The sequence below is a fragment of the Panthera uncia genome, chromosome X (assembly GCF_023721935.1).
Source record: "Panthera uncia isolate 11264 chromosome X, Puncia_PCG_1.0, whole genome shotgun sequence".
NCBI lineage: Eukaryota > Metazoa > Chordata > Mammalia > Carnivora > Felidae > Panthera > Panthera uncia.
Genome location: NC_064817.1, coordinates 55,116,375 through 55,260,553, shown reverse-complemented (window position 1 = coordinate 55,260,553; position 144,179 = coordinate 55,116,375). Strand labels below are relative to the sequence as shown.

Sequence of the window (144,179 nt, the reverse complement as noted above, 5' to 3'; positions counted from 1 at the left end):
TTTAGGGGATATATGCACCCCTATGGTTACTGGAGCAATATTTACTGTAGCCAAATTATGGAAACAGCCCAAGTGTCTATTTGATAGATGAATGGATAAAAAATAGGTGATACACACACACACACACACACACACACACACACACACAGAGGAATATTACCCAGCTATAAAAAAGAATAAAATCTTGCCATTTGCAACAACATGGATGGATATAGAGGATATAATGCTAAGTGAAATAAGTCAGAAAAAGACAAATATCATACGATCTCACTCCTGGGTGGAATTTAAGAAACAAAACAAATGAACAAAGGGAAAAAAGTTAACAAACTAAGAAACAGACTCTTAACTACAGAGAATAAACAGATGGTTACCAGAGGAGAGTGGGGTGGGGGGATGGGTAAAATAGGGGATGGGATGGGGATTAAAAATACATATCTTGATGAGCACTGAGTAATTTATGGAACTGTTGAATCACTTTATTGTTCACCTGAAACTAATGTAACATTGTAATTAAAATAAAATTTAAAAAAAATTTAGAAATTAAAAAAAAAAAAACCCACCCTTCTCCCGCTCCTTTACCTGCGTGTTTTCACCTTGCTGGAGAAAATGCACCAACCCGTACAAATTAGTGCGACTATAAATCTGTGGTCTTCAGTCTCAGCTGAATCTCACACAATACTACATTCACACCCAACTTGTCTCTATCTCACCTCCCTGTTCCGGGTCCACCCATCTCCCTGTGCCCTAAGTGCCATCTTTTTTCAACCTCCTTCAGAATCCTCCTCCATCAATTATCCCTTCTTTCTCTGATTTCAATCTGTGCTGCCTTTCCCTGGCTGTAAACATGTGTGGGTGTCTCTCATTAAACACCAAAGCAAATGAAATGAAACAGAACAAAACCATCCCTTGACCTGAAACTTCACGGGGTGCCAATTTCACTCTCTCAGCTTAAGCCTCTCTGAATATTAGTAGTCTACATTTGCTGTCTCTGCTTCCTCAAATCCATTCATGCCTCGACCTGCTGAAAAATGTTTCCATTGAAATTTCTTTTGGCAGGGCACCTGGGTGGCTCAGTCGGTTAAGCATCCAACTTTAGCTCAGGTCGTGATCTCATGGTTCATGAGTTTGAGCCCTGCATTGGGCTCTGTCTGACAGTGCAGAGCCTGCTTGGGATTCTCTCTCTCTCCCTCTCTCTCTGTCCCTCCCCCACTCACATTCTCTCTATCTCAAAATAAACAAAATTAAAAAAAAAAGATTTGATAAAAAAAAAAGGAATTTCTTTTTGCAAAATTCACCAATGACCCCCAAACTGTGAAAGGCAATAGTTACTTTTCGGTCTTCATGTTATTGGATTTCTCTGTGCATTTGACATTGCTGCTAATTGCCTCCTCCCTGAAATGTTCTTGTTCTTATGTTTCCATCACATTGAATTCATTCACGGTACTGGTTATTCTTTACTTCTCTGACCAGTCCTGGTTATTCTTTTTCTTTTATTTTTATCTCTTCCTCCTTCCACCACTTAAATGTTAATGTTCCCCAATGTTTTGTTAAGAACTGTGAAAGGTCTGAGATGTTACCCTACATGCATACCTATGTACTTGCAGTATGAATGCTAAAGAATCATGAGGAGCCTGGATCAGGAAAAAGAGTTTTTTGGTTTCTGTTTTTGTTTTTTAGATAGAGAGAGTGAGCGTGAGTGGGAGAGGGAGAGATTCTTAAGCAGGCTCACACCCAGCATGGAGCCCAATGCGGGGCTCAATCCCATGATCCTGAGATCCTGACCTGAGCCGAAATCAAGAGTCAGACACTTAACTTACTGAGCCACCCAGGCACCCCAGGAGTACACTTATATATATATTTTTTAAAAAGTTATTTTTGAGAGAGAGAGAGAGAGAGCAAGCAGCGGAGGAGCAGAGAGAGAGAGGAGGACAGAGAATCAGAAGTGGGCTCTGGGCTGACAGCAGAGAGCCTGCTGTGGGGCTCAAACCCATGGACTGTGAGATCATGACTCTAGCCAAAGTCAGACGCTCAACTGACTGAGCCACCCAGGCTTCCCAGGAGTACACTTCTCTTGAGGAGCACTGAGTAATCTATGGAACTGCTGAGTCACTATATTGTACACCTGAAACGAATATAATGTTGCATGTGAATTGCCATGGAATTAAAGTAAAATTTAAAAACAATGGAAAACATATATACAGTATATGGGAGAGAGACAGCCATCCTGCTCCCTTCTGAGAGAGAAAACTTGGCTTCTCAGAGAGGGGAAGTAAAGGATCCTGGATCTTACACTAGCCTTTTACAATGTTAATGTCTTTCCAAGGGCCCGATAAGCCTTGTTATCTCCAGTTTTTACAGACTAGAGATGGCTCCACAGTCTAGGCTTCATCCCTTTTGAAGTGTTAATACCTAGGGAAAAACTGCTCCCATCTTCCTGGCACCTTGGGAGCTTCAGCAGGGGACTTAATCCTGGTTGTAGCCATTTGAATCTCTTGGGGAGATAAGAGAAGTTTTATTATCCATTTGGCTCAGAGCAGTTAGCTAGACAAATGGCTAAAGATATCATCCTCATGACGTGTGAAAAGTGAAATGTGTCTAAGAGAAGTGAGAGCAAATATTTTCTTTAAAATTTTTTTAAATGTTTATTTATTTTTGAGAGAGAGAGAGCACGCACGAGGGGGGAGGAGCAGAGAGAGAGGGAGACACAGAATCCAAAGCAGGCTCCAGGCCCTGAGCTGTACGTGAGGCTTGAACTCACAAACTGTGAGATCACGACCAGAGCCGAAGTTGGACACTTAACCGAGTGAGCCACCCAGGTGCCCTTGAAAGCAAATATTGTCTGTCTGTATATTGTATACAACCCTGTGTCTCGGGTGGCTAAGGCTTTTTACAGGAGCACTTAGAAACCCAGGGAAGTTATATTTCCCACACCAGGACCCTCTCTTCAGTCTTAACTTACTCTACAGGCTCTCTGGACCATCCTCTTTTATTTTGTTTCAGCAGCTACCTGTATGCTAAGAACTTCAAATATCTCACCCCCTGCCGGACATCTATATCTGAGTGTTCTACAGACGCCTCACATTCCACGTGTTCACAGTGGAAACTCCTCATCCCCACTGCGGAACTCTTGTACGCTCTACATTAGTTGATAGCAGTACCATCTGGGTCATACTTGTGACTGTCCTCATTTTTTGAATCGCCTTTCTATAGATGGAAGAATTTCCACCTCATGAGCTCTGCCTCCCTCCTGTGAGAGTCAGAACTCTTCTGCCAGCCTCCCTTGTAGATAGGACACAGTCTGTGAACTTAGGCTCCTCCCATCAGAAACACCTGCCAGAGACCCCGATCCGGAAGTGAGCAACGGAAGGAAACCGGCTCTAGGTGGAGCTTCCATTTTGTTTGCTATCAGGAAATTTCCAGTGTTTTTAAGGTTGACCTTCTACAATGCAGCAGCAGGGGTAGCAATTCCCTCCTGTGCTCTGGGTCGGGTGGTGCCTGTCTCATCTGGCCACTTGTGCAATGGTTTGGGGCATTATTCCTGAAAGTTTAGCTCCAACCTTGTTCTTCAGCCTTTCCAACAATTGTGGGGTTCCTCAACAGCCTTTTAAAATTCTTTTTGAATTTAATTTATTCCACAGTCTGTTCATTCAATTTAGTTTAAAATTTAGTAAAGACATAGGGGTTCTGGGATGGCTCCCTCCGTTAAGTGTCGACTCTTGATTTTGGCTCAGGACATGATCTCACAGTTGGCAAGTTCGAGGCCCACATCGGGCTTTGTGCTGACAGTGCAGAGCCCACTTGGGATTGTATGTCTCCCTCCCTCCCTGCCTTCCCCACTCGTGATCTCTCTCTCTCTCTCTCTCAAAAAATAAACAATAAAATAAATAAAATTTATTAAGGCATAGTGTAGACTTACAAGCTGAGTAATTATTGTGATGTAGATGATCATTATAATTTTCTATTGCAAATACTTAGCATTTTGTGGATTGCTGGCTTTATTTATTGTTTCAAGTTGTTGTTTTTTTTTAATCTTTATTTATTTTTGAGAGAGAGAGACAGAGTGTGAGTAGGGGAGGAGCAGAGAGGGAGACACAGAATCCGAAGCAGGCTCCAGGCCCTGAGCTGTCAGCACAAAGCCCGACGCGTGGCTCGAACTCACCAACTGTGAGATCATGACCTGAGCGAAGTCGGATGCTCAACCGACTGAGCCACCCAGGCACCCCGGTTTTGTTTTTTGGTTTTTTTTTTGACAAACAGTTTGCATTTTGTTTATGCAAACAGCCAATCAGGGTCTTCCCCATTTAGCTCAGGGATAGCATTTTAAGGGTTCATTGGTCTTTTTTTTTTAGAGTACTTAATTAATTTATTTAAATTCAAATGAGTTAACATACAGTGTAATATTGGCTTCAGGACTAGAACCCAGTGATTCATCACTTACATATGACAGCCAGTGCTCATCCCAGCAAGTGCCCTCCTTAATGCCCATCACCCATTTAGTCCATCCCTCACCCATCTCCCCTCCAGCAACCCTCAGTTGTTCTCTGCATTTAAGAGTCTCTTATGGTTTGCCTCCCTCTCTTTTTATCTAATTTTTCCTTCCCTTCCCCTATGTTCATCTGGTGTATTTTTTAAATTCCATGTGTGAGTGAAATCATACATTTGTCTTTTTCTAATTTATTTTGCTTACTGTTATATACTCTAGTTCCATCCACATCATTGCAAATAGCAAGATTCAAATTTTTATTTAAATTCTAGTTAGTTAACATACAGTTTCAGGAGAATTTAGTGATTCATCACTTAAATATAATACCCAGTGCTCAACATGACAAGTGCCCTCCTTAATCCCCATCACCTAATTAACCCATCCCCCCACCCGTTTACCCTCTATTTAAAAAAATTTTTTTAAACCACAATTTCTTTATCCATTCATCAGTTTTCACTCTTATGTGGATCCTGAGAAACTTAACAGAAACCCATGGGGAAGGGGAAGAAAAAAAAAAGAGGTTAGAGTGGAAGAGAGCCAAAGCATAAGAGACTCTTAAAAACTGAGAACAAACGGAGGGTTGGTTGATGGGGGGGTGGGAGGGAGGGGAGGGTGGGTGATGGGTATTGAGGAGGGCACCTTTTGGGATGAGCACTGGGTGTTGTATGGAAACCAATTTGACAATAAGCTTCATATATTGAAAAAAATTTTTTTTTAATGTTTATTTTTGAGAGAGAGTGCTTGCGAGTGGGGGAGGGGCAGAGAGAGAGGGAGACACAGAATCAGAAGCAGGCTCCAGGCTCTGAGCTGTTAGCACAGAGCCCGAGGCAGGGCTCGAATCCACGACCCTGGCATCATGACTTGAGCCAAAATCAAGAGTCAGATGCTCAACCAAATGAGCCACCCAGGCACCCGGATATAATATATCTTATTCCACTCATCCATTTATGAACATTTGAATTGTTTCCACTTTTGGCAATTGTGAATAGTGCTGCTATGAACACGTGTGTTCAAGTTTTGGTTTGAATACCTGTTTTCAATTCTTAGGGGTATATACCTAGGAGTGGAATTGCTGAATCATGCAGTAAATCTATTTTCTTTTAACTTTTTGAGGAACCATCAAACTGTTTTCTACGGTGCCTGCACCATTTTACATTCCCACCAGCAACACACGAGGGTTCCAATTTCCCCACAACCTCACCAACACTTGTTATTTTTCTTACTGTATATATATATATATATATATATATATAGCCTTTCTGGTGGGTATAAAGTTGTATCTCATTGTGGGCTTGATTTGCATTTCCTTAATGACTAGTGATGTTAAACATCTTTCAAGTATCTGTTGGTCATTTGTATATCTTCTTTGGAGAAATGTCTATTCAAGTCCTTTGTCCATTTATTTTAGCAGAGTTAGTTCTTTTAATGCAGTTTTACATTTACAGAATAATCAAGCAGATATTATATAGAGTTCCATGTATCCAACCTACTCTCTCCACCTCTACTCATTCCCACTCACACATGCACAGCTTTCCCAATTAGGAACATCTTGCAATAGTGTGGTACATTTGTTAAAATTAATGAACCAAAACTGATTCATTGTTACAGTCTACTGACTACAGTTTACATTAGAGCTCACTCTTTATATTGCACGTTCTATGGGCCCTGACAAATGTGTAATGACATTTATCCATGATTACACTATCGTACAGTATATTTTCATTGACCAAAAAATCCCCTGTGGTCTATTTATTCAACCTCTCTTCCTTTCTCTCCCTGAACCTCTGGAAACCACTGATCTTTTTATTATCTCCATAGATAAACTTTATTTTTTTGAAAAGTTTTATATTTGCAGAAAAACTGACAAGATGGTACAGAGTTCCTGTGAACCCAACATCCAGTTTCCCCTATTGTTAACATCTTACATTAGTATGGTATATTTGTTATAATTAATGAACCAATATTGATACATCATTATAAGCCAAAGTGTATGCTTTATTAAGCCTTCCATAGCTTTTACCTAATGTCCTTTTTTTGGTCCATAATCTCATCTAAGACACCATATTACATTTAGTTATCATGTCTCCTTAGGCTCTGTAATGGTTTCTTTCTTTCTTGATTTCTTTCTTTCTTGTAATGGTTTCTCAGACTTTCCTTGCTTTTGATGACCTTTATAGTTCTTTTTTAAATTTTATTTTAGAGAGAGCGTGTGTGTGAGCTGGGGGGAAAGGGGCAGAGGGAGAGAGAGAGAGAGAGAGAGAGAGAGAGAATCTGAAGCAGGCTCCACACTCAGTGTGCAGTCCAACACCAGGCTCAATCCCACGACCTTGGGATTATGACCTGAGCTGAAATCAAGAGTCAGATATTCAAACCGATTGAGCCACCCAGGAGCCCTAGACCTTCATAGTTCTAGGCAGTGCTAGTCAGGTGTTTTGTAGAATTTCCCTCAACTTGGATTTTTCTGATATTTTTCTCATGATTAGACTGAGATTATGAGTTTTCAGAAGGAGGAGCCCAGATGTAAAGTGCCATTTTCAATGTATCATAGCTACAATACATAATATTAATGTGACTTTTCACTGTTGGTGTTGATCACCTGACTGAGGTAGTGTTTTCCAGATTTCTCCACTATAAAGTTACTCTTTTCCTCCCTTTCTATACTGTACTCTTTGGAAGGAAGTCACTATGCGCACCCAATCATAACAACTAGAATGTAATGAATGCTCCACCTCTTTGAGGGCACAATATATAAATTATTTCTAATTCTTCTGCATGGGAATTTGTCTCTTCTGTTCATTTGTCTATTTATTCAATCGATCACTAATTTACATCAGTATGGATTCATGGATTTTTTTTTTTTTTTTTTAGAGAGAGAGAGGGTATCAGCAGGGAAGAAGGGCAGAGGGAGAGAGAGAGAGAGAGAGAGAGAGAGAATCTCAAGCAGGCTCCATGCATAGTGCAGAGCCTGACTCTTAATGGGCTTAATCCCATGACCAAGAGACCCTGACCCAAGCCAAAATCAAGAGTCAGACGCTCAACCAACTGAGGCACCCAGGCACCCCATCATGGATCTTTATTTTATACTTTGCCCCACTCCCATTTTAGTGCTCAGTCATTTTTATTTTCTTTTTTATGCAATTAACAGCACTCTGGCATCAACCAAGCAATAATAGGTTGCTTCACTTGATATCTCTAGCACATTGTTCCTGACACTAGGAAACCTTTCCTGGGACCTGCAGAATGTTTTCTTTCCCATCAGAGGCAATGATGGCTCTCTGTAAGTATTTACTGAAGTTGATCTTTCCCCTTGAGGTACAGATGAAAAGGGGTGTCTTTGGGGAGTGCCTCTCTGTGCTTATCCATGAAATGAAGACTTCCCAGACTGGATGGAGAAAATATTTGAAAAGATGTATTAGTCAGAGTTCAACCAGAGAAACAGAACCAGTAGAAGATATATATTAAGAAATTTGCTGTTGGAGCATCTGGGGGGCTCAGTCAGTTAAACATCTGACTTCGGTTCAGGTCATGATCTCACGGTTTGTGGGTTCGAGCCCCACATTGGGGTCTGTGCTGACAGCTCAGAGCCTGGGGCCTGCTTCAGATCCTGTGTGTTTTTCTCTCTCTGCCTTTCCCCCACTCCCCTCTGTCTTTGCCAAAAAGGAATAAATGGTAAAAAAAAAAAAATTTAAGAAATTTACTGCAAGAAATAGGCTTCTATAGGTGCGAGGTCTGGCTAGGCAAGTCCAAAATCCATAGGGCAGGCCATCAGGAAGGGCAGGCTGGAACACTTGGGCACAAGCTGAAGCTGCTGTTCACAGGAGGAATTTCTTCTTCATCAGGGATGCCTCAGCTCTGCTCTTAAGGCCTTTCAATTGATAGAATCAGGCCCACCCAAATAATCTAGCATAATCTCCCTCTTTTTTTTTTTTGATAATCTTGTTTATTTAAGTCAACTGGTTATAGGACGCCTGGGTGGCTCAGTCGGTTAAGTGTCTGACTTCGGCTCAGGTCATGATCTCCTGGTTCTTGGTTTTGAGCCCCCCGTTGGGCTCTGTGCTGACAGCTCAGAGCCTGGAGCCTGCTTCAGATTCTGGTCTCCCTCTCTGCCCCTCCCCCACTCATGCTCTCTCTGTCTCTTTCTTTCTCTCAAAAATAAATAAACATTAAAAAAAATTTTAAGTCCTCTGGTCATGGATTTTAATTGTATCTACAAAGTACCTTCACAGTAACACCAGATTAGTTTGACTCAATACCTGGGGACTGTCCTAGCCAAATTGACACATCAATAGACCATCACAAAGGAGAAGGAGGAAGAGGGGAGAGGAGGGAGAGAAAAGTCAAAGGGAAAAGAGAATAAGAAAGAAAAGAAGGAGAGGAGAAGAAAGAAGTATAGGAAAAAGAGAAAAAGGGGAAGGAAGATGCCAGGAGGTCAGCAGAGGGTTTCCATAATGAAGGTTATAATGGTAAGTAGAAGAATATTAAAAGGGAGCACCTGGCAGGGGGGTGCTCAGTCAGTTGAGCTTCCGACTTCAGCTCAGGTCATGATCTCATGGTTTGTGAGTTCAAGCCCCAAGTCAGGCTTGCTGCTGTCACCGAAGAACCAGCTTCGGATCCTCTGTCTCCCTCTCTCTCTGTCCCCCCCCCCCCACACTCTTGCGTGCTCTCTCTCTCTCTCAAAAATAAAATAGACATTAAAAAAAGAATATGAAAAGGAAAACAAATTGAAACAGCCACCTTACACCATAGATATGAAGCTTTCAATGTGAAGGATTTGTATATATCCACTAGACAAGATGTTTTATCACATACTCCACAGAAGAAGAGGGAGGATTCTGTAAGTGGAAACAAAAGGAAGTGGAAACAGTTACCCTTGGAAGGAGTAGCAGAGACTCTGTGGAAGTGGATGGCTTGCTGCCACGGTGTTGAAGAGATCACTGAATAGAGCCTCTTCCCAACCAATCAAAAGGGATAGTGCTATAGTCTTCGGTCTAGAAATTCCACTTTGAGGGATTTTTTTTATGTTTATTTATTCTATATGTAGTGTATATATTTGTTCTATATATATTCTATAAATATATTCTATAAATATTCTATAGATACAGAAATATCTGTATATATTCTATAAATATATGTTTGAAATGGCGCATGTACAAAAATAGTCACTGAAACATGGTTTTCAAGAGCAAAAAGTTGGAAGTAACCCAAAAGTCCACCAGTGGGAAATTGGTTAAATACACTATGGTATAACTAGCCATGTAATATTATGCAATCACAGAAACAATGAGTAATTCCATCTGGACTGACTTTGAAAGGACTCCAGGATGTACTATTTAAGTGAAAAGAAGCAAGGTGCAAAATAGTGGACACATAATGCTACAATTTGTGGGGATTTCTCAAAGTTTTTTTTTTTTTCAACGTTTTTTATTTATTTTTGGGACAGAGAGAGACAGAGCATGAACGGGGGAGGGGCAGAGAGAGAGGGAGACACAGAATCGAAACAGGCTCCAGGCTCCGAGCCATCAGCTCAGAGCCTGACGCGGGGCTCGAACTCACGGACCGCGAGATCGTGACCTGGCTGAAGTCGGACGCTTAACCGACTGCGCCACCCAGGCGCCCCTCTCAAAGTTTTTTTTAAATAAATGCTTATTTATTTTGAGGTGGGGGAGAGGAGCAGAGAGAGGAGGAAAGAGAAAATCTCAAGCAGGCTCCACGCTGTCAGTGCAGAGCCCAACATGGGGCTCAATCTCACAGACCATGAGATCATGACCTTAGCAAAAATCAAGAGTCAGACGGTCAACCTACTGAGTCACCCAGGCACCTCGGGGGATTTCTTAAATGCATAGATATGTGTTGATAAATGTAAGGAATATTTGCAAGAATATACAAGAAACTGATTCCTGTGGTTGCCTCTAGTGAAGGTAAGTGAATTGGGGGAAAGAAAGACAAGGGCAATTTACTCTTTCCACATATCTTGTTTGTAGATTTTAATGTTGTACCATACATTAAGTATACAAAAATTACATACTATATACAAAGTGATGCTGAAAGGGGATGAGATGCTGTTTTCTGAAATTGTTAATGTGGAGTATGTCATTCATTCTCTCAAACTTTCTGGCTCTATCTGCTCCTGGTGCTTCACACAGGGTTGAACAGCAATTCTTCTACTGAATGGTGCCTGGGTAAAAGTCGAAACTCTTGGGACCATAAGGAAGTGTTTCCATTTCTTCATCCAATGAACGCAAGGGGTTTGGAAGAGCAGGGAGGATATGAGCAGCGGTGAATGCATAGCTATTTGATAGTGTTGGAAAAATCAATTTGGCTTTTGGGGTCATGACATGAGATATTGAAATGACAGGGTTTTAGCTATAGAATGAGGACATTTCACAAAGGCTAGAAAGAGTATTTACTTGGAGACATGCCAATCTGATGTTATGGATTTTAAACAGAAAGGAAAGTAAGAGTTTGCAACATGTTCAAGTGAAACTAAAATTGGTTGCAATGAGGCACGTTAAGAATGGCATTAGAGAGGGGCGCCTGGGTGGCTCAGTCGGTTAAGTGTCCGTCTTCAGCTCAGGTCATGAGTTTGAGCCCCGTGTCTAGCTCTCTGCTCTCAGCATGGAGCCTGCTTCAGATCCCCTGTCACCCCACCTCTCTCTGCCCCTCTCACACTCTCTCTCTCTCTCAAAAATAAATAAACGTTATTAAAAAAAAAAAGAATGGCATTAAAGAAAAAAGTGGCAATGGAGGAGGTGTTGCCTCTTTCACGAGGCTGGGAAGGAGGTAACATATTAGAGCCCCAGATGCTCTGTTTAGTCCACATACACCCCAACCTGTTTTCCGCACTGTTTGCTTTTCTCAGAGCTTTTTCCACTATGCCCTCTGGAGCCCCTGTTTCATGAGAAAGAAATTACACTACGCCCTGGCTTTCTTAGCTATACTTCCCTTCCATCCCTTGCCTTAACTGAACTGAAGCCCTCTTCCGAGGCTCCTACTTTCTTACAGTCTTCTCCAGAAGGAGATGGCTTCTCCTCCATACTCTGAACACCAAAGATGGTGATGAGGGGATGAGCTTTGTCCTTGCACGCCATTGTGAAGTCTACCAGTCATGAATAAATAATTTCTGTTCCTTTAATGCTCATGGCATCTGGCTTTAAAATTCTCTACACAACCTTAAAGCTGTCTTTCCAGGAGCAAGGAAAGGAAGATGGCAGCAGAGAAGGAGGACCCCAGGTTCCCCTCCTCCCAGGAATACAGCTAGATAACTATTAAATCATCCTAAATACATCAGAAATTGGCCTTAAGACTGGCAGAACACACTCTACAACTAAAGGTAGAGAAGAGCCCACATTGAAGAAGGTAGGAAGTGCAGAGACATGGCTTGGGAGAGAAATGGATAATGTCCATTGCAGTGGGGAGGGATTGGGGTCACGGAGAAGGGCAACAGACAGACGAGCACACAGGGGACAGCAGGGGAAAACAAATCCCTGTAGCAATTGCCTTGAAAAGTGAGAGGGGCCAGGGGCCCCTGGGTGGCTCAGTTGGTTGAGCTTCTGCCTCTTGATTTTGGCTCAAATCATTATTGCAGAGTTGTGGGATCAAACCGTGTGTCAGGCTCTGAGCTGAGCATGGAGTCTGCTTATAATTCTATCTCCCTTTCCCTCTGTCCCTCTCCTCAGACAACAAAAAGAAATAAAAGGCGTCCATATCAGTAAGGAAGAAGTAAAATTTTCACTATGTGCAGATGCCATGATACTATATATAGAAAAACCCAAAGACTCCACCAAAAAACTGCCAGAACTGGTAAATGCATTCAGTAAAGTCATAGGGTACAAAATCAATGTACAGAAATTGGTTGCATTTCTATACACCAATAATAAAGCAGCAGAAAGAGAAATTAAGGAATCAATCCCACTTACAATTGCATCAAAAATAATAAGATACCTAGGAATAAAATTAACCAAAGGGGTGACAGACCTATACTCTGAAAACTATAAAACACTGGGGCGCCTGGGTGGCTCAGTCGGTTGAGCGGCCGACTTCGGCTCAGGTCATGATCTTGTGGTCCGTGGGTTCGAGCCCCACGTCGGGCTCTGTGCTGACAGCTCAAGCCTGGAGCCTGTTTCGGATTCTGTGTCTCCCTCTCTCTGACCCTCCCCCGTTCATGCTCTGTCTCTCTCTGTCTCAAAAATAAATAAACGTTAAAAAAAATTTTTTTTAAAAACTATAAAACACTGATGAAAGGCATTGAAGATGACACAAACAAATGGAAAGACATTCCATGCCCACGTATTGGAAAAACAAATATTGTTAACATGTCTGTATTACCCAAAGTAATTTACACTTTTAATGCAATCCCCATCAAAATACCACCAGCATTTTTTTACAGAACTAGAAAAATTATAATATTTGTATAGAACCACAAAAAACCCTGAATAGCCCAAGCAGTCTTGAAAAAGAAAAGCAACACTGAGGCACTTGGGTGGCTCAGGCAGTTGAGTGTCCAACTTCAGCTCAGGTGGTGATCTCCCAGTTCGTGGGTTTGAGCCTTGTGTCTGTTTCTGTGCTGACAGCTCAGAGCCTGGAGCCTGCTTTGGAATCTGTATCTCCCTCTCTCTCTTCCCCTCCCCTGCTCATGCTCTGTCTTGCTCTCTCAAAAATAAAATAAACATTAAAAAAATTTTTAAAGAAAAAGACAGTCTCTTCAACAAATAGTATTAGGAAATCTGGACAGCTACCTACAAAACAATGAAACTTGACCACTTTCTTATACCACGCACAAAACTAAACTCAAAATGTATTAAAGACTTAAATGTGAAACCTGAAACCATAAAAATCCTAGAAGAGAGCACGGGCAGTAACTTCTCTGACATTGGCTGTAGCAACTTTTTCTAGATGGGTCCCTTGAGCCAAGGGGAAAACAGTATAAATAAACTATTGGGACTACATCAAAATGAAAGCTTCTGCACAGTGAAGGAAAGAACAAAAACTAAAAGACAACCTATAGATTGGGAGAAGACACTTGCAAAAGAAATATCCGATAAAGGGTTAGTATCGAAAATATATAAAGAACTTACCCAACCCAACACCCCAAAAACAAATAATCCAGGGATAATTATCTCATTGTGCCTATGGGTCAGGAAACTGAGCACTGCTTACCTAACTCCTACAGCTCAGATGCTCTCAGGAGGTGGAGAGTATCATCAGCCAGGACTGCATTCACCTTAAGGTTCAACTGGAGTAAGATCCGCTTTCACATTCACTCTGTGGTTGTTAGCAGAATTCAGTTCCTTGTGGACTGTTAGACTGAGGGTCTCATTGAGTTGGTATTTTGGCCTCTCCACAGGACAACTCACAACATGACAGCTAGTTTCCTCAGAGTGAGTAAGCAAGAGAGAGCAAGACAGTACCATCAAGATGGAAGCCATAATCTTTTGTAATTTGGAAACAACATTCTTGGAATGATCTTGGAAGCAACATCCCATTACCTTTGCTGTATTCTATTTATTAGGTCACTAGGTCCCGCCCACACTCTAAAGGAGGGGATTATACAAAGGTGTGAATACCAGGAGGTGGGGATCGTTGGAGGCCATATGTCTACCACAGTAGCCAGTAGCCAAAGAAAATACTTTACAGATAGATAATATGGTCATTTGACCCACCAGATATAATTAAATACATAGTAGTTAAAACATTTTTATACTGGTCCAGAATTCACCAGGGCCTTTGTGGAATTCACCACAAAGACAAGTTAATAGACAAGGACAACAAAATAGTTATTTTAACTATATTCAAGTTATATGTATGTAAAATAAACATTAAAAAATGTCAAGATGACAGAGGAAAAAAATGAGTATGTTAAGTAGAGACATAAAGATACCGAAAAAGTAAAATCAAACTTCTAGAAATGAAAATATAATGTCTAAAATTAAAAAAAATACACTAGACAGGATTAACAGCATATAGATACTGCAGAAGAAAACTATCTGTGAACTCAAAGGCATAATAATAGAAACTGGGTAAAACTCAGAGAAAAAAAGACTGGAAAAATGAACGGAGCATCAGTGAGCTGTGGGGCAACTCCAAGCAGCCTTCTATACATGTAATTGGAGTCCCTGAAGGAAAGAAGTGACAGAAAAAATATGTGATAAAACAATGGGTGAAAGTTTTCCAAATTTCATGAAAACTATAAACTTACTAATCTAAGAATCCCAAGGACCTCCACTCCAAGCACAAGGTAAATGAGAAAATTACATCATGAAGAAAAGCAAACTAAACCCAAAGCTAGCAGAAGGGAGTAAATAAAGATTAGAGAAGAGACAAACAAAATAGAGAGTAAAAGAAAAACAACACAGGGACACCTGGGTGTCCCAGTTGGTTAACCGTCCAACTCTTGGTTTCTGCACTTGATTTTAGCCAAAAGGCTGAGAAGCGATCCAGCTTTCTGGTCAGGTCATGATCTCAAGGTTCGTGAGTTTGAGCCCTACATCCGGCTCTGTGCTGTGTGGAGCCTGTTTGGAATTCTCTGTCTCCTCTCTCTCTCTCTCTATCTCTCTCTCTGCCCCTACCTTACTTGCTCTCTCTCTTAAAATAAATAAACTTAAAAAAATAATGAGACAAACTGGAGAAATCTGAATAAAGATTGGTGGAGCCTATCAACGTCAATATCCTGGTTATATTATGCTACAGTTTTGCAAGCAAATGAAAAAACAGAAAGGGACCCATAAACACAGAGAACAGACTGTGATAGGAATTTGGAGGTCATACTATAGATATTATTCTGCAATTTTTTTAAAACCCGGAAGTGACTTGTTCCTTCTGATTTTCTTTCCATGTCTCCATGTGTCGCCCTTTTGCTTTTTATTTGTGTATTTATGTATTTATAGTTGACACAATGTTACATTAGTTTCAAGTAGACAACATAGTGATTCTATAACTCTGTGTTATACTGTGCTCACAAGTGTAGCTAACACCTGTCACCATACGGTGCCATTACAATACCATTGACTATATTCCCTGTGCCGTACCTTTCATCCCCATAACTTATTCATTCCATAACTGGAAGCTTGTACTTCCTACTCCCTGTCACCTCTTTTGCCCATCCCCCCACCTCCTTCCCCTCTGGCAACCACCAGTTCATTCTCTGTATTTATGGATCTGTTTCTGCTTTGTTTTTTGTTTCTCTCTCCACACATGCATCCCTCATTCTTTTTTAACTGAAATTTTCATTGAGATAATTGTAAGAAATAATAGAGATCCTTTGCCTAGTTTTTCTAATTGGTAACATTTCACAAAATCATTGCCCTCTAGCATGTACCACAAAGCCTAAGTAATCTTTTTTAAAACATAAAATCGTGTCACTCAATGCTTAAAACCTTCTAGTGGCTTCCCATGCCACAAGGAATTACACAATCTGTCCCCTGGAAACCTCTATGACCTCATCTCCACCAGACATGATGGCCTCTTTCCTATTCTTCTAACACACCAAGCACTTCTACCGTCTCAGTGCCCTTGTTCTCTCTACCTGGAAGGATCTTCCCCCAGCTATACACACCTTCTTTTTTTGGTTGTTAAAAAAGATTTTATTTTGTGTGTGTGGGGCGCCTGGGTGGCTCAGTCAGTTGAGCACGACTGTTGATTTTGGGTCAGGTCATGATCCCAAAGGTCGTGGGATGGAGCCTCACATTGAGCTCTGCGCTGAGCGCGGAGCCTGCTTAAGATTCTTTATCTGTGCCCCTCTCCCTTACTCATGTGCTCTCTCTCTCTCTAAAAAACAAATATATTTTATTTTTAAGTAATCTCCACACCCAACATGGTGCTCGAACTCACGACCTCAAGACCAAGAGTTGCACGCTCCACCAACTGAGCCAGCCAGGCACCCCTCCACACCTTCCAATCACTACGTTTTTGTTTTTGTTTTTTTTTTAATTTTTTTTTTTAACATTTATTTATTTTTGAGACAGAGAGAGACAGAGCATGAACGGGGGAGGGTCAGAGAGAGAGGGAGACACAGAATCTGAAACAGGCTCCAGGCTCTGAGCGGTCAGCACAGAGCTCGACGCGGGGCTCGAACTCACGGACTGCGAGATCATGACCTGAGCCGAAGTCGGACGCTTAACCGACTGAGCCACCCAGGCGCCCCTCCAATCACTACGTTTTTAGCTTAAACATTTTTAGAAAATGTATCACAAATACAAAAGAGTATATAATATATACTCTTAGAAGATTTAATGCTTTAAACCATATGTATGTAAAGAATAACAAAATCATAAACGTGTGTGTGAATTAAAGAATAAAATGAACACCCACGTACCCACCACTCAGCTTCAGAAACAGAACCTTACCAGAGCCTCTGAAACCCTCTACATGCCCTTCTGAATTGCAATCTTTTCCTTCCCCACAAGATATAACTGCCATCATGAATTTTGCTTTTCTTCATCGCTTTCTTACCTGTGTTTTTAAGCTTTACATCATAGAATCATAACGTAGCGTTTTTTTCTGAATTTGCTGTCTCTACATTATGTTTGCGGGATTCATCGTGTTGATATTTGTAACCATAGGTATCTATTTTCACCAGTGTGTAGTTTTCCATTTGATGATTATACCACAATTTATTTATTTTTTTTTTTAATTTTTTTTTCAACATTTTTTATTTATTTTTGGGACAGAGAGAGACAGAGCATGAATGGGGGAGGGGCAGAGAGAGAGGGAGACACAGAATCGGAAACAGGCTCCAGGCTCCGAGCCATCAGCCCAGAGCCTGACGCGGGGCTCGAACTCACGGACCGCGAGATCGTGACCTGGCTGAAGTCGGACGCTTAACCGACTGCGCCACCCAGGCGCCCCTATACCACAATTTATTAAGCCCAATGTCCTGCTGAAGGACATTTGGGCTATTTCTAGCTTTTTGCTATTAACATCAGTGCTATTATGAACACACTTGAATTCCTGTACATCTTTTCTGGTACATTTATGCAATAATTTTTCTAGTGTATGTTCCAGGGGTAGAATTGCTGAGTCATAGAGTATATCCATGTTTAGATTTATTAAGTGTCAAAATGTATTCAAAGTGATTGTACCAATTTACATTTCTGCCAATAGGATTTCCATTGCACGACCTCTGGTATTATCAGACTTGTTAATATTTATCAGTCTGGGGCTCCTGGGTGGTTCAATCAGTTGAGCGTCGAACTTCAAGCCCCACATCAGGTTCTGGGTCTCCCTCTCTCCCTGCCCCTCCCCCACTCGTGCTCTGTCTTCCTATCACTCAAAAATAAACATTAAAAATTTTTAAAAACTATTTATCAGTCTGATGAGTATAAAATTAATCTCATTGTGGTCATACTTTGCATTTCTCTGATTACCAGTGAGTCAGTTCATCTTTTCTAAGTTTGTTGGTAATTTCTGTTTTCTGTGAAATACGTATTCATGCCTTTTGGTCAATTTTCTGCTGGGTGGCTTATCTTTATATATATGTATATATATACATATTATATATATGCACATATATATATACATATACACATATATATAGTTATAGTTATCCCTTATTAGTTATGTAAATTGCAAATATCTTTTGCCAGACCCTGTAGCCTTTTTAAATAATGTCTTTTGATAAACAGAAGTTTGTTTGTTTGTTTGTTTGTTTAACATAGTCAAGCATATCAAACTTTTATGGTTTGTGCTTTAATTTTTTTCTTTTTCCTTTTTTTTATTATTTCTTTTTTTCCCAAGTGTTAATGTAAATTCCAGTTAGTTACTGTGCTTTATATTTTGGCCAAGAAATCCTTTCCTATACCAAGGCTATAGAAATAGCCTCCTATATTCCCATCTAAAAATTTAAGAATTTTGTCTTGCACATCTGGGGCCTTGATCCATGCAGAATTGATATTTGTGTGAGGTATGAGGTAGTGATCTCATTTCCTCTTCTTCCTGTATGGATAACCAGCAGTCCCAGCACTGTTCACTGAATAGCCCATCCTTTCCCCACTGCTTCACAATGCTACTCCTATCTTCTAGTGTCTCTCTTCTGTTCCATTGTTACATTTTCCTATGCCTGTAACCATTCCAAACTCCTTTAATTACTGCTTTGTGATAACTTGATATCTGAAAGGGGAAGTTCCAGTTTCCTCATCTTGTTCGTCTTCTTGGATGTTATTTTGGTCCATTCCTCTTCCACGTACAGTTTAGAATTGTTTTGTCAAGTTCTATGAAGAACCCTATTGGAATTTTGATGGAAACACATTGGGTTCCATAGACCAAGTGAAGCCATCTTTACATGTTTACAATATTGAATCTTCCTATTGATGAATCTGGAATGTCTCTCCATTTACTTACATCTTTAATATCTTTCAGCAAAAGTTCATTATTTTCTTCATAAAGGTCTTAAAAATCTTTAAGTAAATTTATTACTAGGTATCTTTGTTTTGTTAATTTAAGTGGCATATGTATTTTTATATGGCATTTATGTTTGTCCAATAATTATTCAAGTCAGTGCAGATCTATTTCTTACTCTGACCACTCCACTGATCTCCCAATTAATTGCCAAATTCAATGGATACCTTTCACCTCTTGCTTAACTTCTCTGTTGCATTTTTTTTTTAATTTTTTTTTTCAACGTTTTTTATTTATTTTTGGGACAGAGAGAGACAGAGCATGAACGGGGGAGGGGCAGAGAGAGAGGGAGACACAGAATCGGAAACAGGCTCCAGGCTCCGAGCCATCAGCCCAGAGCCTGACGCGGAGCTCGAACTCACGGACCGCGAGATCGTGACCTGGCTGAAGTCGGACGCTTAACCGACTGCGCCACCCAGGCGCCCCCTCTGTTGCATTTTAAATACTGATTATTCCTTCATTCCTCACATTCTCTTGCCCTTCTAGCTTCTGGATTACACATTTTCTGACTGTTCTTTTGCAATCACCTTGCTGATTCCCCTACCTTTGCCCATCCATCAAGCATTGGGTCTTTCCCCCAGAGTTCTGCCCTTGGCCCTGATCTCGTATCCATAACTTTATCTGCTCTTCACGGGCTAAAAACACAATCTCTCTCCCAAGCTCCACTGTTTCCAAATACTGAATATCTCTCCTTGGATGTGTCATAGACATCTCACCAAATATGACACTTAACACATTACCTTCCCCAATTCGGAGCCTACTCCTTATTTGAAATTATTCCTCTGTTATTCCCCACCCCCTTCCCTAGTTACCCAAGACAAAAACTTGGAAGAATTCTTCTCTCCCCTTTGATCATTACACTCCAAGCTACTCTAGCAATGCTTCAGTTCCTCCAGGACACCAATTTCTTTTCTGCCTCAGAGCCTTTGTTCTTGCTGTTCCCTCTACCTGGAATGATCTTCCTCTGGCTCAGTGCAAGGCTGGGTCTCTCTCATCTTCGAGTCTTAAAATGCCATTACCTCATTAGAGACCTCCCCTGTCTATCCTATCTAAAGTAGGACCAACCCATCCAGCCAAAATTACTAATATATTTTCTTCTTTTATTTAAAACATAGGTTTATTTGTGTTGGCTTGTTTATTGTCCACCTCTTTTCCACTAAGATATAAACTCCATGAGAACAAAGATTTATATCCATGTTTTTCACTCCTATACCCCTAGAGCCTAGAACAGTGCCTGGCACATTTATAGGCACACTACAAATATTTATTGACTGCATTATTGAATCTTATATGCCTCCTTATTTTTTGCCTCATATAATAATGAATCACAAGGCATGGTTGAGCCTACCTTCTAAGCATCTCCCAAATCTATCCCATCTTCTCCAACCAAAATACCATTGCTTTTTCTTTGTCTTGTTCTTTTATTTTTATTAGAGACAGAGAGTGTGTGTGTGTGAGCAGCGGAGAGGGGCAGAGGGAGAGAGAGGGAGAAAATCTTAAGCAGGCTCCACGAACACAGGGTTTGATCTCATGACCCTGAGATCATGACCTGAGCCAAAATCAAGAGTCGGATGCTCAAATGACTGAGCCACCCAAGAACCCCTCATTGTTTTTTTAAAAAATTTTATTAAGTAATTTCTATGCCCAACATGGGGTTCGGACTCATGACCCCAAGGTCAAGAGTCACATGCTCCACTGACTGAGCCAGCAGGTACCCCTTATTCTTTATTTTTAAGTTTTTTTAAAAAGTAAGTTCTCCACCCAACACGGGGCTTGAACTCATGGGCCTGAGATCAAGAGTTGCATGCTCTAGCAACTGAGCCAGCCAGGTGCCCCTAAATATCATTGCTTTAATTGACGTCCTCACTTCTCACCTGAACTAATGCAATCCCCTTGTAACAGGTACCCTTTCCTCAAGCCTGGATTTATCTCTAATACATTCACTACTTTGAAGCCAGAGTTAATCTCTCTAAAACCCAACCCAAGCTAATAACCTCCTTCACCTGTTTAAAATTCTTCATTATCTATAAAGAGAAAGTCCAAATCCCTCACCATAGTCTCTAAACCCTTTTGAGATCTGTTTCGTGCTCTGCTCTACCTTTCCTGATTTTCCCCCTACCCTCACTATCCCTCCACACATATCCAATGCTCCAATTACACTGGACTACTTGCAGTTCTTCAAATATTCCATGCTGATTCATGGCTCTGGCTTTTGGATATGTATTATCTGCCTGGAATATCCTCACCCCACCTCACCTGTTAAACCTCCCAATATCCGTCCATATTCAGCTCAAAGGTCTTTGTGTGTATAATTGAAGTGAATATTTTATTTTTATAAAGTGTATTTATTTTGAGAAAGACAGAGGCAGCGTGGCGGGGGGGACAGAGAGAGAGGGATACAGGGAATCCCAGGCAGGCTCCCCGCTGTCAGTGCAGAGCCTGACGTGGGGCTCAAACCCCATGAAACTGTGGGATCATGACCTGAGCTGAAACCAAGAGTCGGATGCTTAACCAACTGAACCACCCAGGCACCCTCCTCAAAGGTTGGGTTTTTGTTTTTTTTTTTTTGTTTTTTTTTTTTTTTTTTTTTTTTTTTTTTTTTTTTTTGAGAGAGAGAGAGAAAGAGAAAATGCAAGAGCAGGGGAGGGACAGAATCTGAAGCAGGCTCCGTACTGTCAGTGCAAAGCCCAGTATGAAGCTTGAACTCATGAGCTGTGAGATCATGACCTGATCTCAAGTCAGATACTTAACCCACTGAGCTACCCAGGTGCCCCTTCAGCTCAAAGGTCTCTTGCATCGAAAAGCTTTTCCTAAATCCTCACCACCTGCTCATAACCTGAAACACTGATTACTTTTCTCTCTTCCTTTCACGTACTTCCATTCCATTGATCACACTGTACTTTTAGGTTTATGCTCCTTCTGTCAGTCTGGCTACCTCTGACACTTGAGGGCAGATGCTATATTCATTCTTCTTTGTACCCTTAGTTGTGTCAGGTGGTAGTGGCTGAAATATTTATTGAATGACTGAAAACAGGCAAAACAACTTGTAAATAACATCTAAAGTTGACGAAGTTGTAGTGAAATTAGTATGTTCACATAGCATGGCTGGCAAAATAAACAGGTACAAACTTTTGGAAAGCAATATGATATTATGTATCAAAACCCATAAATATGTAACAGATAAAAGTGGTTGCCTCTGGGGAAAGTGAGTGGAGAACAAAGGGGAAGGGTTGGGGCAGGAACCTTGCTATTCTTTTTGAGTGCTTCTGATTTTTTAAACATATAATAATAGATAGCAAGTAAAAAAAAAAATTTAGTGCTTATTTATTTTTGAGAGAGAGAGGGAGAGAGAGCACAAGCAGGAGAGGGGCAGAGAGAAAGGAAGACACAGAATCTGAAGCAGGTTCCAGGCTCTGAGCTGTCAGCACAGAGCCTGATGCAGAGCTCGAACTCGCGAACCATGAGATCATGACCTGAGCCGAAGTTGGATGCTTAACCAACTGGGCCACCCAGGCACCCTGTATATAGCAATTTTAAAGAATTGTTTTTGGCTATTAGCCTGATAATTCCACACTCAGAAACTGATGATAGAGATATAACTCAATGGAAGTAAAAGCTATAAACATTACACTAATTGTTGTATTACCTAAAATTGAGAAACCTTGGAAACAGTACAACAAGAAATGGTTAAGTAAGGATCAATTAATTCAGTAAACTATTATTTAGCTATTAAAAGTGACCATTTCAGGGGCGCCTTGGTGGCTCAGTCAGTTAAGCGTCCAACTTCAGCTCAGGTCTTGATCTCACTTTTGTGAGTTCAAGCCCCGCGTCGGGCTCTGTGCTGACAGCTCGGAGCCTGGAGCCTGCTTCAGATTTTGTGTGTGTGTGTCTCCCTCCCTGCCTCTACCCTGCTCGCACTCTGTCTCTCTCTCCCTCAAAAATAAACATTGAAGAAAATGTTTAAAAAGTGACCACTTCATAAAGTATGTATAAACATGTAAAAGGATTTACAATATAATGTTTAGAAGGCCCAATAAAAAGTGGTATGTCCAAGGATGGTCGAATTTTGATATACATTATATATACACAAATATGTAAGAAAAAGCCTGGAAATGAGCTATACACAAAACAAGTTAACAGTGATTTTCTCTGGTGGTGGGACTACAGGTTTATATCTCCTTTTGGCTATGTCTACCGTTTAATTTTCTACAATGAGTAATACTACTTGCACAATAATAATTTAAAATTTTGTAATGTTTATTTTTGAGAGACAGAGACAGAGAGGGAGCGCACACAAGTGGGGGAGGGGCAGACAGAGAGGGAGACAGAATCTGAAGCAGGCTCTGAGCTGTCAGCACAGAGCCTGATTCAGGGCTCAAACTCACAAAAGTGAGATCTAGACCTGAGCTGAAGTTGGACGCTTAACTGACTGAACCACTCAGGTGCCCCAGCACAATAATAATTTTAAGTTGAAAAAAGCAGGGGCACCTGGCTGGCTCAGTCAGTAGAGCATGTGACTCTTGATCACGGGATCGTGTGTTCAAGTTAAGGTCATATGGCTTACTTAGAAAAAATCCTGGCAAATTATAAAAGTTTTAAAAATCATACTTTGTACACCATGACTGCTCTCAGGTAAAATTACACAATTGTCAAAACGAAGACTGGGAGGTGATATGCAAAAATGAAAACAATTATTGTGTTAGAGTAGTGGGATTATAGGTGACTTTTTTAAACCAAAATTTATTTTCAATATTTTTATACTGAAAGTAATATATATTTGTTATAGAAAATTCTTTTTTTTAAGTTTATTTATTTATTTATTTAGAGAGAGAGAGCAGGGGAGGGGCAGAGAGAGAGAGGGAGAGAGAGAATCCCAAGCAGGTTTTGCTCTGTCAACACAGAACCCAATGCAGGGCTCAAACCCACGAACCGTGAGATGACCTGAGCTGAAGTCAGACGCTTAACTGACTCAGTCACCTGGGTGCCCCTATAGAAAATTTGTTACGGAAAAATTTTTTTTTAATGAAAACCACTCTTTATCCCACTGTACAGATATAACCATTGTTATAATTTTCTTGCATTTCCTTCCAGAATGTTTTTTTATGCTTTTTTTTAAAACAAAATATGTGAGGGGCGCCTGGGTGGCGCAGTCGGTTAAGCGTCCGACTTCAGCCAGGTCACGATCTCGAGGTCCGTGAGTTCGAGCCCCGCGTCAGGCTCTGGGCTGATGGCTCGGAGCCTGGAGCCTGTTTCCGATTCTGTGTCTCCCTCTCTCTCTGCCCCTCCCCCGTTCATGCTCTGTCTCTCTCTGTCCCAAAAATAAATAAAAAACGTTGAAAAAAAATTTTTAAAACAAAATATGTGATCATACTTAATTTTGTATATTGCTTATCTTACTTGACATTGTATCATGAACATTTTCCTATTCCATCTTGTGGCTGTACTTGAATTTAATTCCTTATTGCTGAACGCTCATTGTTTCCAATTATTTAATATTAAAAATATGCTTTGATGAGCATATTTTACATTAATATTTATGTTCATCTCTGAATAGTCCCTTGGGATAATTTTTTAGCAATGGAGTTACTAAATGCAAAGTTATGAAAATTCTTAATGCTCCCGAGGCACAGTATCAAATAGCTTTCAGCAAAGTTCTACCAACCTCTACTCCCACACACAGTGTGTCAGTGCTTTTTTATCACATCCTCATCATAATATTTTCTTTAAAGCAATGTTGTGTTTAAAAACATGGGCTTTAGGCACGCCTGGGTGGCTCAGTCGGTTAAGAGTCCGACTTCGGCTCAGGTCATGATCTCGCGGTTCCTGAGTTTGAGCCCTCTGTCCGGCTCTGTGCTGACAGCTCAGAGCCTGGAGCCTGATTCAGATTGTTTCCCTCTCTGACCCTCTTCCCCCTCGTACTCTGTCTCTCTTTCTCAAAAATAAACATTTAAAAAACACTGGGCTTTAGAAACAGCCCTATAACCAAATCCTGGCTCTACCGTGTATAAATATGTGACTTTAGGTAAGTCACTTAATTATTTTGATCCTTAGTTTCCTCATCTGTAAAAATAGACATACTAACACCTACCCCCAGAGTTTTTGTGAGGATTAAAGAAGATAATGTATGAGGTTGAACCATGAAATTGCCAGCATTCAATCATTTTGATCTACAAAAATGTTTGCCATGTGACTCAACCTAAAACATATAAAGCATGCTATCTGGCATATTACATGGTCAATAAATGGTAGCTATTGAAATTATTATTATGGAAGCAAGATAATGGAAATTAATGGCATCCTTACAGAAACCCTCAAAAACCTAAAGAAAGTAAGCAGAGACAAACTCTTGAAGACAAACTTTCTGGCATTTTTAGAAAAGCAGTACAGACTTCAAGTATAAAAGGAGAAAGACCAAAACTACAGGGAAAGATTTGGGAGACCACCAGGCCTTTCCCAACTGGAAATATCTCTTGTAATTTACATTCAAATATCCTTACTTTGTGGAAGGATGGCAAAGTACAAATTTCATGAATTTCAACAAGGAAAACCAGGAAATGACAAACTATATAAATAAGGAAGCTATAAACATGAACTATAGAATAATAAGTTTTGTGTCCATGTTTAACTATTGGAAAAGAGGGAGAAGAAAGAAATGCCATAAGCCGGTGTTTCTCAAATTTGGTTCCCTAATAAGAATCATCTGTGATGCTTTAAAGCTCTTTTCCGAGCAGCACTCCAGACAAGCTGAATTATATTGTAGAGGAGGGGCTTGGAAACTTATAGTTAAGCAAGTACCGCAGGTGGTGATGATGATCAGATAAGTCTGGGAAACTGCTGTACAAATACCTGCAGGTTTCAAGAAGGTGATGACAAATTCATAACAACCTCATGGATGAAGAAATGTGAAGTGGTTGATGGATAGTGCAGGCAATATTGGTAATGATCATGAAATTAGGAAGAGTCAAAACGTAAGAGATCTATCAAAAGTTTATTAATTACTGTGCTGGTTTTAACATATGTCCACAACTTCTTTGCTACTTCTCCCCGTAGGAGATGGAACTTAGTTTCCCCTTGCCTTGAGCATGGACTAGACTTGGTAACTTGCTTCTGAGGAACAGTATGTGGAAAAGGGAAAATAGTAATTTTATAGTGGAGTAGCCTGGCAGACGGCTCCTTTAATCGAGTGATCAAGGTTAACATCATCAGTAAGAAGTGATGTTGACATTATGTGTACCACCTGATATGATGTGATGAGAAAGATACCCCACTTTTGTGGTATTCTTCCCCCAAAAGCATAAACACCAGTCTAGCCAGAAAAATATCATACAAACACAAATTGAGGGGCAGTCTACAAAATAGCAACAGTATTGTTCAAGGCTTGAAGGTCGTGGAAGACAAGGAAAGACCAAGGCACTTTCACAGACTGGAGGAGTCTAAAGAAACATAAAGACTAAAACATGATGACTATATGCAACATGGTATCCTGGGTTGAATCTTGGAACAGAAAGCAGACAGAAGTGAAAAAAATAGTAAAATCTGAAAAAAATGTTTGTAGTTTGGTTACTAGATGCTAATTTCTTAGTTTTTTTTAAAATTTTTTTTTAACGTTTATTTATTTTTGAGACAGAGAGAGACAGAGCATGAATGGGGGAGGGTCAGAGAGAGGGAGACACAGAATCTGAAACAGGCTGCAGGCTCTGAGCTGTCAGCACAGATCCCGACGCGGGGCTTGAACTCACGGACCGCGAGATCATGACCTGAGCTGAAATCGGCCGCTTAACCGACTGAGCCACCCAGGCGCCCCTAATTTCTTGGTTTTAATAAGGTGCTAACATTAGGGGATGATAGGTAAGGGTATATAGGAACTCTCTGTGCTATATGTGAAACTCTTATAAATTCAAAATCGTTTCAAAATAAAATTATCGAAGAAATAATGCAAGTTCTAAAATTAGGCGGTAGGTACATTTATTGGTTTTATTATTCCTTTTTTTTGCAGAAGTGTTTTTCTTAATTTTATTTTTTGTTTTTTAAAATTTACATCCAAATTAGTTAGCATATAGTGGAACAATGATTTCAGGAGTAGATTCCTTAGTGCCCCTTACCCATTTAGCCCATCCCTCCTCCCACAACCCCTCCAGTAACCCTCCGTTTGTTCTCCATATTTATGAATCTCTTCTGTTTTGTCCCCCTCCCTGTTTTTATATTATTTTTGTTTCCCTTTCCCTTATGTTCATCTGTTTTGTCTCTTAAAGTCCTCATATGAGTGAAGTCATATGATTTTTGTCTTTCTCTAATTTCACTTAACATAATACCCTCCAGTTCCATCCATGTAGTTGAAAATGGCAAGATTTCATTCTTTTTTATTATTCTTTATATTTAGTATTTCCATTATATTCCTTTATACACATGAACTATATCATACGTTAAAAAAATAATAATGGAAAAAATGCAAGGGATCTAAACTAAGTCATCAGTGGATGGGATCTATGAAATTTTTCATACTCCAAATTCAATTAAGTTTATTTGAGATAAGACAAGCACAGGATTGATGGTTCCAGTACAGAAGAAGCTTTTGCTTCGGCAATTATAATGAATTTCATCTGATAAAATGATGTATTAATAGAATAAGTCTGTAAGGCATCAGATAAGAGAGTCCAGAGCAGAGGCCAGATTCATCCATATTCACCAGCACTGTCTAGTGGGGAGAAGTTCTGGTATCAAATCCATCCCTACAGAGAAGACGGGTACATGAGGTTATCACAGCATGATGATATCAGCCATTAAAATTGGCCAATGTAGGGGCACCTGTGTGGCTTAGTCGGTTAAGTGTCTGACTTTGGCTCAGGTCATGATCTCACAGTTTGTGAGTTCAAGCCCCGCATTAGGCTCTGTGCTGACAGCTTAGGGCCTGGAGCCTGCTTCGGATTCTGTGTGTGTCTCTCTCTCTGCCCCTCCCCTGCTCATGCTCTGTCTCTCCCTCTCTCTCAAAAATAAATGTGAAACACTTTAAAAAAATTTAAAAAACATAAAATTGGCTAATGTAACAACCAGATACCATGCACCTCCTAGTGTGAAGCAATAACATACCCCAATACTTAGGAAGCATCTTGGTCCTCCATCTCCCTAACAAAAAATGTTTTCTCTTTTTTAATGTTTATTTACTTTTGAGAGAGAGAGCACGTGTGCATGCAAGCAGGGGAGGGGCAGAGAGAGAGAGGGGAGGGAGGGAAGGAGAGAATCCCGAGCAGGCTTTGGGCTGTCAGCGCAGAACCAGATGGGGGGCTTGGGGATGGAACTCACAAACTGTGAGATCATGACCTGAGCCAAAATCAAGAGTCCGATGCTTAACTGACTGAGCCACCCAGGCACCCGTGAAAAAAATCTTTTTAAACTGAATCTAATCAAGCATCCTGGTCTAACTGCTAATTTAGAGGACATACAGGAGATAGAATATTGGGGATGCAATCAGCCATGCTGTGAGAACTCAAAGTGACCTGGTTTCCTCAACAATGCCTTTAAAAAAAAAGAGAGAGAGAAAGAGATAACGATGGGAGTGTTAAAAATTAGAAAGCACTTAAGGGGCGGGCATGTGGATGGCTCAGTAGGTTAGGCATCCAACTTCAGCTCATGTCATGATCTCATGGTTCATGGGTTTGAGCCCCGCGTTGGGCTCTGTGCTGACAGCTCAGAGCCTGGAGTCTGCTTCGGATTCTGTGTCTCCTCTCTCTGCCTTCCCCCTCTTATGCTCTGTCTTTGTCTCAAAAATAGATAAACATTTTAAAAATTTTTAAAAAGATTAGAAAAGATTTAAAAGACAGACGAACCAGAGACTTGTAGATGCTGGTGGAATAGGAGGACCCTAGGCTCACCTCATCCCATAAATACAACTAAATAACTATTATATCATCCTAAATACCCCAGAAATCAATCTGAAGACTGAAAGAACCAACTCCACAACTAAAGGTAGAAAAGAGGCCACACTGAAGAAGGTACAAAGTGTGGAGACATGGTTTAGGAGAGAAACGGACTGGACCCTGGCTGCAGTGGTGGGGGAAGGAGCCATGGTTGCATAGAAGGGCAAGAGACAGACTAGCACACAAGAGAGTGCAGGGGAAAATGAATCCCCATAGCAATTGCCAGGGAAAGTGAGAAAGCCTGACTTCTGTGAGTTCTTGCAACCAGCAGGACTTAAAGCCTGGAGTTTTAAAGGTCAGTGTGCTCGGCTCTGGGAGAGCTCAGTAATGGGGCTGTTCTTGGAGAAACGGCAGGCGAACAGCTTAGGAAACTCTTGTGGAAATAGCAATCTGAAGAGCCCCTGGGGCACACAGTGGGGAGGTTATTTGTTCACCTTGGAGTGCCTCCCAGAGAGACAGCAGCATTCATAGAGAGACCCTCTCCACGAACAAAGGAACTGATGGGCACAACTTCCCTCCCCTGCCACTCAGCATAAGCACAGGGCCACCTGTGGGAACCAGCATAGCACCCACACTCTCTACCTAGTCCTGCCTTACTCCAAAGTTCCCCCACTCCAGAAGAACTGCCCCTCCAAGTCACACTTGACCCAGTCCCAGCGTGACAGGCCCCCTCCCACCAAAGACTGGCCCCATACCCTGCCCACACTGTATTTCCAACCCTGGAAGTTTGTGGGACTTTAGTTCTGGTGGCAGTGGCAACAAGTCTCATTTCACAGACCAGAACACACCTAGTTAAAACTCACCACATTGAGGCCAGGGACCAAACGTTGCCAGCTATAAGCAAAGAGAGCCTCTGCAGATGACTGGCCTGAAGGATAAAGCAGCCAGGGCACAAAAGTAGAGCGCATGCAGCACACATTGGAGACACTGCCAGCGTGCCGAGCCTTGGGGAACAAGGGACACTACATTGCAGGGTACCACATGACCCCTTCTTAGTAAAGCCGTGACCCTCAAGAACAAGAGATGTAGCTGACTTTCCTAACACAGAGAAACAGGCACAGCGACCTAGAAAAGGCACAGTGACCTAGACAAAATGAGAAAGCAGAGGAATTTGTCCCATCATTTATTGAGCAAGGAAAAAGAAAAAAAATAAAGCACAAACCATAAAAGTTTGATATGCTTGACTATGTTAAACAAACAAACAAACAAACAAACTTCTGTTTATCAAAAGACATTATTTAAAAAGGCTACAGGGTCTGGCAAAAGATATTTGCAATTTACATAACTAATAAGGGATAACTATAACTATATATATGTATATATACATATATATAATACGTATATATACATATATATAAAGATAATAAAGATAAGCCACCCAGCAGAAAATTGACCTGCTTTAAATTCTCCATCATAAGGATACTCCCTGGACTTGAGAAAAAAGTGGAGGACACCGGTGAGGCCCTTAACACAGAGATAAGGAATAACATAACAGATAAAGAGCTCAATAAATGAAATGAGAAACACACTTGATGCGATGAACAGAGGATGGAAGAAGCAGAGAGATGAGTTAGTGACCTAGTAGAGTAATGGAAAGTAATCAAGCTGAACAAAAGAAAGAAAACAGAAAAACGAGAGTAGAGTTAGGGGAATTAGTGACTCCATCAAATGTAATAACATTTGTATCATAGGAGTCCCAGAAGAAGAAGAGAGAGAAAAGGGGGCAGAGTATGTGAGGAAACAATAGCTGAAACCTTCCCTAATTTGGGGAAGAAAACAGATATCCAGATACAGGGGGCACAGAGAATCCCTAACAAAATTAACAAAAACAGATCCACACCAAGACATATTGTAATTAAAATGACAAAATACAGGGGTGCCTGGGTGGGTCAGTTGGTTATGCATTCAACTCTTGATTTCAGCTTAGGTCATGATCTTACAGTTTGTGAGATAGAGCTTCACATTGGCCTCCACATTGTTAGTGGAGAGCCTGCTTGGGAATCTCTCTCCCTCTGTCTCTGCACCTCCCCTGCTCACACTCTCTCTTTCTCAAAAATAAATAAATAAATATTAAAAAATAAATAAAATTACAAAACACAGTGATGAAAAAATATTAAAAGCAGCAAGACAAAATAATACAGTTACACACCAGAGAAGCCCCATAAGTCTATCAGTGGATTGTTCCACAAAAATTTTCCAAGCCAGAAAGGAGTGGCATGATATATTCAAAGTGCTGAATGGGAAAAACCTGCAGCCAAGAACACTCTACCCAGATAGGCTATCATTCAGAATACAAGGGGAGATAGTTTCCCAGACAAATAAAAACTAAAGGAGTTCATGACCACTAAACCAGCCCTACAAGAAGTATTAAAGGGGATTCTCTCAGTGGAAAGGAGAGATTTTAAAAAATGACAGTATGAAGGATTGGAAACACAGAAGCAGTAAAAATGAATATTTCTGTAAAACATCAGCAAAGGAACTGACAAAATAAAAGGATGTAAGGTATGATACCATATACCTAAAACTTAGGGAGGAGAGGAGTAAAAAATGGATTTAAATGTAAATGACCATCAACTTAATATAGACTGCTATATGCAGAAGAGGTTATATATAAACCCAATGGTAATCATATATCAAAAACCACTAATACATATGCAAAGAATAGAGAGAAAGAAATACAAATATATCACTAAAGAAAACCAGAAAACCATGAAAGAAATACAAGAATCAGAGAAAATCTTCAGGAACAACCACAAAACAAGTAATAAAATGGCAATAAATGCATATCTATCAATAATTACTTTGAATGTAATGGACTAAATGCTCCAATCAAAAGACATATGGTGACAGAATGGATAAGAAACCAAGACCCTATCTATATGCTGCCTTACACAAGAGGATGTGGTGAGGGGAATGCAAGGGGATGATGGTGACGATGTAGAGAAAGGGGAACGCTCTTATGCAAACTGGTGCAGCCACTCTAGAATACTGTATGGGGTTTCCTCAAAAAGTTAAATATAAAACTACCTTATGGTCCAGCAATCACACTACTAGGTATTTACCCAAATAATACAAAAACATCAAATCAAAGGGATACATACACGCCTGTGTTTATAGCGGCATTATTTGCAATAGCCAAATTATGGAAGCAGCCCAAATGTCCGTCCACTGATGAATGGATAAAAAACATGTGAATATATATATATATATATATATATATATATATATATATATGGAATACCACTCGGCGATGAAAAAGAATGAAACCTTGCCATTTGCAATGACATGCATGGAGCTAGAGAGTAAAATGCTAAGTGAAATTAGTCAGAAAAAGACAAATTCCATAGGACTTCAGCCATATGTTGAATTTAAGAAACAAAACAAATGAGCAAAGTGGGGGAAAGAGAGAGAGAAAAGCAAGAAACACACTCAACTATAGAGAACAAACTGATGGTTACCAGAGGGGAGGTGGGGGTGGGGGGAGGATGGGTGAAAAGGTGATGGGGATTAAGCAGTGCACTTCTCATGATGAGCACAAGGTGACCAAAATAAAAACATAAAAAAAAGATGAGCCAAATGCAATGTTTTAATCCTCATTTCAACAAGCTAAATGTAAACATTTTTTGAGACAATGAGGGAAATTTGAACATCAATTGATAATACTTATCTATAGTATTAGAGATTATTTTTATGGTGTGTGATGAAGACAGTTATTAAATTTTAAAGTTTTTATCCTTAAGATAGGGTGCCTGTGTGTCTCAGTTGGTTAAGTGTCTGACTCATGATCTGGGCTCAGGTCATGATCTCATGGTTTGAGTTCAAGCCCCGCATCGGGCTCTGCGCTAACAGTGCAGAGCAGGCTTTGGATTCTGTCTCCCTCTCTCTGCCCCTCCCTGCTTGTGCTCTTTCTCAAAATAAATAAACTTAAAAAAAACAAAGTTTTTATCCTTAAGTGATACATACTGAGGGACACCTGGGTGGCTCAGTGGGGTAAGCATCCGACTTCAGCTCAGATCATAATCTCTCGGTTTGTGAGTTTGAGCCCCACGTCCGGCTCTGTGCTGACAGCTCAGAGCCTGGAGCCTGCTTTGGATTCTGTGCCTCCCTCTCTCTGCCCCTCCCCTGCTCACACTCTGTCTCTGTCTCTCTCAAAAATAATTTTAAAAAATTACAAAAAGAAATCTCATCCAACCTTTTTTAGAATTATATTACATTTTCTGGTAAGTAAATTCTGTCTTGTCTGATATTTATTGCTCAAAGTTAAGAGAAGCCATACTTACTTGATGATCTGAGAGTTAAATCTGATGACTTATAATTTGATTCTGAAGTTAAAAAAAATGAAATCGTAAGAGGAAACGAGAAGCAAACCTTTTCAAACCCCAAATTTTTATTCTAAACTTGAGCTCTGGAAACACATCAAGGAACTTGGAGAAAAGTTAAAATGAAATTTCAGTTACAAAAGTTAGTGGTGAACAAATTCTCATGCCTTTTTCATATGTACAACAGTTTGGCTGTACTATAGTACTTGGGAATGCCCAGAGCCTTGAATATTTGTGTTTTAATTTTTTTTTTTAGGTCGACTCCATGTCCAGCGTGGAGCCCAGCACGGGGCTTGAACTCACAACCCTGAGATAAAGACTTGAGCTGAGATCAAGAGTCAGATACTTAACCAACTGAGCCACCAGGCACGCGTATGTTTTAATTTTGATTGTGTCATAGAGTTCATTTTATTTTTAATGTTTATTTATTTTTGACGGGGGGAGGAGCAGAGAGAGAGGGAGAGGGAGACAGAATCCTAAGCAGGCTCCGCCCTGTCAGTTCAGAGCCTGATGTGGGGCTCGAACTCACAAATCATGAGATTCGTGACAGAAAATCAAAAGTCCTGGGGTGCCTGGGTGGCTCAGTCAGTTGAGCATCTGACTTTGGCTCAGGTCATGATCTCACCACTCGTGAGTTTAAGCCCCGCGTTGGGCTCTATGCTGACAGCTCAGAGCCTGGAGCCTGCTTTGGATTCTGTGTCACCCTCTCTTTCTGCCTCTCCCCCACTTGTTCTCTCTCTCTCTCTCTCTCAAAAATAAACATTAAAAAAAAATTTTAAGTTTAAAATAAATAAGTAAATGGTAATCAAGTAAATGGAAAATTTCAATTTTCTGGCCCTGCCAGAATGGGAGATGAAGTATGTTGTGAAGCTTTTCAGCTTTCCTCTACCTTTAAACACTTTCATCTGTAACAGAGGCTCACCAAAGTACTGCTTTTCAGCCAAGGGCACAATACAACTCAGGATGATAGTGGAAGCAAATCTGGATGTGGGGACAAAGATCAATGGGGGAATGGGAGTTTGAAAAATTCTTTCAGGTAATTCTGACAAACCTTCCTTTCTTGAGGATTTCTACTTAGTCTGAAATACAGTAAGGCTAACTGGTGTTTGGAATGTAAGATTTCACTTTAAGGAGTTAGGGTTATAAAACTGGTGGACACTATGAGCACTAGGTATTATACATAGGGGATGAATCACTGGAATCTACTCCTGAAATCATTATTGCACTATATGCTAATTAACTGGGATGTAAATTTAAAAATCTAAAAAATAAAAAACACAAAATTGGTGTAAATGCTTGAACTCTTGTTTATTCAGAATATATAACCACAGCTAGCATTTAATGAGTGTGTACTATGTACCAGGCACCGTGCTGAGCACTTCATATGCTCACTGAATTTTCACTACAACCCTGACAGATGGCCGAACTTTAGCTGACTGCTCCAGGTCACACAGCTAGTAAGTTGTGGAAGCCACAGTATGACATTTAAGTCTGTATTTCATAATGTATTTTTTAAGTTTATTTATCTATTTTGAGAGAGTGTGAGTGGGGGAGGGGCAGAGAGAGAGAGAGAAACAGAATTCTAAGCAGGCTCTGGGCTGCCAGCACAAAGCCCCAGGCAGGGCTTGATCCCATGAACTGTGCAATCATGACCTGAGCTGAAATCAAGAGTCAGACACTTAACCAATTGAGCCATTCAGGCGCCCCTAAACCTGTATTTCAAACCACCACACTACCCTGTTTCCAACACATTTGGATCTGAAATGTGGGCTTTTGTTGAAATGTTATTTTTTCCTCCTAGTCCACAAAGAAGTTCTATTGGAATCTGGAGTTACAGCTGGCATTGTAGAAGGTTGAAGAAAGTGAAATGACTTGTAAACTTACCTCAAGAGAATGAAAATATGTTGCTCCAACTTTTCTTTCTCTTGTGAGATGGAAATCTGGCCTGTAACTTGCTTAGGATTCTTTCTTAAGATCTAGGAGTATTTAGGGGCGCCTGGGTGGCTCTGTCGGTTAATTTTCTGAATGTCATTTGTAAATTGGAGTAAATTGGAGACACATTTACTTTAAACAGGCCACACCCCTTTTCAGTTAGTTTCTTTTTTTTTTTTTTTTTTTTTTTTTTTAATTTTTTTTTCAACGTTTTTTATTTATTTTTGGGACAGAGAGAGACAGAGCATGAACGGGGGAGGGGCAGAGAGAGAGGGAGACACAGAATCGGAAACAGGCTCCAGGCTCCGAGCCATCAGCCCGGAGCCCGACGCGGGGCTCGAACTCACGGACTGCGAGATCGTGACCTGGCTGAAGTCGGACGCTTAACCGACTGCGCCACCCAGGCGCCCCATCAGTTAGTTTCTTAACCAGGAATCTAAGAAACATCTGACATTATATACAGAATCTTATGTATATATTCATCTTTTTCTGAAGAGGTCGCAGAAAATTTGACCTATTTTCAAAATTGTGCATACCCCCAAATGGGTTAAGATTCATGATTTTAACCGGTGTTTGATAGATTTAAAGCTGCTTGATCAAATAGAACAAAGGTAAAAGTGAAACTTTCTTGTTGATAAGGAATCAGTTGGTTTTGAACTTAAGAACTGAGGCCTAAGAATTTTTGCAATACTGGGGAAAATTCATCAAATTGTCTAAGTCAGGGATTGGGGAAGAGGCGGGTAGGCCTCCCTACCACTTGGGAGGCTTAAAAAACATCCTCCTCCCACTACCACCCCTCTTGAGAATCTGGCACCTTTTTTTTCTAATGAAAATGTTCTCTCTTAAACTCCCAGTGTATTGTGGAAGAAGCCAAAAAAACAAAAAGATCGGCTTAAACCCTTGCTTTCATGGCCATAATATATGCCCAATACTATGCTGATATTTATTTATTTATTTATTTATTTATTTATTTTTGAGAGAGAGCACAAGCAAAGCAGGGGCAAGATAGAGGGAGACAGAGAATCTGAAGCAGGCTCCAGGCTCCAAGCTTTCGGTGCAGAGCCCAAAGCGGGCCTCGAATCCATGAAACTGCAAGATCATGACCCAAGCTGAAGTCAGACGCTTAACCAACTGAGCCACTCAAGCACCACTATGCTGATATTATTGTAAAAGAGAGGCAGAATGTCAAAATTTAGGATAAAGAAATTTAGGAAGTGCATTGTCTAAAATACACAGCATCTAATACACTTACTGCTAATATACTCTCTTCTGATATACAGCTGGGAAAACTGAAGCAACATAGATCTGGCACCCTAGCTAATCTCCATTTCTCATCTGCAAATTCTTTTTCCTTCTGAAGTATTTAATAATGTCTCTACTTTTGAGCATTTTTTTGCTCCCGTTTTTCCAATATAGCCTTTTCCTCCCCTTAAAATATTCCTGATTTTTTAAGAAGAAAACAAAGGAAGAGTGAATAGTTTTGTGATCATTGATATTCCGTACTTTCCAATGTAATTGAATTCTGCTTCCTCTGTTATTTGACCATTTCTTACATAGATTATAGATAACTGAGTCAAGTGTACGGTTGATAGAAGATCTTATTATATAAGTGAGAGAGTCACAAACACAGGATTTAAGGGTTCATTTTTATTTTATTGTAAATCAGGATGGATATTTTAAAAATTTGGAAAGTTGTAAGATGGAGTTGATTGAAAAGACTCGATTCAAGTCCCCAAAATGTAGAGACCCTGAACCTATATAAGTAAAATTCAAAAGAAATGATTTTCAAAGTCTTACATCTTTTTAAAAATTTTTTTAATGTTTATTTATGTTTGAGATAGAGAGAGAAACAGAGCACGAGCAGGAGAGGGGCAGAGAGAGGGAGACACGGAATCTGAAGCAGGCTCCAGGCTCTGAGCTGTCAGCACAGAGCCTGATGCAGAGCTCGAACTCGCAAACCATGAGATCATGACCTGAACTGAAGTCGGACACTTGACCAACTGAGCCATCCCGCTGCCCCCAAAGTCTTACATCTTTTAATTTGCAGAATTTCTAATTTATATATAATATAAGCTGCTACAGTTTGCACATGACACTCATAAATAACATGTGAGACACATAATACTAAAGGTAATTTAGTATTTTTAAAAACTTTGATTAAGTTATTATGAACCAAAAAGCAAAGGAAAAATTTGCATTACTTACCTGATGATTTAAAAATTGTGATTCTAGGGGTGCCTGGGTGGCTCAGCCGGTTAAGCGTCCGACTTCGGCTCAGGTCACGATCTCACGGTCCGTGAGTTCGAGCCCCGCGTCGGGCTCTGTGTTGACAGCTCAGAGCCTGGAGCCTGCTTTAGATTCTGTGCCTCCCTCTCTCTCTGACCCTCCCCCATTCATGCTCTGTCTCTCTCTGTCTCAAAAATACATAAACATTAAAAAAAATTTTTAAAAAAACCTTTAAAAAAATTTAAAAAATAAAAAAATAAAAATAAATAAAAATTGTGATTCTATATGTCTTCTAAAGCACGTAGAGTTACCAAAAGATTATTAATATTATCGCTATTATTACTTTAAGGTACACTAAAGTATTTGAGGTATATTAAAGGCATATTACAATTATGATTATTATTGCAGGTGTAATTGAAAATGCACATTCCAAGCCCAGGAATTTGAATTTACACTAAGCGACCCCTACTGCCACTTTGATGTACACTAGTTTAAGAACAGCTGATACAGAGGCTAACATTACTTTGGGAATGTTGGTGGGTCACTTTCCCAAACCTCTCAGATCAGAATTACTTGGGCTGTCTGTAGAATACCCAGACCACCAGTCCTCTTCCCTAGATATTCTGAGGGCTGAACTGGAGCCTAGGAACCAGTATTATTGTTGTTGTTGTTTTTAAAGTTTATTTTGAGAGGGGAGAGAGTGGCAGAGGGGCAGAGAGAGGGAGAGAAAGAATCGCAAGCAAGTCCACACTGTTAGTGTAGAGCCCGACACGGGGTTCGAACTCACAAACCTCGAGATTACGACCTGAGCCGAAATCAAGTGTCGGATGTTTAACCAACTGAGCCACCCAGGTGCCCCTAGGAACAAACTACCTTCAAAGCTGGGGGAGAAACAAGTGAGATTATTGAGGCAAATAATGTACTGTGGTACCTAACACCCAGGGACTGCACAAGAAATTTACACTACCAATAGGAAATAAATTGGCTATTTTTAGACTGATAAGGGACTGAAGATTTGGAAAAAGAAACCTGAGGGGCGCCTGGATAGCTCAGTCGGTTAAGTGTCCGACTTCGGCCCAGGTCATGATCTCACAGTTCGTGGGTTCGAGCCCCGTGTCGGGCTGTGTGCTGACAACTTAGAGCCTGGAGCCTGCTTCGGATTCTGTGTCTCCCTCTCTCTCTGCCCCTCCCCAGCTCATGCTTGCACTCTGTCTCTGTCAAAAATAAATACACTTAAAAAAAAATTAAAAAAAAAAAAAAGAAACCTGAGGTTACCTTCTCCAGCTCCACTCCACTCCCACTGAAGTTTCTCACTACTTTTAGGATAAAGAGAAAACTCCTTGTTAGGGTCTCCAGTGCCCAGAGGCATGGTTTGCGCCCTTCCTACTGCTTATATATATCCAACACCCATCCTTCTGGGTCTTGATTTAAAAGGGGCCATCTCCAGTCCAAGTACTTAATCTGTCTACCCTTTGTACCTCTCAACATGTTTCCTCATTTGTAAAATGAGAATAGTAATACCAATCTCCTAGGTGGCTCAGGATTAAATGAGGTCAGGTAAGAAAGGCTCTGTGCACAGAGGCAGGCATAGTGGATGACGGCTATTATTTAATGAAATCAAGCTCTGGGTCTACTTCCTCACAATCCGTTCTTCAACTCGCTTGCCATCTGGTTTCATCACTCATTCCAAAGATACTGTTTGCACTAGGCTCACCAACTACCAAGTCCAAAGGACAAATTTCAGTCCTTATATGATTGACCTTTCTGCAAGTAGTGGACATTGCTGACTGCTCTATCCTTTGAAATTCTCCTCTGGCTTCCATAAAACAGTGTAACCTGTTTTCTTCATACCTCTCTGGCCAGTCTTTTTTTGTTTTTTTTTTTAATGCTTTATTTATTTTTGAGAGACAGCACGAGCAGGGGAGGGGCAAAGAGAGAGGGAGGCAGAAGATCCAAAGCAGGCTCTGTGCTGACAGCAGCCAGCCTGATGCAGGGCTCGATCTCAGGAATCATGAGATCATGATCTGAGCCGAATTCGGTTGCTCAACTGACTGAGCTACCCAGGCGCCCTCCCCACCTTTTTTAATGTTTTATTTCTCTGGCCAGTCTTTTAGAAAATCTTTTGTGGTTCTTTCGTTGCTGACCTTTTCAGATTTAAAAAATATACATATATTTAAAAATTTTTAAAGGTTTATTTATTTTTTTGAGAGAGAGGAGACAGTACGAGTAGGGGAGGGGCAGAGAGAGAAGGAGATACAGAATCCAAAGCAGGCTCCAGGTTCCAAGCTGTCAGCACAGAGCCCGATGCAGGGCACGAACCCACAAACCGCGAGATCATGACCCGAGCCGAAGTTGGACATTCAACCAACTGAGCCATCCAGGTGCCCCTAAAAAATATATATATATTGTAACTTTATCAAAGTAATACATGCGTATCTATACACCAATAACAGCAGCCCAGCAAGGTCTTCCTTGACCATTAAATTAGCATCCTCGCCCCATATCCTCTCATATCACTTTGTTTTTTCTACATAGTACTTCTCACCCTTATTTACTTATTTATTGTCTATCTTTACTACATTGTATGCTCTTTGAGGGAAGGGGCTATGTTTCACTCACTGCTGTATTCAGAGCACCTAGAATAATGCCTGGCACCCACTAACTAGGCTCAACCAAGATTTATTGACCAATTGACTGAAATATCACCCACATTTAATCTGTCACTCATAGATACTACCTCCTACATTCTCTCAACCTCTGTCCACTGTCCGCTCTTTACAACCGACTGACTCAGAGCTTGCCGAAATGACTGCCACAACCATCTTCATCCCGTCCTCCTACAATCCATATCCCGAAGTGCTTCTAAAGTGATCCGAGTCCTTCCACAGATCCCTACTGCCTTTAGGATGAAGTCTCAATGGCAAAACACACAAAGCTCTCCGTGATCTGGACTGTGCTGAGTCTAGTTTCAGCTCTTGCCAGCCCCTTGCATGTGCACTGCGTTCTGACCATCCCCATTTACAGTCACATGCTCTTTGCACATGCCATTTTCTCTGCCTGGAATGATGCCCATTCCCCATCCCCAATGCCTTCCTTGCCTGGCTTACTCCTACCAGTCATTTCTGGGAAGGTCTGCCTTCCCCTGTTCCAGAGCTGGGGTTACATGTCCTCCTCTTTATCTTTACAGGACACCATACTCATCACTTATCACACTCTTGCGTGGACTCGCCCATCTCCAGCACTGTACTCAGCACCCAGGACAGGGCTTGCTGCAGAGCAGTCGAGGAATCGTGATTGTAAGGAAATCCACCCATCTCTCTCTTATCTCTGGGTCTTCACCCCACACTGCCTTATGTTTTCTGACAGCTGTGCTGCTAAGTACCTTTGGAGACAAATCACACAATGACTTGGTACCATTTTAAGTCAACGTCTTTAACCTCATTTGGGCTGGTTCAACACCCAGCAATCCTTTTTTTGGATCCCATCAGCTCCAGCACCCACTTCCTTCAGCGACCATTAAAAAACACAAATGAAAACAAAGAACAAAAAAGAAACACTTAAATATAAGTAGAAGGATTTGTGGTGATAAGGGGCCCTACCCCCTCTTCACCTCACTGCTAGAGGTGCTAATGGCTTGAAGTGCCTCTTGCCACCCCATTTCCTTGAGTATGCACACACAGATGTATACCCCCAAATGAAATCAAACATCATTGCCTATTATTGGTCTGATTTTTTTCAAGAATATCTTCCTGCATTAGTACCTATTGATCTTCTTCGTTTTTTTTTTTAACAGTTGCATGCTTTCCCACTGAAGGGCTATGCCCTCATTCAATCTCTGTGCAACTGTCAGGCACGTAGCTAGTTTCCCGTTTTTCATGACCGCCCTTTAGTAGTTCAACACTGTTATTCAAGCTCCTGTCCCATTTCCACATTTTTTGCAAGGATCTTGCCTATTTCACAGAGCAAACAAAGCCAGAAGGTGGGAACTTCTCCAACTTCCCAACTCCCTTATCTCCACACAGATCTAAAACTACATCCATCCTGGGGTGCCTGGGTGGCTCAGTCGGTTAAGTGTCTGACTTCGGCTCAGGTCATGATCTCACGGTTCATGGGTTCGAGCCCCGCGTCGGGCTCTGTGCTGATAGCTCAGAGCCTGGAGCCTGCTTTGGATTCTGTCTCCCTCTCTTTCTGCTCCTCCTCTCTCAAAAAAATTAGTAAATGTTAAAAAAAAAAAACAAAACTACATCCATCCTTTGCTCTCTCAGGAGAAAGAGACCGCTTCCACAGAATGGATTGCTAGCCATGCTGCCTAACATTCCCTCCTGTGCTCACGCAGGGCTTCCCAACAGTTCTCCCGTGTTTTTTTTCCTAACCCCTTTCTCTATTGCTTTCTCCCCCAAGCTTATAGAAGCATGTGTACTTACTTTCCAATTTTAAGACTCTCCCCCTTTTCTGCCTCACAGCCTAGCTTCTTTTTTTTTTAAGTTTATTTTTATTTATTTTGAGGAGAGAGCAAGAACTGGGGAGGGGCAGAGAGAGAGAGAGAGAGAGGGAGAGAGAATCCCAAGCAGGCTCTGAACTGTTAGTGTAGAGCCCGATGTGGGGCTGGAACTCACAAACTGAGATCACGACCTGAGTTGAAACCAAGGGTCAGATGCTTAACCGATTGAGCCACCCAGGTGCCCCTCACAGCCCAGCTTCTTAAGAGTAGTCTATGACCTCGGGGCGCCTGGGTGGCTCAGTCGGTTAAGCATCTGACTTCGGCTCAGGTCATGATCTCATGGTTCAGGAGTTCAAGCCCTGCGTCAGGCTCTGTCTTGACAGCTCGGAGCCTGGAGCCTGTTTCCAATTCTGTCTCTGTCTCTCTGCCCTTCCCCCATGTGCTCTCTGTCTCTCTCTCAAATATAAAACATAAAAAAAAAATTTTAAGAGTAGTCTATGATCTCTAGTGTCACTCCCCTCATCTTCCATCTGCTCCCCACCCTACTGCTGGCTGGCTTCCAGTCTCACTACTCTACAACTGCTTTTGCTAGCTAGGGTCTCCTGGGACCTCCAAGTTGCCAAAGCCAAAGGCTCTCGCTCAGGCTTCCTGTGACTTCACCTCTCTGTGGCACCCATGTGATCTCCACCACCCCTTAAAATTTCTTTGGTTTGAGGGGCGCCTGGGTGGCGCAGTCGGTTAAGCGTCCGACTTCAGCCAGGTCACGATCTCGCGGTCCGTGAGTTCGAGCCCCGCGTCAGGCTCTGGGCTGATGGCTCGGAGCCTGGAGCCTGTTTCTGATTCTGTGTCTCCCTCTCTGCCCCTCCCCCGTTCATGCTCTGTCTCTCTCTGTCCCAAAAATAAATAAAAAACGTTGAAAAAAAAAATTAAAAAAAAAAATTTCTTTGGTTTGAGAAGTACCACTTTTCCAGTTTTCCTTCTATTTCTGACCACACCTAAATACTGGTCTTCACCAGAATTCTGTTGTCCATGCTCTTCTGACTCAACACGTGTCCTGGGTGATCTTAACCTGCTCCCGAGGTTACACAAACCCTAAGCTTTCTACCTATTTTCCTTTAAACTTACATGCTTCTAACCAAACTTACTGATTTTCTCTGACCTTCCACCCTCAACCTATGAATAGTATCACCACTTACCCAGTCACCTAAGTCAGAAACCAAGCTTCCACTCTTTCACTTTCCATTATGCAGTCACCAAAGTGTCCCTCTCATTACACCCCTACTGCCAATGCCTCGGCCAACTTGTTTTCATCATCTCATCTGGCATCAAACCACCCTCCCTGGTCCATCTGTTTTCACACTGTGGCCAGCGTGATCTAAGATGAGCATTTGGGGGCACCTGAGTGTCTGTGGTTGAGGGTCTGACTCTGGATTTCAGGGCATGATCCCTGGGTGGTGGAATCGAGCCCTGTGTCGGGCTCTGTGCTGAGCATGGAGCTGGCTTGGGATTCTCGCTTTCTCCCTCTGGCCCTCTCCCCTGCTTGCACTCTCTCTAATTAAAAAAAATAAGGGGTGCCTGGGTCGCTCAGTTGGCTGAGTGTCCAACTTTGGCTCAGGTCATGATCTCACGGTTTGTGAGTTTGAGCCCCATGTCAGGCTCTGTGCTGACAGCCTGGAGCCTGGAGCCTGGAGCCTGCTTCGGATTCTGTGTCTCCTTCTCTCTCTGCCCATCCCCAACTTGTGCTCTGTCTCTGTCTCTCAAAATTAATTTTTTTAATTAAAAAAAATTTTTTTTAATTAAATTAAAAAAAATTCATATGTGGATCTTGAGAAACTTAACAGAAGACCATGGGGGAAGGGAAGGGGAAAAAAATTGTTATAGAGAGGGAGGGAGGCAAACCACAAAGACTCTTAAATATAGAGAACAACAGCAAAAAAAAGAATACATACATATATATATATATATATATATAGAGAGAGAGAGAGAGAGGGGGGGGGGAGGGAGAGAGAGAGAGAGAGAGAGAGAGAACAAACTGAGGGTGGACGGGGTGGGGGCGAGAGGGAAAATGGGTGATGGGTACTGATGAGGGCACTTGTTGGGATGAGTGCTGGGTGTTGTATGTAAACCAATTTGCCAAATCATATTAAACACATAAATAAAATTAAAAAAATAAAAACAAAACGAACATTTGATCCTGAGATTTGTAATGACTATACTACACATGCTCCGTCTACTCCACCCATCCTCAACTAATTGTTCCATGAACAGACCGTGCAACTTCATGCCCCGAAGCACTGCTCCCTCTGCCAAGAATGCCCTCTCCCCTCTGCTCCCTTCTGTCTGGCAAACTCCTACCTACTCTTCATGATCCATCTCAAAGGTCTCTTCTGTGAAACCTTCCCATCCTTACTCCACAAGCAGAGTTGGAAACTCCTTCCTGTCACCACAGATCCTTAAGTATTTATTGCAATGATCATGTCTTATTAAACTTATTTATTTACAGGTCTGTGTCTCATTATAGACCTTAAGTTCCTTGCAATCAGAAACTAGACCTCACTTTTGTATCAGCATCAGACACACTGCTTGATAAAGACAGGGGGCTTGATAAATGTTGAGTGAACAAATGAATGAATACCATGTACCCGCGCCCAATCTCCCAAACCAAAATTCTGTCATCTTCCATTCCTCTTCTTCTGCCTCTGAATGCCAACTGGTCATTAAGTCCTGTTGATTCTGCACCGCCTGCTCCCCTGAAGATCTCTCAAATTCATGCCCCTCCTCCCTATCTTAATGTCACGGCTCTACACTGGGCTCCATTTCCCCTTGCTTGAACGAGATTTGTCCCCCTCCAAACCACTCTCCACACTATTGCTGGATTTTTTTAAACTTTATTAGAAAAATAGTACATACTCATAAAAAAATTTTAGGCAATCCAGAAATAAAAGCACAATACCTTCCCAGTATACATAAAGCTATATTGCCCCCTCCCCTCCAATCCCAATACCCGGAGGTTATCACTGTGAACAGTTTAGCATACCTCCTTTCAAACCTTTTCCTTTGCATATACAAGTATATACACACACATAAATACACACGTGGTTTGGGCTTTTACAAAAATGGGGTCACAATTGTCTGTTACATATGGTTCTTCAATTTCTTTCATCCAATGTACAGAAAATTTCTAAAACACAAATCTGATTCAATCATCCCACCAGAATTCATCATTTCCCATAATATATAAATCACACTTATTATCGTCAAGGATCTGCTTCCTGCGTCTTTCAGGCTCATCTCTAGCCATTCCAGCATAAATCACCTCTCATCCTTTCTGGGACAAGGCAGGCACAATCAATCAATCTAGGAACACACTTTGCTATCTCTAGACTTCGGCCTTTTCACTTCATGTTACACTCTGCCTGGACTTTTCTTTATCTGGCAAGCTCCTACTGATTCTTCAACCGTCAGCTTACAAATTACCTCTAGGAAGACTTCCCTGGTTTTTCCGAACATGATTACTCCTCTGTTTTCCCCTATACTTTGTGTCTAGCTTCTTAATTGCACTCATCGCAGAGCACTGTAAGGATTTATAAACATGCTTTGAATTCCACTCCCCCTCCCCCAACACGAAGGCGAGCTCTTCCGGCAAAAGCAACGTGTCGTCTTTACCTTTACATCTTAAGGATCTGACAGAGTTCTTGTCATGGAGGAGACGCTCAATAACAAATTTCTTGAGGATGTTATGATTCTGGGAACATTTACCTAATACCTACTATGCATAGGCCCATGTTCTAAGCATGAAAAGAAACAGAAGACATAGTCTTTGCCCTAAGGAACCCTTTCCCCTGGGGAGGAGGGGGACAGAACACATTCACAAGGCAACGGATCATTTCTGACATATAGGCCGTTTCAAAGATCGGTAGCCATTTGCCTCATCATATAATCGAATAAATAATAAAGCCACGGGCAGTCTGTCCGATAGGTTTATGTGTTTACTGGGGCGCAGAGCCCACCAGAACCCAATTCTCTGTCCCAGCAAGGGGGCTGTCACCCGTTCCAGCCTGCAAATTACAAAGCGGAGATGACAGCACGCTTGGCAAATTTTGAAGACACCAAGAGGACAGAAAGTTGTTATTCCTTTCATCATTTCTCCTCCTTCCTGAGGGAAAAGGGGTACCGAGAGCAGTAAGTAGAGCTAAAGGAGGGTGCTGGAAGCAGAAAAGATTGCTCTCCTTTTGTCAGTGGTAGGGGAGAAGGGGTTGCTTGGTTTTAAATCACAGTGTGGCACTGCCCCAAGAAGATCAGAAGAGGTGACTTATTATGATTTACTATTTCTTAATAAATTAATCCAGTGATTTCAGGATCAGACACCATATAATCATAAACAAATCAGGGAAGGTGAACCGCCTAAGCTGGAGACCAGGAAAGGCTGACCAAGGAGGCCCAAAGGAAGCCTCATTCATCAGAGTCCAAGTCACTGTCCCCAGCAATGGAGTGGAAATCCTCACTGTCCTCCTCGTCCTCTGACAGGTGGACCTGGCTTAGTACACTCGGCCCAGAGCGCTGCTCTTCTTCCTCATCTTCTTCCTCCTCTGATACCTCATACCCACCGATGCTGCTGAAGCTTGTGTCTTGGGTGTTCGACTTGGGGTCAGGCTCCTCATAGCTCCCATAACTGAGAAGAGAAACATGTCACCTCTCAAGCTCGGGAACCATCCTCTAGATGACCAGTCCTGTTCTCGGTGCCACTGAGGGATCAGCCCATCTCACCTCCCCTGGACACTAAAATGACTCATTCTGGACTGTTCTACAGGTCCCCAAGAGGAAAACGATCCCGTTCAAAACATCGCCCTGCCAACTTCAATATACATTAAGAACCCGAAATAAAGCGTGCCCAAACACCACACTGCCAGCTTACGGGGCCATACATGTTCTCACAGCCTCATGGTTTCATGTACCATTTATAGCTTCACTCATCTGTGTTTCTAATTAGTCAACAGTGTTGAAGATTCTACTTCTTCAACAGATCTTCTCTCTGTCCCCTCCTTTCCACCTCTACTCTGCCTGCCTTAGCTTAGTCCCTTGTTTTCTCTGGCCTGCACCACTGAACTCAGTCTTCATGCCTCCAGTCCTGCTCTCCTCCAATGAATTCTTCACACTTCCGCCAGAGTGCTCTTTATTTTTTGTTTATTCTTAATTTTACTTTAAAAAAAAATCACACAAGCAATGCATGTTCACTGGTTTTAAAAAAGACAGAGTAAATACCAGAAAAAATGAGAAACAGTCATCAAGAACTCCACCACCCAGAGATAATCTACTAGGGTATATGACCTTCCAAATTTTTTTTCTGTGTACTTCACTTAGATGCTTAACCATTTTGTTACTTGACAAAATTGGAATACTCTACAAGGTCTTTTAGGAATCTGCTTTTTTCACTAGTGATTATAATGACCATCTTTCCACATCAATAAACATACATCTAGAGCATCATTTTGATAGCTGTATGGTGTTCTGCTATACGGCTGTAACAGGGTTTATGCAACAAGTCTCTCACCAGGCTATTTAAGCTGTCTCCAACTTTCCCACTATTAAAAACAGTGCTGTGATGAAACTCCTTGTACAAGTGTCTTGATGAAGGTGTTTTATTATTGCCATAGGATAACTTCCTAGACATGGAACGATGGGGGCCAAAGGGAATGCCCATTTTTTAAAGTTTTTGGTTTATAAGGATAAATTGCTATACCTCTCTCACACCCACCATGGTATGTTTTTCCTCACGTTCTTCCAACCCTGGGCATTATCACTCATTTTCATCTCTCAATCTTAGAGGCAAAATATTGCATTTCGTGGTTTCACTGACTTTCTCTGGTTCTTAGGAACATTATTTTTTTCACAGTTATGGGCCATTTGCATTTCTTTTGGGGTACAGAGCAATCGTTCCAAAATGTAGATCTGCTACTACCTCTCGTTCAGTGTCTGCCCCAAACTTTCAGACTCGTCATGATTTGATCCTTACCTACCTCTTTAAATCGGTTCCATCACATGGATCATGGATCAAAAGCTCCAGCCATGGAGCTGCCTGCATTCTCTAGAATTGTTTCATGCCTCCTATGTTGTTCTGGCTCTCTGAAGTGCCCTTTGCTTTCTTCTTCACCTAGCTAAATTCCTAGTCTGAGTTAGCTCAGTTTCCTCCTCTAAGTGGCTCCCCTTCCCCAATCCTACCCAAGTCCCAGAAAAACCCTGTGGTTACCTGTCACAGCACTTTCACGTCACACTACGATTGTCTATTTACCTGCTCTAAGTTTCCCAGTAGCCTGAACTCCTTGAAGGAAGGGACCGCATCTTACTTGCTCTTTAAGTTGTGATATAAATATTTGCTTAATGAGTCAATAAAGACCCTAACTGCTTGTTGCATACCTCTGGCTAGATGTATCTGACGTGTCTTAAATCTAACGTATCCAAAGACAAATTCATTTTCTCCTCCTTTCCCACCTCATCTAATACCTGTTCTTCCTCTTTCCTAGCTCAGTGACATTCCCATTCATGAAATATCTTACTTCCCTACCTCCTGAATGCAACTGATCTATCCTCTCAACAGCTCTTGTATGTCCCTTCCTTTCCCCCACGCTTCTAACACATCCCAGTTGAAATCCTTACCATTGCCCTAGAGTTATTTAACACAAAAACCTTCCCTTTCCTTGAAGTGATGATCCCCATTACCCAAACTCCAAATGTCTCAACATGCCATTTAAGGTCCTCTGCAATATAATCCCCTGCTACTTCTGGAGCCAACAACCTCCCAACAACCTCCCTTTACTCGAGAACATCCTTCTTCTATTTCAGTGAGCCTCTGAACATACTGTCCCGTCTCTAAGGATTTCCTCACCTGCTGCCACTTTTCTACTTAATAGACACCTATTCAGCCTGTCAGGTCCAGTTCAAATGTTCCCTCACCTGCAAAACGTTCCGTGATCACTCCAAGCAGAGTGAGGTACTCCCTCCTCAGTGGTGACTTGGCACTTTGTACTTAACTTATGCTATAGCACTTAGCACATTATATCCAATGATTTTGTTTGCATCAGCTTCCTCCACTAGACTGTGAGGTCCTCAAGAGCAGGATATGGCTTGCTCCTCTGTGTATCCTCAAGGGGCTAGCACAGTGTCTGACTCTAGGTGCTCAGGAAATCTCTGCTGGATGAAACTAATCTGATGCTGGGCTCTCTGACATCAGAGCTGGGCACTGATGCCACAGCCCTGTAGCACATTGCTGCCAATTACCTGATGTTGCTATCCTCCAAACCATGAGAAGCCTCCCCACCATCTCCGTCATAGGACATCATGCTTTCTTCATTTTCCATGCCCATCCTTGTGTTCTCCTGAAGCATGCGGGGCTGTTTGGGTCTTATCCCACCAGACCCCACATCAGAGTCACTTCCGCTTTCACTCAGCTGGATAGCTGTGAAAAGAAGGAGGGCCTGAGATAAGCTTGACAGAATTAACATCTTTGGCTTGGTCTTCCAAAACTAGTTACGGCCATATATCCACACAGGCACTGTGGATCCCTCACCTCGGAGTGCCTAGGGACAATATCGGCAAGACCGTAGTTTGGAAACAGGACCCAAATAACCACTTCCTTTTCTCATTGCAGTCCAATCTTGGTTATTTTTCCCCCATCATCTCCTACACTTTTTCTCTGCCACTGCCAGTAATTGACAAAATAAACCAAGAGGAATTTTTTTTTTAATTGAAGTATAATTGACATACAATGTTGTATTGGTTTCGGGTGTACAACACAGTGATTTGACAATATACATTACACTATGCTTACCACAGTGTAGCTGCCATCTGTCAACATGTAATACTATTACAGTATCACTGACTAATTCCCTATGCTGTGCCTTTTATTCCTGTGACTTATTCATTTCATAACTGGAAGACTGTACCTCCCACTCCTCTTCACCCATTTTCCCTGCCCCCCACCCTGCTGCGCTGCGGCAGCCATCGGTTTGTTCTCTGTACTTATGAGTCTGTTTCAGCTCTTTTTGGTTTGTTTTGTTTCGTTTCTTAAATTGCACATGAGTGATCATATGGTATTTTGTCTTTCTCTGACTTATTTTACTTAGCATAGTACCTTCTAGGTCCATCCATGTTGTCGCAAATGGCAAGATCTCATTCTTTCTTTTGGTTGAGTAAAGCGGGGTCTTTCTTATTTTCCTTCCCTGTTACGAATATAATACTTCTTTCCCATCTTCGTCAAGTATTCAACTCACAGATGTTACTCAGGCATTGCCTTTCCCACTGTCGTCTTTTTCACTCTCTAGGTTATACCTCTTCACCTCCTCTAAGGCTAATGAATGTAATCCTACAAGTGAGTGCTCAGTCCTCTGAGTCTAGTAATGGGACTGCAAGAAAAGAGCAGCTTCTGGTAAGAGCGTATGTGGCTGGGAGTTTCCTCTCCAGTCCTCAGGGTGCTACGGTGAGCTACCCAGAACAGAAACCAAGGAACACGACTTACCGGAGAAAGGATTATCTCCTTCTTCGTCACTGCCGGCATCTTCCTCATCATCTTCTCCTTCAGACATAAGCAAATCCTCATACAGGACACTGGCTTGAGGCTGCTGCACAGTTCCTTCCTCTTCATCTGCGAGATCACCATCTGCATCTTCACCTTCCTGAACAAGACCAGTTGGGGTCAAAGTCCCATCAAGGGACCGAGTGAGAGACCACAAGCCACCACCAGCACCACCCTTGCTGCCTCACAAGAAGTTAAGTAATTGTGGTGGATAGATTGGTTTAGCTGATTCCAAGGATTAAAGTTGGATTGGGCCTCACTATGGAGACTCTCTGGTATCACCCTGGGATTTGCCTGCCCTGTACTAGTGGGGCTCCTATCATATAAGGGCATAATGTAACCATAAGCTTTCTGTAAGCATACTCACTGGGGCTGGAGTCTTAGGTTTCCCATCCTCCTCCTCATCATCATACCCTTCAATATCTACATCAGAGTCTTCCTCGCCCAGCCTACCTCGGCCCTGGCGCATCTGAGTAAGGAACACAAATAGCACATCATTGAGGGACGTGCCTGTAGGAGGAGTTAACCAAAGGCTCTCACCCAGGACGGATGCTCCTCCCTGATATCCCAGCCAACCGCACAGCTAGTGGGGGCTGTTTACATAGCTCAAGGCATGTGTGCTTCGTCCCATTCATTCTTTGGAAATCACTGGTAGAGTTAAAACAACAACAACAACAACAACAACAACAACAGACTCAAAGAATAGGAAGGTCCTTGGTCTACTCTTGCTGTATCATCACAAGGAGACTCTTCCTTCCTAACTGAAGCTTTCCTCAGCTTCTGTCAGATTCTCTGGGACAGAAAAACTGTCCTGGGTTTTGTACTCTCCAGTGGAACAAATCTCCTGACTGAGGTCAGCTGATATAGCCGGTAAGATTTTTGGCTTCAGAAGAGGAGTATCTTCTGACACCTCTAGAACAGGCCAATCTCTCAAATTTAATTGAATTTCATAAATAATTTTAATTTAGATTTAGCATACATACAGTACAGTAGCAGGGCCAATTATTTTGAACTCTGTCTCTGAATGCAGTTAGTTGGTCTTTCTAGTCACCTGTGAGGTTGCTCTGATGCCTCATACACTTTTCATACTTGTGCCTTCCCTGAAGTTCTGTTGTGCCTGACTCTGCCCGTGGGGGCAGACAGAAGACAACGCAAGTCATGTGACCTGCCACCAGCCTGCCTTGAAATCACATTGGTAAGGCTTCATTCTTAGGGCCAAAAGGGCCTAATCATCCATGATACATGTCATATATCACCACCATTCTCCCACTCCCCACCAAAGCATATCACCAATGTCATGAAGAGAAAAAGAACATCCTACCTGTGTCACCTGCTTTTCTGGAGTGGCAGCAGCGGGAATGTCCAGGACAGACATATTACTCTCATCTTGAAACACAGAGGCATCCCGAGACATACTGAGGGATGTGTTGGTGTCATACAAATCAGGAGGCTGTGGCACAAATGTACAACTTAGCTTCTATTTAGGAAAAGGGAGTAAGAAATACAGAACTCCCCTTTAGAGCATTCACTGCAGAAGAAGGTCATGCAGAGCAATCCATTTAAAGAGAAAATAGTTTGACACAGCTTTGTGCACAGGTTTTTGGGAATCTTTCAAATGCTGCTCATTCTAGCAGAGAGGCATCTGATGTATATGATCTGAAGCCTGAAGTGGAAAAGCATCAAAGCTATGGGGCAATTCTATGTCCCGACAGCCTTTCTGCTCAATAACCTAGTGTCTTCTAAGCCTTGCCTTATTGTTTTCAGACCTGGGGCTTCGTACCTGTTCAATTTTGACTGGCTTAGAGACATCTAACAGGAAACGGGATAAAGGAATTGCAATTCCAACAAGAGCATGTAGTGGGTTAATCGTTTATGAGCTCATCAGAGGATGATGCTATGAGGCAAAATGGTGTGGTGAAAAAACGTGGGCTTTGGAACAAAACATCCTGGGTTTGAGTCCTGGCTCCACCACCTGCTAGGTGAGTAACTTCAAGAGATTATTTAATCACTCTAAGCCTTGGTTTCCTCAATTATAAAACATGGGTGATAATGTCTGCCTCCTAAGGTTGTTGGGAGAATGAAGAGGTATGTGTAAGCTCCTTACCCCATGCCTGGTATTCAATAAATTATAGATCCCTTCCCTCTTCCCTGTCCTGGAGAGAACAGGGATTTAGCAAATGGACTTTTCAGTGACAGGAGGGCAGGAGGAACTGACAGACAACAGGCTGGAGAAGTAAGAAAGAGTTCTCTAAAAATCTGGCGAAGGGCAGAAATATTACGCGGCTGTTTAAAAATCACGTTTTCAAAAACTATTCTCTCTCTGCCCCTCCCCTGCTTGCTCTCACAGTCTCTCTCAAAAATAAATATTAAAAAACTTTAAAATAAAGTGTGTCTATATACGCTTGTGTGCACATGCACACACACACACACATATCACACTGCAGATTTGAAGGAAACAAACCAACATGTTCACAGCGATTGGTTCTTTCTGAATGGTGGACTTAACTCTAGGTAATTTATTTCTCCTTTATTATTTCCAAATGAACATGTTGCGTTTAACAAAAACCCCACATTGGTGTTACTTTGTGGGTTTTCTTTTTTTTAAAGCAAACAAGCAAGGCTGATTGAAGAGGGTTTTGGAGAAAGAGAGGCAAAACGGAATTGAAAGCATTCAGAGCAGATAAACTCGTGGCTGAACAGAAGAGAAGATCAGGGAATGAGGGGCTAGTGGGAAACTGCAAAGTGAGCAATTTTAGATAGTGTTAAGCAGAATGTGCGATGCAACACGAGAGCAGTAGAAACAGCTGAGTGAAAATACAGTCTTGACTACCACCATTTAAGGCCGGAAGTAACGTATGATTACTGTTATGTTTCTATACAACCAGAATTACAACAGGTTAAACTTACACAAACACGCTTTCGTAACATTTGGGTTTGAAAGTCGTGATGAATAAGGACAATTACTCAGACTCATCTTCCTCAGGGTAAGGGAAAACGCACCGGGCTTACATTTCAAGATGTGTATATGAGTGAAGGCAATGGCGAGAGGGCGACTTGGGAGTGATGAAGAGGCACCATCTACGCCCTACTCTTCATGGGAGCCCCTGTGACTGGCCTGGGCAACAGCTCCAGCTCAGGAGGGAGAACAGTGGCCAGGCTCTCCTCATCCACCTGAGGCCATGTGGGAGCAGGAGGAAAAGAAAGGAAGATAACTTTTGGGTCTAAGGGTTTGATTCACAGAGGACTAGGTTTCCACTGTCACAGACTAGAGCAAACCGCGTGCCACTCCGTGGCTACACTCTTCTGAGGAATGACGGCCAAAACCCAGGCTTTAACTTACCAGAAAGGGCCTTGCAGGAGCTGTGGGCCTATTAGCAAAAAGGGCCTTCCTGGGCAACATCACTCACCCAAGCCCCCCAGCCCCAATCTGCCCACATACTCCAAGAGCCTTCCCTTGTTCTGGGCCTGGAAGAAGTATCTTAGGGCTCTTTATACTTGGCCCCTCAGCCACCTAGGTTTTGGGGTGAAAGAGAGTAAAAGACAGAGAGGGAGAGTGCACGAATGAGATACAAACAGCAGGAGTCCAACACAGAGCACACAGGTGGCAGTATCAGTTCAGAGTAGAATGAAAAAAAGTTTTCCAGTGGGAACAGGGAGGATTTTGCATTAAAATATTTGGCTAAATTTGAAAGGGCTCCTCAGAACTTTGTAGACAGTTGTCATACAGACAAGGAAGCATTTACTGAATGTCTACTACGTGCCAGGCAAATTAACTCATTTGATGTTTATAATCATCTCAGAAAGTACATTTTAGAGAAGTGGAGACAGAGTTAAAGGGCTTAACTCCCTAAGTTCACAAAGCTAGGTAATAGCAGAACTAAGATTCAAACCCAGGCGTGTTTCATCGCCAAAATTCATGTACTTCCCACTTTACCACAGTGCCTTCAATACAGAAACCAAGCACCAGCCATATTCTGATAAGTCCTATTCTTGAAATCTGGAAACATACTCTCTCTTATGTCCAAAATTTTCAATATATTCAACACAAAGACTATGAATTTCTTATTAATCTTGTTCCCTACTCTTTTGACATGTAACTTTAAAAAAGTTATAAATGTTACCAGTCTTCATTTATAAGGAAAAGGAGTCAATCCAGGAAAATGGGTGACGTCTGAGCTACACTGAGATACCTCAGAGGGAATGAGTCATCAGGCCTATAAGGCACAGGAACAACGTGGCCAATGTCTGTAACTGAGAATTCTATACTTTAGGGAAGTCTTCGAGCCCCATTTCATGGGCAAGGGAACTCCAGAGACTCCAGAAGACACGTTTGGCCATGGCAGTCAGGAATCTGGTATTTGTGAACACTGCCTAAACAACTAAGGCCCCACCCCACTCATTCATCCCACACCTGCTTCTTCTGGATTCAACAAGGCCACCAAGACCCATGGCCCTCACTCACCTTAGCCTTTGAGAAGACAAGAAAGCACACGAAAGGCATATGAAGAGGAAGGACAGAGAAGAAGGGTATCTCAGTAAATGTATCTGTTAACATGCTCCCAATTTCCCAAACTAATAAGCAAACTATAAGAGGCAGTTCTTAGTCTTCAAACTCACCTGAGGTGTGTAAGGCCCTGGAGTCATGGGGTCCAAGCTTTCTAATTCTGCTTCCTCCAAAGCAGCTTCCTTAGCTGTACATATATCCTTCTCGAGTTGAGTCAAATGCTCATCATACTGAGAAATAAAGAATATTAGTGAATTCACTGAACATGTGTCTTAGGCACTGGGGATATAAAAGTAAACAAAGCAGACAAAAATCCTTGTCTTCATGGACCTTATTTCCAGTGGCAGGTCACATACGATAATTACAGTAAATCATTACATAGTTTGTTAAGAACATTTAGTGCTAGTCAGGAAAATAAAGCAGGAAAGGAAATAAGGGATGAGGGGTGAGGTTGGGGGGGCAGGAGGTTACATTTGAAAATCAGATAGGCAGGGAAGGCCTCCTCACCCAAGGGAACAAAGAGATTCCAGGATGCTACATCCCAAGGGGACCCCCTCCCTACCACGTACCTCAGTCAGTGTCTGGTAACAGACATTCACAATTTCCTGGGCAGTCTTAGTATACTGACTTTCGGGCCCTACAAAAGAAAGGAAAATGCCATGACCTTTGCAGACTTCAGTTCCAGAAATTTATTTCTGGCACTGGCAGTAGTGTCCCATGGTATCCTAGCCTCAAATCATGCTTCGGCTTTAACTTGGACTCTTGCTCTAATTTTGGAGGTGGAAAATTTCAAATCCATACCAAAACGGAGACACTAATATGATGAACTTTCATGTACCCATTACCCAGCTTCAATGATTACCAATACAGGGTTAGTTTCATTTCATTTAAACCTCAACGTTTACACTCCTCCCAAATTATTCTGAAGCACATTCCAGTATCATTTCTGAAGCAAATTCCAGTATCATTTCATTTATTTCATCCACAAATTGTTTTAGTACATGTTTTTGAGGACTCTTCTTTTTTTAAAAGGTCCTATCTATCTATCTATCTATGGAGAGAGTATGCGTGCGCAGGAGAGGGGCAGAGGGAGAGAGGGAGAAGGAAAGTGAAGGAGAGAGAATCTCAAGCAGGCTCCATGTGCAGCACAGAGCCAGAGGTGGGGCTCAATCACATGACTCTGAAATCATGACCTGAGCTGAAATCAAGTCAGATGCTTAACCAACTGAGCCACGCAGGCATCCTTTTGAGGACTCTTCTAAAATATACTCCATATGATATTACAGTGGTAGATATGTATCATTACACATTTGTCAAAACTCACAGAATGTACACCTAGAATGAACCCTAATGTAAACTATGGGCTTTGGGTGATTATAATGTGCCAATGTAGGTTCAGCAAATGTAACAAACATACCACTTTGGTAGGGGATGTTGATGATGGGAGAGCCTATGCATATGTGGAGGTAGGGGGTATATGGGAACTCTGTACCTCCCACTCGATTTTTCTCTGAACTGCTCTAAAAAATTGAATCTATATTTATAAAAAAAACAAACCAACTATATTACATCTGAAATAACTCACAATAATTCTTTAATATTATTAAATACCCAGTCAATATTTAAATTCCCCAATTGTTTCATAAAGGTTCTTTTACATTTGATTTCTTTGAATCAAAATCCAAATAAAGTCCACGCATTGCTTCGAGACACTTTTACCAGTTTGGTGATTCTTTTTTTTTTTTTTTTAAGTTTATTTTATTTATTTTGAGAGAGAGAACGAGCAAGTGGGGGAGGAACAGAGAGAGAGAGAATCCCAAGCAGATTCTGCACTGTCAGCATGGAGTCCAACACGAGGCTCAAACCCACAAACCGTGAGATCATGACCTGAGCTAAAATCAAGAGTTGGACACTTAACTGACTGAGCCACCCAATTTGGTGATTCTTAACTAGACTATACAGTTCCCCCATGGCCTTTGTCATAGGTTGCAGACTGGTGGCTTGGAAGTCAATCCAGTTTTGTTTAGCCCACATAAAAAATCATTTCAGTTTGTGAAGACAGATTGAGCTATACACCTATAACATAAACACTTTTTTGTATGTAAATTATACTTCAATAAAAAGTTTAGAAAAATCGTACTTAGTTGACAATGTTTAATGAGCAAGAAATTTCATGTAAAACCCCAAATGTCTGGCTTCTCTTGAAGAATGAAAAGATGTGGACACACAGAGCCATCATTCCCACAAAGCACCAATGGGCCAGGGCTGAGGAGCAGCTGCCCCTTTTAGATAAGGTGTGTGTTCTGCAGGTTACCAGCCCAGGTCTGCTTAACTCATTTATGCCTAGATCCTGAAGGCATCTGAGGTTTTAATCCTTAACTTTAATTATTCTTTAATATACTATTCATTTACCCATTCATTCATTCTTAAAACATTTTTGAATACTTTCTATGTGCCAGACAGAAATGAGGACGATACAGACCATATCCTCGAGAAACTTAAAGTCTAGTACAGTAAGATAGAATATAAACAAATAGGGCAGGGGCGCCTGGGTGGCTCAGTCGGTTGAGTGTCCGACTTCGGCTCAGGTCATGATCTCATGGTTCGTGAGTTCGAGTCCCGCATCAGGCTCTGTGCTGACAGCTCGGAGCCTGGAATCTGCTTTGGATTCTGTGTCTCCCTCTCTCTCTGCCCCATCCCCACTCATGCTCTGTCTCTCTCTGTCTTAAAAATAAATAAAACATTAAAAAAATTTTTTAAACAAATAGGGCAACAGAATGAAGTGAAAAAATTCATACAGGGTTTAGTAGAGGCACAGAGGAGGAAGTGGCCAATTCTGGGAAGTGAGAGGGGAAAAAGGAATTAGGAAAGGCTTCACAGGGTAGGTGATCCCTGAATTAAACCTAGTATTTATTAGGATGCAAAGGCTAAAAAATACACCATATGTATATGTGCAACTCTCATGCCAGACCTACTCTGATTATTATAAGCTATTATATGAACAAAGAAGTCTCTTTCAGTTAAAATCTCAGGCCATGTGTTCTTTCAAAGATGTATTCTTTCAAAGTTGTATCCTTACACAAGCTGACTGTGCCAAACAAAAATAAACTAGAAAGAAAACAAAGTCCTCCATCAAGATATTTAGGACACACATACAGCCAGCCAGAGCTGGCTCACCATCAAGGACAGTTTCAGTGATAAGCCCGCAGCTCAAATTTCCAGAGCTCTAATCTCCTACGGCCACCAGTAGCCTGGTCCTCAAAATACTGAGGGAGACAGACTGCAAAAGTTCTCAGATAAGCTTGCTCTTGTTGATAGCAATACAGGATGCTCGAGTAAATAGGCTGCATACAGGCCACAGGCCTCCTTCTTTCTGCAAGCCAATGCAACAAGAACTGCTTATGGTACGCTGACAACGCTACCTATGGGGACTTGCCTTGTAGTTACAATTCCAGCCTATACATGAAGAATACAGACCTTACATGACTTCAGTTTTGAAACCTAAACCTCAACTAACCTTTTAACACCTCAATGCTCTTCTTTAAAATACAGGAAAAATTAGGGGCGCCTGGGTGGCTCAGTTGGTTAAGCATCTGACTTCGGCTCAGGTCATGATCTTGCGGTTTGTAAGTTCAAGCCCCGCGTCGGGCTCTGTGCTGACAGCTCAGAGCCTGGAGCCTGCTTCAGATTCCATGTCTCCCCCTCTCTCTCTGCCCTCCCCTGCTCACACTCTGTCTCTCTATCAAAAATACACATTAAAAATATTTTGCAGATGGGACCTCTTCCTTCCCCATTTTCTTTGCAGCATATAACTAAAGAAATACCCACTAATAATAACCCCAAAATATATAAAAACACACACACTTATTTACATAGCTGATATACCTGTCCTTGTCCATGTGTTTGGAATGCTAGCTGTTTGTGTGCCTTCTCAGTTTTTAAGTCTGTGCTCTCAAGCATGACAAGAGGTTCAGCTATTTAACTCTATTACTCTACTAAATGCAAAATAGCTTTGAAGTATTTTTGATAAAAGATGGTGGTGGAGTTGGCAAACCATTTTTAACATGACCAAAAAAGGATAAAATATCTAATTTGCCCAAAGGAAATGAAAACACTAATTTGAAAAGATACATGCACCCCCATGTTTTTTGCACCATTATTTACAGCAGCCAAGATATGGAAGCAGTGCAAGTGTCATCAAGAGATGACTGGATAAAGATGTGGTGTACACACACACACACACACGTACACAATGCAGTATTATTCAGCCATTAAAAAGAATGAAACCTTGCCATTTGCAACAACACGGATGGAGCTAGAGGGTATAATGCTAAGTCAGACAGAGAAAGACAAATGCCATATGATTTCACTTATATATGGAATCTAAACCCCCTCCCCCCAAAAAATGAACAAGCAAACAAAAAACAGACTCTTAAAATACAGAGAACGAACTGTTGGTTGCCAGAGTGGTGGTGGGTGTGAGCATGGGTGAAATAGGTGAAGGGTATTAAGAGGTACAAACTTCCAGTTCTAAAATAAGTCTCAGAGGTGAAAACTACAGCATAGGGAACATGGTCAATAATATTGCAATAGTGTTGTATGCTGACAGACGGCGACTATTGTCACCACTACTGTGTTCAGAATAGTGCGATGTATAGAATTGTCGAATCCCTATGGTGTACACCTGCAATTAATATAACACTGTATGTCAAGACACCTCAATAAATAAATAAATAAATGCATACCCACCCCAAAAGGATAAGACACCCAGATGTTTTCTTATCCCAGGAATTCACCCAGGAATGGGGTGGTAATGAGATAAAGAGATCCATGAATGTACAGAAACTAAACAAAATTCTATATGTAATATACAGTTTTCTGGGTAGAAGATCCATGGTTTTCATCAGACTCTCAAAAGGGTCTATAACCACACCATTTCCATAAAGCTAAAAATACTGCTCTCTATTCTGCAGCAGTCAGGAACTTACTAGAAGTAGGATGGTCAACAGTAGGCTTCACAGATTAGGAAGAAAAGAGGAGTCCAGCAAAGAGACATATAAACTAACAGGGTCTCTGTGGGAATAATAAAGGTGCTGGAGCTATCGTAGGGGGAAAAGGAATAAGTGGAAAGTGAATTCAATTTCATAGTCCCTAAAGGGTCACAATACAGAAAACCAGAACTAATTTTTTAACGAGTGATTCCCAAAACAACACAAAAATGAATGAAAGATAAGGTCATCTATGAATTATCACTGTGCCCTACAGGAGAAGAAGCTACCCGTTTATAAAAAGAAATGTTTTTCCAAATATACTTTGCTTCTCTCTCTCCTTAGAGCAGTGTAATTGCAAATGTCTTGTCAAGGAAATAAATCTATACTTGGCCTTATTTCAAATAAGGATTGGCAGTAACCTACAGAATCATATAGAATTCAAATCCAAATGTCCTTAAGTAGTGGTAATTCTTTTTTTTTTTTTTTTTTTAATTTTTTTTTCAACGTTTTTTATTTATTTTTGGGACAGAGAGAGACAGAGCATGAACGGGGGAGGGGCAGAGAGAGAGGGAGACACAGAATCGGAAACAGGCTCCAGGCTCCGAGCCATCAGCCCAGAGCCTGACGCGGGGCTCGAACTCACGGACCTCGAGATCGTGACCTGGCTGAAGTCGGACGCTTAACCGACTGCACCACCCAGGCGCCCCAAGTAGTGGTAATTCTAATGACAGCTCAGGAAAGCAGATTTTCCACCCAAATCAAGAAAATTCTTTTTGTCATTTCTAAGTTAATTGACCTCTGCAGAGATGTGAGAAGAAAGCTGCAAGCTTCACGGTTCTGGTGAGAGAGGGAAAACAAGTATTATTGCTTCCTGAAAGGGTTCAGTGAAAATACCAGTCAAGTTGGTGAGCAGTCCTGCTCAACCAAGGAGAAAAGGATGTTTGTGATCACTCTCAAGCTCACATATCCTTTGAGAATCTTTCCGTCAATACCCAAAATAACCTTCCTCCTAAGAAAATGAGTACTCTACCAAAACAAGCCTAAAGTATTATCTGACAGTGAACAGTGCAGGGGGATACACACGTGTTCCAATGTGAATCATTAAAATTAAAAAATCAAATCAAATCCTAGTAGCAGTAGAAAGCTCCCTTAAAAAAAAAATCAGTGCCAGATTTAAAAAGAGAAGAAATCCATATAGCTAATTCCTAAAGAAACTATGCAATGGTCCACAGATCCCAAAGAAACTGAGCTTGAACTCTCTCAATTCTTAGATATTTATCACAAACTAGGTCCAGAAAAGGTAAAAAGAGAAGTAAATCTAATCTTCGAGACTGTAGCTAGGCTCTTTACATTATGTAGAATGTGGATCAAATGCAAATTAAGATGTTTAGTTTCCAAGATAAGAGGTCTGATCTCTCAAACTGGAGTAACAGAACCTCACTCAGAATCTGGACCAGAAATTCAAGAAGCCAGAAACTATCCAGAGGGGAACTGGGGTAATAAATCTCACTGGACTAAGGTATGATTTACATTCAGGACTATCTGATGAAAAGCCCTAAAGAACCTGAAAATGCTTCTTTCTTTCCTAAATGAACCACTATTCCATTCGGCAACTTAAAAAAATACATACGGGGCGCCTGGGTGGCTCAGTCGGTTAAGCATCTGACTTCGGCTCAGGTTATGATCTCACCGTTCTCAAGTTCGAGCTCCGCGTTGGGCCCTGTGCGGACAGCTCAGAACCTGGAGCTTGTTTCAGATTCTGTGTCTCCCTCTCTCTCTCTGTTCCTTCCCCACTTGCACTCTGTCTCTCTCTCTCTGTCTCTCAAAAATAAATACACATTAAAATAAAAAAAAATACATATAACACAGTCTTGGCTAAACAGTCACATCATATCTCTACAGCCATTGGAAAAAATAACCACATAATGACTTTAAAACACCTTTTCCTGTAGAGTACAATTCATAACAGGCCTTAACTCTGCATTTTTAAGCCAAGTACAGTGCCAGGTTCTGGTGATATAAAGATAAAAATTAAAAAACAAAACAGAACAAACTAACAAAAACAAGACAGGTCCTTGACCTTGATGCCTTTCAGCGCCTCATGAAGATTATACACTCACAATTTCAATGATGGAGAAAGTAATAAGGGACTGTAGAGGAAGTAGCAATGTGTCAGAGAATGAAGCAGTGTTAAAGAAGACTTCATGAAAATTGTTCTCTTCAAGTCAACAGTGATGTGCTAACTGCCAAATCTGGTGAACATTTTTCATACTTGACCTTGGAAGCCCTGTGTTGTGTTTGCAGCCGATACTTACTTCTTCCTTAAAACTCTAATCCCATGGCTTCTGAAGCACCACTCTCCTTTCTTGGTACTGCAGCTCCACCTCTGGCCATTCGTTCACGCAACAGATATTTACTGAGTCTCTACTATGTGCCAAACATTACCCTAAGCACCAGGGATAAAAGACAGACATGGTTCCTGTCTACACGTAGCTTACAGCAATCACTTATTAGATTTAGACCACTAAGTCTACCTGTGGCCATTTTTCTTTCTGTACTTTTGGCCCAACTCTACATGATATCAACTACAATAGCTTATAAAGAATAAACATGGAGGAAGTTAACACTGATTTGTATCCCTCATGTTCAGGTTTTGTTTGGTTTCTCCTGGCACCACAGAGGTGCCCTGAAAATACATTACACAAACTCCAGAGCTGAAAGAAAGCCTGTTTTTCTCTTGAGTCTCCTTTTTCTTTTAGTAAGTAATAATCTTTACTTTCTCCTATGATATTTTTAAAATATGGACTTTGTTGTAGCCTTAATATATTCTGGTACATATTTGCTTATTGGCATATTATACCATCTTACTCATCACAAGCACAAGACTTCAGGGAGACGCTGCCTTATACCAGATTGCTATCTATCTATCTACTAGCTCAATACAGTACACAAGAGGGCTAGCAAGTTATAGACATCGTATATTTCCTATCAAATTTTAAGTAGAAATTGAATTCCTGAACAAAGCAGTATTCTCATAGAAATGAAAATTCAAACGGCAGCGACCACTGGACAATCTCCCTTTCCCTTCAGCCACAGCATATTTTTTTTAGAGTAGAAATTCAATTTCAGTATCTTTTGCAGAAACATTCATAATGACATTCATTTAGCTCTTTTTTCTTTAATTTTTTACTAAAAAATTTTTTTAACATTTATTCATTTTTGAGAGAGAGAGAGAGAGAGCCAGAGCGTGAGCGGGGGAGGGGCAGAAAGAGAGGGAGACACAGAACCTGAAGCAGGCTCCAAGCTCCGAGTTGTTAGCACAGAGCCCCATGCAGGGCCTGAACCCACAAACCGTGAGATCGTGACCTGAGCCGAAGTCAGACGCTCAACCGACTGAGCCATGCAGGCACCCCTTTTTTCCTTTAAATTTTTAAATGTTTATTCATTTTTTGAGAGAGAGAGAAAGAGACAGAGTGCAAGTGGGGGAGGGGCAGCGAGAGAGGGAGACCCAGAATCCGAAGCAGACTCCAAGCTCTGTCTGCGCTGTCAGCACAGAGCCTGACACAGGGTTTGAACCCATGAGCTGTGAGATCATGACCTGAGCCGAAGTCAGATGCTTAACCGACTGAGCCACCCAGGCACCCCTAGCTCTTTTTCCTTTGAGTCATATACAAATAGATTTCACTTAAACAAGATGACATACTTACCTGAATGAAAAATTGTCCATAACATACTATCAAGTGAAAAAATGAAACTGTAGAACAAAATGTAAATATGTGATTTCTTTTGTCAAAAAAGTATATTGGTATGTATAGAAAAAGGTCCAGGATGCTTCACATCAAATCTGGCAGTGGCCACTCTAGAGAATGGGATGGGGAAAAGGAGAAAGATGGGAAAATTTTTCCTTTTCACTTTTTATAATTCTGTATGGTTTGATTTTTTTGAGGAGCATGAAATTTTTTAAGATGGAAAAATTTCATTTCAGTTATATACTTGAATTTACAGAAATAATTTCATTGGTAAAGATTTTTAAACACTGATAATTCCGATGTTGTAGAAGTTGTAGGGAAACAGGCATTCTCCTTGCTGTTGTTTTTCACTATAAAGAGGTACAGCTTTTTAGAACACAATTTTAGAACATATATCAAAATTTCCTATAGAAATACTCCTATAAGTGCACAATATCAATGAAATATAAAAATAGTGAAAAGAGGTTTGCAAGCCAGCATTATACAAACACTTTAAATACCCAACGGGGGGGGGATGGTTAAATAAATTGATACGTATATCTATGCTATGGGATACATTAAAAAGAATGAGAGAGATCTAATACGTACGAACAATAAGACAGGATCAATAACCATGTCAATTTTCCCCAAAACTGATCTCCAGGTTTACCTCAATTCTTACCAAAATCTTGGCAAGACTTCTCTGTATGTATATAAAGACTTCTCTAAAATATGAGTAAGAAGGCAAAAGAAAAATAAAATTTATAGAAAGAATAAAGGGAGAGGGGCACCTGGGTGGCTCAGTCAGCTGAGCGTCAGCCTTTGGCTCAGGTCATGATCTCAGGGTTTGTGATTTGAGCCCCACATCAGGCTTGCTGCTGTCAGTGCAGAGCCCACTTCCGATCCTCTGTCCCCCTCTCACTGCCCCTCCACCACTTGAGCTCTCTCTCAAAAATAATTTTTATATTCAATATTCATTTATTATAAAAATATAAGCCCTTAATATATTATAAACATAAAGGAGATTATTGACTTTATGCAAGGTAGTTAGCTAATATAAACATAGAACAAACTAATAAATCATGAAGCCCAATGCTCTTTTAAATCAATAATGTTAGAACTATACCAACTATCACGTCCACACATTTTATTGCATTTTAGCTCTTAATATATGTGGTAAACAAACAAACAAAAAAGAATAAGCATTCTAGAAAATGAAAAGATGTAATTGTCATTATTCACTGATTTTAAGATGGTCAACACTGAAAATAAGTTTAAAACCCTAGAGAAAAGTATTAAAGTGGTAACACATCTCATTATTTTGGAAGTTATTTTCTTTAGGCAGTGTAATTTTAGAAAATTTAGGATTTGTAATAATAATACTATGAAATCTCAAATTTGTGCAAGAATTTCTTGGGTAAAATTGTACAAATCTGTTGAACACTGTTAAGAAAGAAAATATTCTACATAGAACATTTATAAATCGTAATACCCTACATCACAAAGTGACAGTCTTCACCAATATTTAAAATTCAACACAATTTCCAACAAAATCTATACCCTTTTGTTACACTGAGCTTGACAAGTTGTTTCTAAAATCTTGTTAGATTAGAAGAGGATGAAGAACTAAGAAATAAGAAAACAAGGCTGTATTGAAGAGAATGTTTAAAATAAATGAGAAGGAGAATTAAAATCAGGAGACAATGGTTAATCAAAATGGAAAAGAAAAGGGAGGGACAATGAATGTGAAGGTACAAGTGCAACTAGAAACAGAACAGAACAGGAGAGAACAAAGGTAGTGCCATCTCAGCCAGGAAATGAGCTGAACAGAATGAGCAGGAAAAGACAAAAAGAAAGCAAGTGAGGGCAGTCAAAAACCTAAAGAAAATTGTGCAAATAAAAAAAAAGGCACAGGTGCAAAAAGGATTATGGAAAAAGTTAATCCTAACAAGAAATAGAAAATATATTAGGATATATGTCAAGAATGAGAAAGCATTAAATTAGGGATTTTAGGAAATCAAGAAAAAAGAAGTTTTCATTTAGAAGCATTGGTTTTCTAAGAAATTGCTACCAGAACAATTAGATAGGATTGTGGGGACCCAGCTGACTCTCAGAAGATTACTTTAACCTTAAGACATTTGAGATTCAACAGATGCAGGTGCAGGGAAAGCCTGCTAGGTGCTTCCCCTATGTCACTAAAAGTAGAAACTTCTGGGAATGACACTTACAAATTCCCTTCACTGGCAGCTTGAGAACAATGGAAAATACCACTCACACCTGCATAGACAATAATCATCACAAACTTTTCTTATCTTCTGTTTGTTCCCCTAGAAACCAATTTGTTCTTCCCATAGAAGCCCTTTCTTCCCCTTCCCATTTTTTTTTTTTAGAAGTTAGGTGCATAAGCTCTTGATCTTAGCTATTCACGAGCTACACTTTTGTGAACTCCCACAGACACATGAATAAATTTGGGGTTTATCTCCCATTCAACTCTTTTGTCAGCTTGGGTTGCATGCCTCCATACCCAACATAAGGGGGTAGAGGAAAAGGATTTCCTCCCTAATAGGAATAACAAAAAGTCTTAAAACCTAGATATAAATTCATGTAACCTAAATATCAGAAAGCCCTTACAAGTGACAGAAATTGGATGGCAGAGCAATGCAAATAGAGAAATGAAAAAAAACCAAAACATACCAAGAAGGAGAAAGATAAGTTATTACAGTAAATGGAAAAATGGAAACATGAATTAAAAATCAAAGATTTAGGGGGCTCCTGGGTGGCTTAGTTGGTTAAGCATCTGACTTTGGCTCAGGTCATGATATCGCAGTCTGTGAGTTCGAGCCCCATGTTGGGCTCTGTGCTGGTAGCTCAGAGCCTGGAGCCTGCTTCAGATTCTGTGTCTCCCTCTTTCTCTGACTCTTCCCCACTCACACTGTCTCTGTCTCTCAAAAATAAAGAAACATTAAAAACATTTTTAAAAAATCAAAGATTTAGGCTAACAGTAACAACTCAGGCAACAACAGATGTTGGTGAGGATTCAGAGAAAGAGGATCTCTTTTGCACTGCTGATGGGAATGCAAACTGATACAGACACTCTGGAAAACAGTATGGAGGCTCCTCAAAAAATTAAAAGTAGAACTACCCTATGACCCAGCAATTGCACTATTAGGCATTTATTCACGGGATACAGGTGTGCTGTTTCGAAGGGACACATGCACCCCCATGTTTATAGCCACACTATCAACAATAGCCAAAGTATGGAAAGAGCCCAAATGTCCATCCATGGATGAATGGATAAAGAAGATGTGGTGTATATATATATACATATACAATGGAGTAATACTTGGCAATCAAAAAGAATGAAATCTTGCCATTTGCAACTACATGGATGGAACTAGACGGTATTATGCTAAGCGAAATTACAGAAAGACAAATATAATGACTTCACTCATATGAGGACTTTAAGAGACAAAACAGATGAACATAAGGGAAGGGAAACAAAAATAATATAAAAAACAGGGAGCGGGGGGCGCCTGGGTGGCTCAGTCGGTTAAGCGTCCGACTTCGGCTCAGGTCATGATCTCGCGGTCCGTGAGTTCGAGCCCCGCATCGAGCTCTGTGCTGACCGCTCAGAGCCTGGAGCCTGTTTCAGATTCTGTGTCTCCCTCTCTCTCTGACCCTCCCCTGTTCATGCTGTCTCTCTCTGTCTCAAAAATAAATAAACGTTAAAAAAAAATTTTTTTTAATAAAAAAAAACAGGGAGGGGGACAAAACATAAGAGACTCTTAAATATGGAGAACAAACAGAGGGTTACTGGAGGGGTTGTGGGAGGGGGAATGGGCTAAATGGGTAAGGGGCACTAAGGAATCTACTCCTGAAATCGTTGCACTATATGCTAACTAACTTGGATGTAAATTAAAAAATATTTTTTTAAAAAATCAAAGATTTAAGCAACAAAACAGTTGTGAGGACAGAGGAAGTAAGGAGGAAAGAAAAGTGGACATGATAGAGAAAAAAAGGAACTCACAGTAACAAAAACAAAAGATGGGAGTGTGGGAGACTGAAATAATAAAGAGAAAAAGTACGAATATCCTTGAATATTATTAAAATAGAATAATTTTCAAAATATTTTAGAGTGGAAACATTAATAGATGAATAAGGGAAAAGTAATTAATTTGGAAAGAGAAAAAAAGGATTTAAATACTGGAAGGTGGAAAAATAAAAACCTGAATAAATGATGAATGAATTGGATAAGGAATAGAAGGCAATGAACATCAAGATGATAGAGAAGACAAAAATACACACACATTAGGGATGAAGACAAGAGGAAACATGATTAAAAATCTATTTGTGAAGGCAGATTATTATAAATGAAAGATACAGGAGTCTGAACAGAAGAGGTAACAGAGGAAACAGTGACGGTGTGGTTAATAAAATGAGCAGTAGGAAACTGCCAATGATTAACAAAAAATAAATAGAATAAGAGTAAGAATTTCAGCTTATGAACAGGAGTATACACTGAAGAGAAGAAGCTGAACAGGACAAGAGAAAGATGACGTGAAAGGAAACAGTATATAAAATGATCAAACAAATTTATCCACTGGTAAAGCTAGAGCTCCTTAGGCTGTTATCAGACATCAGCAAAGCATGCAGGTCTTCAAGCTTTCCTGCTTATTTCCAGAAACTTCTGTAACTACCTGTACCCAAGTTTTCCCTGGCCTCCACTCCCTTGGGATTTATGTCCACAGCCCTCTAAGGGGGCATCTGGTTCTCTCTCACCACTTTGCAAGTATGGCCCTGGAACTGGGGGAGATTTCTGGAGGCTCCTCATGTCCATTTCCAAGACAGTCTCCCCATCCCTAAGGTGATGTCTTGAGACCATTCTAGGTACCTCATGTTTGCCTATAATGCATTAAAAGAAATAACCTCTCTGAAGTTATTAAACTGATGTAAATCTTTATTATTTTAAATAGTTAATACTGACCTGTTACATAACATATTTTAAGGTCTCTTACAATTCAATCTACTGGAATATGAATTAAATATTTTACCTCATTACTTTTACTTGTTGAACACAAACACAAACTTACCTTTCATTAAAAAAAAAGAATACGGGAATGCAAGCTGGTGCAGCCACTCTGGAAAACAGTATGGAGGTTTCTCAAAAAACTAAAAATAGAACTACCCTACGACCCAGCAACTGCATTACTAGGCATTTATCCAAGGGATACAGGTGTGCTGTTTCAAAGGGACACATGCACCCCCATGTTTATAGCCGCACTATCAACAATAGCTAAAGTATGGAAAGAGCCTACATGTCCATTGATGGATGAATGGATAAAGAAGATGTGGTATATATATACAATGAAGTGCTACTCAGCAATCAAAAGGAATGAAATCTTGCCATTTGCAACTACGTGGATGGAACTGGAGGGTATTATGCTAAGCGAAATTATTGAGAAAGACAAAAATCGTATGACTTCACTCATATGAGGAGTTTAAGAGACAAAACAGAAGGGCGCCTGGGTGGCGCAGTCGGTTAAGCGTCCGACTTCAGCCAGGTCACGATCTCGCGGTCCGTGAGTTCGAGCCCCGCGTCAGGCTCTGGGCTGATGGCTCGGAGCCTGGAGCCTGTTTCCGATTCTGTGTCTCCCTCTCTCTCTGCCCCTCCCCCGTTCATGCTCTGTCTCTCTCTGTCCCAAAAATAAATTAAAAATGTTGAAAAAAAAAAAAAAGAGAGACAAAACAGATGAACATAAAGGAAGGGAAACAAAAATAATATAAAAACAGGGAGGGGGACAAAACGGATGAGACTCATAAATATGGTGAACAAACGGAGGGTTACTGAAGGGGTTGTGAGAGGGGGGATGGGCTAAATGGGTAAGGGGCACTAAGGAATCTACTCCTGAAATCATTGTTGCACTATATGCTAACTAATTTGGATGTAAATTTTAAAAAATAAAATTAAAAAAAAAGAATAAAGTGAGAGGAATTAATCTACCTGATGACAAGACTTACTATATATATATGTGAGTGAGTGTGTGTGTGTGTGTGTGTGTGTGTGTGTATAGCTACAGTAATCATGGTACAATGCAGAGGGATAGATACATAGATCAATGGAACAAAATAAATGCAGAAATAGGGGCACCTGGGTGGCTCAGTCAGTTAGGTGGCCGACTCTTGGTTTTGGCTCAGGTCATGAACTCGCGGTTTGTGAGTTCGAGCCCCACATCGAGTTCTATGCTGACAGTGCAGAGCCTGCTTGGGATTCTCTCTCCCTCTTTCTCTGTCCCTAAACAGCACTCTCTCTGTCTCTCTCTCAAAATAAATAAACTTAAAAAAAAAATAAATCCAGAAATAGACCCACACACTCAACTGATTCTTAATAAAGATGCTCAAAGCAATTCAATGGAGAAAGGAAAGCAATCCAATGGAGAAAGGATAGCCTTCTCAACAAATGAAATGGAACAACTGAACATCCACAGACAAAACAAAATGAACCTCAACCAAAACCTCTTATCACATACAAAAATTAATTCAAAGTGGATTATGGATTTAGATGTGAAACACTGATACTACAAACTGAAAAGAAAATATGAGAGAAAACCTTTGTGACCTGGGGTTAAACAGACTTCTTAGAGTTATACCAGAATTGTACTCCATAAAAGAAAAAATTTGATAAACTGGACTTCATTAAAATTAAACATTTCTATTCTTCCAAAGATAGTGTCAAAAGACTGAGATGACACAGACTGGGAGAAAAATCTTTGCCAATCGTACATCTAACTTGATCTATTCATCTACTGATGGGTACTTTAGGTTGCTTCCCTACCTTGGCTACTGTAAACAACACTGCAATAAACACAGGGGTCCATGTGTCTTTTCAAATTAGTGTTTTCATTTTCTTTGGGTAAATACCCAGCAGTGGAATTACTGGATTCTATGGTATTTCTATCTTTAACTTTTCGAAAAACCTCCTTACTGTTTTCCACAGTGGTTGCACCAATTAAATTCCCACTAACAGTGCATGAGCGTTCTTTTCTCTCCACATCTTTGCCAACACTCAGTTATAAATAAGTCAGCATCGGGATAAAGCGTAAGTATAGCATCGGGAATACAGTCAATAATATTTAATAACGTTCTACGATGAGAGGTGGTGACTACACTTATCATGGTGAGCACTGTGTAATGTATAGAATTGATTCACTAGGTTATAAACCTGAAACTAACAGAACATGTCAACTATACTCCAAAAAATTTTTGGTTTTATTTTTAAAAATGCAAATTTTAAAAGTCTTACATTTAATAAAGAGCAAGTACCTAAAATATATAAAGAGCCCTCAAATCTCATTAATAAGAAAACAGAACAATTAAAACTGGGGCAAAGAAATGAATAGATACCTCAACAAAGAAAATATATGGATGGCACATAAGCATATGAAAAGATGTTTAACATCAACAGCCATTAGGGAAAGGCAAAGTAAAACCTCAGTGACATTAAAGAATGACTAAAATGAAAAAAAAAAAACAACAGTGATCATACTAAATACTAAAGAGATCATTCATATATTGCTTGTGAATGCAAAATGGTACAGACACACTGGAAAAGAGTTTGGCAGTTTCTTACAAACCTAAACATATGTTTACCATCATCCTCTTGGGCATTTATCCCTGGGAAATGAAAATACAAAACCTAAAACCCTGTACACAAATGTTCACAGCAGCTTTATTTACAATACAAAATACGGGAAACCTGTCTTTCAATGAGTGAATGGTTGAACAAACTGTGGCACAATGGAACACTACTCAGCAATTTGGAGAAATGAACTACTGATACATACAACAATTTAAAGAGATCTCAAGGGAAATAAGCTTAGTGAAAAAAGTCAATCTCAAAAAGTGTTATTTTTTATGTTAACATGCTCAAATGTCCAAACTATAAAGATGAAGAATAGATCAGAGGTTGCCAAGGGACAAGACAGTGGTAGGTGCATGTAGGGGGATGCAGATACAAAGAGGTAGCATTGGGGAGTTTTCTGGTAGTAACAGAACAGTAGTGGCTACATGATGGCATAAAACTGCATGGGACTGTACATACACACACAATATAGATTTTTTTAAGTGCAAACTGAATAAGCTCTGAAACCTAGTTAATGGCAATGTACCAAACCAATTTCCTGATTTTGATAATGAACTAAAGTTATGTAAGATGTCACCACTGGCAGAAGCTGAGTGAAGGGTACACGGGGCTCTGTACTATTTTTGTAATTTCTTGAATCTAAAATTATTTCAAAAAAATCACAATATATTTATTAGCAAAGAGCAACTTACAAAATAATTCTTTGTAAAAATGGCAATTCTTATAAAAATAAATTTTTAAAAACTGTGTGTAATTTATTAAACATGCTTTGTGTAAGTACAGAAAAAAAAGCATGGAAGAAAAAAAAGCATGGAAAGGATGTATAAGGACATATGCTAAAATGGTTACCTCTGTTTTACTGTCAAACTATGGCAGATGGGGTTAGGAGAGTAGGCAGAAGCTTTAATTTTTAAATTTTATATATTTCCATATTGTTTGACCTTTTATAAAAAATAATTTTTTTTTTATCTTTTAAAAAAGAGGTCCATCTGACAAGAATGTGAATGCTAGGTTAATAAGTCTAGAGGCTGGAACGTTAGCCAGGTAACTATTTGCTGTTATACTCCAGGCAAAATACAATGAGGGCTTTACTGATATATTGGAAGTTGGAGAATTCTTCAAGGGAAAGAATTAAAAATAACCCTGAGGTTTCTAGGTGCAGCTACTGGGTGACACTAGTGCCCCCATTAAACCCAGACTGGAAATAGTGAAGGACTGAGTTGAATAAAGGATGAAGGGAGAACAGCTAGAATAGAGAAGGATAGAAGAACGTTCAGTGTGAGGGATGTCTTAAGTTCCACTGGGACATCCAAGAGGAAATGTTCAGCAGGGGGATGGGTACACAGACCTTCACTCAATAAAACTGAGATTTATCAGGAAAGAGGTGGCTGTTGAAGTTAGAGGAACAGGCAGAGGAACATTCAGCAAAGGAGATGGTAAAGGAATGATCTAACAGGTAGGAGGAATATAAGGGCTAAAAGTTGTGAAGTCAATGATTATAATACACGGGGTGCCTGGGTGGCTCAGTCAGTTAAGTGTCCGATTTCGGCTCACATCATGATCTTGCAGTTCACGAGTTTGAGCCCCGCGTCGGGCTCTGTGCTGACAGCTTGGAGCCTGAAGCCTGCTTCAGATTCTGTGTCTCCCTCTCTCTCTGCCTCTCCCCTGCTCATACTCTGTCTCTCTCTCGATCTCTCTCAAATATAAATAAAACATTTTTAAAAAGTTACGAAGCCAATGATTATAATACAGTTTCAAGAAAGGAATGATCAATGATGTCCAATACTGGGGTGATGCCAAGAAAACGACTAAAAAGTGCCAGCTGTATCTGGCAATCATGTGATCCTATTCACTTGGTATGTTAGACAGGCAGAAGCCAGATTAAGGCTGAATGAGGCATGAATGGTAGGTAAAGAAAAGGAGAGAAACGTTACGTACTCATTAAAAAAAAAAATGTGATCATGCTACACAACATGGATGAACCTTGATGAAATAAGCCAGATACAAAAGGGCAAGTATTCTATGTACTGATTCACCTTACATGAAGTACCTGGAAGAGGCAAATTCACAGACAGAAAGTAGAACAGAAGTTGCCAAGGGCTGAGGGAAGGAGAGAACAGGATTATTGTTTAATGGATATAGAGTTTCTGTTTGGGATGATGAAAAAGTTCTGGAAACGGGTAGCAGTGATGGTTGCACGACGTTTTGAACATACTTAACGCCACTGAACTGTACATCTAAAAATGGTTTAAAAGGCAAGATTTTTATGTTGTGTACATTTTACCACAATAAAAACAAAAACAAAAACCAAAAACAAAACCGAAGTCTGGCTGTGAAGAAGAGGAAGAGCAAGAAAGGCAGCAAGAGGCTGAAGCAGGGTTGAGAGAGATTTTATTCTCTTCAATGATGTGAGAGACTTAACCTTCACATAGGAATATTTATATCTTGCCCCAATCTAAGGAAGGTCATTGACAGATAAAAAAAGAACCTTTTTATTTATTACTGGCCAAACTTTACAGAGTAGTCTCATAGGACAGACTTAGAAACTAGTATATGGAAATATAAATACTAAGCATTGTATTAACGTATGAATAATACTGAATCATCTACTCATATTCAGACTGAAAACTTCAGATTTAATAAGCAGTTAGGGGAAAAACAGCATATGTACAATAGCAGCAAAACTTTTAAATTGCCTAGGAATAAACTTAACAACAACAAAAAGATGCTCAATAGCAACAAAAACTATAAAATATGTGTGGGAATAAATTAAAGATACCTAGAAATTATCCAAAGAAAACTAGAAGGCTTTGTTGAGGGAGTAAAAAAAATGTGAATAAATGAAGAAACAGAAACGTAATATTATAAAGATACACACGCTCTCCAACTTAATCCATACATTAAATAAGATTTCAATACTATTTATTTACTTGGGGTCAAGTTAGAATCTAACAAAAATTATCTTGGAGTTTCTTTAATAATTGAGCCAAGAAAGACAAGGAATTTAAAATTATAAAGTCTGAGTGATGATCACAGTGATACTATCTGGTGTAATAGTGCAGATTAGACAAACAAATAAAAGAGAATAGAAAATCTCCAAATAGGTTCAAGAATACATAAGAATTCAGCATATGATAAAGGTATCATTTCATTTAGTAGGAAAGGATAGACTATTCCATAAATAGAACTTAGGACCCTTTGGCTAATCATTTGGAAGAGAAAGTAAGTTAGATATTTACCTTATACCATAGAATCTATTTTTTAAGTCAAAAAACATTCAAAAATTTAAAATATGATATGTATTAGAAGAGAATACAGTTGGGTATCTTAGGGGTAGGGGAGATCTTTTAAACAAGTATACCAAAGGTAAAAATCCTAAGGAAAAGACTGAAAAATATAACTACATAAAAATGAAGTTTCTTATTTTCTCTGGGTACATACCTAGTAGTGGAATTACTGGATCATATGATAATTCTATTTTCATTTTTTGAGGAAACCCCATTACTGTTTCCACAATGACTGCACCAATTTGCATTCCCACCAACAGTGCATGAAGGTTCCTTTTCCTCCATATCCTCACCAACACACTTGGTATTTTTTATGTTTTTGATTTTAGATATTCTGACATGTGTAAGGTGATATTTCATTGTGGTTTTGATTTGCATTTCCATCAGGGAAACATCAGGTTTAGTAATGTCTTTTCATGTGTCTATTGACCCCAAAGAAAATGAAAACACGAATTTGAAAAGATACATGCACCCCTATGTTTATTGCAGCATTATTTAGAATAGCCAAGATATGGAAGCAACCCAAGTGTCCATCCATAGATAGATAAATGAGACGGTAGTATATAGATACAATGGAATAGTATTCAGCCCTCAAAAAGAATGAAATCCTGCCATTTGAAACGACATGGATGGCACTAGAGAGTATAATGCTAAGCCAAACAAGTCAGTCAGGGAAAGACAAACACCATATGATTTCACTCATATGTGGAATTTAAGAAACAAAAGAACAAAGAAAAAAGACACAAACAGACTCTTAAATACAGAGAGCAAACTGGTGGTCGCCAGAGGAGAGGGGTTTGGGGATGGAGTGATGGGGATTACAGAGCACACTTATCTTGATAAGCTCTAAGAACGTATGGAACTGTTTGAATCATATTGTATACCTGAAACTAATATAACACTGTATATTAATTACACATCAATTTAAAAAAGTAAGTTTCTCTACGTCAGAAAACACCACAAACAAAATTAAAAGACCTTCCAGATGGAAGAACTGTTAGTGGCCTGCTATGAAACTACTGTTTTCAAACACTGACCAACAGGAAGTGTGGGACTATGATCGCTGGGAGAAGCGAAATAAAGGAGGTGGGCTCTATAATTGGCTGTGGCTTTCTACTTTCTACCCACGCAAGGCACAGCAGTCTCACAAGGCCACAGAGACGAATATTGGTTTCTGAGGCAAAGACAGCTGGAAATTGCAGGGTAGAACCAGAGAGAAGGGAGCTCCACAGAAAAATAAGTTAAGATCTGCAAAGAGGCTCCCTTGAGTCTTTGGCTGAATACTAACTTCCACATGTATAGGATGAAATTCCACAAAGGGTCCTATAAACAGAACTATCAGAGCTCACACAGGGTTGGGAGTTACTCAAACAAAAGTAGAAAGAAAACCTTCCCAGGTTTTTGTGGGGTTTTTTTGTTTTCGTTTTTTGTAAAGTTATCTTATATCTTATCTAGGTTTTAGGGTCCCACTGAGCATTCTAAAACTTCAGGGTCTCAGGTTTTAGGACACAGGATCTACTTATCCTAGGCCTACCCTGAAGATGGCTTCTCATCAGAGTTGATTTTTGGTTTGGAGAGGACTAGAGAAGTAACTTGCTAGGAAATTCTTTGGGAAAAGAAATATCATGAATAGCTTGGCATCACCTACTGGAACAGACTATGCAGTTCACTTCAAATTCAACCGAACACTAAGTACTGACACCTCTATCAACAACTTAGGACCTTACAGTTTTATAAAAGTTTGGGTTGTGTTTTTCAGAAGGGATTTCTTTTTTTTAATGTTTATTTTTGAGAGAGAACGTGCATGTGTACGTGTGCGCATGCAAGTGGGGGAGGGGCAGAGAGAGGGAGACACAGAATCCAAAGCAGGATCCAGGCTCCGAGCTGTCAGCACAGAGCCCGACACAGGGCCCGAACTCATGAGCTGTGAGATTATGACCTGAGTCAAAATTGGACACTCAACCGGCTAAGCCACCCAGGCGCCCCCGGAAGGGATTTCTTGATCTACATGCCCCTCTTCTTTCACAGACATGGAGTGCTGTATGCCTTCTGAGACTACCACAAATAGCTCCAATCCCAAGTTTTGGGTTTCCCTGATTATTAATGCTCTTTTCAAATATTACTTGAAGAGAAAGAGAGGCTCTGAGGTTGATTCAGTACCTACATGGTACGTGGAAGGCCTAAGGGCTTGATCTCTATTATTAGGGTGTAGCCCATCACCACTGCTTAAGTACTAGACAGTCCTCTGATATGTCCTGTACCCTTCCAGGTGCAGTTTTATATGTAGTGTTACTTGTCCCCTAATAACCCTAAATTCAGCGTGGCTACATACCTTATATACACATACACACACACACGATAATATAGGATAAGGTGATAAAGTTATATACAATGCTACAAAAATATGCTTATATGTAGTGTCATATTATGTGTGAAGGATCTGAATGGAAAGAGTCAAGATAATGTTAACTAGATATACCATTCTACTAACCGTGGTTAGTAAATTTTTTAGGGAATAGACCCTCATGGACTCTATTACTATTAATTAAAAACAGAAGCATGCTGAAATCAGACCAAACCAACAAAATTTTAAATAAAAGTATTATTTGGTGTATGGTACCTGATAGTAGGAAACACCTCGTAAGTGGTCTTCAACTAGATGACTGATGTCCTTTTAGTACAAAAGATGTCACATTTTGTATCACATGACACCACTAACCCTCACAGCCCTACTCGGAAGATTCTTATACTCTTATCCATTGGTTTCAGAGGGGGAAAAGTCAGCCTTCTAGACTGTTCACTACTGCTGCCAAATCCTTATTTACTCCCCCATGAGAAAAAAATCTCCCCTATTTTCAGACTTGTTCTCTACTATGCCAGAGGTTGAAAACCAGCTGTCTTGCAGCCAGACTTGGCCTACAAATAGATGTTTTTGTTTGGCCCAGAGAATTTTTTAAAACAATTTTAAATTATTTGCAAATACATAAAAATTGGGAAATGTCGCACACAAAAATCCACATTTTCAGCTTCTCTTGAAAAATTAAGATTACCTAGCAACATTGTATTATATGCTCATTTCCTTAGGACAACAATCAAATGAAGTACATGCCTCTTTAGATGGAATATATACTCTTTTAGTTCACTACAATCCACACCTGGCCTACTGCACTCATTTACATTACTTGCCTGACCCCTGCAGGCCACCTGAGCTTGAGAGCTCTACTCACCATCACAAACTCACTCACATTCACCAAGGACCTACACACCTGGCAGCAGAGTTTTCCTCTTGGCTCCAAATCCTTCCCCATCATGGTGGGTTACTCTAATGTCCACATGTACTATCCATCCAAAATCCTTGTAAATTTCATGCCAAAGGTTTGCACCTCCACTCTAGCCAAACATATCCAAGGCTATATACAGAATGCTATCTTTACTGAAAACAGATTCACTTCTGAAAGTTTCAATTCCAATATCCCACTTTCTTATCACAGCCTTTTATCTGTCCAGTTTTTTTATTCTCTCTGACCTCAAGGAAACTTATAAGCTCATTAATTCCTATTTCCCAATCTATCAAGCCTCTCTTGGCTTTAGTTTCCTCCCTCATCAGCTCCTGTGCTTTAAAAAATAAGGTAATTGAGCCTGGGTGGCTCAGTTGGATGGGCATCCAACTTGGTTCCAGCTCAGGGCATTATCTCACCATTTCGTGGGTTTGGGCCCCACATCGGGCTCTGTGCTGGCAGTGCAGAGCCAGCTTGGGATTCTCTCTCTCTCTCTCTCTCTCTCTCTCTCTGTTCCTCCCTCACCAAAATATATAAACTTAAAAATTAGAAAAAAATAAAAAATAAGGTAACATGTATATAGTATGGTATATCTCCATCAGTAATTGTACTTGAAGATAGATGTAGGGGGATGATATAAAATAATTTGGTAAGAAATGTGAATGAAACAGGTGAAAACAGATAAGTCAAATGCAAAATCTGATTAACTTTTAAAGATAAAACATGATAAATCTGCTGCTATAAAGGGTCTTCTGGTGACAAAGTTTGAGAAGCTCGAACTTCAACTTTTTTTTTCCTTGCTGACACCTTCAGTTCCCAATCTTTCCAACACATCTAGAAAAAAAATCTGAATCCTGAATCAAATCTATCATCTGCCTTCCCAGTTCCCCAACAATTACACAACTGTGCCAACTGCTGCTACTATAAAAATGAATGGTCTCCAACATCAGCTGGACCCTTGAAGGCTCCTCAACAGTTCTAAAATGTCCCTAGTCAGCTACTTTTCAAGTTTCCTACAACAGATGATTCAAACCCTTATCAACACTTCTCTTCAAATTCCTTCTCCCATCACTTCACCCACTGTCAGCAGACGACCCTGTTTCCTACTTGGGAGAAAAAATAAGAGGCTACTGGGCGGAAACTTTCTCAATGTGTATCTTCCCACCTTCTATAAGGACCTCCTGTCATATCCTTAATTTTCTTTTTTTTCACCTATACAAAGGTCCCTTGTCCAAATGTTTTCATCCCCTTCCACATACTGATTACAGTCTTCCCTCTTCCCTTCATAGGCAAATTTCTGTTTCTACTTCCTCACTTTCCATTCATTCATATCCTCTGCAGTCTGGCTTTGATTCTACCACCTCACTGAAACAACTCTTCTAACAACCACCCTCTTTGGTCTTCTCTGTGGCACCTGACCTGTTGGCCATTCTCCTCCTCTTGGGTTTCCAGGTCTTTACTCTCTTCTGTTTTCCCTTCTTTGATTCTGGCCACTCCTCAGTATTCTCTACCTGATCCCTTAAAGGCTGGAACTTGTCAAGTCTCTTCTCCTCCTACATTTTCCCTCAACTAAACAATGGCTCTTAACTTTTCTGGGTCACATACAACTTTAGTAATCTGATAAAACTATGGTCTTTCTACCTGGAAAAAAATACCACCATATTTTACATACAGCATCAGAGGGGTTCAAGGAATATACTGCAGTCCCTATTTGAGCTCCATCTACTTATACTTTCATATGCCGCTCTGAAAAAATATCCATATTTACAGTAATGACTTCCCTTCTGAGCTTCGGACATGTATATAGCTAACTACTACTAAGTCTTCACTTGGATGCTCTTCCTCAATACAACACACCCCAAACTGAACTCGACCACTTTTTCTCCCAAACCGCTCCTCCTTTATTTCCTATATTAAGTCACTGGCACCACCAGTTACCCAGGTCAGAATTCTAGATGTCATCTGATTTATCCAACCTTCCAAAAGTGGAATTTTTTTTTTATTACAATGTATTGTGTGCTCAATTACAAAAATTCAAACATCTGTGACGCCTGGGTGGTTCAGTCAGTTAAGCATCTGACTTCGGTTCAGGTCATGATCTCATAGTTCGTGAATTCTAGCCTCGCATCAGTCTCTGCACATGTACAGAGCCTGCTTGGGATTCTCTCTCTCCCCACCTCTTTCTCTGCCTCTGACTTGTGCGCATGCTTGCTCTCTCTCTGGATAAACTCTAAAAAAACAAAAAACAAAAAGCTTCAAACATCTAAGCACAAACAAGCACAAAGTGAAAATTATCCTCCATCTCTCCCTTTAGTAATTCTATTCTTTTTTTTAAATGTTTTTCGCTGTTTTTATTTATGTTTGAGAGAGAGACAGAGCGTAAATGGGGAGGGACAGAGAGAAAGGGAGACACAGACAAAGCAGGCTCCAGGCTCTGAGCTGTCAGCACAGAGCCTGACACAGGGCTCAAATCCATGGACCATGAGACCACGACCTGAGCCAAAGTCGGACACTTAACCGACTGAGCCACCCAGGCACCCCTAGTAATTCTATTCTATGGCAACAAACAAGCTAAATAGTGACTGATTCCTTTAGATGAGTATGTGCTCTCTGGTTCATTGGTTGCTTTTGAGCCCATTTCATTCATACTTATCTCGCCTTTATAAGATCTGAATTTGCAACCTCTTCTGTATATACTGTCAAGTTACCTATTTTTCAACAATACATCTTGAATACATTTTCATATCAGCATATACAAATATACCTTATTAGCTAATCTACCATTTTGATAGCTAAACAGTACTCCACCATATACAGGTACCGTCATTTACTTCACTGATTTCCTACTGTTAGAAAATCAAAGAGCTCCCATGTTTTTGCAATTACAGTTGACTCTTGAACACAGGGGTTAGAGGTGCCTATATCCTGTGCAATCAAAAATCTGCTTATAACTTCTGACTCCCCAAAGACTTAACTATTGATGACTGAAAAACTTACTGATAACATTAACAGTTGATTAACATATGCTTTGTATGTCATATGTATTATATAATGTATTCTTACAATAAAGTAAGCTACAGAAAAGACAATGCTACTAAGAAAATCATAAGGGTATTATGCTAAGTGAATCAGTCAGAGAAGACAGGTATCACATGATTTCACTCATATGTGGACTTTGAGAAACTTAACAGATGAACACAGGAGAAGGGAAGGAAAAATAAGATAAAAAGAGAGAGGGAGGCAAACCATAAGAGACCCTTAAAGAGAACAAACTGAGGGTTGATGCGGGTGGGGAAAATGGGTGACGGGCATTGAGGGCACTTGTTGGTATGAGCACTGGGTGTCTTATGTAACAGATGAATCACTGGGTTCTACTCCTGAAACCATGACTACACTGTATGTTAACTAACTTGGGAATAAATTTTTAAAAATCATAAGGAAAATACATTTAGAATACTCTACTGTAAAAAAATCTGTGTATAAGTGAACCTGCACAGTTCAAATTGATGTTGTTCAAGAGTCAACTGGATGATGTTGCAATTATAAATATATGTGTATCTATACACATGCCTTTGCAAACCTGTGTGTGGAGCATTCCCTAGAGGTGAAACTGATCAAAGGCAATGAACATTTAGTCCTTTAAAAAGTTTGTACCCATTTCTGTTTTCACCCAAGAGCAAATGAGCACTTGACAACATCCTGAATTCTCCCTGCCCTTTACCCAACATCCCCAACTTCCAACCACTTATGAAGATATCAATTCTACCTCCACAATATCTCTACAATCTGTCCCCACCTTTCCATTCTTATGGCTACTTATCATGGCTCAAGCCCTCAATATTTTTAACTTGGACTATTGTCAACAGTTTCTCTATGGGTCTCTATATCTAATTCCCCTCCTATCTGTTCTTTAGATAGCTTCTAGAATGATCTTGCTAAAATATCTGCTATGATCCTCTTTCCTTTTTAAAGGCTTAATGTGACACACCAGGCCTTTTGTGATTTGGCCCCATCTATCTTGAAAAACTCCTCTCTAACCACCAAAAGTAGCTCCTAGTCTTTACCCTAGCCAAACTCAACTATTTGCACTTCTCTATCCAAGGCACCCTCACCTACTTTTCTGTTTGTGCTCTCTTCCTGGAACTTCTTCCCCACCCTTCTCTACCTGACTATTCGGCTTGGCACAGGAGGAGAGGTGCTGAATATTTAATCAGCTACTATAATCATCATCCCTGAAAATTCAAAACCTCTAGGAAGAGTTTCCTGCCTTTTCATACTAGTAGAAAACTTGGAAAACATACAAAAGATGAAAATAAAGAAAATCCTAATCCTACATCTCAGAAATAACCACTATTAACACATTGATGTGTTTCCTTCCAGTTTTTCCTTTATATATATGCACTTTTTTAAAAGTGTAACTGAGATGAAATAAGTTTTGTGCTCTGCTTTTCTCACTTAACATTGTAAGCACTTTTGTCTTTCTTTTAAAAAAGAGTTCTCAATCTTTATATAATAACTCATCATACTGATGGCACAATAACTAATCATTCCCTCTACATTAACCATCCAGGTTATTTCTCTTTAATATAAATAACACGATCAGAAATATCTTTGTCTACAGCTCTGATTGGGGCAGGTTGTTATACCATGTTGTGTATGCCATGCATGTACATTAAACACTTACATGCATTATTTTATTTAACCCTCTCAACAGCCCTCTGAGGAAGGTACCATTATTATTCCCATTTTACAGATGGGAAAGCAAAGGCTAAGTTACTTACCCAAAGTCACACTGCTATTAAATGGTGGGACCAATATTCAAACTCAAGCCTACTTGATTATAAAGTTTGCTCTCTTAACTATTTTTTAGCCTCTAAATGCTGCCAAAGAGCTTTCCAGAAATGTCTTACAAGCTTATACTGCCAACAGCAGTATGTGAGGGTACTCGCCTCACTAGCATTGAATACTTGCATTAAACAAAATTGAGGGGTGCCTGGGTGGCTCAGTTGGAGTTGGTTGAGTGTCCCACTCTCGATTTCAGCTCAGGTTATGACCTCACAGTTTGAGATCCAGCCCCATGTCGGGCTCTGTGCTGACAGTGCAGAGCCTGCTTGAGATTCTGTCTCTCAGCCTCTCTCCTGCTCATGTGCGCGTGCTCTCTCTCTCAAAACAAATAACAAACATTAAAAAAAAAATTGAGTTAATTGAATAGGTGGAAAAAAGGTACCTCCCTCTGTTTCAATTTGCATTTCTTTGATTACTGGGTGCAACTGAATATTCATGTTCATTAGCTATTTAATGTCGGTGTTCTGTGATCTGTCCATCTGCCCTCTGTTCATTTCTCACTTAGCATCTTCTGGGTTTTTCTTTTCGCCTTGCATAAACTCCTTTTAAAATCTGCCTTATATCTTAAGCTAGCCATCATCAAGGCCACACAGGCTTTCTAGAACACTCTTGCTTATCACTTATTACAATCATTTTTAGACATCTGGAACCTAAACACTTCTTTTTTACCAGAATTATGGCTGATGAGCTTTAAGTGTTTTTAGAAGACAATAATGGAGAGATAACTAACCTGACAAAGGGCATTTCCACTCCGATTTCCAATGAGCACAAGGAAGAAAGTTGATTCTTTTAAACCAACCCAGATGGAACAAAAATGGAAGGATCCTCTCCTACCACTTCGCTTAATGATATATATACAGGTTCTGGTCAAGTATAGCTCTCTGAACTCACCCTGTTCTCTCATTCCTCCCTGGTATTGAACATTCTCTTCTCTATGCCCATTTTCTCATCTCTCTGGTTGTCCCTTCCTTCGACCTCCTGCCTTCAGTTCTCTGTCCCTCCTATCTAGCAAATGTACAGCCACACTAGTTAGGCTGCTGAATACTGCTGCAGCAAAGTCACACAGTCATGTAGATTTTTCAGTTCAAACCTCAGTATGCTAGGTAATTCTCTCAAATGCCCTTAGCTTCCTCTTCTTTTTTGCTTAAGGAGGTATAGGAGATCATCATTTCACTGCTTAATTCTTCAGTGTCTTTCCATTTAAGGTAAAGTAAAATCTCTTTAGGGGCACCTCGGTGGCTCAGTCGGTTAAGCATATGACTCTTGGTTTCGGCTCAGGTCATGATCTCACAGTTTGTGAGTTCAAGCCCTACATCTGGCTCTGTGCTGGCAACATGGAGCCTGCTTGGGATTCTCTCTCTGTCCTTCTCTCTCTGCCCCTCCCCTGCTCTGTCTCTCAAAAATAAATAAAAACTTAAAAAAATTTCTTACGTGTGACATGGCACACATAAGGCTAAGATTTGATTCCTAGAGACTTCTACATAAAACCAGTCATTCACCAACATGCACAGGTGACTGCAACCCCAACAACTTGTCTCTTTTTTTTTTTTTTTTTTAATTTTTTTTCAACGTTTTTTATTTTTATTTTTGGGACAGAGAGAGACAGAGCATGAACGGGGGAGGGGCAGAGAGAGAGAGGGAGACACAGAATCGGAAACAGGCTCCAGGCTCCGAGCCATCAGCCCAGAGCCTGACGCGGGGCTCGAACTCACGGACCGCGAGATCGTGACCTGGCTGAAGTCGGACGCTTAACCGACTGCGCCACCCAGGCGCCCCTCCAACAACTTGTCTCTTAAGCCCGTAATATAATTTCAGGCCTCTGTGTCTTTACATACTACTGTTCTCTGCCTGGAATGTTTTCTCCTCCACATTCTTTGCCTAGTGAACTCTACTGATCCTTTAGAAATCAGCTTAAGAAAACTCTTTTCCAGAAAGTTTCCTCTAATCATACTCTTGGTGTAGATATCCTGTCTGTGTCCCTTTGGCACTCTGTGCATACATCTAGCATAATATTTAGCTTCTATAAATTTTCTTTTTTGTTGCCCCAACTAAACTCTAATCAATGTGGAGGCAGGAATCATACCTAAGTTGATTTTATATTTGTGGCATCTATCAGTGCCAGCACATATTAGGTGCTTAATCAATGTTTACTTAACAAGCAAGTCATTTGAAAATCTTTATTAGCTTACCTATGAAGCCTTTTCTAACCCTTAGGCAAAAGTGTTCGTTTTTCTCCTCTAGTGTGCTTTGTACTCTTTCTTTTTTTTTTTTTTCAACGTTTTTTATTTATTTTTGGGACAGAGAGAAACAGAGCATGAACAGGGGAGGGGCAGAGAGAGAGGGAGACACAGAATCGGAAACAGGCTCCAGGCTCCAAGCCATCAGCCCAGAGCCTGACGCGGGGCTCGAACTCACGGACCGCGAGATCGTGACCTGGCTGAAGTCGGACGCTTAACCGACTGCGCCACCCAGGCGCCCCTGTACTCTTTCTAATACAGACCTCGTCGAGCTGCATTTTAACAGTCTCCATCACTTGGATTGTCTTTCCTACCAGATTAAGTAGTCAGCACAGAAGTAAGTGACTAGCGGGCTCCCGGGTGGCTCAGTTGGTTGAGCGTCCAACTTCAGCTCAGGTCACCATCTTGAAGTTTGTGGGTTTGAGCCCTGCGTTGGGCTCTGTGCTGACAGCTCGGAGCCTGGCGCCTGATTCAGATTCTGCGTTTCCCTCTCTCTCTGCCCCTCCCCCATTTGCAGTCTGTCTCTCTCTCAAAAATAAATAAATGTTAAAAAAATTAATAAAGAAAAAGAAGTAACTAGCTTGACATATATTATCAGGTCATGTACTGACCAAAAACTCTATGCTCTAAGGAAGCTCACTATGGCCTCCAGTCACACATTTCCTTAAGCTCCATCTAAGGGCCTGGGGCATAGGTGAATTTTCCTATCTCTTGGAAAGCAGTGATGGCTCAAAGCCCAAAGTAATTATCCTTTTAATTTTTATTCTCTTCTCATGTTTCTGTGCTTTCCAAAGTTTAAAAATAAATGTACCTTGCTTTTTCATCATTAAAAGTTATTAGCAGACTTTATAAAATACATTGAAATATGTGCCTGCTTAAAAAAAAAAGGAGAGTAAGTCAGTTGACTAAGTCTATCACTGTTCAAGGCTAATTAATTGTTCATACAATTAAATTTTAATAATGCTAACTAAAACTGGATGGATAGATAGATGGAAAAAAATTTAAAAAAGGACAAATACCCACCATTATACTTAACACTGTTGGCCAGAATAAGGTTGACATCATCGAGAAAGCTTTCCCGACTCTGGTACTTATGCTTGGAGATATTCTGTGATTAAAAGAACCAGGGACTCAGATTCATGTACAAAGTTACTTGATTCCAAAAACACATTTTAGATCAAATCACTCACCTTACGTATAGTCTCTAAATCCATTGGACTGACAATCACTTTGTAATAATCTGGAACAAACTTCTTATTAACTGGGTGATGAAATGGCCAAGACTAGAAAACACAAAGCATAAGAAATGAAATGGAAACCATTCTTTATACCAGAGACTCTCAACCTTCATTGGGTCACACATATGCCTAATGCTCCAACAAAAGCTATGAACCACTTTTTCCAGAAAGACACACATTCACACAAAACTCCGTATATAATTTAAGGGGTTCTTGGATTCCTTTAAGGATTACTATGCCCTGATAGTGTAAGAACTTTTGTTCTATACTCACAGTTAAAACTTCTTATTCCCTACTCCCCTCCAGAAGTTTTACAGCATTAACACATATATAACATGTGCCCATAACACAAAAGGAGATTGAGTTCAGAACTCCTAAGGGAGAATCATTACCAAATGATTCTCATACAGTCAACGTGGTAGCCCTGCCATAAAGTTGCAAAAGACAAAACAAACAAACAAACACAAGACAATAAACAGTGGATAATTAATAATCTGTCATTTGTCAAGAAGCACCTTTCAATTCAAAGACTCCCATTAGCTGGCATCCTGATTTCTCTCCAGGGCTATTTGGGAGCTTTCAAATACTTAATGTCAGCAACAGGAAGAGAAAATCTCTCTATAGCTGCAGATTCCTGGCCTCTGATTTTAATGATAAAGCACTCATACAGCAAAAAGGTCAGTTTTTTAAATTATACGCCAGTTTGAATTTATAAACACTACCTTGCAGACTCCCCAACATACATAAACATGCACATCCTCCTGTCCCTTCCCTTCTCCTGTACTATCTTCACAATATTTAGCACAGAGACCACTTACATCTGGAACTGCCATCATCTTCTGGGTGACAATGTTATCCAGAATGAAAGAAAATGCCACTTGGTCATCATCATCCAGCAAGGGGTTGATAGCTTTCTCTAAACGAGCCAATTTGTCTTCTTTCTGATATGAAACAAAGCAAAGGAAAAACAGGTTTCCTTGAGGTATAATCACCACAGAAAATTATGGATAATTTATGGTTCAGTCGCCTATTGCCCTTGCCCAAAAAAGCCTAACTTTATTTATTTACTTATTTATTTATTTAATATAATTTATTGTCAAACTGGCTTCCATACAACACCCAGTGTTCATCCCAACAGGTGCCCTCCTCAATGCCCATCACCCACTTTCTCCTCCCCCCACCCCCCATCAACCCTCATTTTGTTCTCTGTATTTAAGAGTCTCTTATGGTTTGCCTCCCTCCCTCTCTGTTTGTAACTATTTTTTTTCCCTTCTCTTCCCTGATGGTCTTCTGTTAAGTTTCTCAAAAAGTCTAACTTTAAACTGTCCAGTTCAATTCCAGGCAGAAATTTCAGATAAGAGAAATGATATTCTACTAAGAGGATCAAAAGGGATGTACCAATCGATCCTTTAGGTATTCTATCGTCTATTCTTGTAGATTACCAAAATATACATCCCTGGGAATTGATAGCTTAGTTCCCACAACAAAAACACCTTCACCAAGTTAGGTTTTACTATCACACTGTTTTTGCTGTAAAACTGTTGCTGAAAACACTGGACATATTGCTGATTAGTGACTTTTACGTAAAGGGAGCTAATCCAATAAATCCATTTCAGACTATACTGGGAATAAGTTTGTGTTCCAATTGCTCCACATCCTCATCAACACTTATTACTGTCAGTTTTTTAAATTATTTTTAAATTTGCATTTTCCCAATGATCAATCAATTTGGGAATCTTTCCGTGTTTATCAGCCATCTGATTATCCTCTTTTATGAAATGTCTACTTCAGTATTAACATCATAATCATACTTCCATTTTTGTCAGCTTATAAAGGTACCATTTGGGGGGGTAAAAAAATGGAATATAGATAATCTGTTAAAAATTAAAGGTCCTCTCTGCCAAAACACAGTCTCTTAGCTCTGACTTCTTGGGAATTTACTTTCCTTGGCCCTTTCTAAAGTTATGTGGGTTCTAGATTTCAATCCTAGCTATACTACTTAATAACCATAATGCCCAGGGCAAGTAATTTCCTTCTATGGATCTCAGTTTCTCCATCTACAAAAAAAGGGATTATACGATTTCTAACGTCCCTTCTTCTCTAACATACTAAAGATCTACTACTTTCACATTTCTCTACTCTTCCTTCTATTACATTCCCTCCTTCCTCAACCCTGCTTACTAGCCACCTTCAAATTCCACTGCTTTTCTCTCATTTTAAGTATCTTACCTCTTTGAGTTTTTCATCACAGAGATCCAGCATGGATTGAGAGATCTGAGTCAATGAGTGCTTCGGACCTAAATGTATAGAGTAACAATAAGAGATGAGACCATTAAAAATGGGAGGTGAGAGGTGCCAATACCACTCGAGACTTTTAACACATTTACTTAAAACACCTAATATGTGCCAGGCACCAGCCTAGCTACTAGGTTATACAGATATACCAGTCTTATCGCCATTTTTTCAGCGCTAACACATGGCAGATACACAGCATGGATGAATAAACTAATTTTAACTTCCTTATTAACATATATCCAACAGCACTATTATTGATACCACTGCCTTTAATACCTTGAAAATGATACAGTGGATTGGCATGATAATTTGTTTAAGGATGGCTGAGGAGATCAATGTATGATTTACAATCTTTCCATACTTAGCATATAAAATTTGTGATTGTAATTTTTGTTTACAGAACTCATGGTTTGTGATGTCCTCCCAACATATGGCTAATCCAAAGCCTTTGTCATTAAAGACTCTCCATCCCATCTGAGACTATTTAGCTTCCCTGAAATCCATAACAAGAGCTTCAGAAAATCCTTGAACTATTTCTTCCACTCCCCACTTATGGCTTCCCTGATTCAAGCTCGTTATAGAGACAGTCAAGAATTCATCTAGAATTCTACTCACATTATTCATCTAGAATAATTCGGACTGCTTCAAGTATCCTTTGCTGGATGATCTTCCTCTGTCTATTCTTTTATGTAAGTGTTCCTCCACAGACCCCAAACCTCAACTCTAGTCTCAATTAATTTAGCATTCATTTGTTTATTCATCCAACAAATGATTAATGATGGTGTGTGATGTGGTCAGTGATGGGAATGAAGGGAAAATAAGACACAGTTCCTACCTTAGTTCTTGGGTCAAATGACATAAAAATAAATAATTGCCAAGACAGAGTACGAGTGCTTGAAGTATCTATGCATGAAATGATAAAACATCTGGAAATACAGACTAAATAAACAGGGATCGGCCATATGAGAGTAATTGTTGAACTAGATGAATAGGTGTGCTGAGGTTTATTCTCTCTCTACTTCTGTATACTTCTGTGTATATGTACATGTATACCTACAGAGAGAAATAGAAACCTGAGCATAAGTGCAAACAGAGAAATACACTGGTGCTACGAAATATGGTAGGGTTGCATATGAGATGTGTTGTAAGTTGTTTTACAATTAAATCTGCATACTGGGAAGCAGGGAAGGCTTGCTGTGACTGACATGAGTCCTGTCATTAATGAAGAGTAGAGGTCCATCAGATAGACAACAGGGTAGACAGACATTCCAGAGAGAAGAAAAAGTGTACAAAAGTATAAAGTAAGCAAATTAATAGAAACATGAAGCAACACAGTTCACAAGAACCACAAGTAGTTTGGTACAACTGCAATACAGGTATGTGTGGAGGAGAAATAGGAAATGGAACTTGGAAGGGGCCATATTATAGAGGTCTCATAGGCGATAGAAAGACACTAAGGATTTTATACTGGAAAATAATTTTTCAAATTTGTGTTTTAGAAAAAAATACCCTTATCAATAATGTGAAGAACTGGGGTGCCTGGGTGGCTCAGTAGGTTGAGCAGCCGACTCTTGACTTCAGTTCAGGTCATGACCTCACAATCTGTGAGATGGAGCCCTGTGTCCAGTTCTGCATGGACAGCACAGAGCCTGCTTGAGATTCTCTCTGCTTCTCTCTCCACCCTTTACCTGTTTGCTTTCCCTCTCTCAAACATTTAAAAAAACAGCATGAAAAATTAAGACAAGCAACAAAAGGAAAGTCTGGAAGCTGTTGCAAAGGGTTGAATAAGAAATGACAAGGGCTTCAACTGAGATAGGAGTAACAGAGACTGAAAGGAAGGGGATGTATTCCAGCAAACCATCGAGGATACAATTTATAGGATTTAGTGATCTAGGAGTGTGGGGAAGAGAGGGTAGAACCAACAATGACCATCATTTCTAGATTGTACAACTAGAAGGATGGTAATATCAACGAACACTGGGTATTATACATAGGGGATGAATCACGAGAATCTACTCCTGAAATCATTATTGCACTATATGCTAACTTGGATGTAAATTAAAAATAAACTTTAAGAAAGGATGGTAATATCATCAATCTAAATAAAGCAATCGGATAAAGAGTTGCCAGTAGCGCACTGAAAAATGGACATGTCTGGCAGGCAACTGGAAAATGAGTATGGAACTCAGAAGAGAGGTATGGGCTGGAGACAGTGATATCAGTGGATATATGGTGGTTGAAGTCATGGGAATGAAAAAGATGGGAAGTAATTAGAGAAAATACTCCTGGAAAAGAGAGAAGAGAGTATCAAGGAGCAACAAGTGACCAATAGTGCCAAATACACTAAAGTTCAAGAAAGATTTCTAAGCACATGCAAAGATGCTTAACATCAAAGACAAAGACTGTGTGATCTCACTTTATGCGTAGAATCTTGAAAATACTCATAGGGGTGCCTGGGTGGCTCAGTTGGTTAAGTGTCCAACTCTTGATTTCGGTTCAGGTCATGATCTCACGGTTTTGTGAGTTCGAGCCCCATGTCTGGCTTTGTGCTGACGTGCAGTGCAGAGCCTGCTTGGAATTCTCTGTCTCCCTCTCTCTCTGCCCCTCCCCCACTTGTGCTGTCTCTGTCTCTCTCAAAAAATACATAAATAAGCTTAAAAAATTTTTAAAAACTCATAAAAAAGAAATGAGACTTGTGGCTACCAGAGGCAGGGGGTAGAGGATAGGGACATTGGAGGAAGGTAGTCCAAAGGTACAAAGTTCCCATCGTAAGAGAAATAAGCACTAGGGATGTAATGTACAGCATGACGACTACTTGGCAGTTAACGCTGCTGTATGATATACAGTAAAACTGTTGAGAGTTAATCCTAAGAGTTTTCATCACAAGGAAGAAATTTTTTTTTTTGCTTTTTACTGTATCTATATGAGATGACAGATGCTTACTAAACTTACTGCAGTAAACCTTTCACACTACATTAAGTCAAACCATTATGCCATACACCTTAAACTTACACAGTGCTATATGTCAATTCTATCTCAGTAAAACGGGGGGGAAGATGTTCAATGTCATTAGTCATTATGGAGATATGGATCAAAACCACAATACCACTTCACATTCACCAAGATGGCTAGAATAAAAAACATGAATAATAACAAGTGGTGACAAGGATGTGCAGAAATCATAACCCTTACACACTGCTGACGGGGTTATAAAATGCTGCAGTTGCTCTGGAAAACTATTTGATTGTTTCTCAGAAAGTTTTTTTTTTTAAAGCTTATTTTGAGAGAGAGAGAACATGTGAGCGGGAGAGTGACAGAGAGAGAGGGCTGTCAGCACGTGCTGTCAGCACGGAGCCTAGTGTGGGGCTCGATCTCATGAACCATGAGATCATGACCTGAGCCGGAATCAAGCATTGGACACTCTGACTGAGCCACCCAGGTGCCCCAAGTTTTTTTTAAACTTTTTTTTTTTTTAAGAGAAAGAGCTCACAAGTGGGGTGGGGGAGAAGGGCAGAAAGGGAGGGAGACGGAGACGGAGAGGGAGAAAGAGAGAGAATCTCAAGCAGCCTCCACACTCAGAATGAAGCCCAACATGGGGCTCGATCCCACATCCCTGGGATCATGACCTGAGCAGAAATCAAGTCAGATGCTCAACCAACTGAGCCACCCAGGCGCCCCATCAAAAAGTTAAACATAGAGCTTCCATGTGTTACCAGCAATTCAACTCCTAGATATATATCTAGGAGAAATGAAAACAAATGTGTACACAAAAGCTTGTACACAAATGTTCACAGCAGCTTTTGTACTAATCAGAAAGTATAAATAATGCAAATGTCTACAAACTGATGAACAAATTTTTAAAATGGGGTATATCTATACAATGGAATATTAGGTGATGATAAAAAGGGATGAAGTACTGATACATGCTACCATGTGGGTAAGACATATTAAAACTGATCCCTTTAAATGCGTGAATTGGGAGCTCCTGAGTAGCTCAGTTGATTAAGCATCTGACTTTGGCTCAGGTCATAATCTCACGGTTTATGAGTTCGACCCCTGCATCGGGCTCTCGGCTGTTTGGCTCAGAGCCTACTTCAGATCCTCTGTCCCCCTCCCTCTCTGCCCCTCTCCCCACTCACACGCATGTTCTCTCAAAAATAAGTAAATATTTAAAAATAAATAAATAAGTAAATGCATAGATTGTATAGTACGTGAATTATGTCTCTATAAAGTTGTTTAAGTAAACAGGCATTTCTGGAATGTGGCCACTTGATCCAGCAATTGGGAGGTTACTGGTACTTCTGTGGAAGGCAACTTCAGGGTTGTAAGGTGTGAACAGGAAGTGAATAAATAGAGAAGAGTATATGAAACATAGTGGTTAAAAGCATAGGCTCTGGGGCGCCTAGGTGGCTCAGTTGGTTAAGCATCCGACTCTTGGTTTCAGCTCAGGTCACGGCCTCACTGTTCATGAGATTGAGCCCCACATTGGGCTCTGTGCTGACAGCGCAGAGCCTACTTGGGATTCTTTCTCTCCCTTGCACTCTGCCCCTTCCTCTCTCTCTCTCTCTCTCTCTCTAATAAATAAATAACCTTAAAAAAAAAAGAGCATAGGCTCTGGAGTTAGATATACCTGGATTCACATCTCTGCCACTTTTTAGCAGTGTGACCACCTTAGTGAAGTTATTTAAACACTACAGGCTTATCTTATCTGTTTATCCATAAAAATAAGGATTATAATAGTACCCATTTCAGATTTCTTAAGGTGAAATAAAACGATGCAAGTTAAATACTTGGAGCCACTGGTAATACTGCTACTATTACGATTATCAGCAACAGGTTTGAGGAAGAAAGAGAATTGAGCTGGGGGGGAGGAATGTAAGGCTATGAAAAAATCTTTACTTCTAATTTTTTTACTAACATCTCCACCTAAATGACCCACAGGTACTTCAGCTCTGTATTTTCAAAGTCGACTCTTACACCTTTCCATTCCTGTTTCAATTTGATTTTTCTTTTCTTTTTTTTTAGAGAGAGATAGACAGAGTGAGGGAGAGGGACAGAGAGGGAGAGAGAGAATCTTAAGCAGGCTCCATGCTCAATGTAGAGCCCAACACAGGGCTCGATCCCACAACCCTAGGATCATGACCCAAGCAGAGATCGAGAGTCGAACATTGAACCGACTGAGCCACCCCCAATTTGACTGTCTTTAAGTATTTATCCTTATAATTTGAATGACAGTTGGGCCTAACCAATGTATTCTTCCCTTGTGCGTGTCCAGCACTCTGCCAGAGAATATAAAGATGAATAGGACATAGTCTCTCCAGGAGGTCACAAAGTGGTGGGAGATTAGGATATATAAATAACTGTATACAACATAGTAAGACTCATAAAAGTTGATTTAATTGTGCTGGGGAGCACGGAGGATCAAAAAATGGTATTTTGGGCAGTCTGCATAAGTCTCCATGAAGAGATGATATGAATTGGTCTGGAAAATATGAATGGAAATTTATCACCAAAAGGGAAGAAAGGGCATTCCAGACAGGGCACAGACTGTGCAAGAGGCATGAAGAAATGACAACAGGATATTTAGTGAAATGTGGCAGGAATCTCTAGTAGGTGTGGGAGCCAGGCATTGGACAAGAGACTAGATAAACGGGTCAGGCCTGCTTATGAAAGGTCACAGAATCTAGGTACTTCTATTGTCCCATGTTTACAGATGACAATACTGAGAAGGCTGTGAGAGGCTGTCTAGGGCAACTTGTCTAAGAACTTGTCTAAGGTTAACTTAATTAGTAAGTGGCAGAGCCATGACTCATTCTCTGGCTGTACTCTTAATCCCCACGCTTATATACATGAATCTGTGCTCAAGGATCCAACTGGAGACCAGAAACCTTTATCTCCCTTATATGCAGAAACTGTACTGTTTTCCCTCTTTTAAGACTCAGAGAGCAGATTTCTTTCTCCTTCCCTTTCCAGCTTTTGAGCAAAGTGAACATATAATAGCCCCTATTAACAAATCTGTAGATCAAATCAAAGACTCACAACAAACACAGTCACAGGGACACACACTGCAGATTCCATCCACACTGTCTCTCCTTTCCACTTAATTAGGCCCACTTCTTCCTGCCACTAATCTCCATGCAATTGTTTCATTTCAAAAGATAGACTCCAAATTCTCCAGAGGATATACTCAAAAGTGGGACTAAAAAGAAGCAATAATAAATGACAAAAAATGTGCACTAATTTTCTTGACCCCAAGATGCATAATACACTGTAGATCCTTTCAGTCAGTCCAAGCTAGTCTGAATTTAGGACTAGTAAGGTGACTAGGTCACTGAAAGGTGACCTTTGCAGTCAAAGAACAGGTGATTCTTACCATTGTAGGTTGCACTGTTTTTCACAATTAGCTCCAAATGTTCTCTGAACTCTTCCCGAGATGGGTAGAGGCGTTTACGTACATTTTCACGGAGTGTCTGTAAATCCATTGGTCGAGTGATGATTTTGTAGTAGTCCTTTACAACCTTTGCATTGACTGGAGTGTGAAAAGGGTAGGTCTGTGCCAACAAGAAATAGCATTATCTGTGAGCAAAAGAGCACTTGCCAGAGCCAATTCCTGAAGACTCACATTTTACCTGTCTACCTCGCCATCAACTCTCAAAGAAATCTTTCTAGATGAAGCAGGTAGGTGTCTGTTTCCTCTACTAAACTATTAAAAAAACCAAAAAAACTACATCTGAAAGAATTAGAGGAGTTCCTGGCCTGTACTCTACTGTCCTCTATCTGAAATCACAGACACAACAAAGAGCCTTACCATTCCTACTGTAGACATGAATGCAATGAACTCACATTTGGAAGATCTCTCATGTCATTGATGATAGACTCCAAGATGGATGACAATGTCACCATTGGGTCTGTCCGGCGTCGGTGGATGGACTTATGAGGTCTCTAAGGAGAAACGAGAAATCAGAGTGCTCCATTAGGTAAGAAAAACAAAAAAAAATAGTACTTTCTGGTTACAGCCTACAAATCTTGTAATGAACAGTATGCATAATTTTCAGGGCAAGGCCAAAGGGAGAATCCAAGACTGTGCCAGAGCCATGGGTTAGAGGGCTGGAGGAATCAATGAGAATCCCGTCTGGTCAGAAGGCAGCAATGCAGATACTCACATTTAAGTAGTCACAGTGAACAGTGGTTCCAACTCGCCGTTTCTTCTTGGGAGGAAGTTGCTGTTTGGGGAACTTGAGAACCAGAGATTTTCTGCGAACCTCATCTGCACTGTAATCAATAACACTTTCGTAGCATTAAGTCCGTATCTCTAGTCCCCAGAAAAAAACCAACTACAATGAAGAAGTCCAAAGTACCTGAGCATGAGCCAGGGGAAGAAAAAGCCAAACCAAAGGCCAGATATCCACATTCTAAGGCTCAGATCAGGCAAGGCCTCATATGATCTCCAAATAATAAAGAACTAGGCAAGCCACAACTTCACCTCAGTTTCCTATTTGGAAGATAAGGGAACTGGGATAAAGGAATTTCAAGAATCCTTCCAGCTCCAACATTCTACTTTAGGGTTCAAGGGCTAGGAAGCTGAACTTACTTACAATGGAAACAAGGAAGAAATTAAAATTTGGTTTGAAATAAAAATGAGTTTGAGTTTCCCTCAATCATTAAAAGACCATCCACCTTCTTCCTTTCCGTCGCACAGAATCAAGAGGCTACATTTTCCTTTTCTAATGTGCTTCAAAACATACTATTACAGATACTGATAAATTAAACCAAGAATGGAAAAGAGTCCCGAACTTAATAGGAGTGATTTATAATATTGTACATCTGAAATTTACGTTATATACCAATTTTACCTCAATAAGAAAAAGAACAAATGAATATAACTATGTATCAAATTGATTAGTGGCATATAGCCTAAGGACAACAAACCAGAGCAAACACCTTGAATCTACTTTAAAGTTTTGTTGTTAGTGGTACTGGTATTGTAATTCTCAGACTATTTTGTACATAACAGATGTACAGACAGAGCAAATGATTCAACATCTTGATGCCAGGAACCAGAGAAAGGATACAAATATGAATGGGGGAATAAGAGGAAGACTCTGTAGATATAATTTGAATTGGAGGTTTTGATATGAAGGTTTTGATATGTGACTTGCAATATATATTTATTTCCTAGTTCCGTCCACTAAAAGCCTAGAAGCAAGGACATCTCAGTGGCAATGAGCATACTTAACACCTAAATCATGGTTCTAAATACCATTCCCCAATAAAAGGAACCAGGGCTCTTTGAAGAAATGGCTGTTTCTAGGTCTTGAACAGGGAAATTTCAAGGACAGCCTAGAACATTTTGTGTTGGAAAGGAAATAAGTTCTCACAAGGACACAGGATCTGGCTTTAAGAGGTCAAATTTGAGACAATATGGGGATCAATTAAAATAGTGTTAATACAATGGAGTACTATGTGGCAATGAGAAAGAATGAAATATGGCCCTTTGTAGCAACGTGGATGGAACTGGAGAGTGTGACGCTAAGTGAAATAAGCCATACAGAGAAAGACAGATACCATATGTCTTCACTCTTATGTGGATCCTGAGAAACTTAACAGAAACCCATGGGGGAAGGGAAGGGAAGGGAAAAAAAAAGAGGTTAGAGTGGATGAGAGACAAAGCATAAGAGACTCTTAAAAACTGAGAACAAACTGAGGGTTGATGGGGGGTGGGAGGGAGAGGAGGGTAGGTGATGGGTATTAAAGAGGGCATCTTTTGGGATGAGCACTGGGTGTTATATGGAAACCAATTTGACAATAAATTTCATACATTAAAAAATAAATAAATACCATAAAATAGTGTTAATAAATTATATTACATTAAGTTTACAAAAGGAAGAATTTCAGAATCCGTAGTAATACTCAAACAAAAAGGAAAAAAGAGCTCTTCTTTATAGAATGCCAGTTAATGTAGAAAGAATGCTATAATTAGAAAAACCATGGTTTTGCAACCCTCAATGTAATAACTGAGTTAGGCAGTGATCATCAACGGATGCTACACTACGGAGAGAAAGATTGTTAGGGAACAGGATATTCACCCACGTGCTAATTACAAAGGGAAAAACATACCTTTATTATAAGAGAGTTCTAGGGACCACCACTTAAACAAAATGATCAAAATAGTGAGAAAGCCTGACATTATATGCTTCTTGATGTGGTGTAGTAAGTACATATTATCACCTATGTAGTAATCTTGCCAAAGACATTTAATCCAAATGTAATCAATGAGAAAACAGACAAATCCAGAATATGGGATATCTTAGGAGACAACTGGCCTGGACTCTTCAAAAATTTCAATGCCATGGAAACCAAAATAGGCAGAGAACAGTTCTAGATTAAGAAGTATTCAAAATACTTAATGTTTGAACTGGGATTGGATCCTAAACTGGAGGTGGGGCAGGCCAAAAGGACACTAAGACAACCAGAGAAATTTAAATAAGAACCAAATATTAGATACTACTGACCCAATGTTATTTTTCTTAGGTGTAATGGTATGTCATGTCCTTAGTCTTAGACAATGTGTGGTATTTATGAGTGAAACAGCAAGATGCCTGCAACTTATTTCCAAAGAGTTCAGCAAAAAAAAGTTTTAGATACATAAAAATGAAACAAACATGACAAACATTAACTGTAACTTTAGAGGAATGATACACTCTATTATTCTTTCAACTTTTCTTTAGGTTTGCAAGTTTCTAACTAAAAAGTCAGGGGGAAAATGTTTTTAATTTAAAAACTTCTCCACTTGATTATCTGTTACATTCTCTGAGAGCAAGAGACAGGTAGGGATAACATAGTTTATGTCTCCTTAATCTTTCTGGGTGGTCCATTATGAGAACACTGAGATTAGGAGGGGCGCCTCGGTGGCTCAGTCAGTTAAGCATCTGACTTTGGCTCAGGTGGTGATCCCGCAGTTTGTGGGTTCGAGCCCTGCATCAGGCTCTGTGCTGACAGCTCAGAGCCCAGAGCCCACTTCGCATTCTGCGTCTCCCTCTCTCTCTGCCCCTCCCCTGCTTGTACTCTGTCTCTCTTTCAAAAATAAATAAACATTAAAAAAAAGAACACTGAGATTAAGGACTACAAATATAGTGAGTGCCTGGAAGTACTCTATGCCAGGCACTGTACTACATGCTTATATAACCTCTCATTTTACCTTCACAACTACGCTGGTAAAGGTGGTTTTATTTCGTAAATAAGGAAGTGGAGACTCAGTAAGTTAGGTAGCATGCCCCAAGGCAAGCAGGAGAGCCTAAAGAGTGCTTTATGACAAAAGACCATAATTTTCATTACTGGAAACAATCACTGAGGAAAATCCATCAAAACACCTATGCCCTCAGTTCCACTTCAGAGGACCCATCATATCAACCCCTGCCCCCCTTCAACCTCCGACAGATCTCTCCACAGAGCTTTCTGTGTGCTCTTACCTCTCAATCAGCTGTTTCCCCAAGACGATCTTGGTCCCTTCAACCTTGATAAGTTCTTCATTATCATTATGAATGACGGTCTTTTCCAGCTCCTCCTCCTGCTCCTCTGTCATGGCAACAGGGTTGGAGGGTGGAGCATTTGTTTGATAGTAGAGGGGGCAGAATTTGTTTGTCCTCATGTGCCCAATGGCACCACAAGCCCCACACTTCAGCTGCAAAAGGGAAAGTATCAGCGTGTCAGAGGTGAACAGGCCACATGAGATTCGCTTTACAAGATACATAGAAGGCAGGAGAGAAACAAAGGCAGGTGCAGAACTCCTGTTGTAACAGAACTGTTCTACACCTTTTAACCAGAAGCCACTAGATAAAAAGAGCGTGTATGGAAATGACACATTAAAAATAAAATACAGAGACTGGGCGTTTAAAAAAATTTTTTTAATGTTTATTTATTTTTGAGAGATAGAGACAGCGTGAGCAGGGGAAGGGCAGAGAAAGAGGGAGACACAGAATCTGAAGCAGGTTCCAGGCTCTGAGCAGTCAGCAGAGAGCCCAACGAGGGGCTCGAACTCACGAACCACAAGATCATGACCTGAGCCGAAGCTGGATGCCTAACCAACTAAGCCACCCAGGCACCCCCAGAGACTGGACATTTAAAAAAAAATCAAGTGAGGAAGAAAAGGGAGAGGATTTCTACCCTCAATTTAAGTTGTAAAGTATGAAAATGTTAAATATGCAGGAGAAAGTCTCTTGGAAGCCCAAGGTATATTTCCAGTCCCAAGGAAAAGGATAATACCAAGTCTCTATCTCAGCTTTGCAACTGACCTCAGTTTCATCTGTAAAATAGGGTCAATACTCTATCATATTTATTGAATACCATATATAAGAAAGGAACTTGAGGGGCGCCTGGGTGGCTCAGTCAGTTAAGCACCTGACTTCAGCTCAGGTCATGATTTCACAGTTTGTGGGTTCAAGCCCCACATCGGGCTCTGTGCTGACAGTTCAGAGCCTAGAGCCTGGAGCCTGCTTCAGATTCTGTTGTCTCCCTCTCTCTCTGCCCCTCCCCTGCTTGTGTGTGCTCTCTCCCTCTCACATATAAATAAACATTAAAAATTTTTTTAAAAAAGAAAGGAAGTTGAAAATATTTAAAGACCTTGGTCCATGTTACCAGCAATTTACATTTACTGAGAATTTCACAGTTTATAAAGTGCTTCTCATGCATTGTATCCCTTACTCCAACAACACTATGAGACAGGTATTGTATTTTATAGAAGAGAAAAACACGTATGGTAAGGTTAAGGTCACAGAGCAACTAAATGGCAGAACCAAAACCCAAAGCCAGATCTTCTGTTTCCAAGTCCATGGCTCTTTCCACTATATCGTAGTTCCCTCATTTTATTGTATACATTACAGTTACGTTGTAGAGTAATATCTGAAATCCTACCAAAGTTATGGAAAGCAACCTGTACTGTAGGCTTTTTTCTGTTACTTCTTTCAATATGTACAATTTTAAAAAGGTGTGTGTGTGTGTGCGCACGCGCACACACACACACAGATGTACACATAAAAAAATCTATCTCAACCAAACCTATCTCAACTCCTAGGAAATATTTCCAACTGATGAAGTATAAAATTAATACCCCATGGCATCAGATTAAGTTGTTGGTACCAGTCACACCAGTACCGGTAACACCTGCCTGACAGCCACACCAACTCAAACTAGCTTTCCACAATACTGCCCTCATTCCCAGTTAGGGAGGATGCCAAAAGCTAAGGGAAAAAATATGCTTTCTTCCTTTGCCTTGTTAGCTATGATTATGCCACATTAATACTTACTTTTAGGTCAGGACGCTCCTTCATTTTTTTGGGTTTCTTCTCAGGAGGACCCTTAAGCTTCTCCTTTTCCTGGTTCCGCTTCAGCCGCCTAAGCTGCTCTTGAATCCTCCGCCGTTCCTTTCGCATCTCTTCTCGATGCTGTTCATCAAAAAGGGCAAACTTTCGACTAAATGACAAGGAGGGAAATAGAACAGGACCATAAGCAAACAAGCCAAGAAGACTGTCCTGACAGCTAAACATCTCACAACTAAAGTCATCCATCCACACAGAAATAAAAGGGGCTGCCTGGCACTCCCACCTCCCCCGCTCATCAGCCTTCCACATGCCAGGAGACACCTCTCTCAGAATGAGACATCCTGAGTAATCCTGGAGAGTTCTGCCAACCGACCACAATGCAAAGGACCCAGGTGGAACTGAAGATTCCTTTATTTGGTAGCAAGTCTGAAATTCTCCCTGTGGTTTGGCTCTGTTCAAACTCAAAGGCACCCAGTCAACACAGACAGCCAAGGACAACTGTACAGAAAATCCTGTCATTAAAACTCAAGCAGCTACCTCATCCCCCTTCCCCACCTCTTTTTAATCATCCTCCTTATAATACTGGAAAGTGGTGAGTCAAACTCACATGAATTCCTCATCTTTTGTGGTCCGTATGCGTACATAGGCATCAATGACAGCTGGCTTTCGAACTGTCTCACAGCGAACATACTCTTTCCCCTCTTCATCTCGAAATGTGCGATAAATCTTGAGACAACGCCCAGTGGCAGAAGAGTTAAGACTAGTCACAGAAGCTGTGTCATCATCTCTGTGATTGTTTCCTGATGCTGCTGAACCTGCTGCTGCAAGGCAGAAAAAGATTTCCACACATTCCCCCTACCACCCAAACAGTCCTTTTCCTGGAGTTGAGTGGAAACCTCGAAGCTCAACATGTCACAAAAGTATGGTTCTACAGAAAGCATCAACGTCACCACCAGCCCGAGGTATACTGATTTGTCCTTTCCTGACTTCATTTTACCACTGCCAATGTTCCCATTTTTTATTAAGTACAAGAAGTTCTGAAAGGACCTCAAAGAACTATATGTTTGTTTTAGGGGACAAAAGAACAGTAGCTGTATTCGAAGTCCTCTGAATAGCAAAAGAAAGTCTAAGTAGCAAGTAGCTGATATTCACGTTAAAGAAAAGCACTCAATGGGGCGCCTGGGTGGCCCAGTAGGTTAAGTGTCCAGCTTGGGGTCAGGTCATGATCTTGCAGTTCGTGGGTTCGAGCCCCACGTCCGGCTCTGTGCTCAGAGCCTGGAGCCAGCTTCAGATTCTGTGTCTCCCTCTCTCTGCCCCTCCCCTGCTCACACTCTGTTTTTCTCTCTCTCTCTCTCCAAAATAAACATTAAAAAAATAAAAAATTAAATTAAAAAAAGCACCCAAGCACCAAGGGGGCAAAACTGTCCCAGAGAAACAAGTCCAGAGTCTCAAGGCCTACAGTATGCTTCTCAAACTTTAATGTGAATGAATAGGAATCGCCTGAGAATTCTCATTAAAATAGATTCAAATCCAGTAGGGTTTGGGGTGAGGCCTAAGATTCTGCATTTCTAACAAGCTCCCATGTGATGTAGATACTGCTGGTCCAGGACCACACTGATGGAAAGGTTTTATCACATCTTTACAAAGTAGTATGAACACAAAATTACATAAAGCTTTTACAGAGAGGAGTAAACAAAGGAAACACTACTAGGAGTGAGAACAGTCATTCAAATCTTCATCTGGAGTCTTTATCCCCTCTCTCACAGTATCTACATCCAAATTTTAAATTGCCTGCTTGACACCTGTACTGGGAAAAGTCATGGGCATCTCAAACTCCACATGTTACTTCTTCCCTTCTCACACCTGGTTCTTTCTCTGAAATTTACCACTTTAATCAATGGGACCACCATCTTCCTAGCAGGCCCAGAATGAAATCTTAGGGTCACCTTGATTTTTCTCTTTTCATTCCCAATATCCTTATCCCAAACCAGTTCAGGCCTTAATCATCCCCACCCTCAACTTCTGCAATTTTTGGTTGACTTTTAACTCTTTTTAGGGTCTAAGACCCCTTTGAGAATCTTCTGAAAGCCATGGATCTTCTCCTCAGAAAAGGCACACTTGTACAGAATTTTACATGTGATTTCAGAGGGTTCAAGGGCAACTCCCCAAATCCATCCACAAATTCTGTATTACAAACTCTTCCTCTCGAGGAGGAATGCCCAGAATGCTCACATGATGTACAGCACTGCTAGCCCTGGCTTGGGCAGGCCTGATACATACGAGAGGCAGGTAGTGGACTGACCAGAGGCAGGTAGTAGACTGGCAGCATGTCTTCCATCTGTGCCCCACAGACCTACAGTCCAGCTTGCAGTAATCGCTCTACCTCATCTACAGACCTTTCTACACTCATCCCCTATTTCTTCTGCCTCCAGCTTTGCCTCAGTTATTAGTCTGCAGTTAGTTACACTTTTTCGATCCTTCTCTTTCTTGCCTGTGAAGCCACTACCCTCACCCAGTAGCATCCGCTGCAGTTCCTTCCGCTCCTGCTCCTCCCGTTCACGTGACAGCTGAGAGCTGGTTTTCTTATTCTGCAACATATTCTCAATGTTCTTTCCCATTTCTTCAAAGTCACTGTCTTCAGCTGAGCTGCTGTCTGTGTCGGTTGATAAAACTTCGGTTGATGACAAAACTCTAAAAAGAGAAAAAACAACGTGAAGCTAAGAGGAGGGAAAATATGAAAGTGTATAAAGAGCTGAAGAAATACGGTTTTAGGCAAGAGGAGGAAATTGGGAAATCAACCTTAAAAAGGAATACCTCAAATCCACTAAGATATGGGGGCCTTAAGAGAAAAGGGTTCCAAAGTTTTCCTAGACATCTGTCAATAAAGTCAGTTTGAAATATGAAGCAGCACAGCAACTCTTTCAGAATTCTTTGAGAAAAACTGAGAAACATTTTTAATAGTGCAATACCACCCTCTCACAAGTAAAGCCTTCAGAAAAAACACTCACTATCCCCTATCACCACTGTAATAACTGCCAGAATAGAAGCCACAGAATAAGCCACAGAAGTTGCCACGGAACCTAGAGCTCATACCTAGCACCTCTTGCCAATTCAAAACCTTTGCAGAGTTGCTCTGAAAGGAGTAGGTGTCCTAGCAGTATTATGAACAAATACCACCCGATATCTCAGATACCTGACCCCCTAGTCACATGATCAGGTAATCTCCTCTTCATTATAATACACTGTCCAACACCCCTCCCCTATCCGGCTTGGATTTTCTAAAACACACACACTTGTTCTGTAGGTCAAAGATGCGCTGACATTCCTCTTTGTAACGCTCTTGATGCTCAGCCACAGAAAACCTTGATCCACGGGCAAATTTACTCATGGGCCCCTCTCCAGAGCGGGCCTGTTCTGTTGACATTGTGCGTACCACATCGATCACTTCCCAACGGGACAACTTTTTAATCTACAAAAGAGGTAGACACACACATATACATAAATCCTCAAATATTTCAAAGAATAAACCAAGGCACACGCTTAGAGAGATAGACTTACAGAAATAAATAAATAAATAAAAATCATCCAGGAGCACCCTAATGGCTTAGTCAGTTAAGTGTCTGACTTCGGCTCAGAGCATGATCTCACTGCTCGTGAGTTTGAGCCCCACCTTGGGCTCTATGCTGACAGCTCAGAGCCTGAAGCCTGCTTCAGATTCTGTCTCCGTCTCTGCCCCTCCCCTGCTCGCACTCTCTCTCTCAAATATAAAAAAAAAAAAAATTAGAAGTTTAAAAATCACCCAAAGCGGGTTAAACAGAAAGCTTTGAGAAAGCTAACTCCTGAAAAAGTATCCAAGATCCAGTATACTACAACCTACACCACAAAATTATCCACATACTTCCTTACATCTGCCTCCCACCTTTTCCCTCTATACACAAAGCCCCTAGGAAACTCAAAGTTTCCCTCTTCCATACTCACCTCTTCCTCAGGCACGCCAAATTTACGTAGAAGCTGCTTGGCATTTTTCAGAGAAAGGCGACGGAGATCTGCATCTGTTCCTGTCACTGTCTTCTTCACGGGCTGAGGCTCCTTATCATCCTACCTCAGACATAAAACAAAACAGACAAGAATTGTAATAAGCAGAATCCCTTATAACAGGCATCTAAGTCATCCTGTCAGTTAGGTGTTTTCCAGATCCTCCACTCCTTAACTTCCATTTCTTCCTCCCTTGATATTTTAGCTTCTAGGACTTCAGATAGTCTCACCTTCTGCTGTGTTGGTTTGTTTGGAATCTTGACATAGGAGAATCCTTCACCACACCCTGTAGGATCTGCCACCCCAGTCACCTCCAGGAGACACTTGCCCTTCATGGCAGCAATGAAAGCCCTTGTGGTGTTCCAAGGAGCAGTGCGAACCTGAGGTACAGAAAAAGATTCTAAGGACCGTGGGAAATGTGCTCTATGTCTAGCCATACTTAGAAGGTTGGGGTGCCTGGGGGCTCAGTTGGCTGAGCGTCTGATTCTCGATTTCAGCTCAGGTCATGATCCCAGGGTCATGAGATGAACCTGGGTCATGGGATGGAACCTGGGTCAGGCTCTGCACAGAGCACGGAGCCTGCTTAAGATTCTCTCTCCCTCCCTCCCTCCCTCCCTCCCTCTCTCTCTCCCTCCCTCCCTCCATCCCTCCCTCCCTCTCCCCCCACCCCCTGCCCCTCTGCCCTGCCTGCACTCTCTCTCTCTAAAAAATAAAAAAATTGGGGCGCCTGGGTGGTTCAGTCGATGGAGCATCTGACTTCTGCTCAGGTCATGATCTCATGGTTCGTGAGTTTGAGCCCCATGTTGGGCTCTGTGCTGACAGCATGGTGTGTGCTTCGGATTTTCTCTCTCCCTCTCTCTCCACCCCTCCCCTGCTCGTGTTCTATCAAAATAAATAAATGAACTTAAAAAATTTAAAAAAGGAATTTAAATAGAAATCAGGATGTCAGCCAGCAGAAGGAAGAATATGTGGAACACTGGGGTACCCTTCAGTCTCATATCCCTTGGGATATACTGAGAGTTCTCAAAGATAGTGTAACCACCCTCACGATGCTCAAAGAGGTTACACTGATGATGCATTTGATTGCCCCATTGCTCAAATGGCTTCTTTAGAATGACCAACATATTCTATAATTAAGTGATAAGCATGCTTTACAAAGCACTGGCCTTAACTCTAGCAGCACCAAACCACAGGTGCTTGAACCACAAGTCCATTCTACCTCTGCCACTGGTTTGATCAAAAATGTCTGTCCTCTTCTGGGACCCTGAATAGGATTTACTGACTGCTGCCAAATAAAGACAAGAGGAATGTGCTTGTCCACACAGACCAGTTAAGAGTATATACATGATTAGCTACAAAGTAGCCACTTCTATTCAAGATTCAATCCTGAAGGCTACTTAACAAAATCTTTAATTTCTGAAATTCTCAGATATCCACTCATTTTTTCACTCCAACCTCAAAAGAACACCACGACTATGTTTCTTCACTCACTCTGACCTCACTACAATCATTCACTGATTTAACAAGTATTTTTTGAACATCTACTATATTCCAGGCACTACTTTCTCATGGATCTCCTACTAGTGAGGAAGAGACAAATAACCAACCAAATTCAATACCACACCACCAGTGCACTGACAGAAAAGTAAAAAGTGCTACCTGTACATTAAGAAGGGAAGAGTGATGATCCAATATGAGTAAAGGGGGGGAGTGAGGACAAGAGTCGGGGCAAGCTTCCAAAAGAATACAAACTGCAGGGGCGCCTGGGTGGCTCAGTCGGTTAAGCGACCGACTTCAGCTCAGGTCATGATCTCGAGGTCCGTGAGTTCGTGCCCCACGTTGAGCTCTGTGCTGACAGCTCAGAGCCTGGAGCCTGCTTCGGATTCTGTGTCTCCCTCTCTCTCTGCCCCTCCCCTGCTCATGCTCTGTCTCTCTCTGTCTCAAAAATAAATAAAAACATTAAAAAGAAGAATACAACCTGCAAATGAAGGTAAGATAGTAGAGGAGTGTCGAGATCATATTCTAGGTAGAGGGAAAAGCAGTTGCAAAATCCCAGAAGGCAACAGAAAGAAATTTAGGAGACCAAGTGAACTTTAGCATATTTGGAGCTTAGAGTACAAGATGGGCAGTGGCAGGAGATGAGAGGAGGTTAGAATTACATACAAGACCCAAATCATGTAGCTCCTCGTAAATAACATAAATAGCTTCTAAAAGAAACAAGGACCCAAAGGAAGTCTTTGGGCAAGAAAGTCATATATACGATCAAAATTTTGTTTTAATTTTTTCTTTTATTTTTTTAATGTTTATTTACTTTTGAGAGAGAGAGAGTGTGAGAGAAAGAGAGAATGAATGGGAGAGGAGGGGAGAGAGAGAGAGAGAGAGATTTTGAAGCAGGCTCCAGGCTCTGAGCTGTCAGCACAGAGCCTGATGTGGGACTCGAACTCACGAACGAGATCATGACCTGAAGTTGGATGCTTAACTGACAGAGCCACCCAGGCACCCTTTAAATTTTTATTTTAAAAGGTCATTCAACTTAAAAAAAAATGGTGCTGGAATAATTAGACATTCATATGCAGGAAAAAAAAACCTTAACCTATACCTTGCATCCTATACAAAAATTAACTCAAAATGGATCTAAATATAAGATCTAAAACAATAAAACTTTTACAAGAAAACATAAAAGAAAATCTTTGCAACCTTGAGTTAGATAAAAATTTCTTAGATATAATATCAAAACCACAAGCAACAGAGAAAACTGACAATTTGGACTTCTGCTCTTCATAAAACACTGTTAGAACAATTAAAAGACAAGCCACAGCCTGGGAGAAAATCTTTGCAAATCACATACCCGATAAAGGAGTCAGACCTAGAATGCATTAGAGAACTCTCAAAACTTAGTAAGAAGAAAATAAGCAACCAATTCAAAATAAAAGCGGACTTAGGCACCTGGGTGGCTCAGTCAGTTAAGCATCGGACCCTTGGTTTTGACGCAGGTCATGATCTCACAGTTCATGGGTTCGAGCCCTACATCAGGCCCTGTCTGCACTGACAGTGTGGAGCCTGCTTTGGATTCTCTCTCTCCCTCTCTCTCGCTCTCTCAAAATAAACAAACATTAAAAAAATGTTTTAGGTGGACTAAAGAGATGAACAGGGGCACCTGGGTGGCTCAGTGAGTTAGGTGTCTGACTCCTGACTTTTTTTGGCTCAGGTCATGATCTCACAGTTTGTGGGTTTGAGCCCCGCACTGGACTCTGCACTAGCAGTGCAGAGCCTCCTTTGGATTCCCTCTTCCTCCCTCTCTGCCTCTCCTCTGCTCGTGCGCTCTCTCTCAAAATAAATAAACTTAAAAAAAAAAGAGATGAACAGACACTTAAGCAAAGAACATATCTGGATGGTAAATAAGCACATGAAAAGAAGCTCAACATCCTTAGCCATTAGGGAAATGCAAATGAAAACTGCAATGAGAGACCACTTGAAATCTGATGGAGAGCCATGATAATAATTTTTTTAAAAAAGGAAAAATAACAAGTGTCGATAAGCATGTGGAAAAACTGGAACTATCATACACTGCTAATAAAAATGTAAAAATAATTGAAGTCACTGTGGAAAACAGTCTGGCAGCTCCTCCAAAGGTAAAACACAGAATTACCATATGACCCAGTAATTCTACTTTTAGGTATTAAACCAAGAAAATGTGTCCCTATCAAAATTTATACATACATATTGATAGCACTTTTATTCATAACAGCCAAAAACAGGGGACAACCAAAATGTCCTCTCATAGGTGATCAGCTAAACTGTGATATTATGGAGCACTACGCAGCAATTAAAAAGAACAAATGATCAATAACCTGGATGAATCTCCACATAATTACAGAGGGAAAGAAGACAGATGAGAAAGAATATATACTTTCAACAAATGATACTGGAAACAGAATATCCATGTGCAAAATACTGAAGCTGGACCTGTACATTACACCATATACAAAAATTAACTCACAGTGGGACAAAAACCTAAGTGTGTGAATTAAAAATATAAAACTCTTAAAAGAAAACATAGAGGAAAAGCTTCATGACACTGGAATTGGCAATTTCTTGGAAATGGAGCCAAAAGTATAAGCAACGAAAGAAAAATTAGATAAATTGGACTGTATCAAAATTAAAAACTTCTCTGCATCAAAGGATACAACAGAATGAAAAGGCAACCTACAGGATGGGAGAAAATATTTGCATAGCGTGTACCTGATAAGACATTAATAACCAGAATATATAACAAACTCCTGAAACTCAATAACAAAAAAACAACCTGACTCAAAAAAGGGCAACGAACTTGAATACACATTTCTCAAAAGAAGATCTACAAATGTCTAATAAGTATATGAAAAGATGCTCAACATCACTAATAATTAGGGAAATGAAAACCAAAATCATAATGATATATCACCTCACACCCATTAGCACGGCCACTATCAAAAAAATAATAACAAGTGTTGGCAAGTGTGGAGAAATTAAAATTCTTATATACCATTGATAGGAACATAAAATGCTGCGGATGCTTTGAAAAAAACAAAGTCTGGAGGTTGCTCAAAAAATTAAAAAATAGAACTACCATGTGTTCCAGTAATCCTCTTCTGGGTATATACACAAAAGAACAGAAAATAGAATCTTGAAGAGATATTTGTACAACCACATTCATAGCAGCACTATTCACAATGGCTAAGAGGTGGAAGCAACCCAAATGTCCATCAATGGTTGCATGCATAAACAAAATGTGGTGTATACATATAATAGAATATTATTCAACCTTAAAAATGAAGGAAATTCTGATATATGTCACAAGACGGATGAACCTTGAGGATACTGTGCTAGATAAAATAAACCAGTCACATAAAAACAAATACTGTATGATTCCACTTAGCTAGAGTACTTAGAGTAGTAAAATTCATAAGAGACAGAAAGTAGAATGGTGGTTGCAGAGGCTAGGGAGGGAGGAATGGGGACTTGCTGTTTAATGGGTAACAGAGTTTCAGTTTTGTGAGATGAAAAGAGTTCCAGAGATTGGTCATATGATGGCGTGAAATATACTGAACGTTACTGAATTGTAAACGCTTTAAGGTTAAGATAGCAAATTTTATGTTATGTATATTTTACCACAACTAAAAAAATGAAAGAGTACTTATTGTACGAGTCCATTTATCTAAAATTCTAGAAAACGTGGGGCGCCTGGGTGGCACAGTCAGTTAAGCTTCCGACTATGGCTCAGGTCATGATTTCGTGGTTTTGTGAGTTTGAGCCCCACATCAGGCTCTGTGCTGACAACTCAGAGCCTGGAGCCTGCTTCGGATTCTGTGTCTCCCTCTCTCTCTCTGCCCCTCCCCGGCTCACGCTCTGTCTCTGTCTCAAAAATATATAAACATTAAAAAAATAAACAAATAAAATAAAATTCTAGAAAATATGAACTGATCTATAGTGACAGAAAGCATCAGTGGTTGTCAGGGCACAAGGAGGGTGAAGAGAAGGGAGGAGACAGAAGAAAGGAATTTCAAAGGGACACAAAGAAACTTTTGGCGATGACAGATATATTATCTTGTTATGAGGATTCACAGGTATACACATACATCAAAAGACAAATTGTACACTAAATATGTGCTGCTTATAGCATGTCAACCTTATCTCAATAAAGCTGTTTTTTAGAAAAGGATAAATGGGGAGTGCCTTGGTGGCTCGGTCAGTTAAGCGTTGGACTCCTGATCTCAGGGTTGTGAGTTCAAGCCCCACGTTGGGCTCTGTACAGGGTGTGATGCCTAAAGAAAAAAAAAGAAAAGGACAAACGGGACACACTAATAAAAATCAGTGTAAAGCCTTACCTCATCATCAATCTTCATCTGGAAATCTTCCTCATTTTCTTCTTCTGGAGCAAAAAAGGACTTCTCACCATAGCCAGCATCCTGAAAGAGCACAAATCTACGCATGTAAACCAATCAATAAATTAGAAAAGACAGAGTACAAATTTCACTAAGTACCAAGTATAGAATATATGAAAGTAAGTTTCTGCACAGAGAATAGATTCTGTAAAGTCTTCAATGTATCTATCACCATTCTACATCCTTATTACACTTCAGGGTACTTGCCAGCTGATATATGGATAGGTAAGACCCATAAAAGAAGACAGAGGTGCTCATTACTGCAGACTCAGTAACTCAGTGGTCTAGCTGCGCTGTCCCACCCCAGATCTAGGGGATAAGGACACTGTGCCTTCTCGAAAGCACATGTCTGGCATCATCATCTCAGCCTACCTGGAAGGCCATGGAAAACAACTGAGAAGTCTTCCCTGTTTACATGCCTGTCTTACAAAGAACGAAGCTTAAAGTCACCACCCAAATGGATGCAACAATATGCCCTAAGTCCCTCATTAAGCCTTCCCGCTGATACTCAGCTACACTGTAGTTTTCCTCAGCACCAATGTACACCGAGTTCCTCACATAGTTTGAATTTTCAAATAAATGGTTAATAATCTAGTAACCATCACTTCTGAGTCAGTGGGGATAGGCTTCAGCCTCATCTCTCTGGGAACGATCCATAGGCAGAGGTAGTACCCAAGAGGAAAGTGTTCACCTTCAGCCGCTGCTCTGCCGCTATCATGCTGTAATAAGCACAGCACTGCTCTGGAGACACCATAGCTCTGATCTCCTCTTCAGTTGGTAAACGAAAATCAGATTTCAGCACCCACCAATTTGAGTCCATCCCTAGAAAAAGCAGAGAGAATGAGATGGTACTGAATTCCTAAGGCCCTTTCCTCGGCAGCAAGAAGGATAACAAACAGGGGTGCCTGGGTGGCTCAGTCAGTTAAGTGTCCGACTTCAGTTCAGGTCATGATCTCATGGTTCGTGAGTTCAAGCCGCACGTCGGGCTCTGTGCTTATAGCTCAGAGCCTGGAGTCTGCTTCAGATTCTGTGTCTCCCTCTCTCTCTGCCCTCCCCCACTCATGCTCTGTCTCTCTCTTAAAAATAAACATTTTCTGGGGCACCTGGGTGGCTCAGTCGCTTAAGCGGCCGACTTCAGCTCAGGTCATGATCTCGCAGTCCGTGAGTTCGAGCCCCGCGTTGGGCTCTGTGCCGACAGCTCAGAGCCTGGAGCCTGTTTCAGATTCTGTGTCTCCCTCTCTCTGACCCTCCCCCATTCATGCTCTGTCTCTCTCTTTCTCAAAAATAAAATAAACATTAAAAAAAAATTTTTTTTAATAAATAAACATTTTCTAAAAATTAAAAAAAAAAGAAGGATAACAAACCAAGACCAAACCACGCAATGTCCCATAAGGTCTAGCCATGAACTCCAAAGAACACCCCTGCTGCTAGGTTCCCTCCATCTCATGTAAGACATCCAACACGCAGTGAACTTCTTGGTAGGCCAAATCAAAAAGTAATCAGAGCCTCCATCATTAGAAGATTTGCTACTTCCTTCTTTTGATGACTATCAATTTCTAATTCTGGTAGTTATATACTGATCCTTTAACTGTGAGCCTGAATTCTTTTCCTGGAAAGAGGCGAAGAGAACAAATAATTAGGCGCAACTGATGACCTGTGCGTTTGAAGTCAGCGCAGAGCTTTAGCCTCTTCCGGATGCTACTTTCTGAGTGAGAAGGAAAGGCTTTTTTGATATCTTCCATTCGGATCCGCCGTGGCCGATCTTTACTCTTCCAGAAGAGGCGGTAAATAAAAACCTGCCCAAAAAACAAACGTTTTTCATTCGGCAAAGTAAAGGAAAAATAAAAGTCCTTGCCAGGGCTCCTTCCCCTGCTACGCCCCTATGTGTTTTGATCTTTCCTGATGTGCCCCCAAATCCACATACCCTATTATGTGCACCCGGACCCCCTCCCTATTCTCTCATTCTTACCTGGAGAAAGTCTCGAATATGTGTATTAGCCCTTTTGGAGTTGGGCCCAGGAACTTCAAACAAGGGGCACTGCTGGCCGACCACAAAAATATCCACTAATTCTCGAATATAGTAACCTTGTCTTGTTCGAATGATAAGGAAGTCCGTTTCTGGCATCTTATGAAGATAAATTGGGGCACGAAAAAGATTGTTCTCAAAGGCCTAACAAAAGTAAAAACACAAAAATTATATACAGAGAAGCCCTAGGAAATTCAGTGAACAAATGAGAAAGGAAAATCAAGCTTGTTTGCTCTCCATCCCCATAATACCATCTAAAATCTCTCCAGTAATATAAACAAACTGTAATATGGAATGTCAAACAGGACTAGAACAGTAACTTTTTACCCACTGGCTGCCTTTAAGAGTCAGTAGTAGGGGCCCTGCCTGGGTGGCTCAGTCAGTTAAGCTTCCAACTTCAGCTCAGGTCACAACCTCGTGGTTCGTGAGTTCGAGCCCTGCGTCAGGTTTTGCGCTGATGGCTCAGAGCCTGGAGCCTGCTTCGGACTGTCTCTCTCTCTCTCTCTCTCTCTCACTCTGCCCCTCCCCTGCTCGTGCTCTGTTTCTCTCTCTCTCTCAGAAATGAATAAACATCAAAAAAAAGAGTAGTAGGGAAACTACAGGATTTGGATTCAGATGACACTGGCTCTGCTACTCACTGTATGAGTATCTCTGAGCTTAACTGTCCTTATCTACAAAACAGAGATACTTTAAAATGCCTATAGCTTGTAGGATTCCTGTGATTATATATGAAAATCACCTTATAAACTAACAAGTATTCTATTACAACCCTAGACCCCAGTATAGCCTGACATAGTATAAGATCGAAACATTTGTTAAATAAGTTAATAAAATGACAAAAACAAAAATAAATGAAGGCATGCTGGAAAGACAGACTAAATACACAGGACAGAAACATTTGACAGAAACATTTGAGCTTCTTTAAGTAGCAGCCATATGGGGATCAACTGTCACATGAAGCCTGTGACTCTAAGGAAAGACTTCTCAGAAAATCAGACAGGAGGACAGAGAGACCTTCAATGTATGGATGAGTATAGAAAATTCTAAGTGGGGGAAAAAAAGAAAATTGTAAGTGTGAAATGGAGAGGAAAAACAGCATTACAGAAGATAAAAAAGGATCTTCAAAAGACTATAAAAGTAGTCACAGAAGAAAGGGAGGGATTGGTAGAAAATCTCAACAGAATGTGAACAGGGAAAGGAAAGCCAGGAAAAGTATAAAGATAATACTCAAAATCTGGTAGGAAATGGACTATGAATGTCAAGGATAAAGAAAACAATGGGCTCTGCAGATGCTTTAGGGGAATAAGCAATAGTAGTGATAGAATGTAACTAGGATTAGGGGCGCCTGGGTGAGTCAGTCGGTTCAGCATCCGACTTCAGCTCAGGTCATGATCTCGTGGTTCATGGGTTCGAGCTCCATGTCAGGCTCTATGCTGACAGCTTGGAGCCTGGAGCCTGCTTCGGATCTGTGTCTCCCTCTCTCTCTGTCCCTCCCCCGCTCGTGCTCTATCTCTCTCTCTCAAAAATAAATAAACATTAAAAAAAATTTTTAAGTGCTCAAAAAAAAAAAAAAAAAAGAATAGAACTAGGTATAAGAGGAAGGAAAATGGTTAAGACTACCAAGAGAAACTAGGTGGAGGACAAAACACAAGGTAGTGCTAGAGATGTCCTCACATCATTGTGTGTGTGCCTCTGTACTTCCCCTTAACAAAACATGTATAAAGCTAGGTTACCAGAGGGCCTCTCTACACCCATCAGAACAAAGAGGTAGGTAAAAATACTTCCACCGTAGCCAGGGACTATAAATGGCATGGTTCAGGTGTGGCTTAATACTCAAAATGACATCAATAAAAACATACCAAATGTACAGAGACGAATTAAATATTAATTAACTACAGTAAATTATTAATCCCATTTTGACTCCCCTATGCCACCCAGATGTTTCTGGATTTCTTACCAGTGTATATTTTCAAAAAACTATTTCAAATTTAGTTTACAACATTATTAGGAACCAGTTTTAATAGAAAGACCAAGGGGCGCCTGGGTGGCTCAGTCGGTTAAGTGGCCGACCTTGGCTCAGGTCAAGATCTCGCGGTCCGTGAGTTCGAGCCCCGCGTCTGGCTCTGTGCTGACAGCTCAGAGCCTGGAGCCTGTTTCAGATTCTGTGTCTCCCTCTCTCTGACCCTCCCCCGTTCATGCTCTGTCTCTCTCTGTCTCAAAAATAAATAAACGTTAAAAAAAAATTAAAAAAAAAAAATAGACCAAAAGAAAATTGGATGATTATAATCATTTGGGATCATACTGATCACCTCCATACTTGATATATAAGCAGTACTTCAATCAACTAGAGTTGGTTCTTTCTGGGCTGATTAGCGCCTCACCTGTCAAGGTCCTTAGGAAAGAATTCTAACAGGAAAGAATCCCTTACCTGCAGTAATTGGCCAGGATGGAGAGAGCCCAGGAAAGGAGATGTATGGCAGTAAACCGTTTCTCCGTATTTACAATCTGGGGCTCCAGGATCTTTTCCAGGTTTCTATTAGGAACACAGAAGACCCAGCTACTATCACAGAATGTAATCAATAAGCCTACACAAAATATTCCTCGAGCACAGCATTTCACTAATATTACTAGCTACAAAAAAGATACCATTTCTTTCTCAAGATATTTACAGTATAAAAAAGAAAAAATACACGTTTGCGAATTATTGCTGGATACCTAATTACAGCTATATTGATAACAAAGATTTTCTGAGTAGAGACTCACCCTCTTGTAGTAGTTCTTTATCTTGGTTGCCATGCCAACCTGCATCATCAACGGTCCATTTTCTTCACTGTATTCTGCAAGAATAAGATCTCCATCTTTGCCTGTGAGGTCCTGAGGTGTGCGCATAAAAAACATCTCTCCGCCACCAGAAGCTTGTCTCTCTTGTTCTCTCATCTGCCCAAAACAAAGAGAATACAGTCCAGCTCCCGACAGCACAATGACTACAAACTGATGCTGCTCACTCTAAGACAGTGCCACCAAAAATGATTTTACCTTGCCTTTTATTCCAACTTCACTGCCAAAAGTTTCAAACATCAAGTTGAAACTGCGAACACTTACTATCCCAGCACCTAGATACAACTTTACATTTTACCTTATTTGTTTTGTCTAAAACTACATCTATAGATTTTGCTGAATCATTTTTGAAAGTCGCACTCATTATGACACATCCCCCTTAAGTATTTTCATGTGCATCTCCTAAGAATAAGGACATTCCCCTAAATGAGCACAATAACATTCTATCACATCTGAGGAAATAGTAATTCCCAAATACCATCTAATAATATCCAGTCCATTCCCTGAATTTGTACTCTAATGTCTTTTATAGCGATTTTTTTGTAACCAGAGTTCAATCATACCTTAGCCTTCTTTTTGATGTGCTTTAGCAAGGGCTGGACTGAGTGGGGACCTGGCTGAGATAGCGCCCCAAAGGAGTATTTCTTCAGAGGTGGGCGATGGAACTGCCGAAGTTTGATGGGCCCCATGTGGGTAGGAAAGAAGGGCTGTCGTAACTCCACGGCAGGAATTGAGTGCTAAGACAGGAAATACACAGTTCAAATTAAATACTAACTTCAGCCTACGCAAGATTTACCCACATCCTCCATCAAAACAAGGCAGCAGTTCCCATCCATCATAGAAAAAAAATGCTACCTTTACCTGGATAATGTTTCCTCCAAAGGTGCCACGAAGACCCTGTTGCTTGGGGTAGTAATACTCATCATTGGAGAGATTCCATGGATCTTTCACTTCTGGCTGAGACATGTTCTAATGATAGGACATCAAATAAACCTTAGTCAGGCTACCCTTCTCCATTGCATTTCTTTGTTCTTCTAAACATCCCAAGTCCCTTTTCCATTCACAGACCTGCTGCGGTTCTTCCTTGATGACCCCTGTTTTCCCTAAGAGAATTCGACTCTTCTTCAGAGAGGATTCCTTCTTACTCTCCTTGGAGGGGGAGTTAGAGGTGGCCTCTTCCTTTTCATCAGGAATTTCTAAGGATGAAACAAAAGTCACTCTGGAGATGTTATCCCTGAAGACTCACCTTTTCCTACGGATACCCTTACGCTTCCTACCCAGATCTTTTATCGTATCCCAGACCACTTCTAGGCACTCTAACTGAATTACACTCCTAGAATCTCAAAGGTACTACTTTCCAATGTTCCTACATTAGGAGTTTTCCCTAAGCAAAACAGAAATACTAGGCACTAACAGCCACAACTTTGCTCTCTCAAACTGCTACCTAGAAGCTCCTAGTCTTTTTATTTTTACTTATTTTTTCAAGTAGGTTTCACACCCAATGTGAGACTTGAACTCACGACTCTGAGATCAAGAGTCACATGCTCCAGCCGACTGAGCCACCCAGGTACCCCAAGAAGCTGCTAGTCTTGGACCTGCCCAACATTTCTGATTTCCCCCTGCCCTTTGACATTAGCAGCAAGCTGTCAATTATGGAGAGGGAACACTGGCCCCTACCAATATCATACCCAAAATGAGGTTCTCATCATTGGGATCAAGTGTCAAAACAGGAGGCTCTAACAGCCGGGGCATAGCCTGAGCATCCCAGATGATATGGTCCTCCCAGCGTCCATACACCAGCTCCTCATTGTCAATGGGAAAGATGGAGTACCAAGGCTTGTCATCATCCAGGGTGGCTGCAAAACCTAGTCAAAATAACAGACAAAACATTTATTCCCCTTTCAATCATGATTCCAGCAAAGGGAAGAGAAGCAAATGGTAGTAAAGTTATTCATGTGGCTACTTGAAAAGGAACCTAACGCACACAGTATATTTCACACTTTTAAAGAAAGCTGCAGACAAAATGTTCATTCCAATATTTTTTAGAAGAATCAAAGTTTAGGGGCACCTGGGTGGCTCAGTCAGTTGAGCCTCCGACTCCAGCTCAGGTCATGATCTCATGGTTCCTCAGTTCGAGCCCTGCATCAGGCTCACTGCTGTCAGCACAGAGCCCACTTCAGATCCTCTCTCCTCCTCTCTGTCTGCCTCTCCCCCACTCACGCTCTCTCAAAACTGAATAAACATTAAAAAAACAAAGAGTCTCATGCTCTACTGACTGAGCCAACCAGGCACCCTCCACTTCCATGTTTTTTGAGTTTCCCATGTTATTAGACATTTTAACGAAGAACTTTGAATAATATACGTTATTTGTCAACTGAAAAGCACAGTGTACGACACTGTCTATAGAAATGAGCTCAACTGGGGCACTTGGATGGCTAGTCAGTTAAGTGTCTGACTTTGGCTCAGCTCAGGTCATGATCTTGCGGTTCCTGAGTTTGAGCTCGGGTTTTCTACTGTCTGCACAGAGCCCACTTCAGATCCTCTGTCTCCCTCTCTCTGCCCCGCAACTCACGCTCTCTCAAAAATAAACATTTTTTAAAAATGAAAGAAATGAGCTCAACTACACATACACACAGAAGACAAAAAAACAAAAACGAAGTACACCAAAACGTTAATAATTGATCATCTCTGGATAGTAGGATTTATCAGTGATTTTTGACACTGTATTCTATTTTCAAAGTTTTCTATGTTAAGCATGGAATACCTTTTTTTTTGCATATTTAAGGAGAGAAAAAGCAAATTCTAGAATAAAGACAAAGACAGAGGGGCTGGCTTTGAAAACAAAAGTATAGAGATAAAGCACTGTTCTAGTTCAGAAAGATCTTTAACTTCAAAGTGGTTTTCCCATTTTTTTCATGAGAAATCAGAGTCCACCCTAGCTTGTTAATAGTTGTAAAGATTTATTATGGACTAGAATCAGGGCTCAGATTGAAAACATTTCACCATCCCTCGGCAGCAGAACAGAGCACAGCTGGGCCCACTCAGGACGACCAAGATGAAGGGCAGTGTGCTAGACACAGCTGGCACAGAAACACACCTTGCTGGACATTGTAGGCCATGGCATTCCTAGTCATGCTGGAAGGGAGCCAGCCCGCCAGGCTTGCACGCTGAGGTTTCGTCCCTTTGTGTTTGACATCCTCCCCATCCCAAATGATATCATCCTCCCAATGCAGCTGTGTTACCATCAGGAAGTTTTCATCAGCCAGAAGGTCAGTGCCACCGTTCTCCTCAAGTTTCCTAAAGTCCTACAGAAACAGGGAAGGAACAACAAATCTCTGAACGGTCTCCGGTCAAAGTTCTCACTCCAAATCCCCCATCGGATACAATGAATGTAGTCCTCAAGAGAAGAACCCGATGATAGAGCAACACCGGCTCCTCCTCCTCCACCTAGCCTAGCACCGCACTCACTCCACAAACAGAATCTCTGTGATGGGGCCTAGCTGCCAGGGTGATATGCTGTAACATGCAAAAGGCTTCGACACCTCCATCTCCCACTGAAGACACCCTCCCCAACCGAAAAGCAAAGTTAAGTAAAACTGACAGGGCCCTGGGCACAGATTCCTTTCTCAGGTACCAGTGTCACTTACCTCAATGATTCTACATTTTATCACAGGTTCATGGTCCATCTTTCTCAGTTTGAAGCCATAATCAAACCCACTGCCATCTTCAGGGACACCCAGCATATCATACCACAGTCGAGCGGGCCCATAACGCCACTCAGCCACTCTTGGTTTGGTATCTGTCACTTTATCTATGTCTCCAGTTGACTGGGAAAACTTGGACTCTACAGGAGCCATCATTGTAATCTGTAACAGAACAGAGTAGGAAGGGAGGAGGATTTCCTGATCCCAGATGTCCTAAGGCTACAGGGAGTCCACAGTCAGGAGGGGAAGTCAGAGGGGCCATAAGGATGATTCTTCAACAGGACTGGAATTAGAATGTGAATAATGGAGCTATATCGTGACACCCTCGGCCTATCATTCAAACTTTCCTACCCACCAGTTTGTGTACCACCAGGTGCCTGTCTTCGGTACTTTTCTATTATAACAGGGAAGGGACAGCCACTAAGACTAAACTCATGATTACTCACTCATAATTGGCACAGGACTCTGCTAAGGTGCTATTTCCAATTTAGACATAAGCTAGGGAGAACCCAATGTTCCTCTCTTAGACCTCAATGCCAGGACTCTATTTTGCCTACTTCGTCATCAGAGAGACACTGCTCGGGAGGTGGTGGTGGGGCATAGTCATAGTTCCACAAAGACTTCTGGCTGACTTCTGCCTCTACTGAGCACTCCACCTCCTGGATCTGCTCTTCCTGTAACAGCTCACGGTGCTTTTTCTTCCTCTTTCTCCGAGCACTCCGCCAAACAGATGGGACATTCTTCCCTGGTCCAAAAAGACGTAGGAAGCGTAACACCTAGAACGCAGAACATGCTACTATGTCAAAGACTCCATATCCCATGGGAAAACAGTGGTGTCTGGGTCTGCAAACTCCCCTGAGGGGTCTACTCAGCCGTGGGGGAGGGACCAAGGAGTGCTGAACTCAGGTTTATAACATCTACCAAGAAAGCAAAGAAGTATCCCTTAATAATTTGGACTAGTTCTTTTAAGACGACAAGGACAATTTCTAATGAGAACCATATAAATCACATGTACTATCATGAATGCGTACAACTTTTTTTTAAAAAGAACCAATACAATGTCACTGAATAAGGAAACGTAAATCTCATCCATTCGATATTCAACATCTTAACAACAGAACTCAGTATTTTAGAAGAGGTCAATGGTTTGCAACTTGGGCATTCTCCACAGAAAGTACCTTCCCAGGCCGAAATTCCGGGAAAAGTTCTGTGACACTCGGCAACAGCTTGGTGGCATCATGCTGCATAATCCCGGCCAATGGTAGGGTCAGCTTTCCATCCTCACATTCTGCCTGTGTTGCTTCCTGAGGTCCCATCTCAGATTCTGAGTCAGAGGAACTACTGAAGTCCACTTTCTCTGAGGCCAAAGAGGAAGGGGCAATGATGGAGGGCAAGATGATGCCTTCTCCATCCTCAGACACTGCAACAAGGAAGAGAAACCCCTTTGGCATGTAACTGTGAGCATATCTCCTCCGACTCAGCCAGTACCCAGTCTAGGCTCTATGCATGGCTCGGTGGCAGGGGGTATAGTTCCAAGCACCCAGATTACTAGTATGCAACCCAGAAAACTCACTCCACTCAGTATCTCCCACCATCCCCAACTCACCTTGTACCTGGTACCCTAGGGTTGTGACGAGAGAAAACAAACACTATTACTACGTTCACTACTTTCTACACATATATTAGGTTAAAGGAATATGACCAACAGCAAAATTAAATAACACTTTTATACCAATCAGGCCTTGTAATTTGCAGTTCGGGGGCCCATAAGCTGAAAAAATTTTTTAAGCTCACAGGAGAATAATGAAATTATGTAGCATGAAATCAGATCTATGACATAAAGTTAACAGATGTTACTTAGCCTGTAGACTAAAAAGGAAACAGCTAAAACTCTAACAGGAGGAATTTAGGTTAACATAATCCCCAAAATACAGGAGATCAAAAGACACTGCTCCTCCCCAATCTCCTAGCCTAGGATAGGACAGGGTTACTACTGTGGCAGACACAGGAAAGGTGAGATGATCACTAAAGCCCTTGCCTTGGAAATCTCTGAATCTGGCAGTTGGCTCTAGATGATTATAAATACACATTCTAGTGTGCCTTCCCCATTTAATCATTTCTTTTAAAGAGAGTCATCTAAACAGGTCGGTTCCAAATACCGGTATACAGATCAGCTGCATCAGGAGTTATTTGGAGAACATTTTGAAATTCCTGGGCTCTATCCTGGATCTTTGAATCAGACTCTGGGATGAGAGTCAGGAATCTGTATTTCTTTAAAGGCTTGGGATGACTGGGATGGGCAGCCAGATTTGAGAACCACTGACCTAAACTACATTTTCTCCAGTGCCTGTCAAAATACTGTTGCCAAATGTTTCAAAAGTAACACTTTCTTTTACCACTGAAATTGTAGGAATCACTTCCAGAAGCAGTACCCTTTCCTAGCAGCTGCACTTTTACAGCTCCCTATAGGTATGCCAAAAGCCTCGACCTATGAATGCAAGTTGCTCTTTGGACAAAAGAAGACAGTCTCTACTTACCACTGGTAATAGCATCTTGGTCTTTATCCTTCTTCACTGGTCCTGGAGGTGGAGGTGGAGGAGGCATCAACTTGCAGTCAATGTCTTCACAATCAGCATCATAGTCGTCTTCATCATAATCTAATAAAACCAAGAAGGTGATCACCTCAACATCCAGAATGTCACACAATAGCCCTGAGTTCCTCCATCACACAAGAATTTAAAGCAGCACGTGAAAACACTATACAGACCCCTTAAGAACACACAGGAGATGTGGCTTCTGCCTTCAGAAAGAGATGTCACGGTATAATATACCCAAATGCTATAACACTATGTCTACCTCATACAGGAATTGAGCTCCCAAGAATGGTTTAAAAACATGTGTTCCTTCTCCTGATCAAATCCTATTTGATTTTTTATTTTCATCCTGCTCCATCTCATAATTCAATTGAACCTTCTTCCTTCTCTGTCAGTTTCCTTTGAGGCTGGACTTTTTCTCTTCTCACTTCCCAAGTCTTTGACACATTTTTTACCTACCTTCTGCAGTTGTGTTATTCTTTTCACTGCCCTTTAGCCACTGGCATCACTCAGTACTTGATGGTGAAACTCTGCTTTTATTCCTCTACACAAGCTCCGTTCCCTTACTCAAGAATCACCCATATCCAGATTAAACCCAAATCTGTAGCTCTTGCCCTGACTTAACCCCTCTACAATCACACCACCATGTTCTGCTGCCTAAAGAACCTTTCCATTCAGATATTCCACAACTGTATCTGTCATCACATTGGAATATCCTTACCACTTTCCAACTCCCTTTCCTTTCTGTCTACACCACCTCCATCCTCATTTTCCCAGCTTATGATTTTAAGTCTCCTGTCCTCTCCATCAATCTCTTACCCCCCCAACACACCTTTTCCAATCAACCATTAACAGTGGTCATTATAGCAACTTCCATTTACTGAGCTCCCATTACGTGCCAGGTATTTGTAGCTATTTTATCTATAATCCTCCCAACCACGTTGGCAAAGTAGGAATTATTCTGAGATAGTGAATTGACTTACTCAGGATCACACAGTTTTAAGTGACAAAGTTAGAATCCAAGACTGGCTGAACAACAAACTCTTGTACTCTTCCCAATGCACTTCCTCACTTACCCAGTCCTACTCATGTTTTATCAGCAACTCTCTAATTTAATTCTGCTTAGCATTTTCCACAATTGTCACCTTACTCCACACCTTTACATAGGTGTAGAGTAACTTGACATCTAGCCTGCAAGAAGTCTCCAAGTTTGTCTGCCCCTTTACCCCTTTTTTTAGTTTTCATTTATTTATTTTGAGAGAGACAGAGACAGCGTGAATGGGGGAGGGGCAGAGAGAGAGGGAGACAGAGAATCCCAAGCAGACTCCGCACCGGCAGCCCGGAGACCTATGTGGGACTCAAACCCACGAACTCACGAGATCACGACCTGAGCCGAAACCGAGACTGGGACACTTAACTGACTAAGCCACCCATGCTCCCACCCCCTCCCCCACCCCCCACTTTACCCTTTTTCTAATCAAAACCCCAAAGCCACAGGTATCACTTTCCATCTCCACTTAGGAAGGAAATGCAATTAACATTTACAGAGCATCTACCATGCCACTGTACTATGTAGGTGCTTTCACACCACATGATAATAAACTTAAATTCCCACAAAAGAGTTATTAATTAATGAGGCAGGTTTTATCATCTTTATTGCAAACAAGAAAACTGAAGGATTATTACAAATCCAAGCCTCAAACACTGAGCAATTTTCCCAGGTTCAAACTAAATATGAAGCTGGGGGTTGAAGCTATCATTCTGATTTCAAAGTCCATTTTCTTTCTTTTCAACTTTATTTATTTACTTACTGAGAGAGAGAGAGAGAGAGAGAGAGAGAGAGAGAGAGAGAGAGAACCAGCTGGGGAAGGGCAGAGACAGAGGGAGACAGAATTCAAAGAGGCTCCAGGCTCTGAGCTGTCAGCAGGGAGCCCAACATGGGGCTCGAAGTCACAAACCACGAGATCATGACCTAAGCCAAAGTTGGATGCTTAATCGATTGAGCCACCCAGGCACCCCCATTTTCTTTTTATTATACTACCCTTACTGCACCAATCTATGCTGGTTTACAACCTTTTATGGCATCAAATCCCAAGTGAAGGTGCTGTCAAATTGTTCAATCAATTCTTGCTACCTAGCAGTATGTTTTCCACTCCTTTCAAAATTTATTTATTTTTACTAATCTCTACACCAATGTGGGGCTCAAACTCACATCAAGAGTCACATTCTCCACGGACTGAGCCAGCCAAGTGGCTCTCCACTCCTTCTAAGAAAACCTGCTAGCCAATTCCCCCCACACTAGTCACTTACTTCTACCTCCTAAACCTTCAGACAAGCCATTTTTCCAAACCAAAATGCCCTGCTGCTCCCTCCCCATGAAACCCTTTCAAATTTTTGCTCAAAATTCACCTCCACGACATCTCTTCTAATGACCTCCACTGACTTCCAGCTATTCCACAGAAGCATCATTGTAAATCAGGCCACGTGCAGGGGCCAATGTCAGAGGAGGAGGAAGCTAGGGGCATAGATGAAGGCACCTTCATTGGACAAGACAACTTGGAAATGAGTATCCCAGAGTACTAACACTATCAAATGCAGCATCACCCTTTTCCAGGAGGTTAGCTCATAAAACCCAACTAGGAAACCCCCACTCATCTTCTTCCTTAACATCCCTACCCAAGACAACAAACCCAAACCTGAAAATTACAATAATCCCTGAAAATCAGAGCTGCTAAGTCAGGGCACTTAGTTATGATATTTGTCTTAGACAATATCAACCTCTCAAAATGAAATACAATATTCCATACAGAAATTGAGCTTGTAGCTGGCTTATGTCTTATTATGAATAATTATGCTTTGTACTTGTTTATTCCATCTTCCTCAAATGATAAGAATATCCCTGACAGTAAGACCTGTATCTTCTATTTTTCTGGGTTACCTCTTGTGTATGTGGTAGTTAATTCTCCTTAAATTATATAAGCAGTTATATAAGCAGCATTGAAGCCCATTAACTGGTCCTGAAATCTGATTCAAAGAGGTAAACAATGAGCAACTTCACACAATATGTTAGGCAGTGAGAGGTAGTGTAAGGCAGTGGAAACAATGAATTACATATGTGTCAACTACCCTTTAAAAGTTGCAAAAATTAAAAGTCAAAAAAAAAAAAAAAAAAAAAAAGAACCATGATCAGTAGCTCTAGGTCCCAGACCACAGAAGAAAGCTCCTCAAGATCAGAAAATGGATTTTATTATCTTCATACCATACTGTCAGTTTATAGTCCATAACAGGTGCTCGATAAATGTCTAGTGACCTGACTTGAACTCGTCAAGGTCTGTCATTAGCTAACTTACAGAACTTTTACTAAAGTCCCACATCTTATTAAAGTCAAAGCCCAAGTTTTCCTTATCTATGATGAGGTTAAGAATAAATAATCACTAAGACCCCTTTCAGCTTTGATTGATTCTACATGTAGCACTTTATACAAGGGAGAAAAACCTATATTGTGAGCAAGCATTAGGTGCATTCTGTCAGCATACAGGTGGTGAGTGATTAACAGAAGGTGAGCCAATAAATACATGTGCTCATTTATACAGGGCATAGTATATATTAATCCTCCTTGAACTACCAAGTCCCTGAGGGCAAAGACTGTGTTTAAATAGCATCTGAAAACAGGGGCGCCTGGGTGGCTCAGTCAGTTGACTGTACGACTCTTGATTTCAGTTCAGGTCCTGATCCCAGGGTCATGGGATCAGGCGGCACGTGGGGCTCCGTGCTGAGCGGGGAGCCTGCTTGGCATTCTCTCTCTCTCTCTAAAATAAATAAAATGAAAAAGCAATTTTTAAAAAATAGCATCCAAAACAGTGTCATGAACTTAAATACCAGATGATAAAGAAAGCGTTATCATCCTGACTTGGCGTTCACCAATAATTTGGGAATAACCAGTATGAGGAATAAAAGCCTGAATATAACACTGCCCCAGAACACACACACAAAAAGGACAGCGACTACGTAAAACTGAGCTGACAAAGAGAGAGAAGCAAAGGATGGAGAACAAGAACAATGGCAGAAAGCATACACAGAAACAAAATGGACTACACAGCAAGAAAATGACCTGGGATGCTCTACTGAGGACACTAAAGAATCACCTGAGTGGCAAAGAGGCTGCAAACTCCCCATTGTCTGCTGATATCTTCGGCTTTCATCTTCTGCTACCTCATTGATGTCTGAATAGTCCACAGCATCTTCTGTACTCCTGATCCATCCTATAAATAAAAGCAGAGGCCGGGGGAGCAGGTATATCTCAACTAAGAGCAAGTAACTCTCACTCCCAATAATTCCCATTGAAAAGTGCATATACAGTAAGTGGCTAGCCTCCTCCTCCACCTTACTCCCCATGACCCAGACTTACCTTCATCATTTACAAGGACACCATCAGTCCCAGTCAATTCTTCGTTTGCCGTGAGTTCAGTGATCAGGCTGCCAAGACCCAAAGCGCCCAAGCCTGCCAAGTGCTTCTTACATTCCTGAAAAAGGGACAGCACTAGAGTCAAAGATAACAATTAAACCTAAGCTTCCCACACAAAGCTTAGGAACATCACATTCAAGAACTGTAAAGTATATCTTCCACTAAACTCCACATTGATCAGATCTTTATGAATATATATATATATGTGTATATATACATATATATATATGCTGTCCAATTTCATCACCATACTTCAATATAAGAAAAGATTATTCAAAGAATCATCAAGTCTAAACAAATGGAACAGTTCTCTGATTAAAGGTTAAGGCAAATCACTGGATTAGAAAGGGAAGACAACTTTTTTTTACTACCTTTTGTGTGTCTGCGTGTATGGCAGAAGAACATTGATCAGTGTTTTCTCCTTGAGAAAATGAACCGAAATCAAAGTAGGCAAGGTTCATTTAGGCACAGGAAACAATTCCATGAATGTCAGTGAGCAGGGGAAACTACCTAAGAAGTGCACTGCGCCAGAAGAGGTCTGCCCCAAATAATCCGAACATTCACTGTTCTAAAAACTGAGGCTTGGACTACATGATCTGTTGCAGGTTAGGTCCAATTCTCTGGCTCTAGAACCACGTCAGGTGAATGATGTCAGAAATGCAGTTTCAAAAATCTTCAAAGTTCTCATAACAACGGTTTAAAAACAATGTCACTAGTTACGCTATTTTTCCTGCTGCCTTGTTAGGATGAATATTATCCCCCAAAGGCCCCCACATCAGCGCCCCTGACCTACGAGGGCTAGCCTACCATTCTCTCTTCTCCCTACCCTCAAACAGAACCAAGCCTCCCCACTCTATGTTATGCACACTCTAGTATGACAGTGCCGGCTTGTTTCCTCTCCTGTCTTACGTTAACTGCGCCGTCTCCCAGAGACTCTCCCCTAAGCACCCTCTACTGTCCTCAATCTTACCTGCTCCCCTGAACTGCACCACCCCCAACCCTATCCCCACGCCCACGCCCTCACATCATCCAAGACGCTTTCCCCCTCCAGCTGCCCGGCTCCATTGATGTTGCCAAAAAGGAAACCGGTTAAAGAAAATGGGCCTCCTCCCGCCGAATCTTCATCGCTGTCTGTGTCAGACATGATGGCGGTCGTGGTGTCACTAGCTGCTGCGGGTAGCAGCAAATCCCAGCCGGGTCCCATAGACCGGAAACAAAAATATCAGTCGCCCAGAAGTGACTTAGAGAGCTCCTTGATCCAACCAGGCCCTACCGGAAGCGGAATGGGGGGGAGGAGACGGAAACCGGAAAGACCGGCCGTCCTACGAAAAAGGAGAATTTGTTTCACTACTTTACTAGCGGCTTTTGATTCGACAGTACACGATCAGGAGGTTACATATCTCGCAAGCGGTTGGTCAAAGGAACGGTTGGGTCCCGCCCCTTCCACTTATCGTCACGCGACCCTTCTCAGAGCCTTGAAGTGCTATGGTCCTTCTTCCAATTAGGGGGAACTGCCTTGGTGACGAGGCACGTCTTGGTAAACCGCGGGCGTCCACGACAGGGTACACGGAAGTGGAGGCTAGAAGTAGCCCTGGGTGTCCCGCTTCGCTGTTTCCTGTCAAGAAGAAACTGGCCGTGAATTGCACTGTGCCAGAACTACCTTTGCACGTTAGTTGTTTTGAGTTACCATTTCCCCATGGAAGTGGAGTCCTCCCCCCGCCCCGTTTTTTTTCGAGAAATGTAAAAACGAAAGAGTAGAATGAACTGCCGACCCCCCACCTGGATTCTTAATTGTTAACATTTTTACAGGGTTTTTTAAAAATTTCTGAACCATTTGAAAGTAGGTTACACAAATATGGGATTCCCCAGCCCTAAAAATAGACGTTCTTCTACATATCTACAAAACCATTATCGCATCTTTAAGTGCGATGAGTCTTTAATTCAATATCACTTAACATACAGTTCATATTTACATTTCCCCAATTGTCCTAGTTGGAGCATTTTACACTTCAAACCGGGATCCGCTCAGGGTTCCCAATGCGCGGCATTTGGTAATTTCCCTTCAGTCTTAATCCAGAAAACACCAGCCTTTTCAAAAAAATGACACATTTTTTTAAGAATCCAGGCAAATTGTCTTGAAAATACTCCGTTTTCTGAATTCGTCTGTTTCTTCAACTTGATTTAGGTTCAATATTTTGCTGGCCACCAGAAGGCACAAATGGTTGTCCCAGTATTGATGATGCTATATTTGAGCTCAGAGCCTGGAGCCTGCTTCAGATTCTGTCTCTCTCTCTGTCCCTTCCCTGCTTGCACTCTGTCTCTCTGTCTCTCAAAAATAAATAAAACATTAAAAATAGTTTATAAAAAAAATTACTTGAATCATTTTTTTCTCTATGGATTTGTTTCTGTTTGTATTCAACTTTATGATTTGCTTTTATTATCCATTTATATAATTTAATTTTTAAACTATGTAAATTTTGACATGGTTCAAAGTCTATGTAGCTATGTAAAAACTATGTAACTGTACTGTAAAAACTATGTAACTATGTAAGTATGTAACTATGTAAAAAGCTATTTCCATTGAAGTCTTGCTCCCAGGCCTGTGCTCTCTACCCCATTCCCAGCCACTCCCTTTAAGTAACCATTCATTAATTTCTGGGTTATCCTTCCTGTGTTTATTTTTTTATTGAGGCATAATTGACATATTCTATTAGTTTCAGGTGTACAATATAATGATTTGGTATTTGTACTTCCTGCATTTCTTTTTTACAAAAATAAGCAAATGAGTACACATGTTATTTCTGCTTTTTCATTACACAAAAGGTAGCATACTATATATACTCTTTCACCTTGCTTTTTCGCTTAATAATTTAGCCTGGAAATCACAGTGTACCACTTAATAGCACTCTTCCTCATTCACTTTTATGGCTGCTTAGTACTTCACTGCATGGACGTCCCTTGGAATGTGAACAGTAGTGACATTTCTAGGCCAGATGACAAAGATCTGCCAAAACCTGCATAGTAGCTGAGATGCTGCACTCTGGTAGTGAAAAGTTAGGAGAATACTTTTGCTATCCTAATGGTTAAGGCAAAAAAGCAGAATGGAATATGTTTTTAAATGTACTTTATACTGCTTGGCTGCTTGTGCTTAAGGAAAAGCAGATTCAGCAATAGGTAGTTGGAGGATTATAGAATGGGGAAAGAGGCTTCAGATACTATAAATATTAAAGATGCTATTCTTGACTTAAAATGTGGTTTTGCATAAGTTTACCCAGCAATTCCCAGCACTCCTAGGTATATACACAAGAGAACTGAAAACATGTCCATACAAACCCTTGTGCACAAAGGTTCACAGTAGCACTATGCATAGTAGCCAAAAGGTAGAAACAATCCAAATTTCCCTCAACTATGAGTAGATAAAATATGGTATATCCATACAGTGGAATATTATTCAGCAATAAAAAGAAATGGAGTACCCATGTGTGCTGCAAAATGAATGAAGCTTGAAAATATTATGCTGAATAAAAGAAGAGTTCCAGGGGTGCCTGGGTGGTTGCTTGGGCATCCAACTTCGGCTCAGGTCGTGATCTCACTGTTCATGGGTTTGAGCCCAGTGTTGGGCTCTGTGCTGACAGCCTGGAGCCTGATTCAGATTCTGTACCTCCTTCTCTCTCTGCCCCTCCCCCACCCAAGCTCGCACTCTCTCTCTCTCTCTCTCTCTCTCTCAAATAAACATTTAAAAAAATTTAAAAAACGAGTTCCAAATAATCACATATTGGGGGCACCTGGCTGGGTCAGTCGGTAGAGCATGCAACTCTTGATGTCAGGCACATGAGTTCAAGCCCCACGCAGGGTGTAGATGTTAATTTAAAAAAAAGATCACGTATTGTTTGATTCCATGTACACTAAATGTTCAGGAAAGACAAAGTAGAGTACTGATTGCTTAGGGCTGAGGATGGGAACAGGAATTAACTGCATGAGGGATCTTTTGGGGGTGATGGAAATGTTCTAAAACTGGATTTTGGTGACAGCTGCAGGACTCAGTCACTACTAAAAGTCATTAAACTGTACACTTGAAATGGGTGAATTTTTTGGTATGTAAATTATACTTCAATAAATCTGTTTTCAAAGCAAAGCAAAACAAAACACAACCCTGTTTTGCTTCTCCTTACCACTCACTTAATAGTGCATTGGCACCATATACAATTAAGTCAGTATTAGTTCGTTTTTATGACAAACAGAGGAAGGATATTTTCCTGAGATAACTGGAAGAGGCAAAGGACATTAAATGTTATGTCTCATGTCTACAACCCTAGCCACTAGTACAGTAATACCTCTAACACACCAGGAGTCTGATAATTGTTTACTGGATGTAGTGTAATAATTGCCTACAGGGAACTAACTGGTGTGTCACTAGTGAAAAGCTAAAAGGAAATGAAGCTAAATCGTGGAGATACAAAGGTGGTTGGGGTAAGGCAAGAACTAGAGAATCAATGTTAACAGTGAAGACAGTTCCCTACCCTGGTTGTCTGAGGTAGAAAAATAAGTACGGTTACACACAGGTGCGATGTGAAATATGACAATTAAAGTTATTTCATCCTTTGCAAGTTGAAAGGCATTTAGAAGCAACTCAAAACAAAGGAGGGGGATGGAGGAATTGCTTCAATCTTTAGAAAGCAACAGACCCAGTAAAATCAGAAAAGTTTATTACCATCCATTATGAACAATTTAAAAAGTGATATTAGCATGTTAGTCTTGATACAAAATCCTTTTAAGTAAAAAAAATCAAGATGCCAGTGTATGTTTAGGACCATCAGAACAGCCCAATTCAAAACCACACTCTCAGACTTGTGGATCAAATCTCCGTTCATTAGAGGACACAACTTTGACCAAACCAAACCCAGGCTTACATTTGGGAATTTGCCAGGCAAAATGGGAGCAGGAGCCACAATTAAATTAAAAGCCAATTTAAGAGATTTCAGTAGCTACACAGAAAGTTCCCAGAGACACAGGCGTCAGCCACGTTTCTAGCCCCTTTCAACCACGAAGTCCTGTGAGCACCTCAGGCAGCATCAATCAGAACATCCTGAGACTAGAATACACTCGAGCAATTGGTGCTTTCATTTGGCTGCCTGTGGGAAAACTCAGCGTCCAGTTGACTCCTACAGTCACACTACTCTAACAGACCCCCACTTTCCAATGTGTTACTGGGCCACCCTCACCTTCTTCCAGGTAATACCCTGTTCACACAGAGCCCCTACAACCCTGGGGCCCTGGGTCACACACCGGAAATAGATACAGTACATTGAAATTGAGATAGGAGACATCTACCAGACAATATCCATCTTGGATCCCCCACAGCTTTAGACAATCAGTGGTGTAAAAATATACACCATTGAATTACTGTATGGAGTGGAGGGTGCAGTGATAAAGGAAAATCAAAACAAAACACTTTTGCCCATGGTGAGGGAAAGGAAAACCAGAAGAAAAGGAGTTAGACTAGTGAGCTTACATGACTTTTTACCTTCTAACAATACTTGGTATCTGCCTGACCTCCAGGGTTCAGATTCTCCAAAAATAGGGGTGCCAGAATTAGCAAATAAAAATACAGAATGACCCATTAAATCTGAATTTCAGATAAACAGCAAATCATGCTTTACTCTAAGTAGGTCCCAAATATTGCATGGTGCATACTTACGGTAAAAAATTACTTATAAAAAAGTAGGGGTGCCAGGGTGGCTCAGCCGGTTGGGTGTCTGGCTCTTGATCTCGACTCAGGTCATGATCTCATGGTTCGTGAGTTTGAGCCCCATGTCGGGCTCTGCGCTGACAGCATGGAGCTTGCTTGGGATTCTCTCTCTCTCCCTCTCTTGCTCCTACCTCACTCACAATCTCTATCTCAAAATAAATGAATAAACTTAAAAAAATTATTTGTAAAAAAAAATATTCCCTTTTATCTGGCAACCTATTCAGGAGGTTCAGTTACCTGAGGGCTAATCTGATCATATATTGCCAAAGAGCAACAGTAAGACCATCACAGAGCAAAACACAGGCACTTCACCCACCACAGAAGGCGGGATGTGATTCTTTTAACTCCATTTCCCAGACTCTCAAAGATCCAATGCTTATTTTGGCAGGGTGAGAGAGTATGTGCACAGCGGAGTTCTCAACCACTATCTGCCAGGTGGAGAAGTTATGTTTTCCTTCTATATCAGATGAAGAAGGTCAAAACTACAAGTAGGGAGGATAAGGAGAAGCAGGCCTACCAGGGTAAGGAATCTGACTCCTACTCTCCAGAGCAGGCTGAGCAACTCCAGCAAAATCCCCACAAATGTGACAGCCCCAGGGTCTGGAGATACAACATACTCTCCAAGTCTCTTGGAGCAACTACAAGACCTCAAAGGCAACCAAGACTAAACACACACACACACAGATGCAGATGTACAGAGGAGGGAGGAACAGGAAGAGAGCAAGGTAGCCTTTATGGTAACTCAGAGGACGCTGAGGAGTCTGAGGGAATCAGAGAACTCCCTGACAATGACTAGCAGAACATTTTGTTTGTTGGTTGGTTAGTTTTATTTATGGGGTTAACCTTTAGTGGTCTTTCCCTAAAGTGAAAGCTGACAGAAAAACAGGGACTAAGAGACACCTCAGGGACACAGTTTTATGGAGGGATCAACTCCACATCGCCAAGCCCATAGTGCTATCATAATCTGATAGCAGATCTGACCATCAAGACCCCACTCCCAAGGCACTATCATGACTAAGTGCCAAACCCATTTCCTGAGGGTGGAAGAGGAACCAACAAGTCCATGGTGGATGAATACTCCTCTCAAAGGCATAAAGAGGGAAAGAAACATCAATGGGTCACATGGGTGGCTCAGTCAGTTAAGGTTAAGCAGCCAACCCGTGATTTTGGCTCAGGTCATGATCTCAAGGTTCTTGAGTTCCAGATTTGCATCTCTCTCTCTCTCTCTCTCTCTGTCTTCCCTCCTCCTGTCCCTCCCCCACTTGTGTGTGCTCTAGCTCTCTCACGCTCTCTCTCTCTCCCTCTCAAAATAAAACTTTTTTTAAAAAGAGGGAGGGGCACCTGAATGGCTCAGTCAGTTAAGCATCAGACTTCAGGTCACGATGTCACGTTAGTGGGTTCAAGCCCCACGTCAGGCTCTGTGCTGACAGCTCAGAGCCTGGAGCCTCATCAGATTCTGTGTCTCCCTCTCTCTCTGCCCCTACCCCACCCCTCTCAAAAATAAATAAACATTAAAAAAGAGGGAAACCTCAAAAAGAACAGGATCACATTATGCTTTTTTCCCCCTGCAGCCTCTGTGGGAATTTCTAGTACCTATTAACTGAGTATCTCTGAAAATGTGTTTCCAGAGATGTTAACAGGTGTTGCATGGGACCAAAACAAAAAAAGTTCAGTGAAATAATTTTGGGAAATGTTGCCTACTTATTGAAAGTTATAAATTCCTGCAGTAGAGGAACCTATTCAGCTTTATTTAAATCACAGGTTACCAGAAGGGAGGTGGGTGGGGAGCTGGGTTAAATAGGTGATGGGGGTTAAGGGGTGAACTTGTTGTGATGGGCACCAGGTGTTGTGCAGATGTGTTCAATCACCATATTGTACACCTGAAACTAATATTATACTGTGTGGTAACTGGCATTTAAACAAAAACTGAAAAAAAAATCACTGGTTCCTGACTTACTTGACCACAGAACCCTTTTAAGGAACATCTATTAGTATCTCACAGAACTTTGAAAAATGCTGCTTAACCATTTTTTGCAAAAATATCTGATCTCAAGAATGGGAAGAACATGCCAATACTGGGAACACCCAGGAATCACATATAAAATGCTTTTCCAAAATTAGCATATTAGAAAGTTTAAGGCAATGATCTGAAAACTGTAGAAACTTGTCCTTCTGTGAGGCACTTGCTCAATGGTAAATACAAGTAGGAAAGCTAAATTTAGAGGTAAAAGTCAGTCTCTCTCTCTCTCCCCAAACTTCCTCCAGAAGATTCAGACCAAACTTCAAAGCAGCCATGTACAAACTAGGCTGTCTTTGTTCCTCCAAAAGCCCAACAACCTGGAGCTTACGGGTTCTAGGAAAAGAGACAAATCACTTGTGCTGGCATTGTTAAATGCTATCAAAGGAATCCCCCTCATTCTCCTTAGGTGCAGTCCCCAAGTAGCACCCTGAAAGCTATAAGAGGACACACTTCTTGGTGTTCTTCTTTGTGGCAGGGTAAAGCACAGCACGGACAGCTTCTGAAAATACCTCATGGACCCCATCCTGCATCAGGGCTGAACATTCCAGATACTTCACAGCCCCCACCTGCTTAGCCAGGGAAGTGCCTTGCTGAGGAGTTGTGGGCACTAGGCTCTGTTCCTTCAGCTTCTTCACTGTCTCAATGTCATTCCGCAGGTCCCTCTTGGTGCCTACCAGCAGGACAGGTACATTGGGGCAATGATGAGACACCTCTGGGTGCCACTTATGCCTCACATTGGCATACGACGATGGATTACCAATAGAAAAACAAATGACAAAGATATTGGTCTGGGGGTAGGACAGCGTTCGCAGTCGGTCATACTCCTCTTGGCCAGCTGTGTCCCACAGGTTCAGGCTGACAATTTGGCCGTCCACAGATGTCTGGGCACTGTAGTTGTCAAAGACGGTGGGGATATACTCCTCAGGAAAAGCATTTGTTGTGTAACTGATGAGGAGGCAGGTCTTACCTACAGCCCCATCTCCTACGACCACACATTTGATTGTCTGCATTCTTCCCTTGGAGTCCTAAGTGAAAGAGAGAAAGAAAGAGTGTTCACAGGGGTGCCTGGGTGGCTCAGTCAGTTGAGCGTCCAACTTTGGCTCAGGTCATGATCTCACGGGTTGTGAATTCGAGCCCCATGTCGGGCTTTCTGCTGTCAGCACAGGGCCCATTTCAGATCCTCTGTCTCCCCCTCTCTTTCTGCTCATCCCCTGCTCATGCTCTGTCTCAAAAATAAATAAATAAAACATTTAAAAGAAGAAGAAAGAGTGTTCACAGATGCTTGGTTAATTTTGGGAGCCTATGCTTTATAAACCTTTCTTTCCCTCTGAGAAATTGAGGAAGACACCCCCCCACACACACACTGTCCATCCCCTTAACACCACATAAAAGTCAGCTGGGAAAGACTGTATAGGGTAGGGGTTCTTACCGCAGAGTCCATGGACTGCTAGACAATAAGCTTCAGTAGGTCCTAGAAGCCACCTCTGAAGTATACAATATGATGTGAATGTACGTAAGTGAATTTTTCTGGAAAGAAGATCAAAAACTGTCATCAGATTGTCGAAAAGGGCTGAGCCCGTAAAGATTAAAAAGCATTCATATACACAGGTATTTATGTTACATCATTGTCATGACACCTGGATATACTCTATCAAAGGTGCTAAAACATAGTGGGTGCTCAATAAATGGGAACAAAGTTTTTAAAAACCATTGATACAGTTTTTGAGTGTCCAACTTCAGCTCAGGTCATGATCTTGTGGCTCATGGGTTCGAGCCCCACATTGGGCTCTGTGCTGACAGCTCAGAGCCTGGAGCCTGTTTCAGATTCTGTGTCTCCCTCTCTCTGCCCCTTTCCCCCCCCTCAAAAAATAAATAAGCATTAAAATTTTTTTAATACATAAAAATAAAAAACCATTGATATAGAAAGAAGGTTCTAAAGGTTGAAACAAAAGAGACATGGCTCTTACTTTGGGGATGTGGCTATCGACTCAGCAAAGAAACCTCTGTTCCTAACAAACAGTGACACCGTAATACTGGAGAGAAAGGTAGGCCAGTCAGACATAGCCCTCTACAGAAGTCGTTAAGAGTCCAGGCTCTGAAGTCAGACCACCTGGAGTCTAAAACCAGTCCTCTCTTTTCCTAAGCTTTGTAAATTTGGGCACGTTTTTAAATGAAACAATGTACGTGTAGTACTCATTAGTGCCTGCCACATAGGGAATACTCATTAGAAGTATTAGGAGCTACCATGACTTCATAACAATTCTTCTGTTCTGGGGAAGGCAACAGTTCTGTAATATGATTACAATGCTAGACAAAGCAGGGATCTCATCCCTTCCTACCCTATCTAAGCAAAACCATAGGTCATAACAGCACCATACTTTCTCATCCATTTCTTCATGAATCAAGCATTTGAGAGTTAATGGTAAGGTACAGATGATCTCCAAGAAGCATGTTTACTATCAATGCCCTACCCTGTCAGTGTCCCCCAAAACACTCCATTTCCTTTTAGCTTCTTAACTACTATACTAATTTCAGACCTGATCCTGATAGCATTAGCTTCGTCAAGTGTCAGAACATGGAGGAATGGGGATAAACTGTCATATGTATTTGATTATGGAAAAAAAATTGAGAATCTGTTAGTTTCTCACCTTCGGAATTTGGGGGAATAGATACATCCCCCATCTTGTTGTCTTATTAGCTAAGGTCTACATCAGGCCCATATCATAGATAAAACAAAACACCTTATTTTGGGTCAGAATCAAGAAAAATTGGCCTTCTGGGGCGCCTGTCTGGTCCAGTTGGAAGAGCATGTGACTCTTGATCTTGGGGCTGTGAGTTCAAGCCCCACGTAGGGTGTAGAGATTACATACATACATAAACTTAAAGAAAAGAAAAGCTGGCCTTATGAGTATGCTTCACACAGGCACACTGGAGGCAGCTATCCTCGCGCACAGCCAATTCTGACCATCAAGGCATTCCACCAAGAAGCCTTCACTAGCACAGGTCCCACAGCTAAAAGTTCAGAGTGTAATTCAGCTCCAGTAGGCAACCATCCCAGGGTATCCACTGATCATCAGCTCTTTTCATCTAGGAATCTCTTTGCATCTAGGAATAGACATAAGGATCAAACATACATTTCTTTTTTTTTTTAATTTTTATTACATTTCTTTATTTTTGAGAGGCAGAGAGACAGAGCGCGAGTGGGGGAGGGGCAGAGAGAGAGGGAGACACAGAATCCGAAGCAGGCTCCAGGCTCTGAGCTGTCAGCACAGAACCCGATGAGGGGCCCAAACTCAAGAACTGTGAGATCATGACCTGAGCCGGTCGGATACTCAAGCGACTGAGCCACCCAGGCGCCCCATACATACATTTCAATGGAAACAGGGTAAGGTCACCACCACCTTCTTTGAGAATAGCCTTCCTTGATTTTCCCAGTCTGGATTAATTTCTTCCTCCTCTGAATTCCTATAGCAATTACTGCCTGTACAACTCAGCTTCCCAGCCTGCTATAGGTATCATCCAGTGTCTAACATCTCTGTTCAGAGTGACTGCCTTCAAGACAATTGTGCACCTGACGGAGTTGTTGAACCAGAGCAAAACTTTTAGGCACAAAGACCACTTGGCACCCCAAGCTCAGGTCCTCATCTCTGTAAGCAGATGGGCTTTCAACTCACACTGATGCTTGGGAGCCTAGATGATGAAGTGCAGCTAGAACATCCCAGGTCTGAAACATAACCCAAAACATCCTCACCCACAGCAAACTTTCAATGAAAGGGAGTGCCCAGGAAAAGTCCCAGGTGTTTTGGGGGTGCTACTTTGTACAATTAATAGACTAATTTCTTCAGCCTGCATGTTCATTACATATTTTATTTATTTTTTTAATGTTTATTTGTTTTTTTTTTTTTGAGAGAGAAAGAGACAGAGTGAGAGCGGAGGAGGGGCAGAGGGAGAGAGGGAGACACAGAATCTGAAGCAGGCTCCAGGCTCTGAGCTGTCAGCACAGAGCCCGACGCAGGGCTCAAATTCACAAACCGTGAGATCACGACCTGAGCCGAAGCTGGACGCTCAACTGACTGAGCCACCCAGGCACCCTTCATTATACATTTTATTTACTTATGTGTATGTTTGGAATTATCCATGGTTAAAAAGTTTAAAAATAATATTAAAGGGGCACCCTGGGTGGCTCAGTTGGTTAAGCATCTGACATCGGCTCAGGTCATGATCTCGCGGTTCGTGAGTTCAAGCCCCGCATCGGGTGAGCTTGAGCCATACTTTGGGCTCTGCACTGACAGTGTGGAACCTGCATGGGATCCTCTCTCTCTCCCTCTCTCTCTGCCCCTCGCTCACTTGCACCCTCTCTCTCTCAAAAATAATAAATAAATAATAAAAATTAAAAAATAATACAAAAAATATATCTAAAAAACTGAAAACAGGATCTCAAAGAGATATTTGCACACCAGTGTTCATTGCATCATTACTCACAAGCGCCAAGAGGTGGAAGCAACCTAATGTCCATCGATGGATGAACACATAAAGAAAAAATGTGATCAGGGCATCTGGGTGGCTCAGTCAGTTAAGCATCAGACTTCGGCTCAGGTCACAATCTCATAGTTTGTGAGTTCGAGCCCCACGTCGGGCTCTGTGCTGACAGTGTGGAGTCTGGAGCCTGCTTGGGCTTCTGTGTCTCCCTCTCTCTCTCTCTCTCTCTGCCCCTCCCCCACTCCCTCTGTGTCTCTCTTTCTCTCTCTCTCTCTCAAAAATGAATAAACTTCAAAAGATGTGATATATATATATATATATATATATATGAATATTATTCAGCCCTAAAAAGAAGGAAATCTTCATACATTACAACATGGATGAAACTTGAGGATATATGCTGAGTGAAATCAGTCGCAAACAGACATATAATGCGTGATTCCACTTACATGAGGTATCTAGAGTAGTCAAATACATAAAAACAGAAAGCAGAATGGTAGGTGCCAAGGCTGGGGGAGGAGAAATGGGGAGTTGTTTAATGGATATGAAGTTTCAGTTTTGCAAGATGAAAAATCTAGAGATCTGGGGCACATGGGTGGCTCAGTTGGTTAAGCGTCTGACCTCAGCTCAGGTCATGATCTCGTGGTTTGTGAGTTTGAGCCCTGCATCGGGCTCTGTGCTGACAGCGTGGAATCCACATAGAATCCTCTGTCCCCTTCTCTTTCTGCTACTCCCCCACTTGTGCTCTCTGTCTCTCTCAAAATAAATAAATAAACTTTAAAATTATTAAATGTTTATTTATTTTTGAGAGACAGAGAGAGAGCGTGAGCAGGGGAAGGGCAGAGAGAGAGGGAGACACAGAATCTGACGCAGGCTCCAGGCTCTGCGCCATCAGCACAGAGCCCGATGCGGGGCTCAAACTCACAAACCGTGAGATCACAAACCATGAGATCACTATCTGAGCTGAAGTCGGACGCTTAACCGACCGAGCCACTCAGGCACCCCTAAATAAACTTTAAAAAAAAAGAAAAATTCTAGAGATCTATTGCACAACAATATGAATACAGTTAACACTACTGTACTGTACATTTAAAAATGGTTTAAATTACTAAAAACAAACATATTCTTCAAGGTTTTGGAGCTCTGGTAGAAGCCTAGAAGTTATAAGAGAAAGGCAAATGAGACAAGTTTGTCTACCTCAGCTTTGGGATCCAGCACAATGCTGTGCTGTTAAGAGCCACCTTCAGCTTTCCCCTCCTCACCACCACCACTATCTACACACACTCTCCCAGGTACTACTATGGGCAGCACACTACTAGAAGGGACTCAAAAAAGAGTAAAAAGAAAGAATGCTAGAAGTTACAATCTTGTGGTCAAGACAAAACTGTGAAAAGGCAAATAATAATACAAAGTAATTCATGGCTTGGAGGGGAAAAAAAAGTTGCTATGGGGAAGCAACAGGAATCTAAAACTTGAGAGCTTATTATAGGCATTGTGCCAAATACTTTCACATTATCTTCTTTAAGCCTCCCAGTAGCACTGTGAAGTAGACATCAGAGCAGCTCAGAGATCTTTAGGTATGCCTCTAGGATCAGAAATTGGGAGAGGTGTGGCGCTGCAGAAATCAGCACCCCCAGAAAGTTCCCTTCTGAGTTAGTCATTCGCGGTTAACTGGAATTACAGTTTCTTCTAAATCTTCCAATGTCCTCTGACAAGGCATCCTTCTTCACATGTATAGTCTGCGTAGGAGTCCATTTTCTCCCAGGTTGAAACACAATGTAAAAGACCCAATAGCAGCAGAGACCAGAATGCAGCTAAAAGCATTAGTAATTCTAGCACATTCTCCTCCAAGTCTCACCCTTTCCATAAGTCTGAGTCTAATGTACTTGAAATCACTCTGTAACTTTCTGAAACTAAATCAATTCAGCAGAAGATCCCTCCCCATTTTTATTTACCACACTTTGCAACTTAGTTATCTACTAAATCCGGGAAGCCTTTTCACATTGAAGACAGACTTCTCTGGTTCAAGTCCAGTCGAAGAAGGCTTTAGGACTGGGGGCCGAAGGAAGCCATGTGAACACTCCCCAACCCAGAGGCAGTGGTAGTGACCCATCAATACCACACGAGCCCACTCAGCACTTCCCTCACATCCTTCTTCACCAAGGCTAATTGAATTCGGGACGTCATATGGACTGGTGAGCCCGGGACAGAGAGGTGCCCCACAAATAGGATTCACAAACAGGAAGAGCTGTCTCAGTCTCCTCCATAACATACATACACCTCATCCCACCCTCAAATGCCTTCCATCCAGGGAATGGCTCACAGACTAAGGCAACCAACCGTCCGGGGATGGGGAGACTCAAAAGGGCGGCGAGGGGTACCGCCCGGTGTGGGGGAAGGGTCTCCAAAAAGATTACCTGGCAAAGCGATCGTCCTCCCCGCGTCGCTCACCGATGCGGGCAGAGCCTCCAGGGCAATTCTCGCCCGGGGTGGGCAGGCTCGGCGGGCTCAGCGCCACATCCGGGCAGCTACCGAGTCCCACCCCGTCGTCACACGCAGTCTCGGCACGGTGCCCCGACACCTCCTGGGAAGTGGAGTCCTAGGGCCAACCTCACTGTCTGCCAGTCACAGGCTTCTAAAATACACCCTGGGGGTGATCGAGGATTACTTAGCTCCGGACCCCAGGTGCGGACCCCAAAACGAGTTACTCGGTTCAGAGGTCCCCAAGGCTCATCTTTCCCTTGGCAAGTGAGGCCACCCCCTCCTCCGCAGGCCCCCTTTTCCTCCTCAAGACCAATATTAACATAAGGAGGCGCTCCGGAAACTGACGTATTAGGAGAAACGGAGGCGATAAAAGAAAACGAGGGGCGTGTGGGTGGCTCTGGGAGTGGGGGGTGCCTGGTTGGCTCAGTCGGTTAAGCCACCGACTTCGCTAAGGTCATGATCTCCGGAGTTGTGAGTTAGAGCCCGGGGGCAGGCTCTGTGCTGACAGCTGGGAGCCTGGAGCCTGCCTCAGATTCTGTGTCTCCCTCTCTGTCTCTCTCTTTCTCAAGAATAAATAAACATTTGGGGTCATCTGTGTGGCTCAGTCGGTTGAGCATCTGACTTTGGCTCAGGTCATGATCTCACGGTTCACGGGTTCAAACCCCGTGTCGTGCTCTGTGCTCACAGCTCAGAGCCTGGAGCCTGCTTTGCGGATTCTGTGTCTGCCTCTCTCTCTGTCCCGCCCCTGCTCGTGCTCTGTCTCTCTCTCTCTCTCTCTCTCTCTCTCTCTCTCTCAAAAATAAATAAAACATTTTTAAAAAAGAATAAATAAGAGACTCTTAAATACAGAAAACAAACTGAGGGTGGAGTGGGGGAAGAGGGAAAATGGGTGATGGGCATTGAAGAGGGCACTTGTTGGAATGAGCACTGGGTGTTGCATGTAAGCCAATTTGACAATAAATCATATTAAATAAATAAATAAATAAATGCCTGTCAGGAAAAAAAAAAAAGAATAAATATTTTAAAAAAGATGGGGCGCCTGGGTGGCTCAGTCGGTTGGGCGGCCGACTTTGGCTCAGGTCATGATCTTGTGGTCTGTGAGTTCGAGCCCCGTATTAGGCTCTGTGCTGACAGCTTGGAGCCTGGAGCCTGCTTCGAATTCTGTGTCTCCCTCTCTCTCTGCCCCTTCCCCATTCTCACTCTGTCTCTCTCTGTCTTTCAAAAATGAATAAATGTTTAAAAAAATTATAAAAAGAAAATGAGCTAGTGAACGAATTAGGGTTACTGTCACTATGTATTAATTTGCATTTTCTAGAGTTTTCTGTAAATGGAATCATATAGTATGCACTCTTTTTTTTAGCAACTTTGTTGAGACCTAAATTCACATACTGCACAATTCACTAATTTTAATCCTGCAATTCAGGGGCACCTGGCTGGCTCAGTCAGTAGACCATGTGACTCCTGATCTCAGAGTCCTAAATTCAAGCCCTAGGTTGAGTGTAGAAACTACTTAAAAATAAAAAATCTTTGGGGCGCCTGGGTGGCTCAGTCGGTTAAACTCCATCTTCGGCTCAGGTCGTGATCTCGCGGTTGATGAGTTTGGGCCCCACGTCGAGTTCTGTGCTGACAGCTCGGAGTCTGGAGCCTGCTTCGGGTTCTGTGTCTCCCTCTCATTCTCTCTCTCCCTCTGTGCCCCCCCCACTCATGCTCTGTCTCTCGAAAATAAAGACTGAAAAAAAAATAACAATAAATCTTTTTAGAAACTGTACAATTCAATGCAGTTTTTGTATGTTACATTATTTTTTAGGTTACTTTGTTTTTATTTCATTTTATTTATTTTTATTTTTTTAATGTTTATTCCTTTTTGAGAGAGAGAGGGAGAGAAGAGCGAGCAAGTGCAAGCAGGGGAGGGGCAGAGAGAGAGAGACACAGAATCCGAAGCAGGTGCCAGGCTCCTAGCTGTCAGCACAGAGCCCAACACGGGGCTCGAACCCATAAGCAGTGAGATCATGACCTGAGCCAAAGTCTGATGCTCAACCGACTGAGCCACACAGGCGCCCCTTAAGTTTCTTTATTTACTCTGAGAGAGAGAGAGCAAGAGAGTGCAGGAGACGGGCAGAGAGACAGAGAGAATCTCAAGCAGGCTCTATCTCACCAACTGTGAGATCATGACCTCAGTTGAAATCTGGAGTCAGACGCTTAATGACTAAGCCACCCAGGTGCCCCACATTATTCATTTTTTAAATTGTGGTAAATATGTATAACAAAATTTGCCCTTTTAACCATTTTCAAGTGTACAATTCAGTGCCATTAAGTATATTCACAATGTTGTGCAAAATCGTCACCATTGATATGTCCAAAACGTTTTTTATCGCCCCAAATAGTAACTCTGTATCCATTAAGCAATAACACCTTATTCCCTCCTGCCCCCAGCCTCTGGAAACCAAATGTCTGTCTCCACGAATTTGACTTTTCTAGCTACCGTTCATCTTTTGATGGACATTTTGGTTGTTTACAATTTTTGACTATTATAAATAATGCTGCTATGAATATTGCCTTACAAGAATCTGGTTTTGTTGATTTTCTCTATTGTTTTGTTTTCTATTTCACTGATTTCCACTTTGATCTCCATTAATTATGTTACTATACTTTGAGTTTTATTTGCTCTTCTTTTTACTGAAGTGAAACCTGAAGTCATTGTTTTGAGACATTTCTTCTAATACAGGTTTTTAGTACATAAAAATTACCCCCTAAATACTGCATTAGCAAAATACCATAAATTATACAGTGTGGTTTTTTAAATCTTTATTGAGTTCAAAATATTTTCTAATTTCTCTTTTGATTTCTTCTTTGACCCATGGGATATCTAGAAGTGGATTGTTTCATTTTCAAATATTGAGGAATTCCCAGGGATCTTTTGGTTGTTGATGTGTAATTTAATTCCATTGTTTTTAGAGAACATATTTTGTATGTCTTGACCCTTTTGAATTCATTGAGTCTTTTTTGTGGCCTAGAACATGGTCTATTCTGGTAAATACTCCATGTGCACTTGAAAAGAATGTGTATTTTGATTTTAATGGATGGAGTGTTCTAAAAATGTCAATTGGGTCAATGAGGTTGATAGTGTTGTTCACTTCTACTATATCTTTGTTGATTTTATGCTTACTTTTTCTATCAATTATTGAGAGAAAGCTGTTGAAATATCTGAATATTCTGACTAGAATTGT

At 41.1% G+C, this 144,179-nt stretch overlaps 2 protein-coding genes across 6 annotated transcripts; both read right to left on the bottom strand.

The window, feature by feature from the left end:
- Positions 1 to 44,578: 44,578 nt before the first annotated feature.
- TAF1 (TATA-box binding protein associated factor 1) lies at positions 44,579 to 127,424 on the bottom strand. 4 transcript variants are annotated; one of them, XM_049643929.1, is made up of 39 exons: positions 127,245 to 127,424; positions 126,164 to 126,278; positions 125,901 to 126,017; positions 121,699 to 121,818; positions 120,340 to 120,581; positions 119,719 to 119,937; positions 119,105 to 119,323; positions 118,555 to 118,762; positions 117,146 to 117,322; positions 116,526 to 116,653; positions 116,319 to 116,426; positions 116,021 to 116,194; positions 115,383 to 115,556; positions 115,048 to 115,152; positions 112,563 to 112,763; positions 112,248 to 112,389; positions 111,285 to 111,415; positions 110,537 to 110,617; positions 104,900 to 105,049; positions 104,613 to 104,732; positions 103,928 to 104,103; positions 103,147 to 103,325; positions 101,242 to 101,455; positions 100,620 to 100,785; positions 98,787 to 98,998; positions 95,481 to 95,589; positions 95,161 to 95,259; positions 94,691 to 94,868; positions 88,252 to 88,319; positions 86,841 to 86,963; positions 85,975 to 86,067; positions 85,808 to 85,892; positions 55,349 to 55,416; positions 54,893 to 55,009; positions 51,597 to 51,725; positions 50,643 to 50,744; positions 50,219 to 50,375; positions 48,982 to 49,159; positions 44,579 to 46,378 (listed from the first exon to the last, which is right to left on the bottom strand). In XM_049643929.1, exons 1-39 carry the CDS (start codon positions 127,422 to 127,424, stop codon positions 46,159 to 46,161), a joined length of 5,784 nt encoding a protein of 1,927 aa, XP_049499886.1. In that variant the 3' UTR covers positions 44,579 to 46,158. The 4 variants fall into 4 exon arrangements, with proteins under 4 accessions (XP_049499886.1, XP_049499887.1, XP_049499889.1 ...); XM_049643930.1 differs by lacking the exon at positions 50,643 to 50,744; XM_049643932.1 differs by lacking the exon at positions 50,643 to 50,744 and having other exon boundaries at positions 120,340 to 120,518.
- A 323-nt stretch (positions 127,425 to 127,747) lies between these two features.
- LOC125931742 (rho-related GTP-binding protein RhoG-like) lies at positions 127,748 to 135,497 on the bottom strand. Of its 2 annotated transcripts, XM_049643943.1 has the most exons (3): positions 135,419 to 135,497; positions 134,556 to 135,014; positions 127,748 to 127,835 (listed from the first exon to the last, which is right to left on the bottom strand). In XM_049643943.1, exons 1-3 carry the CDS (start codon positions 135,428 to 135,430, stop codon positions 127,800 to 127,802), a joined length of 507 nt encoding a protein of 168 aa, XP_049499900.1. In that variant the 5' UTR covers positions 135,431 to 135,497; the 3' UTR covers positions 127,748 to 127,799. The 2 variants fall into 2 exon arrangements, with proteins under 2 accessions (XP_049499900.1, XP_049499899.1); XM_049643942.1 differs by lacking the exon at positions 127,748 to 127,835 and having other exon boundaries at positions 130,910 to 135,014.
- Between the last annotated feature and the right edge of the window lie 8,682 nt (positions 135,498 to 144,179).

Bases quoted from the DNA above. Each gene is read 5' to 3' on its own strand.
- TAF1 (XM_049643929.1), bottom strand. From the start codon at position 127,424: ATGGGACCCGGCTGGGATTTGCTGCTACCCGCAGCAGCTAGTGACACC. The intron at 101,456-103,146 runs GTGAGGGTAGTG...TCTGCCTTGCAG, and splicing joins ACTGCAGCGGATGCTACTGG to CAGCAGGTTCAGCAGCATCA. The intron at 88,320-94,690 runs GTAAGAATCACC...CTATACATTTAG, and splicing joins AAACAGTGCAACCTACAATG to GTCCGAAGCACTCATTGACT.